At 41.8% G+C, this 144,179-nt stretch overlaps 2 protein-coding genes and 1 pseudogene across 3 annotated transcripts; 2 read left to right on the forward strand and 1 right to left on the reverse strand.

Annotated features, from left to right (window-relative positions):
• Positions 1 to 6,253: 6,253 nt before the first annotated feature.
• Positions 6,254 to 9,231, reverse strand: LOC115131124 (uncharacterized). The gene is made up of 5 exons (XM_029662727.2): positions 8,137 to 9,231; positions 7,947 to 8,021; positions 7,630 to 7,862; positions 7,073 to 7,245; positions 6,254 to 6,380 (listed from the first exon to the last, which is right to left on the reverse strand). Exons 1-5 carry the CDS (start codon positions 8,219 to 8,221, stop codon positions 6,254 to 6,256), a joined length of 693 nt encoding a protein of 230 aa, XP_029518587.2. The 5' UTR covers positions 8,222 to 9,231.
• A 7,469-nt stretch (positions 9,232 to 16,700) lies between these two features.
• Positions 16,701 to 19,021, forward strand: LOC115130451 (uncharacterized; annotated as a pseudogene).
• Positions 19,022 to 21,417: 2,396 nt separating this feature from the next.
• Positions 21,418 to 75,943, forward strand: LOC115130450 (N-chimaerin). Of its 2 annotated transcripts, none has more exons than XM_029661616.2 (13): positions 21,418 to 21,482; positions 23,746 to 23,784; positions 23,874 to 23,929; positions 40,969 to 41,000; positions 41,094 to 41,207; positions 43,360 to 43,648; positions 55,461 to 55,538; positions 58,115 to 58,199; positions 68,233 to 68,406; positions 68,598 to 68,675; positions 69,037 to 69,174; positions 69,278 to 69,383; positions 71,665 to 75,943. In XM_029661616.2, the coding sequence occupies exons 1-13, from the start codon at positions 21,464 to 21,466 to the stop codon at positions 71,834 to 71,836; spliced, it is 1,380 nt and encodes a 459-aa protein (XP_029517476.1). In that variant the 5' UTR covers positions 21,418 to 21,463; the 3' UTR covers positions 71,837 to 75,943. The 2 variants fall into 2 exon arrangements, with proteins under 2 accessions (XP_029517476.1, XP_064875641.1); XM_065019569.1 differs by lacking the exon at positions 21,418 to 21,482 and adding an exon at positions 21,908 to 22,001.
• Positions 75,944 to 144,179: the final 68,236 nt, after the last annotated feature.

The following is a 144,179-nucleotide window of genomic DNA, read 5'->3' on the forward strand; positions in this document are numbered from 1 at the left end:
CTCAACTAGCCTACCTGGTTAAATAAAGGTGAAAAATTTAAAAAAAAAATATATATATATATATATATATTACAGTAAGTTTGACTGTAAAATATATTTTTACAACAGGACCCAAAGGCTGCCCCCAACAGGGGGAAGAGGAAAAATATTTTCAGATGCACAGGAAAATGCTATTGTTGACATGGTTGTTGTCAACAATGCAATAAAACTGCGGGAGATTCAAGATAGAGTGCTGCCTGATAATGATATATTTGAAAATGTTAATTCTGTCAGCACAACAACTATTGCTCGAGTCCTAAAGAAACACCAAGTTACAATGAAACAGTTATACACTGTACCGTTCGAGAGAAACAGTGAACGGGTAAAAGAGCAAAGATACCAATATGTCCAGGTAAGACATCTGAGGTTACGTACACAGCTATACAAAATATTTACAGTAAAAAAAAACACTAGCATTTCTACAGTAAAACTGTGCACTTACTGTTTTTCAGAGAGTAATGGAGGTGGAAGCACTGGAAAGACCACATTTATTTGTATTTATCGATGAAGCTGGATTTAACCTTGCCAAAACACGGCGCAGAGGAAGGAATGTTATAGGTCAAAGGGCCACTGTGGAGGTTCCAGGCCAAAGGGGGGGAAATATCACCATGTGTGCTGCAATGGCCAATGATGGTTTGCTTCTCAACACACCACTCATTGGCCCATACAACACAGAAAGGCTTATAGCTTTCATAGAACAGCTCTATGCTCAGCTAGTGCCAGCAGAACAGGGGGAGCCAGTAAGAAACCCCCAAGTTTTTGTCATAGTTTGCGATAACGTTGCTTTTCACCACTGCAGCTGTCACAGATTGGTTTGCAACACATCACAGATTTATGGTTTTGTACCTGCCTGCATATTCACCCTTCCTCAACCCAATGGGGCGGCAGGGTAGCCTAGTGGTTAGAGCATTGGACTAGTAACCGAAAGGTTGCAAGTTCAAATCCCCGAGCTGACAAGGTACAAAAATCTGTCGTTCTGCCCTTGAACAGGCAGTTAACCCACTGTTCCTAGGCCGTCATTCATTGAAAATAAGAATTTGTTCTTAACTGACTTGCCTAGTAAAATAAAGGTAAAAAAAAAAAAAATAGAGGAGTTTTTCTCTGCCTGGAGGTGGAAAGTGTTTGGTCACCACCCACATGACCAAATGTCTCTTTTGGAAGCCATGCGTGCCGGATGTGAGGACACGAGTCCAGAGGACTGCCAGGGATGGATAAGGCACTCCAGAAGGTTCTTCCCCAGGTGCATGGCAAGAGAAAACATTAGATGTGATGTTGAAGAAAACCTGTGGCCTGATGCTAGAGAGAGGCAGGATTAGCCCCTCAATTATTTGTTCGAATTACAGTATGTACTTTTAGTTTCTACCTTTTTTCTCTCATTACTGTAATTCCGTAAATTACTAGACTATTGAAGCAAACTGCTAATTTTCATTTACCTTAAAGAATTGTTATGTTCTAAAAAATTTAATAAATCATGTGAAAGAATGTAACTCTTTTCTTTGAAGAAAATATTACTTTGTATGAAGTCACTGAAATTGTTCAAACGTTTGTATTTTCTGTATTGGTGTTTGATGCTAGTGTTTTTACTCTCAGTGTGTTCTGAGTGACAGTGTGTGTTATCTCAGTGAGGGTTGTGCATAGTGTTTGGCTGCACTGAGCGTGTTTTGAGCCATGTGTTAAGAGTTGTGTTGCTTGGAATGAGTTTTGCAGGTGATGTGAACTGTTTAGCTCAGGTGACTGTTGGTAGTGCAGAATGTAGTTAGAGTTTTGCACATGTGACTCCAGTTGTGCCCACTGTCGTTTAGCAATCGAAAAAAACTGTAAAAGAAGCATTGTGATCAGATCTTCCTGACCACGTCTGGAGTTGACAGTAAAACCATTTAAATCATCCTCTCTTCTAAAATCATTGACAGGTGGCACCATTGACTTATTGAATATATATGTGTCTTCAAATAAATAAAATATCTGTCAAAGAATTAGCATACAAGGCGGGACCAGTAAATTTGTTCACAATGCGGACACAGTGGACTGATAAGACCATGTGTAGACGCATTTCTAAAAATGTGGGCACAATCCGAATGTGGACAAGATCAGGACAAAGGATGCATGTTTGCGTCAAAGTATTTTGTTTAATGTTTTTCTTCCTTTTGTTTAGTCTGCTGCTGTTTAGTAAGATTATTGATTGTTTGTTAGTTTCTACAATTGTAAAGCTATGTATGTTTCATGTATAATTATTGTTATTATTAAAGTAGAGGAGTTAGTTCAGGCAAGCAACATTTCAACACATTCTTTTCACATATCCCGTGTAGAAGTTTATTTATAAACTGGGTGTTTCCAGCCCTGAATGCTGATTGTCTGAAAGCCTTGGTATATCAGACCGTATGACAAAACATTTATTTTTACTGCTCTAATTACATTGGTAAGCAGTTTGTAATAGAAATAAGGCACCTCGGGGGTTTGTGGTATATGGCCAATATATCACGGTTAAGGGCTGTATCCAGACACTCTGCATTGCGTCATGCATAATAACAGCCCTTAGCCGTGGTATATTGCCATATACCACACCTCCTTGTGCCTTATTGCTTAAATATACATGCTCACCTCTGCCAATTGGAAACGGTTGTCCACTTCTCTGTCCCATTTCCTTAATATGTTATATTTCGCAGTGGCAATCAACAGTCATACCCCCACACTACAACCCTCCAACCATCCCCCTGTTGCTGCCCAAGAACTGTCTGATATAGTTGCCCCCCAGGAGACCAGCTACACCCTCATACTCAACCAGGTTGAACCTCTGATAACCCCCATCGCCCAGGAGACCAGCTTCACCCCCATTTTCATGCAGGTTGAACCCCTGATATCCCCCACCACCCAGGAGACCAGCTTCGCCCTCATCCTCAACCAGGTTTAACCCCCAATATCCCCCACCACCCAGGAGACCAGCTACACCCTCATCCTCAACCAGGTTGAACCCCCGATATCCCCCACCATCCAGGAGACCAGCTTCACCTGGATCCCCAACCAGGTTAAACCCCCAATAACCCCACCACCCAGGAGACAAGCTACACCCACACCAAACCGAAGAAGACGGGGAGAAAGTCCTGTCAAAGTGTCGCCCTCAACAAACCCAACTCGCTGAGCAGTCAACCCCATCCAACCGTATCCAACCCCATGATACTCCATCCTACCCGATCCAACCCCGACCAAGGAAGAGGAAATATGACTACATGCAAAAAGGTAAATTAGTATCGAACTTATTTTGTTTATTCATAAATGTTAATGACGTCAATAACTTCAATTATGATTTTAATAAATGTATAAAACAATTCCAGTGATTGATGGTCCCCTACATTTCAGAAGGCAGGCATACTGTACACTCTTAGAAAGAAGCGTTCCAAAAGGGTTCTTCAGCTATCCCCAAAGGAGAACCCTTTTTGGTTCTAGGTAGAAGCCTTTTTGGTTCCAGGTAGAACTCTATTGGGTTTTACATGGAACCAAAAGGGTTCTACCCAGAACCAAAAAGGTAATCCTATGGTGACAGACAAAGAACCATTTCTAAGAGTGTAGTCTAAGGCTAGGCATAGATGTAAAATGAATAATGCAATTGACTGTCCTGCTAACTTTAATGTTTTGGTGGGTGGTGATTAAATATATTAATGCATTTATTGTTTCAGAGTGTCCAGTGCATCTGGGGGCAAACGATTTTCCCTATTCTCAAGATTCTTGCCAATAGAATTTCAGAGGAGGTAAATCTGCAGAACATTGACATTCCTGTGACTGTATTTACAGGCTAATCCTAGTGCAACACCAATTGTAGTTAACTTGCAATGCATAGACCTTGTAGTTAAAGTGGCAATATGTAACTTTCTGGATGGCCTGACCAAATTCACATAGAAATGTTAGTTATAGATCATCATTCTACTTGAAAGCAAGTCTAAGAAGCGGTAGATCTGTTCTACAGTGTGTGTAATTTCTATCCCGTTCTTAAGTTTTGTTATTGAGTCTTTTACTTTGGTTTTGTACAACAGCTTCAAACAGCTGATATTAGCTACCATGACATTGTGGAGCCATTTCTGCATAGTGCAGCTTTAAAATAAAACAGACATTTTTATTTGTTGCATAATAAAGGGTCAGGAGCAGAAAGTGAGGTGGAAGCCATGCTCTGGATGGTATGTTTACTTCAACTAATCTCCTAGAATGAATTGAGGATATACTGTACACTCAACAGCATATGTATTTGGACAGTGAATTTAAAATGTACAATTTGACTCTAAACTCCAACATTTTGGATTTGAAATCAAATGTTTCATATGAGGCGATAGTACAGGTCACCTTTTCACAATTTAGAAAGTAAATAATTTTATGTATATAGTCCCCCAATTTGAAGAAGCCATAAGTATTTGGACAAATTCACTTAAAGTGTATTAAAGTTATAGTAAATGAAACGTTTTATTTAAAATCTTAAATTCTGGAGTTTAAGATCCAAATTTCACATTTTATCTTCACTCTCCAAATACATATGGTTTTGGCTGTACCTTAGTATTGGATGTTACAGTGCCTTGCAAAAGTAGTCAGACCCCTTGGAAACACCTTTAACAGTGATTACAGCTGAGTCTTCTTGGGTAAATCTTTTAGAACTTAACACACCAGGATTGTGCAAAATTAGCCCATTATTATTTTTATAGTTCTTCAAGCTCTGTCAATATGTTGGGGATCATGTCTAAACAACAATTTAAAAGTCTTGCAATAGATTTCCAATCAGATTTAAGTCCAAACTTGAACTTGGCAACTCAGGAACATTTAATACATAATCCACACCATAATAATTAACTTGACCATGCTTAAAGAGATATGCAATGTCTGATTTGTTATTGTGACCCATCTACCAATCACTGCCCTTCTTTATGAGGCTTTCGAAAAGATCCCTAGTCTTTGTTGCTTGAAATTCAATACCTGACTGAGGGACCTTTGTCACGCCCTGGCCTTAGTATTTCTGTGTTTTCGTTATTATTTTGGTTAGGCCAGGGTGTGACATGGGGATTTATGTGGTTTATTTTGTCTGGGGTTGTGTGTAGTTATGGGATTGTGGTTAGAGTAGTACTCTAGGTAAGTCTATGGTTGCCTAGAGTGGTTCTCAATTAGAGGCAGGTGTATCGTTGTCTCTGATTGGGAACCATATTTAAGGCTGCCATATTCTTTAGGTCTCTTGTGGGTGATTGTTCCTGTCTTTGAGTTTGTGGCACCAGATAGGACTGTTTCGGTTTTTTCACATTTCTTGTTTTGTAGATTGTTGTATTTTCATCTTTATTAAAGATGGACAAAACTAACCACGCTGCATTTTGGTCCGCCTCTCTTTCACCAGAAGAAAACCGTTACAACCTTACAGATGTTCTACGTATGGGGTACAGCTGTATGGGTAGTTATTAAAAAATAATGTTAACCCCTATTGAGTCCATATAACATATTATGTGATTTGTTAAACCAAATTTAACTTGTGAACTAACTTAGGCATGCCTATATAAAAAATCTAAATTTTCTTCCACTTTGACATTAGAGTATTAATTTTGAGTTGCTTGTTGACAAATATAAATTAAATCAATTTCAATCCAACATTGTAACACAATAAAATGTGGTGAAATCCAAGGAGTATGAATACTTTTGCAAGGTACTTTATGTAGTTGAAATATTATATTTGAGAGGAAGGCACTTGACCAACGTCAGATTAGGTTTAACCAAAAATCATAAAACCCTTTTCAAAGGAATAGGTGCAACCCGTGCTCATAATTACATATTGAATGATTTATGATCTATTTCTGCTTAAAAACATGACATTCCTTATGTTTTCTTGTCTTACAGTGGCAAGAAATGGGACGATGACTGGATCAAGGCCGAGGACCGCGTTTCTCCAGTTTAACCTACTTTATGCACAAATGTATTCCTCACTCTCCCTCACATGTATCACTGTCAATCATAAATGTTTGGCCAAATTCACCATGATTTACCATTGAAACATTTATGGAGCATCAGCATGCCAACCATTTGATCTTAATCAGTTTCATGAGAATATGCATTTAGATATTCTTCATATAAAGTGAGCTACAAACGTATCGCAAGATCACATCCGTACACATGAATTGTATGTTCCTGCTGCCAGACAATTCCTTCTGCAAGAACAGTGGGTACGCAAATATCTCTCCACGCATCATGTTGAGGCTCCTTAGAAGTATTCCTTGGCGGCAGACGGCAACTTCGAGTCCCTCTTCATCAAGTTTGTTGTTTGTTTTCCTTGATGGCTCTTTAGCTGCTGTCCACTGGGATGCTCCACATACCCCTTTTCCATAACCCTAGACAAGGGAAGTAGAAGAGTATAGGTAGAAATAATGTTTTCGGGGGGGGGGGGGAGTGTTAACGGGACAGTGGTTAGGTTTTTAAAATCTAGATGGGGCGCTGAGCTACTCCCTGTGTTCGCTACAATGGAGATCAGAAGTTGGAAATTGACTGTCAAAAAGAAGCACTTGTAAAGTATTATATTTGTGAACAGAGGGAGTGGTGTAACGACCCTGGACTTGGAGAGAGGATTACCATCTCTCCAAAATGATGTGTTTTTATTGGAATAGTGTCTAACGAGTCTGCCTTTGAGTCAGATGGCTCGAGGCCAGTCCTATTTCACAGATTAGACGATACACAGGAAACGTACATGTTTAGTCTTTGTATGGACATAGTTCACAAAGTCAGACATCCTCATCCTTGCAAATAAATACGCCATCAATCCTTTGTCATCACTCCTTGAAAGGATATGTGAAATACATTAAATATATGACATATGAAATAGCAATCAACCTCAGTAACTGATTGTGGGACACTTGACAATGTTGATAATTCATTTCATTACAAACTCAAAACATTTAAGTTAAAAATGACCTCCACTGCATTTGAAAACGTTCACACTAGACAAAGAAAAGGCAAACCTTGTTTGGATTGTTTAAATGATATAGAGTACGGTGTTATTTGATAAATTATGAATAGTTTTACATACCCTTTTTTGAATTGATACAGCTTCTTGTTCCCATCCACAGACACTGCAAGCATGCTGGGTGAACAGGCTGGAAAGTCAAAGTACTGTATATCACAGACCTGATCCATTTCAGAGCGGCAGTACGTCCACTCAAAGAAGCTTTTTTGAAAAGTGTCCCCACAGATCACTCTGTTCTGGTGAGGGAAAAATACATAAAGAAAATACTGTATATTCAATACAACAATAGTATAAACAAAACATACTATAATTCACTATGGCTGACTGGATTTGAGTTAAAGTAGGGCCAGTACATAGTGTTGACAGCAAAGCAGGTGAAAGTCAATGCAAAAGTAAGACGAGTACTTCTGTTGTAAACAGCAGGAAATATTGGATGCAAGAGGGGCACAGATAAGGTGCATGGCAGGACAGTGGTGCAGGAGGCTAACACATACTGTAGCAAGAGACCTGAAGTTTAAACATAGTTATAGTACTGGAAATAAAGTTATGTTACACAAAGTGTTGTAACATAGTTAACCTGAAGTCATACATTGGTAAAGCTGAGTATAATTGATTGTTACCCTGCCAAAGTAGTCAGTACGTTGCTCCAAAATCCGCATAAACGCCAGACGGGACATTCCTGGGGCTGACACTTTCAGCTCCTCAAAAGAGCTGAACAGATCTACATGGTATATGATGTCACAGTTGACAGTTGCAGGCCAGTACCCATTCTTTATCAGATCTGCCAAGTTTGCTGTCCAGGTGCTAAGACAAGTTGTGCAGGTAAGCACAGGCACTGTGACATTGTAGCGACCTTAAGAAAAATGTAGTCTGAATTAATGTTGTGTTACATTGCATTGCTACATCACTGTTTGGTTCTTGTAGATATTGCACATACCATTTATTCCTACAAGTATTATACGTTTCCCAGGGCCAACATGGATGGTGCTTGTCAGGCAACCACATATCACCTCTGGTACATCCAATGGTAAGAAACAATCAAGGACAATATTTATATTCAACAATAAACAAGAATACATTTGAACTTTGATATAACACATTCAGCCACAATTTGTTTTTAAACACACCCTGTTCATGAAGTGCATATTTGCCATCACTGTGGAGAGATATGGCTGTAGTTGGAGGAAAGGGCGTGTAGAACCCCTCGATCATGGACTCATGTGCAGGGGGAACTTTGCATGTGTAGAGACATCGCAGTAAAGCTGTTTCGGCAGACAGTCTCTACATCGCAGAATAACCCTTTTCACATTGCATGACTGACAGATCTTCTGAGAAGCATGCTCTGCAGCCAGCAGAGAATCTACCATCTCAGGCCTGGACTCCCTCCTGTGAGTTCCTTCCTCACACTCCAACTGTGTGATGCACCAGGCACAGCAGGATTTGAACACTCAGGGTCTTCTAAGTCAGCTAGGAGGATGTTAATTTCTCTATAAAGTATTGCTTTTTTGAAAACACAAAAATGGGAAAATGGTTCAATTAAGAATATGATACAATTAATCTATTAAAACACACATAGGGCTGTAAGTAGGTGACAGCAAATATATCTGCACAATCTATGGTGTGACAAGCCAAAAACCTCAGCTTTGATTCTACAGTAAATTCAATTACATGGCAGACCAAAATGTTGAGTAAAGTCTAAATTGGAATATCAAACAATATAACTTGATCCCATCATCGAATAGAAATTCTGAATGTTCTTAAAACAGCAACAACACACTGAGTACAAAACATTATCTTTCCCTGACAGACTGACCAGGTGAAAGCTATGATCCCTTATTGATGTCACCTGTTAAATCCACCAGTGTAGATAAAGGGGAGGAGACAAGTTTAAGAAGGATGTTTAAGCGTTGAGACAATCTAGACATGGATTGTGTATGTGTGCCATTCAGAAGATGACTGGGCAAGACAAAATATTTAAGTGCCTTTGAAAGGGGTATGGTAGTAGCTGCCAGGTCCAACGGTTTGTGTCAAGAACTGCAATGCTGCTGGGTTTTTCACGATCCACATTTACCCGTGTGTATCAAGAATGGTCCACCACCCAAAGGACATACAGCCAAATTTACACAACTGTGAGAAGCATTTGAGTCAACATGGCCTGTGGAATGCTTTCGACACCTTGTAGAGTCCATGCCCTGACGAATTGAGGCTGTTCTGAGGGCAAAAGGGAGTGCAACTCAATATTAGGAATATTTTGTACACTCAGTGTATTTTGACTACAGAGTAGGAGAACTCTCCTTTCACAATTACAGACAGTGGTTACAAAAGGAACCACTGTCTGTAATTGTGGATTTGAATGAATTCAACTAAGACTAATTCTATAATGTGGAATGGCAGATTGCTTCATATTAAAGGAAATGTGGAGGAAAAAGCTCTGCCAGGATGTTGTTATTGCACTCTGGACAGTGATGCTAAAATGTTGAAATTGTCTCTACACTCCAGCATTTTTATTTGCTTTGTCGAGAAGCTACCTGCAAGTAAGTATTTCGTTGGATCGTGTTACCATCAGTATCCTGTACATACGCCTAGTAAAACTTGCAACTAGACATATAAAGTGCCTTCATTTCGAAACGGTAAATCAGAAAAGTCTAAAAATACCCTGAAATAAAAGGTGACATTCTGTACTGTAACCTCATATCAAACATTTGATCTCAAATCTGAAATTCTGGAAACACATTTAAAAATGTTGCATCACTGTCAAAATAAAGATGTAGTGCAGTATAATTCAGTAACACCAAGATGACCCCAATTTTGAAAGTAAAACCATTTAAACATACCTATTTCTTCATCAATGTTTAAAACTGGAGTGGATTCCAATCTACTGGTCCTCATCTCTAAAGTAAGATATGAAAAAAAGGAAAGGATTAGACTTCAAGGGACATTCAGAAGTTGATAAAGCCATTTTGGGATTTATATTAATGCTATATGGTTAAACCTATTATTTTAATAACATTGATGGTAAGTTATTGCAATAATAGCTCTGTCAATAAATTGAAAGTGGTTACATTTCGCCAACCCTTTACTCAGCTTTTAACCAAAACAGGGGAAGGGAGTGTGTTTTTAATTCAAAAGATTTGCTGGAATTCTGACTCCTTTCGTTAAATATGCATTTTCATCAGAGACAGGCAACAGTTAGAGACAGGGAAAGGTGGGATCAGACCTGCATGTAATGTATTATGTACTGTGGGTAGATGGTACTAGACCGGCCTACGGCACGGCAACAAACGTTTGATATGCTATGATACAGTATGTTTGAAAGGAAGAAGTCAGATCAGGGATCAATGCAATTAAACACCTAGACAGGATGAAACTTACCAACAGAAGTGGATGTAGTTACCTTCCTGGTTTGAGAAACAATCTGTCCTCTCTCATCCCTTTGTCTCCATCTGAACCTAATCCCTGGAGGCTTGTTTGTCTTTTTCTTCTTCTTTTCCTAAAAAGTGCATTTCAATTATCATGGCTGGCCCACTAATAAAAGTCTCCCACAAGCATGGCTTGCTTGTGCACATATGGAGCACAAGCAATACTTTTATTTTCACATAAGGTGAAGTGATTTGTCAGCTGAGGAAAGGCACCTGCAGTAGACCCAGGTTCTGGCTCACTCACACTGCTAACATGTGTAGAGGTTCACAAGGATGCTAACAAGTGCACCCTTGTGCCTCATGCTCAATGGGCAATATCATTGATGCCCGTGTTCAGGTCATATCACGGAGTTTACGTTTATATTCACATTTGTGGCATGTGGGGTCTACTTTGACAAACATAAAGCAATGATAAATCATAACGCTGTAGTTGTGTTGGGAATATTTATGCACGTATGGGAGCTGTAGGGGTTGCATTATGTGACGACCCTCCCACTCTGTCTGCCGTATTCTCTCTGTTATTTCCTTATTAGGATGCTGGTGGGCGGAGTTGAGAGGGTCGTCAGCTACATGGGAAACACCTGGGCCCGGTGTCTCCCAGGATAAATACACCACTTCCCCATTCATGGAGGAGACTCTCTCCATGCTAACACCCTTTGTAGATTGTGTTGTGGTTCTTGGTGGCCGTTTGTTTGTTTGCTTTGGCACCTTTCATCACCCTGCATTATCACATTCATGCATGCAAAACACTCACTTACACTACTGATTACTGATTACACACACCATTGTATATTATACTTAGTTGCTTTAGGTAATAAATACATATTTTGCTACTCCTTATCTCCACGTTGTCTCCCTTTGTTACGGGCTTTGAGCCGGTTCGTGACAATTACCAGTAATGTACGACTTGTTACATTACCCGTTCTGGGTTGAGCTCCTCAGCCAGTCTTTTTGCCTTTTTAATAGCCTCATCCAGTTGGTCTTGGGGGTCCTCAGAGGCCATACCATCTCAAAAGAAACATAAAAGAGAAAACTTCCAATCCTAACACATTCCTTCACATAGTAACCTCCCCCGTCTATGAGAAAAGCTGCATGTCATTGATAGCATGTGTGTTTTACTATGTCCTGCAGATCACTAAAGGTCTTCATCCTCCTCCACACAGACTGACTGATCTACAAATCACTTTGCATAACAAATACATATCTATTATTACTTGCAAATCAGTCAGTCTGTCACCATTTACCAACAATGCACTATTAGTCTGTCACTTCCTTGTTCATGTTGTTCTATGGCATGTGTGCAACTCCTGTCCTTAAAGTCTACAGTGTCTACATGTTTTGATCAATTTAGATCATTGACTAGTTAGGACCTCCTCTCACCTGATTGTCTTAACAAGATTTCATCAACTCCTTTACGTACCTCCTAGGGTGCCTCTCTCCTTCTTCCAAGGAGAAGTCACAATATGAATACAGATTAAATGGCAATGTGTATTTCTTTGAAGATGCAAAGAGGAAAAAGGGGAATATATAGCCTAATGTATAGGTGGCTAAAATAATAAGTGAGAATGATATCCAAATATACGCAAATAATGCAACAAACATATCCACACATTCTATTCATATCCACTACTTCCGGCGCCGACAGAGATGGCCGCCTCGCTTCGCGTTCCTAGGAAACTATGCAGTTTTTAGTTTTTTTACGTGTTATTTCTTACATTAGTACCCCAGGTCATCTTAGGTTTCATTACATACAGTCGAGAAGAACTACTGAATATAAGATCAGCGTCAACTCACCATCAGTACGACCAAGAATATGTTTTTCGCGACGCGGATCCTGTGTTCTGCCTTACAAACAGGACAACGGAATGGATCGCATGCAGCGACCCAAAAAAACGACTCCGAAAAAGAGGGAAACGAGGCGGTCTTCTGGTCAGACTCCGGAGACGGGCACACCGTGCACCACTCCCTAGCATTCTTCTTGCCAATGTCCAGTCTCTTGACAACAAGGTTGATGAAATCCGAGCAAGGGTAGCATTCCAGAGGGACATCAGAGACTGTAACGTTCTGTGCTTCACGGAAACATGGCTCACCGGAGAGACGCTATCCGAAGCGGTGCAGCCAACGGGTTTCTCCACGCATCGCGCCGACAGAAACAAACACCTTTCTGGTAAGAAGAGTGGCGGGGGCGTATGCCTTATGGCTAACGAGACATGGTGTGATGAAAGAAACATACAGGAACTCAAATCCTTCTGTTCACCTGATTTAGAATTCCTCACAATCAAATGTAGACCGCATTATCTACCAAGAGAATTCTCTTCGATTATAATCACAGCCGTATATATCCCCCCCAAGCAGACACATCGATGGCTCTGAACGAACTTTATTTAACTCTTTGCAAACTGGAAACCATTTATCCGGAGGCTGCATTCATTGTAGCTGGGGATTTTAACAAGGCTAATCTGAAAACAAGACTCCCTAAATTTTATCAGCATATCGATTGCGCAACCAGGGGTGGAAAAACCTTGGATCATTGTTACTCTAACTTCCGCGACGCATATAAGGCCCTGCCCCGCCCCCCTTTCGGAAAAGCTGACCACGACTCCATTTTGTTGATCCCTGCCTACAGACAGAAACTAAAACAAGATGCTCCCACGCTGAGGTCTGTCCAACGCTGGTCCGACCAAGCTGACTCCACACTCCAAGACTGCTTCCATCACGTGGACTGGGATATGTTTCGACAAGGCCAGATAACAACATTGACGAATACGCTGATTCGGTGTGCGAGTTCATTAGAACGTGCGTTGAAGATGTCGTTCCCATAGCAACGATTAAAACATTCCCTAACCAGAAACCGTGGATTGATGGCAGCATTCGCGTGAAACTGAAAGCGCGAACCACTGCTTTTAATCAGGGCAAGGTGTCTGGTAACATGACCGAATACAAACAGTGCAGCTATTCCCTCCGCAAGGCTATCAAACAAGCTAAGCGTCAGTACAGAGACAAAGTAGAATCTCAATTCAACGGCTCAGACACAAGAGGCATGTGGCAGGGTCTACAGTCAATCACGGACTACAGGAAGAAATCCAGCCCAGTCACGGACCAGGATGTCTTGCTCCCAGGCAGACTAAATAACTTTTTTGCCCGCTTTGAGGACAATACAGTGCCACTGACACGGCCTGCAACGAAAACATGCGGTCTCTCCTTCACTGCAGCCGATGTGAGTATGACATTTAAACGTGTTAACCCTCGCAAGGCTGCAGGCCCAGACGGCATCCCCAGCCGCGCCCTTAGAGCATGCGCAGACCAGCTGGCCGGTGTGTTTACGGACATATTCAATCAATCCCTATACCAGTCTGCTGTTCCCACATGCTTCAAGAGGGCCACCATTGTTCCTGTTCCCAAGAAAGCTAAGGTAACTGAGCTAAACGACTACCGCCCCGTAGCACTCAATTCCGTCATCATGAAGTGCTTTGAGAGACTAGTCAAGGACCATATCACCTCCACCCTACCTGACACCCTAGACCCACTCCAATTTGCTTACCGCCCAAATAGGTCCACAGACGATGCAATCTCAACCACACTGCACACTGCCCTAACCCATCTGGACAAGAGGAATACCTATGTGAGAATGCTGTTCATCGACTACAGCTCGGCATTTAACACCATAGTGCCCTCCAAGCTCGGCATCAAGCTCGAGACCCTGGGTCTCGACCCCGCCCTGTGCAACTGGGTACTGGACTTCCTGACGGGCCGCCCCCAGGTGGTGAGGGTAGGCAACAACATCTCCACCCCGATGATCCTCAACACTGGGGCCCCACAAGGGTGCGTTCTGAGCCCTCTCCTGTACTCCCTGTTCACCCACGACTGCGTGGCCACGCACGCCTCCAACTCAATCATCAAGTTTGCGGACGACACAACAGTGGTAGGCTTGATTACCAACAACGATGAGACGGCCTACAGGGAGGAGGTGAGGGCCCTCGGAGTGTGGTGTCAGGAAAATAACCTCACACTCAACGTCAACAAAACTAAGGAGATGATTGTGGACTTCAGGAAACAGCAGAGGGAACACCCCCTATCCACATCGATGGAACAGTAGTGGAGAGGGTAGCAAGTTTTAAGTTCCTCGGCATACACATCACAGACAAACTGAATTGGTCCACTCACACAGACAGCATCGTGAAGAAGGCGCAGCAGCGCCTCTTCAACCTCAGGAGGCTGAAGAAATTTGGCTTGTCACCAAAAGCACTCACAAACTTCTACAGATGCACAATCGAGAGCATCCTGGCGGGCTGTATCACCGCCTGGTACGGCAACTGCTCCGCCTCAACCGTAAGGCTCTCCAGAGGGTAGTGAGGTCTGCACAACGCATCACCGGGGCAAACTACCTGCCCTCCAGGACACCTACACCACCCGATGTTACAGGAAGGCCATAAAGATCATCAAGGATATCAACCACCCGAGCCACTGCCTGTTCACCCCGCTATCATCCAGAAGGCGAGGTCAGTACAGGTGCATCAAAGCTGGGACCGAGAGACTGAAAAACAGCTTCTATCTCAAGGCCATCAGACTGTTAAACAGCCACCACTAACATTGAGTGGCTGCTGCCAACTGTCATTGACACTGACTCAACTCCAGCCACTTTAATAATGGGAATTGATGGGAAATGATGTAAAATATATCACTAGCCACTTTAAACAATGCTACCTAATATAATGTTTACATACCCTACTTATTCATCTCATATGTATACGTATATACTGTACTCTATATCATCTACTGCATCTTTATGTAATACATGTATCACTAGCCATTTTAACTATGCCACTTTGTTTACATACTCATCTCATATGTATATACTGCACTCAATACCATCTACTGTATCTTGCCTATGCCGCTCTGTACCATCACTCATTCATATATCTTATGTACATATTCTTTATCCCCTTACACTTGTGTCTATAAGGTAGTAGTTTTGGAATTGTTAGCTAGATTACTTGTTGGTTATTACTGCATTGTCGGAACTAGAAGCACAAGCATTTCGCTACACTCGCACTAACATCTGCTAACCATGTGTATGTGACAAATAACATTTGATTTGAATAAAACACCATTAGCCGTCATGCATTGCATTCAATCTATACTGAAAAATCTGTTCTGAAAAATCGAAAACAGTACATAAAGGCATACAACCACAATGTTTTAATAGGGATTAAAAAAGACAAAATATCTATATATTCATAACGTAAAATAATAAATAATGAAATACAGGCGATCGCGTATATGGTTGTTGCAAAGGCTTGTGTGCCTACTGGTTAAATTCATATATGTACAAAATGTATTTCAGCAGATTTTGTGCGTTTTTGTGCATTTTTGTGTGGTTCAATTCGTTCGAAAATACACTAATTAAGTAGCACATAAATTTGTGTATTTTCGAACGAATTGAACCACACAAAAATGCACAAAAAATGCACGAAATCTGCTGAAATACATTTTGTACATATCTGCGCGAATTGAATGTGAGGCTGGGCTGAGGCTTCAGGCTAGTTAGATTTAATGCCATATTCCTGTCAAACCTTCTCAGATCTCTGAAGTGCACAGGGCGTTAGGGTTGAAGTTTCACATTGGGATTGGGTCAGTACAGCAGTAATGATACCTTGCCTAGCTGCCGCTACATAACATAGGCCTTACACAACAGATCCCTCTGCTGGACATGGATCATGTTACAACTGATCTGCCCCGAATAGTGAAAACCAAACTCTATAAATAAATCTTATGGTTTTATCCATTTTTGTCAAATTCTAATAGACAAGAGAACATTTGAAAAGGATGGCACTGGCCATATATGAATACAACAAAAGGCTAAAGAGCAGGAAAACTAGAATTAAAAATTATTATTGGGTTAAAACAAATATGTGGGGTAAAACTGATACATACATTCCCAGAGAATTAGAAAATAGCATTTCAACATCATTGGTGAACACACACAAGTAGAAAGAACCCCTTTTCAGTTTGTCCTACTACCACCTTGAGTTTGAGTTTATTATCACTGGGAGCATGAGTAAAACATGTCACATTTTCATTAAAACGAATACAATAGATATTTGATTGATATATAGAAACATAGATGGTTGATAGAAACAACATTGAAAAGGCTGTCATTGTACTTTTTTCTTTCCAATGTTCCAATAAAGGTGTCAGGGAATGATGTCTGATGTCGTAAATCCCAACACCCGGGAATCTGAGTAAACACGGCTTCTGTGGCATGCGAAGTTGTTCCTCGCCGCTTCGACCTCTGCAGCCGGTAAGTGAAGGGGAGGCAAATGGAGGTCTGCGCAGAAACATTTTAACAATCAATCTTCTATCTAAAGTCGTTTTGGATCCACACCGACACATCATTTATGTGAAGACAGTTGTTTTGCACATATCATAATTTATGGATTCGCTGTTTCTTAATTTTTGGGGGAGAAATTCTCATCGACCTCAAGCTCTTTTTTTTTAGAGAGAAAACCAGGTGACTCGTCTTTAGTTGATGATCAGTCAACACATTAAACCAATATGTACGCCTGTGCGAAGTTCATCACTACTCCTGCACTGGTGAGTTGTGAAAGTAATGATAACGTTACATATAAGTTGTCATAGTATAATGTTGATTAGGTACGTGGGCCTGCTGAACTTGTACTTATTTTTGACTTAGGAACTGCTGTAACGCAATTGTGCACACTGAATGGCAAGTAACGTGGTTGAAGTGTTTTTTATTTATTTTTTAAACCAGCTCTTGGAAAATAACTTTACTTATCACCTAAGCTAGGTAGCTAGTTTTAGCTATGCCAGCGCTCGTTAGCTAGCTAATGAGCTTTCTTTGTAATTTCAAGGTCATGCAGAAATAAAGTACCAAAGACTGTTTCTGAAATACGAAGGGCTTCATTTGGCTATGTGCATTGGGGTGGGTATAATTTGTGGATCGTTCCAGCAGGATCTTTTCCAAAAACTTCATAAATAACAAGGTTGCCAACAAACAACGCATACAAAGTTATATAGCGGCCGAATTATAGATTGGGTCGGGAGTGGGCTATTTCATTAGGTTTTTCACTTACCATGTTTATTCTAAAAAAAACTAGTAAAAACTAGCTCTGTAACTAGTAGCTTGCTATGTACCATGTGGTACTGCCCACATCTGACTTGTAAAGTTGGTCAGTTGTGATGTACATGTGATTGTCGTCCCCCTGCGAATCAATTAACAAATGTTTTTTTGGGGAGGTAGTGTGTTTGTAATCAAGTTGATGAAATGGAAGTTGCATCATTTAATGTTACTGTTTTTCAATGTACAGGTCCGTTCTGGATCCACTGCCTTATACAGACCCCCTCTCTGCGTCTGTGCTTTCCCAACCGGATGTCAGAACAGGAGAGGTGAGTGTCTACCTGCGCCTTTACCCTTTAGTTCCCTTACCTCCAGGAACAACAACTTATATGGTGCTACCTTTCTAGATTTTTTTCCTCAGGTAAAATGTTGCAGATAGAAATGTTACATAAGAAAACACCCCTCTGCATCTCTTCTAAGCGATACTGAACCTCTGCAATGATCTGAATGTTGTCTTAATCTTACATGTTTGTAATATTTATCTTCAAGCTGTTTTTATGGTCAATTTGGTCATTTTAGTCCCCCCAAAAATATATTATTATATTATTATTTGCTCCCTGGTTAGTACTGCCACAGAGCACCTTTTTCCAGGTAGCACTTGAGGGGTTTCCAGACTAGCGCTGTGAGCAGAGACATTGACACAGCAGCCAAGATCATTGGCGCTAGAGCTGCCACAGTTGGAGTGGCCGGTTCTGGTGCTGGAATCGGGACTGTGTTCGGCAGCCTTATCATCGGATATGCAAGGTAAATATTGCCATTAGTAGATATGGTGCCCTACTATATATCCTCAACAATGTGCATCTTTGCTGATTTTTCTCATATGCTTTTTTGACATGTTTAGGAAAATGGTTAACAATTGCTATGGCTGCAAGTCTCTCCCGCAGCTTTGATTCATGGATCTAACAAACTTGTTTTTCTCCCCAGGAACCCCTCCCTAAAACAGCAGCTTTTCTCTTACGCTATCCTGGGATTTGCCCTCTCTGAAGCCATGGGTCTGTTCTGCTTGATGGTTGCTTTCCTGATCCTGTTTGCAATGTAAATATGTCTTCTGCAGATGGTGATCATGATTTTGAAACTACAGCTGTGACTACCTATTTTACTCAAGCAACCAAAATTGTTCCGTGTTGGACATGAAATTGTACATTTTCCAAGTTTTTGTTGAAGGATGACAAAACAGAAGGCATGTATTGTAAAGATGTTACCAATTACAGAATTAAAATTGCATGCATTTCACTATTTAAAATGTGAGTTATTTTGTATATTTCCTTGCAAAACACTTTCAAAGGAACACCAGATTTTGGATTAAGATGTATTTCTCTATAGTGTGTGCCCTTGAGCTCAAAACAGCATATAGTTATGTTAACTGCAGGTTGGTTGCAATCAAGTGAGTTTAAGTAAATTACACTACTTTTGGTTATCATGTGTTTCTTAATTGCAATAAATCATCTTTCACCGGTGTAATACAATTTCCTCTATTGCTGTTCCATGAAGATAAATGGTCAACATGTTTCTGCTTTACATTTATTTTAGGGGCTTTTGTAACTTCCATTTGATGTATGTTAAAGTAGCCCAGAGATGCTGATCTTGGGTCAATTTTGCATTAGGATTGGGGAAGTTGATCTGAGATCTTTATCTAGGGGAACATTTATTCCAACGCCATACATTCCACTCGATCTTGGAAAATATTTTAGATTTGAGATGAGATTTAGTTCAACTGTTGGATTCCATATGAATAGACACTTCCAATCTCTTTGTAGTGAGGTAGATCACAAACTTGCATTTTGAGATTATAAACTTCTTGAGCGCTATATTAATAGCGGTAAGTAAATTTCTCACAGTGGTTAGATCCTGTGCAGAGACATGAGCACTAGGCTTACTCCCTGTGACACAAGTGCCTGGGCTTTTGAATTGACCCCGTGTAGACGGTGCTATACTGCACGGCTGTAACTCTGCGTTGTGTGGGGTTGATTGAGACTATAAACGTGGACTTTGGAGATCAGGTAGTTTTAATCAAACAGAACTCTCTGCATCCTGCATCTGCATCCAAAAGGAAATAAAACATTTGTAGCGCACGTATGTTCTGAGAATCGTCGCCGCTTTCTCTCTCAGTGAATCAAAATTATTTTTGAATACAAACATTAATACACTCTCCTTATTATACATAACATATTTGACATAGATAAGGGTTACAACAGATGCACAATAGGAGGGACTGGGATCATTCGAGGAATTAGCCATCGTTCACACATACAATAGCCTGCTAATACCTTAGCTAGCTATTAACCACATGTTGAATTCAGAATGTTGATATCATCCTAAAAAGTACAATTAAAAGTACATCTTAACAATACCATCCACTTATAAGTAACCTCTAAATATACATCATTATTCATGAACAAAACACTGTGTGTATGACTTTGTACTTAAAATAATCAAACTTTTCTGAAGACAGAAAAAGCGTGCCTACCTCTCTCAGTGCATCAAAATTATTTGAGCACGAGCACGCAGGGCAAAACGTAAGTACACACTCCCCTTCTCCCAGGATGCAGGCATATGCATAACAAATCAACACAACATATTAATATATGAACCTGGTGAAATTCACATAGTACTTTAACAACTGTTACACCCGCATTATCGCTTGCATTGCTTTGTAAGTCGCTCTGGATAAGAGCGTCTGCTAAATGACTTAAATGTAAAATGTAAATGTAGTACTGGGATAGCCTTTGTTGGAGCATACCTGTTAGCTTTGGCTGGGCACAAAGGAGGATGATGTAAAACAGGGAAGGGGGGATTAATGCAACTGGCTGTATGTGAGTGGACGGCGAGCTGTGCTGATAAATGGCTTTGGACCTGTCTGATCATGACCCCCCCTGGCTATGACCATTATTCTTCAACCGCTCAGCCCATTCACACTTCCAAAAACGAACTGCTTCGGCTCCCATCCTGATTTTTAACTGTTTTTGTTTAATTACTTATATGCTTTGTATGTATTTCAGCTCTTAGCCGCCAACTACAGCCTACATGTGTAATAAAACGACTGCTATACTTATATGCTTTGTATGTATTTCAGCTCTTAGCCGCCAACTACAGCCTACATGGTATTATGGCACAAGGCCTGGGTTTATCTGGCTATCCTGCTCATGATCCTACAAGATCGAGTTGGTAGCACACACACCATAGGTATTTTGCATTTATGTTAATCTTCCTGGGGTCCAGCAAAATGAAGGCAGTTATACAACTTTTTTTAAACATTACAATGCACACAACAGATTTCACGACATATTAAGTGTGTGCACCTCAGCCCTCTACTACCCTCTACTACCACATATCTATTGACCGGTGGCACAGGAAGTAGTGCTCTTGCCTCCGCATTGCAGGATCTATGATTCGATAGCTCAAACATTGCCTGTACTAGGCAACATTTTTTTTTTTTTTACCTTTATTTAACCAGGCAAGTCAGTTAAGAACAAATTCTTATTTTCAATGACGGCCTAGGAACAGTGGGTTAACTGCCTGTTCAGGGGCAGAACGACAGATTTGTACCTTGTCAGCTCGGGGGTTTGAACTTGTAACCTTCCGGTTACTAGACCAACGCTCTAACCACTAGGCTACCCTGCCGCCCCGGTACGCATTAGGTTTATGGATCCTCTCCTTCTCACATGGTGGAATTAACTGGATTGCTGCTGATGGTCCATGCTTTCCGGGATCCTTGGGACTTCCCAACTCTGACGTTACTCCGTTGAAGTTGAAATTTGGACATCCTAAGGATCCCAGATAGAACTAACCCTGCCCCATCCTATTCTGAGCAGCGTCACATGGTAACCATGGTAACACATTGACCTAAAATTGAGTGTGATGGTCACGTGATATCACAAGATGGCGACTTCGTTATAGATGGATACGGTGATGTGGTGTAAGTACAATGTGTTGGGCTCAACTATATTGTCTATATGCATCGGATAGAGTATATATTGGCTTTATCCCCAATGCAGATAAATTAATGTTTGCATCTACGCCTGTTCGCGATCTTTGTATTTGTTTATTTTTGCCATGAAGTCGGCGGCTCTAGCGTAGCGGTGACTCACAGTGTGAGCAAACGCGTTAACGTTAAGTAGTTAACGCTAGCTTGCCCGTACTGGCTCTGTTATTGTAGTAGAAACGGTTTATACAGTTTAACATTTTCTTGTTGCTATATGTTTTCTCGCAAATTAATATGTATTCACTGTATTCCCATTATCAGCTTTCTAAACTGCGGTGGAAATTGTCATCTATTGCGCATCAGTTAAAGCACCAAGAATGGCTCTAACTATATGTTTTCTCGCAAATTAATATGTATTCACTGTATTCCCATTATCAGCTTTCTAAACTGCGGTGGAAATTGTCATCTATTGCGCATCAGTTAAAGCACCAAGAATGGCTCTAAATGTCTTTGGTAAGTTAAGTTAAGCTAGCAAACTGTTCGCTTCTGTCAGTTTGATACATTTCTAGTTCCAATACCAGCTCTAACGTCATAATGCATGTGACAGATATGCAAATGTTATGCTATCGAAATGTGGTCAGTGTTTGGCTATCAAGCTACCTTTTTTGGCCTTGTCGGGAGGCCTGTATAGAGTTCTTTCGCGCGAGATGAAAACGTATTTTGCGTCAGCAGATTTGTAGATACGATGTTGGCTAGCTAACTAACAGTTTAGTCTAGTCATTATTAGCGTTACAGCCTTTTAGGTCATGTCAAAACCTCTTGATCACCAGAGGGCATCACAAGGTGTTGAATGACACACTTTGTTAGGTTTTCTGTGATGATTGGCAAGGACCCTTTTCAAGAGCAGGAATAGTAGACTACAGGCTATTGTCGTGTTTTTTGTTGTTGTTGCATCAAACTAAAAATATTGGCAATTTAGCAACAATGATAGGGGGATGCTATACAGTGGTAGGCATCGACATGTCTGTCACTTTTGGTCCGACTGGGAAAGGGAGAGAAAATGCATAAATAAGTTAGGGGACAGGAAATGTATTGCATTTCAAGTTTAAGATAGAGCTGACATCCAGGCTGTGGGGGATGAAACGGGAAGCTCTGTGCTTCCGACAGATCCAGTGTATTCTGTTGGAACACGCATGCCATAGTCCTTTCAGGATGTGGGTTGTGGTTAAAAGCACAGTCTGCAGCAGTCTGTCGTGCATTCGTTTTTTGAAGGTCAGAACATCCTTGAAGTAGCCTAATTCAAATCTTTGGCAGTAGTAGCTATCTTTTGAAGGTATCCTAGGCAATGGTATTTACCCAAACTGCATGTGGTACGGTTTAGTATAGAACAGTGGTCATTTTTTGTAAGGATGTGTTGCTATGAGTGGAGACAGAGCGACCATATCAACAATGCCAGACGTGTTAGAAGAGTTTTGTGTTCTGCCTCTTTTTTATGTTTATGCTTCCTACACTGCTATGTGGCTGAGGCATTAAAGGAGAGCATAACTGTCTCTTGAACTCTGCTCTACTAGTTAAATGACAACAAAATGGTGCATTACTGCCAGTCCACCACCAACATGGATGGATGTGCGGAGGCAATGTCATAACTCCATGGCCAGATACTGCGTCTTGGGGCCAGCTGCACCTCCTTTTTAGCGAGATGAGCTGCGCTGAAAAAAGTGTAATATGAAAAGTCAATTCCATGCCCTCATAAAACAGTTTGGTTTGGCACCATGATGTATAAATGTTTTAATGTATGCATGCTCTTCTCTTGTACAATAAGTGTAAGCTAATATTAATGCTAGATTTATTGTGAATGTGCATAAAATCCACTGCATTAGTTTGGTATTGTTGATTAGGCTAGTCTCAAAGTATCTTGCGTGTAGCCTAAAATGAGTAACCTATATTATTCTCAAAGGCAATTCAGATGTGCTAAAGGCCCGCTGAGTGTAATAACATTTTTTGTAAAAAATATGATGTCTGTGTTACTGAATCTGTTCACTTGCTGTCGATGTAGCAAATCAAATTTGTCAGGGTGGCTTAATCAGCACAGTTTAAGTGTAGTGTGATACAATGGCCACCTGGAGGCACTGTAAATCAGGAAACAAAGATTTTTGTTAGTCTGTCAATGTTGATTTAAAAATATATATATTATATATATATATATATATATATATATATATATATATATATATATATAATGTTCTTCCTTCCTCAGACCATGATGAATACAGACCACCAGTGTGGAAATCTTACCGTGAGTGTAAATGTATTCTAATGATTAAAATATTGTAGGGAGCAATGTAATCATGATGTTTTACTGACTGTGTTCTGTTTTTGCACCAGTGTATCAGCTCCAGCAGGAGGCACCACATCCACGGCGATTGACCTGCACCTGTGAGGTAAGCAAACAGATAGAGAACAGAGATAAATTTCAGCTATTCGTAATAGATTCTCAACCTTAATATAATATTATTAAACAAAATGCTTCCAATATGACAATTTTATATGAACTGAAAACAATTTACTGCAACACTTGATGAACTGTGACAATATACCGTAATTTCCGGACTATAAGCCGCTACTTTATTCCCACACTTTGAACCTCACGGTTTATACAATAACGCGGCTAATTTATGGATTTTTCCCGCTTTCACAAGATTCGTGCTGCCAAATAACTGAGCACCGTCACATAATGTGACGTAAATCGAGCGCGCTCAAACTTCCCATCATTCTGATTACGGTAGTAATTTTGTCATCCTCATCATGGCAAAGACACGGAGAAATGCATATGATGCAGCTTTCAAGTTGAAGGCGATAAATCTGGCTGTTGGAAAAGGAAATAGAGCTGCTGCATGGGAGCTTGGCCTTAATGAGTCGATGATAAGACGTTGGAAACAGCAGCGTGAGGAACTGACTCAGTGCAGAAAGACAACAAAAGCTTTCAGAGGGAAGAAATGCAGATGGCCCAAAGTATTTGCAGCCACTCGACATCAGTGTAAATCGTGCATTTAAGGTGGTGCTCCTTGTTCAGTGGGAGGCTTGGATGACAAGTGGGAAGAAATCCTTCACTAAAACGGGCCGCAGGCGAAGAGCATCTTATGGTCAAGTCTGCCAGTGGGTCCTGACAGTGTGGAGCATTGTCAAAAATCTACTATCATCAACGGGTTTCGAAAGGCTGGACTGCTGCGTGTTGAAGGGGCAGCATGAGCTCAGCGGGGTATTTGCCTCCGGATGAAAGTGACGAGAGCGACAATGAAAACGATCCAACATCGGATGAAGCAATTCTGAGGCTATTCAACTCCGACACCGAAGGAGATGACTTCAGTGGTTTCAGTGCACAGGAGGAGGAAGATAGTGACCAATGACTTTCTTGGTAGGCTACTGTTTTAATTTTTGTTACAAGCCGTGTTTCGTTTAAAGGCTGTGTAAAGTTAATTTGTTTCAATGTACCGGTAGGCACCTGCGGCTTATAGACATGTGCGGCTTATTTATGTACAAAATACATATTTTGTTAATAATTCAGTGGGGGCGGTTTATATTCAGGTGCGCTTAATAGTCCAGCAATTACGGTAGGTCTGCACAGGACTAATTTCTTCATCCTGCTCCCGCAGCTTTTTTATACCACACCCACCACTTCCTCCTGTTTTTTTGGTGAACTCCCACCTGCTCCTGCAACAACTGGTCCCACCCAACAGCAGTTCCAAAATGTTATTTTAGGCTTAGCTAACTTGGGAGCCCTGGTCCCAGCAATTTTGCCACCCTAGGCAATATCAAAATGCACAACAGCCAAATAAATAGGTTAAATGATATTCTCACATGGCCAATTTTTCATGTTAGGCTACCAGTAGGCTATTATTGGGCTACATATCAGCCAATAGGCTAGGGGTAATTTGAAAGACATCCAGAGTTGGAGAGAAGTAGAATAGATTGGGTACTTGACTTGAGCTACAATTTGCATAATTTTTAGGAGCGGGACGATTTTCAGGCGGAGACGTGTTCATGTAGTAAACTACACTCACCGGCCAGTTAGCAGGTACACCCACCTAGTACTGGGTCGGACCCCCACCCTTTGTCTCCAGAACAGCCTGAGTTCTTCGGTGCATTCTATTAGGTGTCGGAAACATTTCACAGGGATGTTGGTCCATGCTGACACAATGGCATCATGCAGTTGCTGCAGAATGGATGCCAGTACATTCATGCAGCGAACAACCTGTTCCATCTCATCCCAAAGATGCTCTATTGGGTTGAGGTCTGTCTAGTGAGCTGGCTACTCAAATAAACTGAACATGCTGTCATGTTCTAGGCAAAAAAAAAATACTCTTCAATTATCCAGTGTTGGTGATCGTGTGCCCACGAGCTGCTTCTTCTTATTTTTAGCTGATAGGAGTGGAACACTGTTCACACCCCTCTTGTTGGGGAAGGTAAAATGTTGCAATTTTAACCTAATTTCGTGCAATTCAACACATTTTGCATGGGGCAGAGATTTTTTGTTGTTGCTGTTTTTTAAAGCTAATTTTCTGTAATTCTATGGGTTCTTCCACACCTTTTGGGTGTTTATATGATACCAGGTAAGCCCGGTACGTATTGACCCCGTTATGGATCCGGTCCACAGTCCGCCAGTTGATTATGGAGGTCCGAGATAGACACTGTCATGCTTGAAAAACTTGGGAGGGTGGCAGTTTGGCCGGCAGCGACGATCATACCACGCTCAAAGTTGCTTAGGTCACTAGTTTTGCCCATTCTAATGTTCAATAAAACAGTAACTGGATGCTTGTCTGCCTACTTTATATAGCAAGCCACAGCCACGTGACTCACTGTCTGTAGGAGCGATCCATTTTCATGACCTGGGTGGTGTACCTAATTAACTGTTTGAGTGTTTTTACGTTTGTCATTTAGCAGACTCTTATCCAGAGTGACTTACAGTTATAGCTCATATTTAGGAAGTTTCAGAATCGCAGAACTAAATCGTATGTAATTGTGGCAGATGCTCAAATGTTCTAGGAGGAGATTAGGGCTTGGCGTATTTAAAGTTATATCTGTATGAATTCACATACCAGTATAGATTTTTACAATACGGTCTATAATGGTATTTTAAAGGTGCAATATACAGAAATCGCTCTACCATTTCCTGGTTGCTAAAATTCGAATAGTTCTCCTATTTTCAATTTGTGTGACAAAACAAGCGGCCATTGTACATCTAAACCGCTGTGAAAAACAGTATTTTCCATAACCAAAAATATTGTGTTTTGAAGATGGTGTAAAAGACACACAAACTAAACTTAAAAACATGAAGCATAGAAATAGTGCACCGAGAACAGAAATGGCGCCGGAGAGGAAGGCAGACGTTTTACATGTCCCCAACCGATTGTTTTTTTGTTTGTTTATTTGCCTTGTTTGTAACTCATTTTTAAAACTTATTTTGTACATAATGTTGCCGCTACCGTCTTATGACCGAAAATAACTTCTAGACATCAGGACTGCGAATACTCACCACGGACTAGCAGAATCCTTTTTTCCCATTCACAAGTCGGACGAGCTCGATGCGAAGGATATACTGCTTTCTCGGGAGGCCCTGATCCCCGTGATTTGGGGAGAAAAAGGGGCTGAAGGGCGGGCTGCCTTCTGAGAATTCGTAGGCGATCGAATAAACCACTTGCAAACGTGCAATCTTTGGGGAATAAAATCGATGACCTACGCGGAAGATTAAACTACCAATTGGACATTTAAAACTGTATCTTATGCTTCACGGAGTCGTGGCTGAACGACGACACTTAACATACAGCTAGCTGGCTGGTTATACGCTGTATCAGCAGGATAGAACAGTGGCGTCTAGTAAGGCGAGGGGCAGTGGACTATGTAAATAACAGCTGGTGCACGATATCTAAGGAAGTCTCGAGCTATTGCTCGCCTGAGGTATAGTATCTCATGATAAGCTGTAGACCACACTACCTACCTAGAGTTTCTGTATATTTCGTAGCTGTTTTACATACCATCACAGTCAGAGGCTGGCACTAAGACAGCTTTGAATGAGCTGTATTCCGCCATAAGCAAACGCACACCCAGAGTCGGCACTACTAGTAGCCTGGGACCAAATTTCTGTCAACATGTTAAATGTGCAACCAGAGGAAAACAAATTCTGGACCACCTCTACTTCACACACAGAGACTCATACAAAGCTCTCCCTCGCCCTCTATTTGGCAAATCTGATTATTGCTTACAAGTAACAATTAAAGCGTGAAGCACCAGTGACTAGATCAATTAAAAAGTGGTGAGATGAAGCCGATGCTAAGCTACAGGACTGTTTTGCTAGCACAGACTGGAATATGTTCCGGGATTCTTCCAATGGCATTGAGGAGTACACCACATCAGTCATTGGCTTCATCAGTAAGTGCATCGATGACGTCAACATCTCAGTGACCGTATGTACCCCAACCAGAAGCCATGGATTACAGGCAGCATCTGCACTGAGCTAAAGGGTAGAGCTGCCTCTTTCAAGGAGCGGGACTCCAACCTGGAAGCTTGCCCTCCGACGAACCATCAAACTGGTAAAGCGTCAATACAGGACAAAGATAGAGTTGTACTACACCTGCTCTGACTCTCGTCGGATGTGGCAGGGCTTGCAAACCATTACAGACTACAAAGGGAAGCACAGCCACGAGCTGCCCAGTGACACGAGCCTACTAAACTACTTCTATGCTCGTTTCGAGGCAAATAACACCGAAACATGCATGGGAGCACCAGCTGTTCCAAGAGACGGTGTAATCACGCTCTCCTCAGCCGATGTGAGTAAGACCTGTTAAACAGGTCAACATTCACAAGGCCCCAGGGCCAGACGGATAACCAAGACGTGTACTGCGACCATGCGCTGACCAACCTGCAAGTGTCTTCGCTGACATTTTCAATCTCTCCCTGTCCGAGTCTAATACCAACATGTTTTAAGCAGATCACCATAGTGCCTACGCCCAAGAACACTAAGGTAACCTTCCTAAATGACTACCAACCTGTAGCACTCACGTCTGTAGTCATGAAGTGCTTTGAAAGGCTGGTCATGGCTCACATCAACACCATTATCCCAGAAATCTTACCCCCGCTCCAATTTGCATACCACCCCAACAGATCCACAGATGACTCAATGTCTATTGCACTCCACACTGCCCTTTCCCACCTTGACAAAAACAACACCTATGTGAGAATGTTATTCATTGACTACAGCTCACCGTAGTAGCTAAGGACCCTGGGACGAAACACCTTACCTCTGCAACTGGATCCTGGACTTCCTGACTGGCTGCCCCCAGGTGGTAAGGGTAGGTAACAACACATCCGCCACACTGATCCTCAACACAGGGGCCCCTCAGGGGTGCGTGCTCAGTCCCCTCCTGCACTCCCTGTTCACTCATGACTGCACGACACCAACACCATCATTACATTTGTGATTGACACAACAGTGGTAGGCCTGATCACCGACAACGATGAGACAGCCTATAGGGAGGAGGTCAGAGACCTGGTTGTGTGGTGCCAGGACAACAACCTCTCCCTCAACGTGATCAAGACAAAGGAGATGATTGTGGACTACAGGAAAAAGAGGACCGAGCACGCCCCACTTCTCATCAACGGGGCTGCAGTGGAGCAGGTTGAGAGCTTCAAATTCCTTGGTTTCCACATCACCAACAAACTAACATGGTTCAAGCACAACAAGGCAGTCGTGAAGAGGGCATGACAAAACCTATTCCCCCTCAGGAGACTGAAAATATTTGGCATGGGTCCTCAGATCCTCAAAAGGTTCTACAGCTGCACCACTGCCTGGTATGGCAACTGCTCCGCCACTGACAGCAAGGCACAACAGATTAGTGCGAACGGCCCAGTACATCACTGGGGCCAAGCTTCCTGCCATCCAGGGCCTCTACCAGGCGGTGTCAGAGGAAGGCCTAAATAATGTAAAAGACTCCAGCTACCCTAGTCATAGACTGTTCTCTCCACTACCTCAAGGCAAGCGGTAACGGAGTGCTAAGTCTTGGTCCAAGAGGCTTCTAAACCGCTTCTACCCCATAGCCATAAGACTCCTGAACATCTAATCAAATGGCTACCCAGACTATTTGCATTGCCCCTTCTCCCCCTCTTTTACACTGCTGCTACCCTCATTTTGTTATAATTTTTTTATTTTACCTTTGTTTAACCTGTTGCGACTCTAGGGGCAGTATTTTCATTTTTGGGGAAAAACTGGATATTTTGTCAGGACAAGATGCTAGAATATGCATATATTTGACAGCTTTGGATAGAAAACACAATAATGTTTCCAAAACTGTAAAGATATTGTCTGTGAGTATAACAGAACTGATGTTGCAGGCGAAAGCCTGAGAAAAATCCAATCCGGAAGTGCCCCATTATTTTGAAGCGCTGCGTGCCAATGAGTCCCCATTGAGCTGTGAATGTGCCATCAACCAGCTTACGCTTTCTACGTATTCCCCAAGGTGTCTACAGCATTGTGACGTAGTTTTACGCATTTATGTTGAATACCACCCGTAGGGGGCTACATTGCGCAAGTGGTCACATGATGCTCCCGGAGAAAATCTTGCGTAAAGTACAGAGGTAGCCATTATTCCAATCGCTTTTACTGAGAAACCAATTGTCCCGGTTGATATATTATCGAATAGATATTTGAAAAACACCTTGAGGATTGATTCTAAACCACGTTTGCCATGTTTCTGTCGATATTATGGAGCTAATTTGGAATATTTTTTGGCGTTGTCGTGACCGCAATTTCCGGTCGATTTCTCAGCCAAACGTGAAGAACAAACGGAGCTATTTCACCTACAAAAATAATATTTTGGGAAAAAATTAACTTTGGCTATCTACCTGGGAGTCTCGTGAGTGAAAACATCCGAAGTTCAAAGGTAAACGATTCAATTTGATTGCTTTTCTGATTTTCGTGACAAGGTTGCTTGCTGCTAGCAGGGCATAATGCTATGCTAGGCTATCGATAAACTTACACAAATGCTTGTCTAGCTTTGGCTGTAAAGCATATTTTGAAAATCTGAGATGACAGGGTGATTAACAAAAGGCTAAGCTGTGTTCCAATATATTTCACTTGTGATTTTTCATGAATAGGAATATTTTCTAGGAATATTTATGTCTGTTGTGTTACGCTAATTAGTGTCAGGCGATGATTACGCTCCCGGGTTTGAGAGTCACAAGAAGTTAACCAGGTAGGCAAGTTGAGAACAAGTTCTCATTTACAACTGCGACCTGGCCAAGATGAAGCAAAGCAGTTCGACACATACAACAACACAGAGTTACACATGGAGTAAAACAAACATACAGTACAAAAACAAGTTTACATACAATGTGAGCAAATGAGGTGAGATAAGGGAGGTAAAGGCAATAAAAAGGACACTGTGGTGAAGTAAATACAATATAGCAATTAAAAACACTGGAATTGTAGATTTGCAGTAGGTGAATGCAAAGTAGAAATACTGGGGTGCAAGGGAGCTAAATAAATAAGTTACCTCCTCCCCATACAGTTGGGGAGGAGGTAATTGTTTGGGCTATTCATAGATGGGTTATGTGCAGTGATCTGTGAGCTGCTCAGACAGCTGGTGAGGGAGATAAGCGCTTCCAGTTTCAGAGATTTTTGTAGGTCGTTCCAGTCATTGGCAGCAGAGAACTGGAAGGAGAGGCGGCCAAAGGAGGAATTGGCCCTGGGGGTGACCAGTGAAAATGGTGGGTGCTGCTATGGTGACCAGCGACCTGAGATAAGGTGGGACTGCAGAAGTCAGGGCATTCTTATTTCTTGCCCTTTGCGGAGCAGCACAGAGCTGTCGAGCATAGCTGTTGTGAAGGTAGTGAGTTTGTGTTTATACAGGACCTCCTGCCCCAACCTACCGTCAAACATTCATGTCAGTGGGGAGCTATATGGTGCCCTCTGCATTGTTACAAAATTTGAAAGGCGCACAGCGATGCTAAAGAGATCAATTTGGCCAATGTATGCATAAATTGGTTTTTAGTTCCCTCTACACCGACACAAACAGTATCCCGCAGACACTAACACACACCGTTGTTCTCAGCCATATTTGTCTTGAATACTTTGGCCTTTACTATTATTAGATAAAGAAGCCCAGATGGGATGATTTCTAAATAATTGAATTGCATGTGTAATATTGGAATTGAAGGAGCTCAGTCACACAGGACATTCTCTCAGTGACACAATTGTGCCATGACCCTCTATTGACATTCTGAGGAGATGGGGAGCCCATTTGCATGAATTGTATCACAGAAGCCAGTTTACTGGGTTTGGAGTGGGGGTTAATTATAAATAATTCAGTCTGAACAGTAGCTTTAGAATATAAAGTTGAGAGAGTGTTGATTTTAGGGGTTGCCATTTTATGCTTAGTCCACAAATCTTTAGGCTATTCCCTGGAGATGATGCCTTCCTCTGTCTGCTTTTTAACCTTCATAACCTTCAACTAAAAGTCATTATATAAGGTTACATGAGGTGAAACCAGGCAATTGAATAAGAGCTGGGACTATAAACCCAAAATTATCATCATCAACCATACTGATCAGGAATTTTGCTGATATCGTTTGTTACGATAAGTAGCCTATATTATAGCAATGTGAAGTTTGAAGTTAAATACATTTCCTAATATGGGTGCTTGTTAATGGGACAATTTATGGCCACAACTATTCGACTAGTAGTTTTAAAGGATAAAAAAAACTGTTGCAGATTAATGTTCTAAACTTATTGTTCTATTTGTTATCATCTCAATTCAGGCAATTTATCACAATATAGATTTTTGTCCTTATTGCCAAGCTCTAATAAGTAGTCTGCTCTTTTGCGCATACTGTATATAGCACTTTCTCTTGTCTAACACTACTGTATTTTAGTTTGTAATATGCTAAATGTTTTAATCGCAAATTATCATAGCAGACTATGCCTATTGTAGTTTTGTCTATGTTGCTTGCTGCCAGATTGGAAGTGATGGAAAGATTCAGACTTTGTCTGGTTGTTTTCTGCTCATTGCTGTATGTCTGCCCGAAGGTAAATTGTTAGCTGACCTCTCCTGTAGTGTTTTGTAAATTTCCTTAATTACCAAATGATGAGAGAGCAAATCACACACCAGTCAGAGTTCTGCTTAATATTCACCTTTAATAATAATTAAGCTTTTTGACTTTGACAACCCATTAGTTTCTTCCTAGTTGGAATGGTGTTCATTAACTTTAATTACTCCGTGTCTCACAATCCCACCTTATGAACTCACATTGTTAATCAGATATAATACAACAGAGTATAAGTTTACTTAGTTACAATTCTATTTAAAATGGGGATATTGTTTATTAATTTATTCATAATAATTTTAACAGTTCCCCCTCAATCATTCCTTCACATGGTTTAAAAGATACATTTACATATGAAGACAAGCCTGACCTCTCCCCTCTCTGGGGCCCAAGTAACTGAGCCCTGACAGAGAAAGGATAACTGCAAACGGCTAACACTATAGTACAAAAAAATACATCCTAAATGGCAAGTATCTCACAAGCATATTATGAAAATAAAACATATCTATGTTACCCAACTAATTCTGATTCATCCCCAACAGTGGACATGCACTCTACTGGGAATGTAAACACATGCTGGTGTAAGTGGAGGATTCAAGGGTGATTACCCTGCCTGTATCTAATAGCTTGTTCTGCCTGCACCAATAGAAATCAGATGCCCTGGCAGCCAGCCATCAGCCCTGATCTCTGATGCAAACTACAACGTCTGTCTGTCCGCCCGCCCAGTACCGGTCAAAAGTTTGGACACATACTCATTCCAGGGTTTTTCTTTATTTTTGACTATTTTCTACCTTGCGTAATAGTGAAGACATCAAAACTATAAAATAACACACATTGAATCATGTAGTAACACAAAAAGTGTTTAACAAATCTAAATATATTTTAGATTCTTCAAAGTAGCCACCCTTTGCATTGACAGCTTTGCACACTCTTGGCATTCTCTCAACCAGCTTCACCTGTAATGATTTTCCAACAGTCTTGAAGGAGTTCCCACATATGCTGAGCACTTGTTGGCTCAATTGGGTTGAGGTCGAGTGAATGTCGGAGGCCAGGTCATCTGATGCAGCACTCCATCACTCTCCTTCTTGGTCAAGTAGCTCTTCCACAACCTGGATGAGTGTTGTGTCATTGTCCTGTTGAAAAACAAATTATATTCTCACTAAGCGCAAACCAGATGGGGTGGCATATCGCTGCAGAATGCTGTGGTAGCCATGCTGGTTAAGTGAAGCTTGAATTCTAAATAAATCAACAAAGCACCATCTCACCACCTCCATGCGTCATGGTGGGAACCACACATGCAGAGATCATCCGTTCACCTACTCTGCATCTCACAAAGACACGGCGGTTGGAACCAAAAATCTAATTTGGACTCATCAGACCAAAAGACACATTTCCACCGATCTAATGTCCATTGCTCGTGTTTCTTGGCCCAAGCAAGTCTCTTCTTATTGGTGTCCCTTAGCAGTGGTTTCTTTGCAGGCATTTCGACCATGAAGGCCGAATTAAACTGTCTCCTCTGAACAGTTGATGTTGATGTGTCTGTTACTTGAGCTCTGAAGCATTTATTTGGGCTGCAATTTTGGAGACTGGTACCTCTAATGAACTTACCGTCTGCAGCAGCAGTTACTCTGGGTCTTCCTTTCCTGTGGCGGTCCACATGAGAGCCAGTTCCATCACAGTGCTTGATGGTTTTCGCGACTGCTCTTGAAGAAACTTTCAAAGTTCTTAATGTTCCTCATTGACTGACCTTCATGTCTTAAAGTAATGAAGGACTATTGTTTCTCTGCTTATTTGAGCTGTTCTTGCCATAATATGGACTTGGTTTTTTAACAAATAGGGCTATCTTCTGTATACCACCTCTACCTTCTCACAACTGACAACTGATTGGCTCATGAAGTTGGTTGAGAGAACGTGCAAAGATGTCAGCAAGGCAAAGGTTGGCTACTTAGCATAATCTAAAATTGTGTAACACTTTTGGTTACTACATGATTCTATATGTGTTATTTTAAATAATTGATGCCTTTACTTTTATTCTACAATGTAGAAAATAGTAAAAAATAAAAATAAAAAGAATTCAATGAGTAGGTGTCAACTTTTGACTGGTACTGTATATACAGTGCATTCGGAAAGTATTCAGACCCATTTACATTTTCCAGATTTTGTTACGTAACAGCTTTATTCTAAAAATGGATTTTTTAAAAATCTAATTTTGCTATGAGACACAAAATTGAGCTCAGGTGCATCCTGTTTCCATTGCTCATCCTTGAGATGTTTCTAAAACTTGATTGGAGTCTACCTGTGGTAAATTCAATTGATTGGACGTCATTTGGAACTGCACACACCTGTCTAATATAAGGTCCCACAGTTGACAGTGCATGTCAGAGCAAAAACCAAACCATGAGGTCGAGGGAATTGTCTGTAGTGCTCCGAGACAGGATTGTGTCTACCACTTCTGGGGAAGGGTACCAACTAATATCTGCAGCATTGAACATTCCCAAGAACACAGTGGCCTCCATAATTCTTAAATGGAAGAATTTTGGAACAAGCAAGACTCTTCCTCGAGCTGACGGCCCGGCCAAACTGAGCAATCGGGGAGAAGGGCCTTACAATTTTTTAAACATTACAATACATTCACACATTTCACAACACTGTGCACCCTCAGGCCCCTACTCCACCTCTACCACATATCTACAGTACAAAATCTGTGCGCAGAGTGCGTATGTTATCGTGTGTGTATGCATGCGTTTGTGTTGCTTCACAGTCCCCGCTGTTCAGTAAGGTGTATTTTAGTTTTTTTAATCTAATTTTACTGCTTTCATGATTTACTTGATGTTCAGTAGAGTTACGTGTAGTCATGGCTCTATGTAGTACTTTGTGCCTACCATAGATTTTTCTGGACTTGGGGACTGTGAAGAGACCTCTTGTGGGGTATGCATGAATGTGCGCCAGTAGTTCAAACAGACAGCTCTGTGCGCCAGTAGTTCAAACAGACAGCTCTGTGCATTCAACATGTCAATACCGTTCATAAATACAAGTAGAGATGCAGTTAATCTCTCCTCCACTTTGAGCCAAGAGAGATTGACATGCATTTTAATAATATTTGCTCTATGTGTACATCCAAGGGCCAGCTGTGCTGCCCTGTTCTGAGCCAATTGCAATTTTCCCAAGACCCTTTTTGTGGCACCTGACCACACGACTGAACAGTAGTCCAGGTGCGACACAACTAGGGTCTGTAGGACCTGCCTTATTAATAGTGCTGTTAAGCAGGTAGCACTTTGCTTTATTATGGACAGACTTCTCCCCATCAAAGGGGGGGCGGCTGGGTAGCCGAGTGTTGGACTAGCAACCGAAAGGTTGCAAGTTCATATCCCCGAGCTGACAAGGTACAAATCTGTCGTTCTGCCCCTGAACAGGCAGTTAACCCACTGTTCCTAGGCCGTCATTGAAAATAAGAATTTGTTCTTAACTGACTTGCCTGGTTAAATAAAGGTAAAATAAAATAAAAATAAATAAAAAAAAAGCTACTAAAAGCTACTACTGTATCAATATGTTTTGACCATGGCCATATACAATCCAGGGTTACTCCAAGCAATTTAGTCATCTCAACTTGCTCAATTTCCACATGATTTATTACAATATTAAGTTGAAGTTTAGGGTTTAGTGAATGAGTTGTCCCAAATGTAATGCTTTTAGTTTGAGAAATATTTAGGACTAACTTATTCCTTGCCACTCACTCTGAAACTAACTGCATCTCTTTGTTAAGTGTTGCAGTAATTTCAGTCGCTGTAGTGGTCATGTATAATGTTGAGTTATCCGCATACATAGACACACTGGCTTTACTCAATGTCATTAGTAAAGATTGAAAAAGTAATGAGTCTAGACAGCTGCACTGGGGAATTCCCTATTCTACTTAGATTATGTTGGAGAGGCTTCCATTTATAGAACACCCTCTGTGTTCTGTTAGACAGGTAACTCTTTATCCACAATATAGCAGGGGGGGTGTAAAGCCATAACACACAAGCTTTTCCAGCCGCGAACTATGATCGATAATGTCAAAAGCCGCACGGAAGTCTAACAAGACAGCCCCCACAATCTTTTATCAGCAATTTCTCTCAGCCAGTCATTTGTGTAAGTGCTGTGCTTGTTGAATGTCCTGCCCTATAAGCATGCAGAAAGTTTGTCAATTTGTTTACTGTAAAATAGCATTGTATCTGGTCAAACACAATTATTTTCCAAAAGTTTACCAAGGTTTGGTAACAGGCAGATTGGTCGGCTATTTGAGCCAGTAAAGGGGGCTTTACTATTCTAAGGTAGCATTAATGTCTTTTGCTTGCCGCCAGGCCTGGGGGCAAACACTTTCTAGTAGGCTTAAATTGAAAATGTGGTTATATCGTCCACTATTATCCTCAGTAATTTTCCATCCAAGTTGTGACCAGACAGAAGCCACTCCTCAGTTGTATTTATTTGATTTATTTTACCTTTATTTAAGTAGGCAAGTCAGTTAAGAACTAATTCTTATTTTCAATGATGGCCTAGAAACATTTGGTAACTGCCTTGTTCAGGGGCAGAATGACAGATTTGTACCGTGTCAGCTCGGGGATTAGAACTTGCAATTTTTTGGTTACTAGTCCAATGCTCTAACCATTAGGATACCCTTCTGTAAAAGGCACACTAAAGACTCTGACCATGAGAAACAAGATTTTGTGGTCTGATGAAATCAAGATTGAACTCTTTGGCCTGAATGCCAAGCATCACGCCTGGAGAAAGTCTGGCGCCATCCCTATGGTGTGCTATGGTGGTGGCAGCATCATGCTGTGGGTATGTTTTTCAGTGGCACGGACTGGGAGACTAGTCAGGATCGAGGGGAAAGATGAACAGAGCAAAGTACAGATATATCCTTGATAACCTGTTCCAGAGCACTCGGCACCACAGACTGGGGCCAAGGTTCACCTTCCAACAGAACAACGACCCTAAGCACATAGCCACGACAACGTAGGAGTGGCTTCGGGACAAGTCTCTGAATGTCCTTGAGTGCCCCAGCCAGAGCCCGGACTTGAACTTGATCAAACATCTCTGGAGAGACCTGAAAATAGCTGTGCAGCAATGCTCCCCATCCAACCTGACAGTGCTTGAGAGGATCTGAAGAGAAGAATGGGAGAAGTCTCCAAATCCAGGTGTGCCAAGCTTATAGTGTCATACCCAAGAAGACGTGAGGCTGTAATCGCTGCCAAATGTGCTTCAACAAGGTACTTAGTAAAGGGTCTGAATACTTATGTAAATGTATTTTAATAAGGTAAAATATATAAATTTGCAAAATGTCTGAACCTGTTTTTACTTTGTCGTTATGGGGTATTGTGTAGATTGAAGGAAGAAAATAAAAATACAAATCTTAGAATAAGGCTATAACCTAACAAAGTGGAAAAAGGCAAGGGGTCTGAATACTTTCCGAAGCACTGTGCATTTTGTATATTTTTTTAATGTCCTGCCTTGTGTGCACATTCGGTAGTACTGTATATCCTGGTATGGTACAGAAACGTTCCGAAAATATGTATACCACCCAACTCTAATTGCAACACAATAGTAATACATTTTGATATGTGAATTTCAAGTAGGATAGGCCTAGACAACTGCACTCGATTCTCTGTGACGTGACTATCATTCTGTTCAACGTCAGACCACTTCTTGCAAACACTATCATTAATGTGATGATGGCTGTTCATCAAATAATTACATACCAAATTCAATTACGCAATTAAATGAATCATAACAATTAAGTAATCATCTGTGGCACCATGGGAAATGTATTTAACGAGTTTACGTTTCTCGAATTAACTCAAGAATATCAGAATATCTCTACTATCCGTCATCCATCAATCATTTGCTCCTATTTCCGTCTCATTCTGAACGTCGTAATATTCTATAAATCTACACAAACCCTGGTCTACATAATGACTCAGCGATACACAAATTGGCTTAGTTAATTAATTTACTAAATAATCACACAGAAATACTTTAACACACACACAGGAGATATTGATTACTGACATAATGCAATGCAAAGTCCCTGGTGGACTTTCCCGAAATGACAGCTGGTTACACAATGAAAGGGGGGTGTAAAAGGGCGAGAGGAGAGACAAAGGAATTCAACTATCGTACGTAATACGCTCATTGTGGATTTAGCACCCTAACAATCGCTCATTCGGATTTAGAAATGCAATGTACATATTTACGTGTATGTCTTTGTCGTCTCTCTTTGTTGAAATCGCCAGGCCTATTTTATGGGGAGTCAGTCGACAAAGTCTTTGGTTGTCCACCAGAGGTCACCATGCTGTTTGTAGTCGTAACTTCTTGGTCTCGGAGTGTCTGTTAGAAACGATCCTCCAAAGGTGTACCACGCGGTGTTCAGAGATGCTTGTTAGAATAGATCCTTTTGAGGTATCTATGGTGGTGAAAGGAATTATATTACATATACAGCTGCTGACTGAATGTGTACCGGTAGTCTAGTTTTCACCGCCACTCGTTGAGAGTTTGAGGGCTGTTGTGGAAATTTCCTGTATTTACCAAATCATGAGAGCAAACCACACACAAGTCAAGAGTTAGTTATCACAAAATCCATCTTTAATTATATGAGCTCCATCACAACCCTGTGACTTTAAGATCAATTCAGTGTCTATAAATGAATTCTCTGAGCGTCCCTTACACATTGCAACTGAGATCCTTTATAGCAAAGACACACAGCCAGATGGCATTAGGCATAATTTATCGTTCAGCTTTGTCTCCTAAACTGTTCCTTTCTCAAACTCAGAACCTAAACAAATCCTCCATATCAACAGGCATATATCAAATCCACCCTATCTTGACAAGATCACAGAGACACATTGACATTGTGGAGCCAAGAGATACACGCTTGACCTCTCTGCGGCCCAAATAACTTAGTCTTGACAGAGACCAGATAACTGCAAACCCCGCCACAGTATTATAAAAAAATAAACATTCTGATGAGAAGTAACTTACAAACATATGATGAATATAAAACATCTTACCTATGTTACCAACTAATTCTGATTATTCCCCAACAGGGCCTTACCATTTTCTGGTCTAGTAGTTTTAAACCATTTTACACGCCAGTAGCAACCCGGCATGTTTTGGTCTGGTGGAGTCTAACCATTCATGACGTTCGGCTCAACACCTTCCGCCTGCTTGGTCTCTAGAGAGAGAACCATTTGTAACGGAACTGGTCCAAATGGTTGATTATTCAGGATACAGCTAGAACTACTACACACCGGTAACAACCCAGCAGTTTTTGGTCTCTATTTAAATGGCAAGCATTTCAATGTGTAGCCACCGCTCCACGTTTTCTGGTGTCATGTAAATTTCATTAGGAGTCCTTTTTATAAGCACTCTGGAAAAAGGGGTGTTCCATCCGTTTGGCATAATGTCCATGTCCGTGTGGTTACTGACATGGCTAAAATCCCATTTCATCTTCTCACAAATAGTTTCATATTTAATCATAAGTTTTACAACATTTAGATGTAACTCTGACATACATTGTGAAAGCTTGTAAAGTTACAATGTTTCCGTTATAACGTCTTTAATGATATCACAAATGATAACATAATCATTGTTTGGATCACCACCGACCATTTCCCACATTCTTTATGTTAGGAATATTGTTTCATTATCCATTTTTGGATGTTGAAGTTCTTTGGGCAAGAACCTCTGTAACCTCTGTAGAACCTCTCACATTCCATTCTTGGATACTGAGAGGCAGAGGGAGAAAGTTAGAAACCATTTGCGACTGGTCGTTAAGTTGTTATTCCTCAGGTGGGGGGGCGGGGGCTGCTGCGATCTTTGATCCTTACCCGTGAGGGAAAGTCATGACAGTCTTGTCACTTTTCCATAGAAGCGCTGAAACCCCTCACAGATATTTTAATTCATAGCCAGTTGAATATATAAAAGCAAAGGCTTGCATGAGTGTGAGAAGCGACGCAAAATGTGTTCTGTTCTCGCCGCCACATTGAGTATTACATTCCGGCTTGGCCAGTCCCTAGATGGACACCTGTGCCTGCTAGCATTGTCTCTGACTGGTGCTTGGCCAGTGACCTTCCTCTGAAACACTAGATGGGCTAGTGAGCATTAGATCCTGTTAAAAGTTTGCTATACGTCTTCACAGTAGTCAAGTCGCACAGCATACGGTGGATAATTCTTTACTTTATCCTCCATGACGTTAAATAGTGCCCTACGGGAATGCATCCCAGTGTTATAGCTGATGCAAGTAGAGTACTATTGGAATGACTTAGTTCTCATCTGGCTGTCTAACTTTGACAATCCGAAAACTAGTCTGTCTATTTTTTTACTTAACAATGGAGTATTTATTTGCTTTCAGGTGGATAACCGGCCCAAATACTATGGGAGAGAGTAAGTTGGCTTATTTCCATTTGGAATTTATATACAAAACTAGCTGTTTATCCAGTCAGTATCAGTATTTCCAATGTTCTGTCTTTTCCCCAGGTACCATGGGATGGTCTCCAGAGAGGAGGCTGACCAGCTGCTGAGTGTGGCAGAGGGCAGTTACCTCATCAGGGAGAGCCAGAGGCAGCCTGGGACCTACACACTGGCCCTACGGTTAGGCACACGCGCACACCCTTTCTACAGATTAACTTTCCAAAAAAGTGTGATTCATGACTTGTTTTTGGTTAGTTTTTAAACTTTTTTTTTTTTTTTTTTGGAGTTTCACCACTTTTTTCTCCCCAATTTTAAGGGAGGTTTTGGCCGGCCAAACCCTCCCTTAATCCGAAAGACGCAGGGCCAATTTTGCGACGCCTCATGGGTGTCACGGCCACCTGTGAGAGAGCCTCGAATCCGGGTCTGTAGTAAATGCCTCAAGCACTGTGATGCAGTGCCTTAGACTGCTGCGCCACACAGGAGGTAGTTTTTAAAATGATTAACACATTTTTACAGCTTTGTTATTTAACCTCAAGTCTAAGTAATTTGGTAGGGCGGGGGTTCTACTAAGCTAACATATGGAATTGCTTTAAGATCATCATAACATGAATCATTTCGCTATTTGATTTAGAATTTTAGGAACCCTTTAGGTACGCTATATATACAAAGGTATGTGGACACCCCATCAAATGAGTGGATTCAGCTATTTCATCCACACCTGTTGCTGACAGGTGTATACAATTGGACACATTGACAAACATTGGCAGTAGAATGGCCTTATTGAAGAGCTCAGTCACTTTTAACGTGGCACCGTCATAGGATGCAACCTTTCCAACGAGTCAGTTAGTCAAGTTTCTGCCTTGCTAGTAGACCTGCCCCAGTAAACTCTAAGTGCTGTTATTGTGAAGTGGAAACGTCTAGGAGCAACAACGGCTCAGCCGCGAAGTGGTAGTGAACGGCCGTGACCGGCCAGTGCTAAAGCGCGTAGTGCTTAAAAATCGTCTGTCCTCGGTTGCAACACTCACTACTGAGTTCCAAACGGCCTCTGGAAGCAACGTCCACATAATAACTGTTCGTCGGGAGCTTCATGAAATGGTTTTCCATGGCTGAGCAGCCGCACACAAGCCTAAAATCATCATGCGCAATGCCAAGCGTCGGCTGGAGTGCTGTGAAGTTCACCGCCATTGGACACTGGTGCAGTTGAAACGCGTTCTATGACGTGATGAATCATGATTCACCATCTGGCAGTCCAACAGACAAACACACAGTGCCAACTGTAAAGTTTGGTGGAGGAGGAATAATGGTCTGGGGCTTTATTTATTTTTCTGTCTTGAGGCTTCCCTCAAACACTTTCCATCCCATATCTCCTTTGGTCACGCTAAAGCAGAGGTAATGAGTGTTTAGGGCAGCGTTTGAAATTCTCAAGCAATGAGGTTTTGAAATGCAAATAAACTGCATTGCTTCCTCCTGGATATCTGATAGAAGAATAAGAAGGCGTTCTTTTCTCTCTGCTTAAGTGCCTCACCCTTGCTGATTCTCTGTTATAGTTGATTTCCATATATATATATATATATATAATCACCTCCTGTGTAAGGGTGGGTGGAAAATGGTGCCCCACTATGGGCTGCCTTGGTTCTGAATTTGGAAAGGTTGTATTTTGGGTTAGGTAATGAACTTTGGGTCTGGTAAGGATTCTTAGCTAGTTCGTTTAGTCCCCTGAGTTCTTTGAAGCATCTCCCCTTATTTCCCATTGACAGATGATATTGAAATATTGGTCTCTGGCATCTACCCAATGATGAAGAATTCCTTGCATTGTTCTGGCTCATGTTGTGCACAGTGATGGGATTTACTGATTTTGTTGTTTGGCTCTTTTGCGGCATGAGGCCTTTTTCCTGTGAGATGAGGATGTACTTATTTATTATTATTTTAAAAAAATTGCATTCGCTATACACTTGCTGTATTGACCAGCTCTAATAAAGGTCTCCATTATTTATAACCACTAAATTCAGAGAAGAAATTATTTGATCTAGCTGTCATTAATGGATATAAAAACCTCTTAGACCTTTTGTGAAAATGATTTCATTTTGTTTTCCACTGATCTAGGGTATGAGGAAACGGAGGCAGGCAAAGGGATTTTATTCCTTTAGGGTCGGCTCTTCTCGTGTGTGTGTAATCATCCAAAGAGTTTCCTTTTTCCACCCAGCTGTACGGCCTCCTTATTCTCCCCGGCTAAGACAGGGTGTAAAAACGCTCTCCTACCCATGGAAACTGATTGTCACAGATTTTCTTTTCTTTTTTGTCTTCATCTTCCCCCCTTCTATCCTGGATCCAGCTTTGGAAATCAAACCAAGAACTTCCGCCTCTACCATGATGGGAAACACTTTGTCGGGGAGAAGCGCTTTGAGTCCATCCACGACCTTGTGACAGATGGGCTGATCACACTCTACATCGAGACCAAGGCAGCAGAGTACATCGCTAAGATGACCATTAACCCAATCTATGAGCACATTGGCTACACAACACTCAACAAGGAGCCCACGCTGAAGAAACACTTGCCCGTGTGCAAGGAGGTTCCCGATGGGCCTGCTCCACAGGGAGAGCGGGTTGACGAGGAGAAAGGGGTAAGGAACAATCTTACACTGTCCTGAAAATGTCAGTCTTTTACTGTACTAGAAAAGGAAACAAATGGAGCAGATGCTGAAATGAATCCAATGCGAAAACCAGGCAGAAGTAAAAAATGTTCCATGTCAAGTAATTCCCAGATCTACTATTCTAAAGTGCAGAAAGTTGGTAGCACTGCTCTTGTTGCTTACCGAAAAAAAGTAGACACAACATTTGCTGGTGTGTGGTTGTGTGTATACAGTGCATTCTGAAAGTATTCATACACCTTGACTTTTTCCTAATTTTGTTCTGTGACAGCCTTATTCAAAAATGCATTAAATAGTTTTTTTCCCTCATCAATCTACACACAATACCCCATTTTGAGGAAGAAAAAACAAATGTATTAAAAATATAAGACTGAAATATACTATTTACATAGGTTTTCAGGCCCTTTACGCAGTACTTTATTGAAGCACGTTTTGGCAGCAATTACAGCCTCAAGTCTTCTTGGGTATGACGCTTCAAGTTTAGCACACCTGTATTTGGGGAACCTCTCCCATTCTCCCATACAGATCCTCTCAAGCTCTGTCGGCTTGGATGGGGAGTGACGCTGCAGAGTTATTTTCAGGTCTTTCCAGAGATGTTTGATTGGGTTCACGTCCAGTCTCTGGCTGGGCCACTCGCGGACATTCAGAGACTTGTCCCGAAGCCACTCCTGCATTTTCTTGGCTGTGTGCTTAGGGTTGTTGTCCTGATAGGTGAATCTTCGCCCCAGTCTGAGGTCCTGAGCGCTCTGGAGCAGGTTTTTGTCAAGGATCTATCTGTACTTTGCTCCATTAATCTTTCCCTCGATCCTGACTAATCTCCCAGTCCCTGCTGCTGAAAATTATCCTCACAGTGTGATGCTGCCACCACCATCATTCACCGTAGGGATGGTGCCAGGTTTCCTCCAGATTTGGCATTCAGGCCAAATAGTTCAAACTTGGTTTCATCAAACCAGATTATCTTGTTTCTCATGGTCTGAGAGTCCTCTAGGTGCCTTTTGGCAAACTCTAAGTGGGCTGTCATGTGCCTTATTCAGATCCTTTGCTATGAGACTCGAAATTGAGCTCCGGTGCATCGTTTTTCCATTAAGCATCCTTGATGTTTCTACAACTTGATTGGAGTACACCTGTGGTAAATTCAATTGATTGGACATGATTTGGAAAGACACACAGCTGTCTATATAAGTTCGCACAGTTGACCGTGCATGTCAGAGAAAAAAATCAAGCCATGAGGTCAAATGAATTGTCCTTAGAGCGCCGAGAAAGGATTGTGTCGAGGCACAGATCTGGGGAAGTGTACAAAAAATATTCTGCATAATTTGAAGGTCCCCAAGAACACAGTGGCCTCATTCTTAAATGGAAGTTTAGAACCACCAAAAGACTCTTCCTAGACCTGGCTGCCTGGCCAAACTGAGCAATTGGGGAGAAGGGCCATGGTCAGGTGACCAAGAACCCGATGGTCACTCCGACAGAGCTCCAGAGTTCTTCTGTGGAGGTGGGAGAACCTTCTAGAAGGACAACCAATATCTGCAGCACTCCACCAATGAGGCCTTTATGGTAGAGTGGCCAGACGGACAGCCGCTTGGAGTTTGCCAAAAGGCACCTAAAAGACTCTCAGGCCATGAGAAACAAGTAATGGGACTGAATATTTATGTAAATGTAATAAATAAGTCTGTTTTTTAAATTTTTTTATAATAAATTAGCAAACAGTAAGAACAGTGAGAACCTTATCAACGGTCAAGAATGGTGATGGTTTGGGGTTGCTTTGCTGCCTCAGGATTTGGACAACTTGCCTTAATAGAACAGAGCAGAATTCATGATTATATATCAAGAATTCTACAGGAGAATGTCAGACCATCAGTCTGAACTGAAGCTGAAGCGCAGCAGGGTCATCCAAAACACTATCAAGTCTACATGAAAATGGTTAGGTAATGATCATGCTGTTTAATCAGCTTCTTGATATGCTAACCCATCCACCTGACGGGTGTATCTTGGCAAAAGAAAAATGCTCACTAACGAAGACGTAAACAAATCTGTGCACAAGATTTAAGAGAAATAAGCTTTTTGTGTTGAACATTTTAACATTTAATGGAAGCCTATCCAACAGAATCCAGGTAAGGAAGGTGGGTACTTGGCTTCACAGTCCAGAACAGACTATGGGAGGTAGACAGTACTACATAGAGCCATGACTACATGGAACTCTATTCTACAGCAAGTAACTCATGCAAACTAGTAAAATTAGATTTTTTTAAAATGATAGAAATACACCTTATGGAACAGCAGGGACTGTGAAGCAACACACGCATAGGCACAGACGCATGCATACAAACACAAGATGACATACTCGCTATACACACCCGTACATGGCTTTTGTGTTGTAATTATGTAGAGAAGGGGCCTGAGGGCACACACTTAATGTGTTGTGGAATGTATTGTATTGTTTTTTAAATGGTATAACTGCCTTGATTTTGCTTGACCCCAGGAAGAGTGCAGCAGCTAATGGGAATTTATAATAAATACAAGTTCCTCTGCCCCAGAGGTGTGTGCTCAGCCCCCTGCTGTACTCCCTGTTCACCCATGACTGTGTGGCAACTCGATCATGAAATTGGCTGATGAGACAACAGTTTGTAGGCCTGATTACCAACAATGACGAGACAGCCTGCAGGGAGGAGGTTAGAGCCCTGGTGGAATGGTGCTATGAAAATAACCTCTCCCTCAACAAAACAAAGGAGCTTATTGTGGAATACAGAAGACTAAAGAGGGAGCATGCCCCCAACAATGCCTCTAAAACCTCAGGTATGCTGAAGAAACTCTGCATGACCCTCACAAACTTCTAGAGGCTCAGCATTGAGAGCATTCTGTCAGGCGGCATCACCGCCTTGTCCAGCAACTGCTCCGCCCTCAACCGCATGGCTCTCCAAAGGGTAGGTGCGGACAGCCAAATGCGTCACCAGCGCCATGCTGCCTCCCCTCTAGGACTACAGCACCCGGTGTCAATGGAAGTACTTTTTGGAGTCGGAAAACATATGGGAGTAAAAAGTCCATATTTTCTTTAGGAATGTAGTAGAGTAAAAGTTCTCAAATATAAACATGAAGTACAAATGCCCTAAAAACGACTGAAGTAGGACTTTACAGTATTTTTTACTTAAGTACTTTCCACCACTGTTCCAATATTACTAGAGATATTGAACCACTAGTCACTTCCCGTTTCACACTTTAAATACTGTATCCCCAAACATAGCTTGTTCTAATATTTCTACTAATGTACATTGTATTTTAGTTACACTGTTTAATTTAACCTCTTACAGCTACCCCCCTACTTTTTTCAATTTCCTCCTGAAGACATAACCAAATCTAACAGCCTGTAGCTCAGGCACAGAACCAAGGATATGCATATTCTTGGTACCATTTGAAAGAAAACACTCTGAAATTTGTAAATGTGAATTGAATGTAGGAGAATATAACACAATAGATCTCGTTTAGATAATACAATGAAAAAAAACATATGTTTTAAAAAATATATATATCATCATCTATACTTATTAATACTTATTTTCCACCATAATTTGCAAATAAATTCATTAGAAATCCTACTCATTTTGTCTGTCATAGTTGAAGTGTACCTATGATGAAAATTACAGGCCTCATGTTTTTAAGTGGGAGAAGTTGCACAATTGGTGGCTGACTAAATACTTTTTGCCCCACTGTATATATAGAGTACAGGGAACATATGGTTGAATATATTATTATGACCTGCAAGATCTACTGTCTCCTTTTTATATTATGATATTTCAGCTAGATCTACTGTCTTTATTATATTACAACAGACCCGCTGTATCTACTGTCTCCATTTCAAATAAAATAAAATCAAATTTATTTATATAGCCCTTCGTACATCAGCTGATATCTCAAAGTGCTGTACAGAAACCCAGCCTAAAACCCCAAACAGCAAGCAATGTGGGTGTAGAAGCACGGTGGCTAGGAAAAACTCCCTAGAAAGGCCAAAACCTAGGAAGAAACCTAGAGAGGAACCAGGCTATGTGGGGTGGCCAGTCCTCTTCTGGCTGTGCCGGGTGGAGATTATAACAGAACATGGCCAAGATGTTCAAATGTTCATAAATGACCAGCATGGTTGAATAATAATAAGGCAGAACAGTTGAAACTGGAGCAGCAGCACAGTCAGGTGGACTGGGGACAGCAAGGAGTCATCATGTCAGGTAGTCCTGGGGCATGGTCCTAGGGCTCAGGTCAGTTGAAATTTCACTTTGGCCATTGTTGTGGGCCTGCCCTCCCCTCAACAGCCTCAAATAGTCTATTTTATTTGGGGGTGGGGTGGGGCGGCAGACACACGCATCTCACATTTCATGACATTACATGTTTATATATTGCTTCTAAAATGTAAAAAAAATCACAAATAAAATGTTATAATATTAATTTCAAACAAGGGCATTGGCATGATAAGAACTTACCAGTCCAAAACGATGTCCTCTCCCGTTCAAAAAATATTCCTCCACAATCGCTAAATGAATTGTCCTACAAAAATCTCTGTCTCACTTTCCCAATCAATTTATTCTAAAATTGTGTGTACATCTGTATATTTAGACTTAGATTTAGCTTTCCCTGACTTGGTCGCCATAATGATTGATATGTAAACAGCTGAATCTGCGCGTTTACCAAACAATGCAGTGCGTAATATGTGTTTCTCCTTCCGGTATGAAACTTCAATAGCGAATGACTCACTTTACGCTGGAGCTTACTACATGGGTTGGTCTTGCAACACATAAACATGACCTACTGCCGTTTACCTCAGCTCATTGGCAATCTACCCAGCTAGATTTCAAGACTATCAGTGGTCATTGGGTTAAAAGACAGTCAATCAACGAAACAGCGGTCAAATCATTGGTGCACAATGATGTCATGACTTGTTGTCTTCAAATCGGTTTCTTTCAGTCAATACGTCCCGCGAAATGACCCATCAGGTTTGATTGTGTTACAAACAAACCAGTTGATTGCAGTGAAACTAAACATGACTAGGAAAGTCACGTTCTGTGTGGGTTATTTACCTGGAATGTGTCGTCGTCAAATGGAATGAGATGGAATTCACGACACAAGCTGTTCACAAAGTGTTTCGTGTTAGGCTATAAAAACAGATTTTATCAAACAAAAGATCATTCATTGTGTAACAATGAGCATTGGAATTGCAAACAGACGAAGATCGTCAAATTTAAACAATTTATTTTAATGCAGTTTGTGATTATGTTACGCCTGTGCTGGTTAAAATAGTTTTTTTATGGGGCTCTATGCTCAGATAATCGCATCGTATTCTTTCGCAGTAAATCCTTTTTTAAATCTGACAACGCACTGGATTAGCAAGATTCTATGCTTTCGATACATGTGAGACACTTGTATTTTCATGAATGTTTAATATGACTATTTATGTAGCGATCACCGTATGTTGTGGAATTTCAGCCCGCTAGCGGGTTCCGTGCGCAGAGAGGTTAAACACAACACACATTTATTTATATACTGGACTCACTCTAGTGTATCTACTGCTGTGTATTGATAATTCTTAGTTTGTGTAAATTCCCCTGGTGTTCATAAACTATATATGCAAAAGTATGTGGACACCCCTTCAAATTAGTAGGTTCGGCTATTTCCGCCACACCTGTTGCTGACCGGTGTATAAAATCGAGCTGTACAGCGGAAGTACATTTTTTTTTTAATCAGTTGAACAGCTATGCAATCTCCATAGATGGAACATTGGCAGTAGAATGGCCTTACTGAAGAGCTCGGGGACTTTCCAACGTGGCACCGTTGTAGGATGCCACCTTTTCAACAAGTCAGTTTGTCAAATTTCTGCCATGCAAGAGCTGCCCTAGTCAACTAAGTGCTCTTATTTTGAAGTGGAAATGTCTAGAAGTATCAACGGCTTAGCCACGAAGTGGTAGGCCACACAAGCTCAGAGAATGGAACCGCCGAAGCGTGTAGCGCGTAAAAATTGTCTGTCTTCGGTTGCAACACTCACTACGCAGTTCCAAACTGCCACTGGAAGCAACGTCAGCACAATAACTGTTCGTTGAGTGCTTCATGAAATGGGTTTCCATGGCAGAGCATCTGCACACAAGCCTAAGATCGCCATGCGCAATGCCAAGTGTCGGCTGGAGTGGTGTAAAGCTCGCCGCCATTGGACTCTGGAGCAGTGAAAATGCATTATCTGGAGTGATGAAACACTCTTCGCCATCTGATGACAGGAGAACGCTACTTGCCCCAATGCTTAATGCCAACTGTACAGTTTGGTGGAGGAGGAATAATGTTCCAGTTAAGGGAAATCTTAACGTTAGTGTACAATGACCTTCTAGACGATTTTGTATTATGGATCCCCATTAGCTGCTGCCAAAGCAGTAGTCCAGGTGCCACAAAACTAGAGCCTGTAGGACCTGCCTTGTTGATAGTGTTGTTAAGAAGGCAGAGCATCACTTTATTATAGACAGCCTTCTCCCCATCTTAGCTACTTCTGCATCAATATGTTTTGACCATGACAGTTTACAATCTAGTGCTACTCCAAGCAGTTTAGTCATCTCAATTTCCACATGATTTATTACAAGTTTAAGTTTCGAGTTTAGTGAATGATTTGTCCCAAATACAATACTTTTATTTTTAGAAATACTTAGAGCAAACTTTTTCCTTTGCGTCCCACTCTGAAGCTAACTGCAGCTCTGAGTGTTGCAGTCATTTCAGTTGTTGTAGCTGACGTGTTTAGTCATCCGCATACATAGAAACTCTGGCTTTACTCAAAGTCAGTGGCATGTCATTAGTAAAAATGTAAAAAAGCAAGGGTCCTGATTCTGACTTGATTATATTTGATAGGCTTCCATTCAAGAACACCCTCTGTGTTTTGTTAGACAAGTAACTCTTTATCCACATTCTAGCAGGGGGGTGTAAAGCCACAACACATACGTTTTTCCAGCAGCAGACTATGATCATTACTGTCAAAAGCTGCACTGAAGTCTAAGAAGATGGCCCCCACAATAATTTTGTAATCAATTTCTCTCAGCCATTCATCAGTCATTTGTGTAAGTGCTGTGCTTATTGAATGTCCTTCCCTATAAGCATGCTGAAATGCTGTTGCCAATCTGTCTACTGTGAAATAGCATTGAATCTGGTCAAACACAATTTTTTCCAAAAGTTTACTAAGGGTTGGTAACAGGCTAATTTGGTCGGCTATCTGAGCCAGTAAAGGGGGCTTTACTATTCTTGGGTAGCGGAATGACTTTATCCTCCCTCCAGGCCTGAGGGCACACGCTCTCTAGTAGGCTTAAATTGAAGATGTGGCAGTATAGTCTGCTATTATACTCAGTAATTTTCCATCATGATTGTCAGACTCTGGTGGCTTGTCATTGTTGATGGACAAAAAAAAAAGAATTCACCTCCTCCACACTGACTTTACATAATTCAAAAGTACAGTTCTTGTCTTTTCATAATTTGGTCCGATATACTTGGATGTGTGGTGTCAGCGTTTGTTGCTGGCATGTAAGTTTGCTCATAAGTAATTAAAGTAGTTTGCAATATCAGTGGGCTTTGTGATGAATGAGCCATCTGATTCAATAAATGATGGAGCTGAGTTGGCTTTTTTCCCCCCAACATTTAATTCAAGGTAATTTCAGTTGTTGTAGGTTTTTACTATCATTCTTTATATAATTTATTTGTTTCATAGTGTAGTTTATTTTGATTTAGTTTAGTCACATGATTCCTTAATTTGCAGTACGTTTGCCAATCAGTTGGGCTGCCAGAACTTAATTGCCATACCTTTAGCCTCATCCCTCTCAACCATACAATTTTTAAATTCCTCATCAATCCAAGGGGATTTAAGTTTTTACTGTCATTTTCTTAATGGGTGCGTGCTTTATTAGTAACTGGAATAAGTTGTTTCATAAATGCGTCATGTGCAGCGTCTGGTTGCTCCTCACTACACACCACATACCAGAAAATATTTGAATCACTTCAAAACTTATTGTATGACCTCTTATACTATATCAGGCCCAGCCTAAGGAACTTTGTTTTTCCTAGATATGGCTATTTATATTGTGATCATTACGTGCTTTGGATTTGGATACTGCTTTAAAGCAAATATCTGCAGCGTTTTTAAAAATGTGATCAATACATGTTGATGATTGAATTCCTGTGCTGTTTGTAACTACCTTGGTAGGTTGACTGACAACCTGATGCAGGTTGCAGGCACTGGTTACAGTTTGACATTTTTTTTCCTTAGTGGGCAGCTTTGATAGCCAGTCAATATTTAAATCACCCAGAAAATATACTTCTGTTTATCACATAAATTATCAAGCCTTTCACTATCCAGATACTGACTGTTAGCAGTTGGTGGTCTATAGCAGCTTCCCACAAGAATGGACTTTAGGTGAGGAAGATGAACCTGTAGCCATATTACTTCAGCAGTATTTTAACATTAGATCGTCTAAGCTTTACAGGAATGTGGTTCTGAATGTAGACCGCAACACCACCTTCGTTGGCATTTCTGTCTTTTCGGTAGATGTTATAACCATATATTGCTACCACTATCGTCAAAGGTATTATCTAAGTGAGTTTCAGAGATCAGAATGTGAGTCATCTCACATTCTTCATGGACCTTGTTTCTTAGGCTACGTATGTTAATTATGGGCAATTGTTTTTAGCACTTGGTTGCTTGATTGTTTTTAATGCTTTACTGGGAAGATTATCAGAGGTAGACTTTCTTATGTTATTTACATTGGAGCTGATAGTGCAGCTGCATAAAGTGGTCTTCCTACGATTGCACACCACCTCAGTGCTAACAGTGTAACTCTGGTTTATAGGCTCATGATTTCTGCTTACAATAGCTGTAGGATAAAAGGATGTTTTGGCTGCAATTAGGTGTACATATATTAAATCCTGTGCTTGCAACAGTTTGGGGAAGGCCCTTTCCTGTTTCAACATGACAATGCCCCCGTGCACATAGCGAGGTCCATACAGAAATGGTTTGTTGAGATCGGTGTGGAATAACTTGACTGGCCTGCACAGAGCCCTGACCTCAACCCCGTTGAACACCTTTGGAATAAATTGGAACACTGACTGCGAGCCAGGCCAAATCGCCCTAAATCAGTGCCCGACCTCACTAATGCTCTTGTGGTGAATGGAAGCAAGTCCCCACAGCAATGTTCCAACATCTAGTGGAAAGCCTTCCCAGAAGAGTGGAGGCTGTTATAGCAACAGAGGGGACCAAATCCATGATTTTGGAATGAGATGTTTGACGAGCAGGTGTCTACACACTTTTGTATTATAAGTCATTCAAAGGTTTGTATCATTCACAACTAAAGTTGCCAAATAACTCAAATGATCACTTTTACGCTCAGTATAGCCACTCTCACTCCAGAAAGGGGGAAATATGCTTTTTTATTTTATTCAGATAAAAACAAGATTCTCTGGTCTGATGAAACCCAGATTGAACTCTTTGGCCTTAATGCCAAGTGTCACGTCTGGAGGAAACCTGGCACCATCCCTACGGTGAAGCATGGTGGTGGCAGCAACATGCTGTGGGGATGTTCTTCAGTGGCAGACACTGGGAGACTAGTCAGGATTGAGGGAAAGATGAACGGAGAAAAGTACAGAGATCCTTGATGAAAACCTGCTCTGGACCTCAGTCTAGGGCGGAGGTTCACCTTCCAACAGGACAACGACGCTAAGCACCCAGCCATGACAACGCATGAGTGGCTTCGGGACAAGTATCAATGTCTTTGAGTGGCCCAGCCAGAGCCCGGACTTGAACCCGATCGAAGATCTCTGGAGAGACCTGAAAATACTTGTGCAGCGATGCGCCTCATCCAGCCTGACAGAGCTTGAGAGGATCTGCAGAGAATAGGAGACTCTCCAAATACAGGTGTGCCAAGCTTGTAGCGTCACACCCAAGAAGACACGAGGCTGTAATCACTGCCAAAGGTGCTTCAATAAAGTAAATGGTCTGAATACTTATGTAAATGTGATTATTATATTTTTATTTTGAAAACATTTTTAAAAACCTGTTTTTTTTTCTTTGTCATGTTGTATTGTGGGTAGATTGATGGGGGGGGAAACAATTTGATACATTTTATAAGGCTCTAACGCAACAAAAAGTCAAGAGGTCTGAATACTTTCTGAATGCACTGTATATCATTTATATTGGATCATTGTGTATTCATAGCAACCCACCTTCTAAATCCAACTATTATATGTGGGAACGGAGTTTTCCACATTGTAGTGGATGCAACAATCCAGTCTAGCACTCAATTTCAGCATGATGACCTTATATTCCCATCGAGACTAATGCTGTTCTGCCACATTGGACTGGAGTGGAGCAGCACTGTCTGATTTGAGTGCCATTTTGAGTGGATGGCTGCTCAGTCATTGAGGCATTTTAAACAGCACCACTTTGCATTATAGCCCTAGATCAACTGTAATAATAATATAATAATTAGGGGGTGCTTATATAGTCCTGTTTCACTTATTTACAAATGGGTAACCTGTACAGGTGTGAAATGTAAATGTTTTTCCATTTTACACCTCACACAGAATGGGTTCGTTCACAGCCAGGGGATCAGCCATTATTGAGCAATTACGTGGAGAACACTAACACTAACACATTTGTTTAAAATTATATTCAGGGAAAGCATGGTGTTCTTTAACTAATAGAAAGGAAGCTCTATTGTGTAACATCACGTATTTTTTGGTAAATAGCTCTTTTGAATACATGCAGATCCGATATTGTTGTTTTTCACTCTGAAAGTTACAACCATGTAGGACTTAGTAGATTGCACCATATCCTAACATTTTGGGATTTGTAATGATTTTTTTCTGTATGTGGTAGATGTGTTTTTGGAGCATTCAGATTGTTAATGCTCAGTCTCAACCCTGGAACGACAGTGGCAGCGTCAAGCAACATTGAGCTGTATTGTAGGATTGAGGGTTGAGCATTCAGTCCTCTCATATCTCACTCACTCTACCTGTGGGGTAATAGGAATATACTATAGCACTGTTGATAAAGCCTAGCCTGTTCTTTTCTCTGATTGGACTATTCTTAATGTGAGACAAATTCCACAGTGACACAATGCTCCACCCGCGCTCACTCTTGCTTTCCCCCCCATGGCCTGTATTCACTCTGGGTTTTGTCTGAGCACCAGTGACAGTATCAGTGCGACATAGGGAGGAGCGGTTTAACTCCGCCACACCTCATCTGCATAGATGCACACAGTCAAGCTGGATTTTTTTAGGAATAATCTCGTTTCAAACATACCCTGACCAGCACAGGGTTAAGGACAAAACTATGTGGCACTGTTATTTAAAGGAATACTCCAACTACTTTAATTTTTTTCCTTTCAGATCTTTGCATTCTTAGTGGATTCTACCTGCTGCTGTTGTGATAATGAGTGCGTTGGCTTGTTTTGGTATACCTGCTGCATTGATTTTAATGATGCCAGCAGTGGTGCTGAGTACAGGCTAGCTCTGAGCTGCTCCGAGTTGACTTCTCTGAGCTTGCGCTCCAGTTCTGTCAGTCCTCCAAGTAGGCATCACTTCAGCTGTTCTCTGAGAAAACGGGGGGAATTTCTCTTTTAGTATCCACCCACCATGTTGTACATAGTCAGGGAGGGGAAGAAGTCTCTTGGTACACAAGGCTAAGAAGGGGGGCGCAGAATGACCTTCTGGCCACAGCATGGGTTTGAGGATGGGGTCAAAGTCCCCTGCCACCTTCTGGAAACCTCTCAAACTGTTTGCCTATTCACAGCTCACCTCGCTGGTACGTCGAGCCACCCTGAAGGACAATGTCCACACGACCAAGTATGAGAAAGTCCACAATTTCAAGGTAAGACCTGAACCTACCTGTTCAGCGCTTCTTACTTTTCCTCTTCCGTTCTTCCTTTTTCACTGCCTTTACGGTGGTTGTATCACATTTGAGGTTTGTTTGATTGGCATATTCTACGTTTTTGGAATGACAGAGGTGGAGAATTGCCAGGAACTTAATAAAAGAATATATCTGATCGGCCTTCCGACCAGTGAGCAGGATTTTGAATAGTCGTGAAGGAGGAGGGTTTGTATTAGTCCTCAGCAACTGTCCTCAGTCTGACTTGCTACCGGACCTGTCGTGGGTAGCTCATATAAATGTGGAGAGGGCGAGGTAGCAAAGCTACCTGACAGAACACAACACAGCCCTTATTTCCATTCTGCCTAGGCAGACGCTTGGGAACCCTCACAGAATTCAGCCTCATCTTGCTAATCACGTCTCTTACCAGTCAAACGCAACAACCATCTTCTCCTAAAATAATCTCAGCCATCAGCCAGATATAATTTCACTAGAGCAGTGGTTCCCAAACTTTTATAGTCCCGTACCCCTTCAAACATTAAACCTCGAGCACTCTCAAATGTTGTTTGTTGCCTGCCACACACACTATACGATACATTTATTAAACATAATGAGTGCGTTTTTGTCACAAACTGGCTCGTGGGAAGTGACAGAGCGTTTAGAGGACCAGGGCGCACATAATAATCAATAGTTTTGCTCTTTATTTAGCTATCTTACATAACAAATACAAGTTAATTGAACATTGTGAATAACTCACCACTGGTGAGAAGAGTGTGCTTGGAATCATGCGGATAACTCTGCAATGTTGGGTTGTATTGAAGATTCTGTCTTAAATCTTTTCCCCCACACAATCTTTGCCTGTATTTAGTTTTCATGCTAGTGAGGGCCGAGAACCCACTCTCACACAGGTACGTGGTTGCAAAGGGCATCAGTGTTTTAACAGCTCAATTTGCCAAGGCAGGATACTCTGAGCGCAGCCCAATCCAGAAATCTGGCAGTGGCTTCTGATTTAAATTCAATTTTCACGGAACCACTTGTTGCAATTTCGATGAGTCTCTCTTGTTCAGATATCGGTAAGTGGACTGGAGGCAGGGCATGAAAAGGATAACAAATCCAGTTCTTTGTGTCATCTGTTTCGGGAAAGTAATTGCGCACTCAACTCACTCAAGTGCTTCGCTATGTCACATTTGACATTGTCCGTAAGCTTGAGTTCATTTGCACACAAAAAAATCATTCAATGATGGAAAGAACTGTGTGTTGTCCTTGTTAATACAGACAAAAAGAGCTCCAACTTCTTAATCATAGCCTCAATTTTGTCCCGCACATTGAATATAGTTGTGAAGAGTTCCTGTAATCCTAGATTCAGATCATTCAGGGTTAGAAAAAACATCACCCAGATAGGCCTGTAGTGAGAAACTCCTTATCATGCAAGTGGTCAGACAAGTGAAAATTCATGATCAGTAAAAACTTTAAGCTCGTCTCTCAATTTAAAAAAAAAGCGTGTCAATACTTTGCACCTTGATAACGAGCACACTTCTGTATGTTGTAAAAGCTCTACATGGTCGCTGCCCATATCATTGCATAGTGCAGAAAATACACGAGAGTTCGGGGGCCTTGCTTTGACAAAGTTAACTATTTTCACTATTGTGTCCAAAACGTCTTTCAAATTGTAAGGCATTCCCTTGGCAGCAAGAGCCTCTCGGTGGATGCTGCAATGTACCCAAGTGGCGTCGGGAGCAATTGCGGGAGCAATTGCTTACACGCGCTTTCACTCCACTATGTCTCCCAGTCATGGCTTTTGCGCCATCAGTACAGATACCAACATGAGCAGCAGCTACATTTGGCTACATACGGACCGTTAGTGGAATTCCCGCAAGAGACTAACAGTTAATGTGATTGGATGTTAATTATTTGACAAGGCTACCTGTATTTGACATTGTTATTTCACTGAACACTAGATGGTTTAATTTTGTTTGGCAGTGAAACAAGGCTACTCAGGCGAGGAAACATAAAGAATATGTATAATTTAAAAGGTATAGCATTTTCACAATAATTCATTTTGTTTTGTGAGATTTAAAAAAACAAGACTGCATTAACACCAGTCCATTAGGTTTTCTCATTTGTTGTTTATCTTGTCATTTGCACAAGAGGCCTATCCTCCACGTTCCCATTCCCAAAATAACAATCTAAAACCAGGTGTGATTTTATTATTTATATTTTTGGGTAATCATGAGTAAAATCTTATGAGTCCACTGTGCTTTTCACTGGAGATAAATGTTGAACATTTCTGATTGGTCTCGCCATTACCTGGCAGAACTAGGCATTTGTTTGTGATGTGGTCCCGTTTTAGATTTCAATGATAATCCTGGCATTGTCAACCATGGTACTCACGAACACTCCTGCCACACTCCAACCACCATTTAAGACTTGCCAGTCTCTCTCACAAGGATAATTACCAATTGGCTCCTTCAGTGTGCGCAGGCTGTGGAGAGCCAGGGGAAGGCCAAGTATGTCCATCTATCCTTCCATCCAGTAAGAAAGTGACCAAGTTTTCCAGCCTTTCTTCCTCTCCCCTGCAGGTGCACACCTTCCGGGGACCCCACTGGTGTGAATATTGTGCCAACTTCATGTGGGGCCTCATCGCTCAGGGAGTGAAATGTGCAGGTAAAGGGAGGGTGGGAAGCGAACTGTGATCTTTGTGTTTTGTCTTTTTACACACAGCTAATTTGAACCTGGTTTTGAGGAGATGTCACATACAGCACCATACAAGTGTCTACAGGGCATTTGTAACTTCACTCTGGTCATCTATTTCGAGTACAGAGCTCTCTGGTGTGAGAGTGGCAGAGAGCAGAATAATTGATGAATTGAAATGTTGCCAGTAATTGACTATCACTAACCCTCTTGATAACATGAAAATAGTCTAACCAGCTCTGGAAAGGTGAGTAAAATGGTCAGTGTGATCTGTTCTCTCATTTTTGTATTTAAAGTAGCTAGCAAGCTAATCAATGTTAGCCAGTTAGCTTGGGTGCTTGACTGCCGTTGTTTTATTTTTGTTTAACCTTTTATTTTAGGGAAAACAAATTCAAACCAACAGCGCATTCGGAAAGTATTCAGACTTTTTCCACATTTTGTTATGTTACAGCTTTATTGTAAAATTGATTAAATTGTTTAATGGCAAAGCAAAAACAGGTGATTAGAGATGTTGGCAAATGTATTAAATAAAAAGCTGATATCACATTTACATGGGTAAGGGTAGGCATCAACACATCTGCCACACTGATCCTCAACACTGGGGCCCCTCAGGGGTGTGTGCTTAATCCCCTACTGTACACCCTGTTCACCCATGACTGCGTGGCCAAACACGACTCCAACACCATCATTAAGTTTGCTGACGACACAGCAGTGGTCGGTAGGCCCTTAATGTGAACGAGACAAAGGAGTTGATTGTGGACTACAGAAAAAGTGAGGCCGAACATTTTCCTTGGTGTCCACATCACCAGCGATCTATCATGATCCAAACACACAAAGCCAGTTATGAAGAGGGCACAATACATTTTCCCCTTCAGGAGACTGAAAATATTTGCCAAGGGTCCCCAGATCCTCAAAAAGTTACACATCTGCACCATCAAGAGTATCCTGACTGGTTGCTTCACCTCCTGGTATGGCAACTGCTCGGCATCTGACCGCAAGGCGCTACAGAGGGTAGTGCATATGGCCCAGTACATCACTGGGTCAAAGCTTCCTGCCAACCAGGCCCTATATACTAGGCGGTGGAAGAGAGCACAAAAAATTGTCAGACTCTCGTCACCCAAGTCATAGACTGTTCTCTCTGCTACCGCACGACAAGCGGTACCTGAGCGCCAAGTCTAGGACCAAAAGGCTCCTTAATAGCTTTTACCCCCAAGCTATAAGACTGCTGAACAATTAATCAAATGGACACCCGGACTATTTACATTGACCCCCTCCACTCCCATTTTGTTTTTATACTGCTGCTACTTGCTTTTTATTATCTATTATCTTTACCCCTACCTACATGTACGACTAAACTGTACCCCGCACATTGACTCAGTACCAGTACAGTATATAGCCTTCATTATTGTTATTTTATTTAATCAAGTGGTAAATTGCATTGTTTTGAAGGGCAAAGCTTTTTTATGATGCCTTTCACAACCAAAATTACTACAACTACTTGTATTTGCTTGGCTGGGTAATTAACCTACTTGTTTATAAAAACGTTATTTGTTTTTTTAATACAACTTTTCACATAACACAACTGTTGATGAAGCCGTCTGTCATCAGGGCAGTAAACTCAAGTCAAGCTAATTCTAAATCGTCACTAGTTACCACAACCACAAAGTTGTAAAGCAGACCTATTTCTATAATTTGTCTTCTTAAAATGTGATTTTAACCCCAACCTTAACCACACTGCTAACCATATTCCTAAACATAAATTAAGGTGGTGATCTTGTCTTAGAGTAATGTTATACTATGCTATTACAGTGATTCTTGGGGATCTTCAATACTGCTGACATTTTTTGGTACCCTTCCCCAGATCTGTGCCTCGACACAATCCTGTCTAGGAGCTCTACGGACAATTTCTTTGACCTCATGGCTTGGTTTTTGCTCTGACATACACTATCAACTCTGCAAACTTATATAGACATGTGTGCGTGCGTGCCATCCCATAACATCAAAGATGATCAATGAAAACAGCATGCACCTGAACTCAATTTCGAGTCTCATAGCAAAGGGTCTGAATACTTACAATACCAGTCAAAGGTTTGGACACCGACTCATTCAAGGGTTTTCCTTTAATTTTACTATTTTCTACGTTGTAGAATAATAGTGAAGACATCAACTATGAAATAACACATGGAATCATGTATTAACCAAAAAATGGTTAAACAAATCAGATAATGTTAGGTTCTTTGAAGTAGCCACCCTTTTGCTTTTTTATTTGTAATATTTATTTAGGGTGTAGATCAGCTTTAATATTGCAGATTGTTGCTTCCATCAATGTAATTGTCTGCATAACTTCATATCTTGAAAACTGTACTCTTTCAGAAAGGTTCTTAACCTATAAATGTTTAACGGGCACAGTATGTTTTACATTAGTTATCTTGTTGTTATTAGTCCCAACCTTCAGCTCCATTCAACCCCTCCCAAATATCTCTTAACACCATCCATATTGGATTTCTATTTGCCACAGTTTTTCAACTGTGCTGTGATGTTTCACAAAAGTTCTGAACCTTTCTATTCTCATTGTTTCTACAGATTGAAAATAAACGTTTTTACTAAAAGTATTATTATATTATTGATCGATTGACTATGACTTTTCAGATCGCCCAGTAGTGCTATCTGCAAGGTTAGCTCCAGGTAAATATTGCAATGCTTCAGTCATTCCTGGACCTGTGACCAAAAACAGGCTACATATGGACAGTACCAAAACAAATGATCTAATGATTCTGTCTCTTCGCAGCAGAATCTGCAGAGCTGGGAATGTTGTATCTTCCATATAAATAACATTGTGTTAGTTGCAAGAATTGTATATAATTTAAATTGTGTTTTGAATCTGGCGTCGTATTACCATAAACCATGTGTCATGGAATCGGTGAGTCAATCTCTTCCCAACTATTTAGTTATCTATATGGCATGGCATGGCTGTCAAGTTTTTGGTCCTTACAGTAAATTAAACTGGTATACTTTTTTTATTTATCACAATTTTCTTGAATCAATTATGGTTTTTAATGCAGGGCCGCCAGACTTTTCCCCACTTCCACTTTCCCCTTACATGTTTGCGGTAATGCCGCAATTAGTTGTTTGTAATTATGGGTAGATCAGACCTTTTCATATGTTTTAGTTCGCTGCATGTATGACAACTCCACCACTTATACCTTATTATTTTTAATTTTTTTCTGGACGATTTAAATTGAAATTGCAACCAACTTTCTATGGCTTGTTTTAAAAATAGCAATATTCGGGAGATTTCCTTTTCAAATTACTGAAGGTGAGAGGTTATAATCAGAAAAAAGGGGAAAAAGGTGTTTCTTGAACAAAGGGTGAGACATTCTTACTAATTTGCTAGAGAACCATTTTGGATTTAAGTATAACTTTTGTATGACAGAAGCCTTTAGTGAGAGGTCTAATGCTTTAACGTTTAATAATTTCTTCCCTCCAAATTCATATTAATTTTATAAATAGGTGTGTTTTAATTTTGTCAGGCTTGCTATTCCAAATCAAATTTGAATGTTTTTCCTCATATACTTTAAACTGTTTGCTAGGTGTAGGCAAGACCATAAGCAAATAGGTAAACTGAGACATGACTATAGAGTTAATCAGGGTGAGGTTAGTAAAATTATCTAGATCCTCTGAGGCATACAATTTGTGGATTTAAAAGAAACCATGAATCAGCATATAATGACACAATTGTTTTTAAGCCCTGTATTTCTAATCCCTTCATATTATTGTTGGATCTGATTTTAATAGCTAACATATCGATGGCCATAATAAATAGATATGCCAAACCTCCAAACGAGCTTCAATGCCATAACACTCCTTCCGTGGCTTCTAACTGCTCTTAAATGCTAGTAAAACTAAATGCATGCTCTTCAACCGATCTCTAACTGCCCGCCCACCTAGCATCACTACTCTGGACGGTTCTGACTTAGAATATGTGGTCAACTATAAATACCTAGACTGTGAACTCTTCTTCCAGACTCATATTAAGCATCTCCAATCCAAAATGTAATCTAGAATCGGCTTCCTATTTCGCAACAAAGCCTCCTTCACTCAAGCTGCCAAACATACCCTCGTAAAACTGACTATCCTGCCGATCCTCGACTTCGATGTCATTTACAAAATAGCCTCCAGCACTTTACTCAACAAATTGGATGCAGTCTATCACAGTGCCATCCGTTCTGTCACCAAAGCCCCTGATACTACCCACCATTGCGACCTGTATGCTCTCGATGGCTGGTCCTCGCTACATATTTGTCGCCAAACCCACTGGCTCCAGGTTATCTATAAGTCTTTGCTAGGTAAAGCCCCACCTTATTTCAGCTCACTGGTCACCATAGCAACACCAACCCCAGCAGGTATATTTCACTGGTCATCCCCAAAGCCAACACCTTCTTTGGCCGCCTTTTCTTCCAGTTCTCTGCTGCCAATGACTGGAACGAATTGCAAAAATCACTGAAGTTGGAGACACATCTCCCCCACTAACTTTAAGCGTTTGCTGTCACGAGCAGCTTACCGATCGCTGCAGCTGTACACAGCCCATCTGTAAATAGCCTATCCAACCAGCTACCTACCTCATCCCCATATGTGTTTTTTCTGCTCTTTTGCACACCAGTATCTCTACTTGCACATCTATCACTCTTGTGTTAATTGCTAAATTGTAATTACTTCGCCACTATATGGCCTATTTATTGCCTTACATCTTTCATTTGCACACACTGTATACATATTTTCTATTGTGTTATTGACTACTTTTGTTTATCCCTCTTTTAACTCTTGTTGTTTTTGCTTTATCTTGGCCAGGTCGCAGTTGTAAATGAGAACTTGTTCTCAACTGGCCTACCTGGTTAAATAAACTCTTGACCGTTTAAAACTTTGAGATGTAGCCATTATTTACTATTTCACACCTAGGGTTACTATACATGATTTTAACCCATTTTATAAGAGATTATTTTAAATTGAAATGTTTCAGGCATTTATATAAAAAGCCTTTTCAAGGTCTGCTATGAATAGCAGGCCTGGTTTACCAGATTTTTCATAGTGTTCTATTGTTTCCAATACTTGCCTTATATTATCTCCATTGTATCAACCATGTAAAAAAAAACTGATTTAGAATTAATAATATCCAACGCGCTATAAATTTTGAGATGCAGTGCCGGGGCTCCCGAGTGGCACAGTGGTCTAAGGCACTGCATCTCAGTGCTAGAGGTGTCACTACAGACCCTGGTTCGATTCCAGGCTGTATCACAACCGACCGTTATTGGGAGTCTCATAAGGCGGCGCACAATTGGTCCAACATCGTCTGGGTTTGGCCCGGGGTAGGCCGTCATTGTAAATAAGAATTTGTCCTTGACTGACTTGCCTTGTTAATAGGGATAGGCGTCCCGCTACCTGTCGACAACATCTGGTCAAATAAATAATCGTAATATTAAACATTCATGAACATACAAGTATCTTATATCATTTAAAAGCTTACATTCTTGTTAATCTAACTGCGTTGTCCGATTTACAATAGGCTTTACAGCGAAAGCATACCATGTGATGGTTTGAGGAGAGCGCCCGACATCAACATATTTTTCAACCAGCACAGGCTTCATAAAATCACAAAGCGATTTAAATAAATCACTCACTTTTGAAAATCTTCCTCTGTTTGCAATTCCAACGGTCCCAGCTACAACATGAATGGTCGTTTTGTTAGATAAAATCCTTCTTTATATCCCATATCCCAAAAAGTCTGTTTAGATGGCACCATCGATTTCAGTAATCCACTCGTTCAACATGCAGACAAAGGAGTCCAAAGAGTTACCGCTAAACTTTGTTCAAACAAATCAAACTATGTTTCTATTTAATCCTCGGGTATCCTAAAATGTAAATAAACTGTAATATTTCATACGGAAAGAAGTATGTTCAATAGAAAGTAAAATGAGTAAGCGTGCATCCTCTTCACCACGTGCCAACCGACTTATTTTGAACCTGGAGTCTTTGTACAAAAACTCAAACTTCTTGCTCATTTTTGAAGAAACAAGCCTGAAACAATGAACAAAGACTGTTGACATTTAGTGGAAGCCATAGGAATTGCAACGGGAGCTCAATGGGGGGGGATTTCACCTGCCATATCAATTGTGTTATAGTCTCAGACATTATTGTAACATTTCTAGAAACTTCAAAGTGTTTTCTATCCAATGCTACCAATATATGCATATCTTGGCTTCTGAGTAACAGGCAGTTTTCTTTGGGCACATCAGTCAGGCAGAAATTCAGGAAAATAGACCCTAGCTCTAAGAAGTTTTAAATAAAGGTCAAATATTTTTTGTTGTAAAAAACAAAGTACATATTATGGCAAGAAAAGCTGAAATAAGCAGAGAAACGACAGTCCATCTTTACTTTAAGACATGAACCTTCAGTCAATTTGGAAATGTTCAAGAACTTTGAAAGTTTCTTCAAGTGCAGTCGCAAAAAACATCTAGCGCTATGATGAATCGGGCTCTCATGAGGACCGCCACAGGAACGGAAGACTCAGAGTTACCTCTGCTGCAGTGGATAAGTTCATTGGAGTTACCAGCCTCAATTGCAGCCCAAATAAATGCTTCAGTGTTCAAGTAACAGACAGCTCAACAACAACTGTTCAGAGGAGACTGTGAGTCAGGCCTTAATTTTGCAACCGCCGTGTCTTTGTGAGACACAGAGTTCGTGACAGGATTATCTCCTCATATGTGTGGTTCCCACCGTGAAACATGGAGGAGGATGTGTGAAGGTTTGGGGTGTGCTTTCCTGGTGAGACTGTCTATGATTTATTTAGAATTCAAGGCACACTTAACCAGCATGGCTACCACAGAATTCTGCAGCGATACGCCATCTTATCTGGTTTGCGCTTAGTGGGACTCTCATTTGTTTTTCAACAGGACATTGACCCAACACACCTTCAGCATGTGCAAGGGCTATTTGACCAAGAAGGAGAGTGATGGATTGCTGCATCAGATGACCTGGCCCCCACAATCCCCCAACTTCAACCCAATAGAGATACTTTGGCATGATTTGGACCGCAGAGTTAAGGAAAAGGAGCCAAGAAGTGCTCTGCACATGTGGGAACTCCTTAAAGACTATTGGAAAAGCATTCCAGGTGAAGCAGATGGAGAGAATGCCAAGAGTGGGCAAAGCTGTCACCAAGGCAAATGGTAGCTATTTGAAGTATTTTAAATACATTTAGATTTGTTCAATACTTTTTTTTGGTTACTACATGATTCCAGGTGTCATTTCATAGTTTTGATGTCTTCACTATTATTCTACAATGTAAAAATAAAGAAAAACCCTTGAATGAGTGTGTCCAAACTTTCGACTGGTGCTTTATCAAAATAAGGCATCTGTTTTTAATTTAAAAAGTCAACTTTATTTCAGTCAACTGAAATAAATTAATTAAGTCCTAATCTATGGATTTCACATGACTGGGAATAAAGATTGCTGGATATTGGCGGGAACTGGAACACGCTGTTGTACTCATCGATCCAGAGCATCCTAAACATGCTCAATGGGTGACATGTCTGAGTATGCAGGACATGGAATTGTGTACAGATCCTTGCGACGTGGCTGTGCATTATCGTGATGGTGGCGGATGAATTGCATGACAATGGGCCTCAGGATCTCGTCACCGTATCTCTGTGAATTCAAATTGCCATCGATAAAATGTAATTGTGTTGGTTGTCTGTAGCTTATGCCTGCCCATACCATAACCTCACCACCACCATGGGGCACTGTTCACAACATTGACATCAGCAAACCGCTCGCCCACACGACGCCATACACTCTGTCAACCATCTGCCTAGTAGTTGAAACCGGAATTAATCTATAAAGAGCACACTTCTCCAGCATGCCAGTGACCATCGAAGGTGAGCATTTGCACACTGAAGTTGGTTACAATGCCGAACTGCAGTCTGACCCTAGTGAAGAAGACAAGCACGCAGATGAGCTTCCCTGAGATGGTTTCTGACAGTTTGTGCAGAAATTATTTTGTTGTGCAAACCCACTAGTTTCATCACCTATCCGGGTGGCTGGTCTCTGACAAGTAAATGTTAGTGATGGAGTGATGAATCACGCTTCACCATCTGGCAGTCTGACGGATGAATCTGGGTTTGCCGGATGCCAGGAGAATGCTATCTGCCACACGGCATAGTGCAAACTGTAAAGCTTGGTGTGGTCTGGGACTGTTTATCAAGGTTTGGGCTAGGCCCTTTAGTTCCAGTGAATGGAACGCTACAGCATACAATGACATTCTAGACTGTTCTGTGCTTCCAACTTTGTGGTAACAGTTTGGGGAAGGCCCCATGACTGTGCACAAAGCAAGGTCCATACAGAAATGGTTTGTCAATCGGTGTGGAAGAATTTGACTGGCCTGCACAGAGCCCATTGAACATCTTCGGGATGAATTGAAACGCCGACTGCGAGCCAGGCCTAATCGCCTAACATCAACAGTAATTGTGTGATGGCGGGGGTGCAGGGCTTTGTTCCAAACAAAAAACGACAAGTGTTCTTGCTTTATTTCTTCAAAGTTAATGCTAGGAGAGGGGAAAAAAGTTGAAGGCTCTTTCCTTTAGTAATAAAAGTGCTTTGGAATTAGATTGGAGAGGTGTGTATGGCCACTTTGAGACACCAGTTAGACCTCTCACTCAAACCCTTGTAATCATTTTTTATCTTGCACCTCTGTCCTAACTGACGCCGGAACTTCTACAGATGTGTAAGCTGGAGCATTGGTGCATTGTGGGAGGCAAAAAGTCTGTCTGGAGAGACTAATTTCAAGGAGTAATATAACTGTTTATTACGGCTTTTCCTGGCACGGAGGCTTGCTACACTCACACATGCAACTTTCACTCCGTTGACGGAAGTCTCCCTCTGTGATTTCGGCTTAAGGATATGAGTGATTTGATCTGGAAACTCTTTTTGGGCTGGTGCTCAGTGGGCTAGCCTCTACCAGTATGTACCAGTTTGCTGTGCCCTACTCCTTCAAGACCACACACCTTTAGCCCCTACTGCATAGCAGCCTGTGAGGAACAACACCAAAACTTGTCAAATTAAATGAAAAAAGCTTGTCATATAAACGTGTGTGTCTCAAGATCACATGGTGGTCATTAGTTCATTGCCTACTAGCCTTTTCATCATTGACCTTAAGATGCCAAATCATATCAGAGCATCATCTCACTACTGACCTTGCACCGAGAAAGAAGTTGACGTCACAGGATTTAGACTGCTGTCTGTGGGTGCATGTGTGTGCTGTATTCTAGGTTCTTTATCGGCCAACACAAAATACCACTCCGATAGTAATTTTTCTCAAAGTTGGCAGAATGTCAAGTGCATTCACTAATGCCAGTACATTGGTGCTGGCATAAGTGACTGTAACAACCTAAGCATTATGAAACTTTAATTCTTTCAAATAGGCCTAACGTAGCAAGTTAGCAATAAATGTATGTTTGACACTTTCCCATTTGCCCTCAATACAACAACAACAACAAAAACTACCACTGCTTAATGCTTTATTTTAGCTGGGAAATAATTAAGGGTGGAGTTAGATCTTGCTTTTTCTATTCCGCTCTTGAGTTGCTCAAGGTGACATCAGCAGCCTTGGCAACCCACCCGGAACTGACGACATGCTCTAGTTTTCAATGCCACTTTTAAGGGCGAATTGATCAGAGACCTTAAGAAATGATGTGCATGATAGTGTGGGTTCTTACTCTTGTACTTTTCTTGATTAGAAGTATTTGTCTCTCTTTCTAATGTGTAATCGCTTGATGCTCTTGTAATACAGGGCTCCCTTGCAAAGGAGACTGGTCTCAATGGGACCTCTTGCATAAATAAAGGTTCAATTAAAAAAATACACAATCTCCTATTGGAAATAACATTGAGGACAGTCTTTATGCATTGTTAAATTAAATGATACAGCATTTTTGCTAATCCCATCTTTTTTTCTCCCCAGATTGCGGTTTGAATGTCCACAAGCAGTGTTCCAAAATGGTGCCAAATGACTGCAAGCCTGACCTCAAGCATGTCAAAAAAGTATACAGTTGTGACCTTACGACACTGGTAAAAGCCCACAATTCCAAGCGACCCATGGTGGTGGACATGTGCATACAAGAGATTGAGTCTCGAGGTGAGCAGTGGAAAATGACCCACTTGGGATGTTTTTTTGCTATAGGGTGATGGTTTGACAACCTCCAGTAACAATGTTCATGTTACTTTGTTCAAATTTCCTGATGAGTAATGGAGAGATGTTAATTTGATGAAAATGTAAAGCCGTTTAATTCGTCATTGTCTTTCTCTCCCCTCCTCCTCTAACTGGAGGTGTTCAGTCTGAGGGCCTGTACAGAATCTCAGGCTTCAGTGATCTGATTGAAGATGTGAAGCTGGCTTTCGACAGAGGCAAGGTCCTTTTTTCTTTGCCACCGTATCTCATTCAGTTGCCTGCTTTCTGGGTGGGGCAGTCAGTGGGTATCAATTGGACTTAGGCCTGGACAGCATTTTTCAAACACTATTGTTGCAAGATTCGGGAGAACTAGGTTGGACAAAAACTGATTTCATTGTTTATTAATTACAGTTATTTCATTGTTGATTGGCCTTACCTGATAACTGCCATTGAGTGCCTACTGAGTTTATAATCTCTAGACCGACTGCACAACCACAGAACTATGTCATTCTAAGTTATCCTTTTGGATGCTTGGCATCTTTTAATTAACTGCCCCATCTATAGCCAAGTTAAAATCCTCCCTCTGTCTCCCAATAGATGGTGAAAAGGCGGACATTTCTGTGAATGTGTATGAAGACATCAACATAATCACTGGCGCACTGAAACTGTATTTCAGGGATTTACCCATTCCTCTTATCACGTACGACGCCTACCCAAGGTTTATGGAGGCAGCAAGTTAGTCCTAAACTTAGCACGTTTTATGAATTTTTGTTATTGGGTGTGTGTATTATGGTTCCTGTACTGCAGACGCTGACTGTGTGCGTTTGTCGGGTCCTAGAGATAACGGATCCAGACAAGCGGTTGGAGGCCCATCATGAAGGTCTGAAGCTGCTGCCACCTGCACACTGTGAAACACTGTGTTATCTCATGGCCCACTTAAAGAGGTGAGACCAGATATCGTTGTATATTATGGTAAAACAGGCATACAGTTCCTAGTCATTGAGAAGAGACAATGATTAGATTTACAAGTCTATTAACAACAATAAAAACAAAAACTTCTGGAGACGTCTGGATTGCATAAATATTTGCGCCCTTGGAGCAATACTTGGTGGAAGCACATTTGACAGCCATTAGGATGTCCGGTTTTTGGCCACAATTTAAAAAGAGCTAATATTTGTAATTTTCACACCACTTTGCACTGAGCTGGAGGCAGTATACGTTTTTAAAGCATATACTGTGGCTACTTCGTAGTTTGAAACCTGAGCATTTTATTACATAATATGATGGATGTTTTACCTTGCTTCAATGTAGCCAAGACAAAATCTCACTATCAGTGGACGCAATCATTTTATTACTGACATTAAAACTAGTAGCTTATTTCTCGTGTTCTATTGGTTTTCAACTTTGTTTCATTGTCCGGTAGCCAAATACAAACTTGTGCGTATTGCTGCCGTAATAATGTAAAGAAATAGTTTATCAACGTTTTAAGCTAAACGTTCTGATCTGTTGCATCAGATTCATTGCTTTAAAAAATGTATGGCACCTAGGCCTACTGGTTTTATGAATTTGAAATATATCGTCCCACAACTCTCCCAGAGTCTGTTTGGGCTATTTCTTTCTCGACAAGCTGACCAATAGAGTAGAGAAACTTTTCTACTATGGGGGATAGTAGATTTCCTTAAGTAATTTGAATTAAATTGATAAAATAATATTGCCTAATTTAGCCTACTCCTTGTCGACAATAATTCAAAATGGACTACTAAAGCATGATTTGGCCACAGAGGATCATTAACTTCAGTCGGAAGGAAAAGCAGTGAGCGTTGCAAATACAAAATAGATGATTGTTGAGTTGCAACTGTCACTGAAAAGCAGAGGCCCAGCCAGGCATATTACAGTATTTCTAAATTCAATCACAGGAAAACATAGTTTGGAAAGCAAATGGCTATTCCTGTAAAGAGAAGCAATGAAAGACAGTAGTATTTTAGCTATCAAAATGTTCAATTTAATTCAGAAACAACAGTAGGCCTATAGTCGATCTTATTGGCACCAGCGGAGAGCATCGGCCATATGAATATACACACTGCGCATATTCACACTCATTGTTGGGTCAGTACCACTTAAGTTTGTTTTTGGACAATTTCCTCCTCCAGTTTAGATGGACGTCGTATTCTATTTGTCTCACCTTATCGTTGGCCTATTTTAATGGACAATGATGCTTGTTTAATAAAGTTAGATCAAAGCTGAATCAATGTCTACAAGGTCACATAATGATAGCATTCTATATTACAGAACATAATATTCTTTTTTATTTTACCTTTATTTAACTAGGCAAGTCAGTTAAGAACACATTCTTACGTTCAATGACGGCCTAGGAACAGTGGGTTAACTGCGTTGTTCATGGGGCAGAGCGACATATTTTTATTTTATTTATATTTTTATTTTATTTGACCTTGTCAGCTTGGGGATTCAATCTTGCAAACTTCTGGTTACTAGTCCAACGCACTAACCACTAGGCTACCTGCCGCCCCAATAATAGTATAACGTACTGAACTAATTTCTTATGAGATTTTAGGATGATTGTGTGACTGGTCACATTTTTCTCATGTGGCCAAAACTCCGCAGCATGTGCCAATAGACAAAATATGTGTGTTTATTGAAACAAAACACAGGTATGCTACAGTTAACACCATCTGCTCTAACATTTGCTCACTGTACATGATTCAAAGCAACACTGTAGGCCTACATAATTGAAGATCTAAATATATTTTCCCATGAAACTGATGGAGATCAAATGGTTGGCATGCAGATGCTGCATGGATGTTTCAATGGTAAAACTTAGAATTATCATTCACGATTGACAATGAGAAATGTGGTGGGTGACCACAAAAATGTGTGCGTAAAGTAGATGTAAAGAATCACATTCACAACGTGATTCGGATCTTCAGAGACCATCTGCCAATGGCGGTTCTAGTGTTAAAATGAGTAAATGTTTGTTTAACAACTTATTGTGTGACCTAGGGAAATTCTTAGCACAAATACTTATGCAAGAAAGACCAAGGCCTTTTTTATATTATTAAATGTTCATATTTTTTACTAGGCGTGTTATGTTTAACAGTAGGCAATAATTGTTTTATGGTAGAAAACTCAATGGTTTTGAATGAGCATTGAATGAGTATGACAATGACACTTTTTTTGTTGCTTGTTACCCTTTCCTGCTCTTCAAAGGGTAACCCAAAATGATAAAGACAACCTGATGAATGCAGAAAACCTTGGCATTGTTTTTGGGCCCACCCTCATGCGTGCCCCAGACTTGGATGCGATGACGGCACTCAATGACATCCGCTACCAGAGACAGGTGGTGGAGACGCTCATAAAGAACGAAGACATTCTGTTCTGAAAGGGGATGACAAACAATGAAGGAAACTTAAATCATGAATAAGTGATTTACTCATCATTTAGAATGGAGGAAGTGACAATTGTGTTTTTGAAAATGTTCCCTTTGTTAAACCAAGACTTTAATAATAATGGAGTATTTGAGCCATTGTACATTCTCTCCCACTCCCAGTGAACCCTGTCTGAAGAGATGTCTGTTGGGTTTGGATCACGTACCTTAGACTTGTCTTTTGCATGTTCACCCCCCCCACCCCCATTTCTGTCGGGGGTAACTGATGGAACACACATTCCTTCTGGATAGCTAGTATGTGTTTTGTTTTCAGATATTGGGTCACACCAAAGAGATGGACTCATCTTTATCTCTGACATTATAGTGTCTGTGACAGCATGGGCAGTGCCATTGAAGCTACAAGCCATAGGAATCCCCACCCTGTTGGCTACTTTTACTACTTTAAAATGGTGTAAGCCCTCAATGTCCATGCCAAAACGGGTTATGTCCATGATGAGTCCTATCTATTTTCACAGGTCACACTCACTCATTAACTGCTCTCTCTGATCTTGTAGTGTAGATGTGGCTCATTGTTTCATGATGGGTTTATTCTTCTTGTGAATCACTAATGTACCTGGGTATAACATCAGTTAAAAACCTTTTTAATTTTGTTTAATGTTGTTTGTATGTTCTTTTACATTCAAACACCTTTTTGAGGTGACTTATTTTTTAAGAGATGCAGTGGGATATTTATATAATTTCAGCCAGTAGTCCTAGCACTCAAGCCAAAATGGGCGCCTTAAATGTACTATGTCATATTAGCGGTGTGTCCCGTGTACATCTCCACTGCATTTACATTATAATGACATGCCACACAATTGGCACTCACTGCCCCTACTGTCAAAGAGCAGCCAATGTGCTCAAGCCTCCCACTTCTACCTTGCAGCATCATTGTATGTGATGGTGCCTTTCAACCTTCCTATCAACATTGTCTATCTGTTTTGGTTGTTTGAAGTTTATTTAACTAGGCAAGACAGTTAAGAACAAACTCTTATTTTCAATAAAGGCCTAGGAACAGTGGGTTAACTGCCTTGTTCAGGGGCAGGATGACAGATTTTTACCTTGTCAGACTTGAAACCTTTTGGTTACTAGTCCAACGCTCTAACCACTAGGCTACCTGCCGCCCCAGTGTCTGTGTCCCTTTTTTCCCCGGGTCAGACTATGGCAAAATAACTTAAACTGTATATTTCCTGAAGAAAATGTGTGCTTGCTTTAGCTGTCTAAAAGTAGTAGTAGAGACCGTAGTAGTGGTAGTTTTGATTGATTGTATTAATATCAATAGCATTAGTGACTGGTAAAAGTAGTGTTTTCATTTTAACATTCTGAAAGTTTCAACAGTGGGAAGTTTATGTTGAGTTAAATCTGCCTATCAAAGTTTGGTCATATGCGCATCCTTAAAAACATAGGCGTTGGGCTAATAAAGAATACTAGTATAGAACAAGAAGGCCTGCACACTGTTAAAGCTCCCAATTCACCGCTTTATTGACAACGTTTCGATCTGAAACGGATCTTCGTCAGGTCAAACAAACTGAGTGTTCACATCCCAAAATCTACAGGCGTGGCCAAAAGTTTTGAGAATGAGACACATTCATTTCCACAAAGTTTGCTGCTTCAGTGTCTTTAGATATTTTTGTCAGATGTTACTATGGAATACTGAAGTATAATTACAAGCATTTCATAAGTGTGTCAAAGGTTTTTATTGACAATTACATGAAGTTGATGCAAAGAGTAAATATTTGCAGTGTTGACCCTTCTTTTTCAAGACCTCTGCAATCCACCCTGGCATGCTGTCAATTCACTTCTGGGCCACATCCTGACTGATGGCAGACCATTCTTGCATAATCAATTCTTGGAGTTTGTCAGAATTTGTGGGGTTTTGTTTGTCCACCTGCCTCTTGAGGATTGACCACAAGTTCTCAATGGGATTAAGGTCTGAGGAGTTTCCTGGCCATGGACCCAAAATATTGGTGTTTTGTTCCCCGAGCCACTTAGTTATCACTTTTGCCTTATGGCAAGGTGTTCCATCATGCTGGAAAAGGAATTGTTTGTCACCAAACTGTTCCTGGATGGTTGGGAGAAGTTGCTCTCTGAGGATGTGTTGGTACCATTCTTTATTCATGGCTGTGTTCTTAGGCATAATTGTGAGTGAGCCCACTCCCTTGGCTGAGAAGCAACCCCACACATGAATGGTCTCAGGATGCTTTACTGTTGGCATGACACTGGACTGATGGTAGCGCGTGCTCACCTTGTCTTCTCCGGGACAAGCTTTTTTCCGGATGCCCCAAACAATCAGAAAAGGGGATTCATCGAAGAAAATTACTTTACCCCAGTCTTCAGAAGTCCAATCCCTGTACCTTTTGCAGAATATCAGTCTGTCCCTGATGTTTTTCCTGGAGAGAAGTGGCTTCTTTGCTGTCCTTCTTGACACCCGGCCATCCTCCAAAAGTCTTCGCCTCATTGTGCGTGCAGATGCACTCACACCTGCCTGCTGCCATTCCTGAGCTCTGTACTGGTGGTGCCCTGATCCCGCAGCTGAATCAACTTTAGGAGACGGTCCTGGCGCTTGCTGGACTTTCTTTGGCGCCCTGAAGCCTTCACCACAATTAAACCGCTCTTCTTGAAGTTCTTGATGATCCGATAAATAGTTGATTTAGGTGCAATCTTACTGGCAGCAATATCCTTGTCTGTGAAGCCCTTTTTGTGCAAAGCAATGATGACGGCACGTGTTTCCTTGCAGTTAACCATGATTGACAGAGGAAGAACAATGATTCCAAGCACCACCCTCCTTTTGAAGTTTCCAGTCTGTTTCGAACTCCGAGTGATCTCCAGCCTTGTCCTCGTCAACCTGTGTTTACGAGAGAATCACTGACATGATGTCAGCTGGTCCTTTTGTGGCAGGGCAGAAATGCAGTGGAAATGTTTTTTGGGGATTCTGTTAATTTGCATGGAAAAGAGGGACTTTGCAATTAATTTTAATTCATCTGATCACTCTTCATAACATTCTGGAGTATATGCAAATTGTCCATCATACAAACTGAGGCAGCAGACTTTGTGAAAATTAATATTTGTGCCATGACTGTACACATTTCACCTCACATGACCATTGCCGACATGACGCATGGTGGGGTACAAAAAAAACATTTTGTATATCTCCAATAATTAAATAACAATGAGATGGGTGCATGTAATTGTTCCATAAAATATATACAAAATAACCAAGTGGGTAACCTGGAAGGCAAAACAAATCAAAGTAAAGTAACATTCACGTAAGAAGTGGTCTGATATCAAACCTCTAGGAGAGACAGTACACAAACGGTGAATCAATACAATTCCCTTCTCAATAATAGTTATCGGCATCTCCTCCCATCCTAAGAGTCTTAACACGTTCAATGCCAATGTATCTCAGAGTTAATGTTGTGACGAGCCTCCATGAAATGCGCAGCAACAGGGTTTCTCTGGTCAAGGGTTCTGATATTACTCCTGTGTTCTGCCATCCTTGTTTTCAGAGGTCATTTTGTTTTTTTCTACATAGCATAGACCACAAATACATTTGATCGGGTATATCACATTTTTTGAGGAACATGTAATGATGATAATCTTAATGGCCTTGGTCGTAAAAGGGTGATTGAACATTGTGCATTTGTGGTTTAGTAAGGTACTCGGTCACCACTTCTTTGCTCCAGACCAGTGCAAGGGGGAGTTAGAGCACTGATTGTGCTTTTGGGTCCTACTGTGTCTCTAACTGAAAATGAATGGGTGACATAAACCTAAATAGAAACTGATAATTGTGCACGACTTCAGTATTACTTACGAAAACTGTTGTTACACTAAGGTTATAATTTTATTTTGTTAGAATTATTTTGTTCTTACTGTAGGCCTCTCCCGACCAATCACATTGTACAGCGCCTAAGTAGTGCAACGGTATAAGACGCTGCATAGCTGTGTCGCTACAGATGCTGGTTCAATACATGTGCTGGCCTCGACTGGGAGACCCATGAAATGACTGAAGGTTTTTGGTTTCTCTCCCTCTAAAAACATAAATAAATCATTCTAAATAACAAACTGGCTTTATTTACAAATTATTAACTGTCTCACCCCATGTTGAAGAATTGCATTTTTCTCACTCATTTTATGTTATTTGAAGACGAAATCATATAAAAAATATAGTTGTTTTCTGAACAAAGTGATTTTTATTAATTTAGAATGAAATAAAAGCCCATTGGATATTCTCACAGATGTATTATTAACCCTGTTATTAGCAGGACAATATATTGGTCATATTGGTCATGGCTCCCGAGTGGCGCACAATGGGCTGCCTTGCAGTTCTCCAGCTGTATCCACTGAAAGCGCGCAGGGTTCAAGGCACCACGGCACTGGATGGGCCGCAGAGCCCCACACAGAAGACTGACCTAGCCCATAGGGGAGGGGGTGGACCCACTGGCACCACTTCAGGGGGCATTGCACTAATAATGGCGCTGACTAAGGACATGTTCCCGCTGTTCTGTTCTTAGTGCCAGTCTGCACATTCAAACTAAAACAATGCAACTAATAATGACATCTTTATCATTATTTTATTAATGAAAGCATAAAAATACTATTTCAAACAGCCAATGTTTATTTAGTTATGGATCCATAACGAATTACTATGGGAATAAATATGACTGAAGTTAGAAGCAATAGGATTTGAAGCAATAGCCTACAACTATTTTAGCACCGTTTCAGGATGCTCTGAGACAAGCATGGGGACTAGTCTTGATAAATCAATGAGATTTTTATTTTCACTGAATCTCCGTTTGGGTGTTGGTTAGACTAGAATTAGATAATGAGGGTGTAGAAATGTCACGCTCTTAGTGTAACCTTTATTTAACTTGGCAAGTCAGTTAAGAACAAATTCTTATTTAGAAGGACAGCCTACTCCTTACTCCCCGTCGGGGAATTGAACCCCGGTCTCCCACATGCCCGCAGGAGATTTTTTTTTTTTTACTAAATAGCCAGGCACTGTACTCCCGACCGTCACGTTGTACATATTTTCTGTTCCATCCTAACGGAAACACAGGGTTTTTCATTTTCCTTGGAATAGAAACACCATAATATGAATCTAATTAATTAAGAAAGTACCAGTCAAAATCTACTCATTCCAAGGTTTATCTTTATTTTTACTATTTTCTACATTGTAGAATAATAGTGAAGACATCACAACTATGAAATAACACATATGGAATGAGTTAAGGACACATTCTTATTTACAAGGACAGCCTACTTTTCCTCCGTGTTGGGGAATTGCACTCCGATCTCCCGCGTGCCTGCATTCTCAAGTACAGCCATTATTGAAGGCTATCAAATACTTCTCAAAGATGCCCTCTGGTAGTCAAGCTAGCACTTGCCCTCTGGTGGTCAAACAAGCACTAACTACCATTAATAGTACCATTGGTTCATACTTAAATAACATGCCATAGAATTCTGCGGCACCATGCAAGCTGCGCCACAGTACGCTGCAACTTTTAAAGGAGGAACGACTGTATGCTAAAGCCTGTAACAAGGTCTGTGAGAGGGTTTTAGTCATGTATGCTTAGTCATGTATGCCATGTATGTTTTTTTGGCAAGAATTAACCAATATCACGACATGCCTTGCTCATATTGCTATCAAAATATTTGATTCCTATCGAATTGTCAATATTGGTGCCCACTACCAATTTTCCAAAATGTAGGGCCCTATAAAATCAAAAAAAAAATTATCTTCTCATTTTTTTCCCAAATTCATTTTGGTTTCAGTTTTTCCCCCTTTTTATTATTATTATTATTTATTTATTTTCGCTCTCAAAATGTCTGTAGCACTCGTGATTGTAGAGTTTGCTAAACAAATGGCCACTGGATTGATGCAAATAATCATATAATTCTGCCAGGTAGGCATACTGTAGGCTATTTTGTAGTAACATTTAATTGAGAAGGTTTTTGGGAAAGCCTTCCCATCTCTACCAGAAGACGGTTATCATTAGCATCATCGATAACGGCTACACAAAGTGTGGACATAACCTCGCACCACACACATCTGGGAGCATTTCTGTGCTATTTCAGAAAGTTGCAGGAAAATACGAATCACTGATGAATTTTGTTCACGTCTTATTCATTTAGTATAAAAGTTATTCATTTGCCCAAGACCAATACATTTTTGAACACTGTTGAATTCTGTTTTAATGTTTGTATTCCGTTTCCTTCCACAATCTCCAGAACACAGATTTGATAGAGCCCTAAAGATTATACCAAACCACGACAAAACTGCCTTCCTCGAGCGAAGAAGTGGGACTTGTGGCGGGATAGTGTAATTAAAATGTTTAAGAACAAACACTAACGGATCAGTTATACTAGGCACTATCTCTAGTAATCAAACTACCGGAAACCAGTCATTTTCTATGGGGGGAGGAGACACGAGGATAAATTCAGCTACTTAAGTCGGAAGCTATGATCTCAGAGGAGGGATGGTCTTGCTAGCTTTAACACCGTGCTGGACAGGCTAATCACAAATGTGACGTTGTGCAAAGGAAGATCTTGGTGATTCCAAGTCTTGAAGGGACAATCTGCAGTTGCTACATCCATTTATCGACATTTAAATGAATGATATGCTCATTGATTCTTCAAGAATATAACTTGTAGATGCCTCATGAACCTAGTTCAACTGTTGAGCTTGTTTTACTAGTTTGTAAGCAATGTAAATGTAAACAAACTGTGTAGCCTCAATATGATCAAATCAATCAAATCAAATTGTATTTGTCACATGCAGTGTTGCCAACTCAGTAAGGAAAGTAGCTATTGGCTGTCCTAAAAGTCGCGAGAAGTCGCTAAATGACATTATCACCTAATTTGCATAATTTGCCATGTAATTGTGATGGACGCTGTAGGAGAGAGGAATAATGTCATGGGAGAGACAAAAAGTGAGTAAAAAAACACCCTAAATATGTTTAGAACTACAAATGAACTTTCTTCTGTCGATTCTTGTAATGTCACAATTCCAACTCTCCTTTATCCGGGCTTGGGACCGGCAAAAGTGACCCAAAAGAAATACTGGTGGAGTTACTTAGTTTTATAATTTCATTTTTTATTTCATTTTTTTGTGTTGTTTTCTTAATTTGGTTTGGTTTTTACCATTATGGTCCGCTTAGGAGCCTACAACAAGTCACAGTAAAACATGAACATTTTTAACCATAACATTGTTTACATTTTTTTGTATACACTCTAAATGGACCAAAAAGAGACAATAGAAAAAACTGTCAATGGCAATGTGAGAAAATTATGGTAACTAGTCTGGCCCTAATTCAGGTTAATTGTTGTTTTTTCCAGACCCCCCTCCACACACAGGCTGTGCTGGCTCACAGAAAGAGTGGGTCATCGTAATTTTGGTCAAGGCTCTCTATGGCAGGTTCAGCAACTGAGGGATCTGACTTAAATGAGTAAGCAGCTGATGTTCCAAAAAGCTGCAAAACATTATCAGGCAGCTGGTGCTCATGGCAAGCCTTACCAGACAGCTTCAGTCCATATCGAATGTACTGTACACATCAATGATGTCGCTCTCGCTGCAGATGATTATTTGATCCACCTCTACGCAGACGACACCATTCTGTATATATCACTAGCCACTTTAAACAATGCTACCTAATATAATGTTTACATACCCTACATTATTCATCTCATATGTATACGTATATACTGTACTCTATATCATCTACTGCATCTTTATGTAATACATGTATCACTAGCCACTTTAACTATGCCACTTTGTTTACTTACTCATCTGATATGTATATACTGTACTCAATACCATCTACTGTAGCTTGCCTATGCCGCTCTGTACCAACACTCATTCATATATCTTTATGTACACATATATCCCTCAGTTGCTGAACCTGCCATAGAGAGCCTTGACCAAAACGACGATGACCCACTCTTTCTGTGAGCCAGCACAGCCTGTGTGTTTCTACCACTCTAAATTCCAAGCATCTGCCTCTAACCCTAGGAAGCTCTTTGCAACCTTCTCCTCCCTCCTGAATCCTCCTCCCCCTCCCCCTCCTCCCTCTCTGCAGATGACTTCTTTTGAAAAGAAGGTCGACGACATCCGATCCTCGTTTGCTAAGTCAAACGACACCGCTGGTTCTGCTCACACTGCCCTACCCTGTGCTCTGACCTCTTTCTCCCCTCTCTCCAGATGAAATCTCGCGTCTTGTGACGGCCGGCATGCCCGCTGACCCTATCCCCTCCTCTCTTCTCCAGACCATTTCCGGAGACCTCCTCCCTTACCTCACCTCGCTCATCAACTCATCCCTGACCGCTGGCTACGTCCCTTCCGTCTTCAAGAGAGCGAGAGTTGCACCCCTTCTGAAAAAACCTACACTCGATCCCTCCGATGTCAACAACTACAGACCAGTATCCCTTCTTTCTTTTCTCTCCAAAACTCTTGAACGTGCCGTCCTTGGCAGCTCTCCCGCTATCTCTCTCAGAATGACCTTCTTGATCCAAATCAGTCAGGTTTCAAGACTAGTCATTCAACTGAGACTGCTCTTCTCTGTATCACGGAGGCGCTCCGCACTGCTAAAGCTAACTCTCTCTCCTCTGCTCTCATCCTTCTAGACCTATCGGCTGCCTTCGATACTGTGAACCATCAGATCCTCCTCTCCACCCTCTCCGAGTTGGGCATCTCCGGCGCGGCCCACGCTTGGATTGCGTCCTACCTGACAGGTCGCTCCTACCAGGTGGCGTGGCGAGAATCCGTCTCCACACCACGTGCTCTCGCCACTGGTGTCCCCCAGGCTCTGTTCTAGGCCCTCTCCTATTCTCGCTATACACCAAGTCACTTGGCTCTGTCATAACCTCACATGGTCTCTCCTATCATTGCTATGCAGACGACACACAATTAATCTTCTCCTTTCCCCCTTCTGATGACCAGGTGGCGAAATCTCTGCATGTCTGGCAGACATATCCGTGTGGATGACGGATCACCACCTCAAGCTGAACCTCGGCAAGACGGAGCTGCTCTTCCTCCCGGGAAGGACTGCCCGTTCCATGATCTCGCCATCACGGTTGACAACTCCATTGTGTCCTCCTCCCAGAGCGCTAAGAACCTTGGCGTGATCCTGAACAACACCCTGTCGTTCTCAACTAACATCAAGGCGGTGGCCCGTTCCTGTAGGTTCATGCTCTACAACATCCGCAGAGTACGACCCTGCCTCACACAGGAAGCGGCGCAGGTCCTAATCCAGGCACTTGTCATCTCCCGTCTGGATTACTGCAACTCGCTGTTGGCTGGGCTCCCTGCCTGTGCCATTAAACCCCTACAACTCATCCAGAACGCCGCAGCCCGTCTGGTGTTCAACCTTCCCAAGTTCTCTCACGTCACCCCGCTCCTCCGCTCCCTCCACTGGCTTCCAGTTGAAGCTCGCATCCGCTACAAGACCATGGTGCTTGCCTACGGAGCTGTGAGGGGAACGGCACCTCAGTACCTCCAGGCTCTGATCAGGCCCTACACCCAAACAAGGGCACTGCGTTCATCCACCTCTGGCCTGCTCGCCTCCCTACCACTGAGGAAGTACAGTTCCCGCTCAGCCCAGTCAAAACTGTTCGCTGCTCTGGCCCCCCAATGGTGGAACAAACTCCCTCACGACGCCAGGACAGCGGAGTCAATCACCACCTTCCGGAGACACCTGAAACCCCACCTCTTTAAGGAATACCTAGGATAGGATAAAGTAATCCCTCTCACCCCCCCTCCCCCTGAAAAGATTTAGATGCACTACTGTTCCACTGGAGGTCATAAGGTGAATGCACCAATTTGTAAGTCGCTCTGGATAAGAGCGTCTGCTAAATGACTTAAATGTAAATGTAAATGTACATATTCTTTATCCCCTTACACTTGAGAGAGTAATAGGATACGGCGCCTGTCAAATTTGATTGATTGCTGACCTTATGACCTGATGACCTGTACAGAATATGTGCCCCCGCCCCGCCCCCCCTGTTCGTGTGGTCATGTGTTAGAGGGTGTTTGAACTTTTGGGGCCCATGCCCCCCCCCCCCCAGTTTTATCTCCCTTATGGTTGTTATCTATGAAGCAGGAATGTCTGGGGCTATAGATAGCGCTGGGGCCTCAGCATTATAAATGTCCAGAACAAGGCTTTCGAAACCCAGAACCGTAAACCCTATTTTTTAAACATGGATTTTGCGATCAGTGGTAAAGCTGTGATGACTGTAGCCTCGGAGGCAGGACCGCGTCTGAAACATCGAGAAAGGGCAAAGTATACAGCCGCAATATACGATGCACCAAAAAAGCGGTTTTTAAACGTGTATAGAACCCAGATACCGCCCGCAACGGCGCTGAAAGATGAAGTGTTGATGTCTAATGGACAGCATTGGGGGCATCTGTTTGATTACTTGGCCTGTAGCGTGAAACTCTATACGTTAGCCGAAGGAGAAGAATATACCGACCAGAAATTAGGCGTGACTTATGATGTTGAAGACTGGACGGTTTTTCGACAGGTTTTGTGTCCCGAACTGAGCCGTATCACCAAGGGTTACAGCTTGTTCACAGGCTACGAGACCCGTTGGGAAGGTACCCGGACACCTCAGGAAGAGTATTTCACAGAGTTAAATTACAACGTATAAATGGACGGCCTTGCGGGTGCGTGGAATTTTACGTCAGCACCGCGAAACCGAAACCAAAACATCAGGGCTGGCGGTTCGGACGGGGATTTCCGGCTTCGAATGCTTATACCCCTTAAAAGCTGGCCTTTAATGGAATTGCAAATGTTGGAGCTGTTGGACTCTCTGTTTGTACAGAGCCAAAAGCGCCAGAGCATTGTACGGATAAAGAAGTGCATAATATATACGAATCCTGAGGAATTACGACTCAAAGCAACCCCAAGAAGATACAACGTCAGGAGAGGCAGCCCCCAAAGAAAGCGAGGTAAGCTGTGTTGTTAACCCCGCCCAGATACCCCGAAGGTTGGTTCAAGAATAAAAAGGCTGGTTCTTAAAACCTACAGTTCTTAACCTACGCATTGACCATGGATATTCCTAACGCATACCCGAACTCCGAAACGGCCTGGGCTCCCGACACTAAGGATTGTATGCCTCGCAGCCCTCCATTCTACTCCCCCCTGGCAAGACCCTCGACACCCCCTACCTGTACACAACCTGAGGACGTGTTTGATGGGGTGGTCAGTACTATTTTTGTTGACACAATCAAGGCCTCAGTAGCCGCGCTTTTAGACGTGGTGATTGGAGAATATATACGAGAAAAATGCATCGGTTGTGAGATTAATCACCCCAGCCAGCGAAGGCACCCCTGCCTATACGATCCCCCAAGATACTACTTCTTCAACAATTTTGAGGCGCTGGTGAAAAGACTTTGGTCCCGCCGGTTTATACCATCGCTGGTCAGAGCCCTGGAGGCTATGGGCCTTGTGCCGTCTATCCCCAGAGTTTACGGGGTAACCGACGTTCCTACACGAGCTGAAGGAGGCGATTCACATACACCAGAAACTCAAAGAAATCCGACACACCCTGGTGGAGGATAACAAATACAGGGAGGCTGTGGTGTCGGATGTGTTGGCTTTCTGGCTCAATAAACCCCAAGAGCCCGAGTGACATTTTTGTTATTTAGATGTAGAGCAATGGGTAACTATATGTATACGATGTTAGATAGAATAAATACATTTTTTCTTTTGAGAGAACTTACAAGTGTTATGCATCAAATTATTGAAAATAAAGTGAACAATGTCTCGTTCTACAAAACCCCCAATTCCGGGGCTAATGTAGAGCGTGTTTTGAAAATGGACCAAATCATGACTCATGTACGCCATGCTGGCGAGGTTCTACAATGGACACAAATGGTAACCCGGCTTGGTGGTGATTCTGAAGAACTAGAAACAACCTTGTCTAAGATTTTACTTTATTTGTTTGAAACACCCTTTAATTGTACCATGTATCATATTTGTTGTTTATATACTTTTATAGCGGATGTGTCTGTTGTAAAAATTCAGCGAAACAAACCTGTTAATCTAACCCAAATATACAAGGTTTTACATGATTCGATCATAGAGAAAGGGGGGGCATGTATCCTGCAACGAATTAGGGATTGTCTGTATACGTAATACCTAATGTTTTCATGAAAATAAAAATCCCAAAAATGAAAATGAAATGTTGTTGTTATTTGAAAGTGGCTCATTAACATTATTGTACCTCAGAGAGGCAAGAAGGATGGCAGAGCAGATTTTGAAAAACATTTATTATAATCCCTCTAACCCGGGGTCTTATGGTGGTAAGGAGCGTTTACAGCGCGCTTTAGCCGAAGAAACAGGTCACAGGTTAAGCGATGCTAAAGTCACTGAGTGGCTATCCGAACAAGATGCGCACACTCTACATAAACCCGTGAGAAAACATTTTCCTAGAAATAGAGTTTTCTCTACACACCCATTGTCCCAATTTCAGGCGGATCTATGTGACATGCAGGCCCTTGCAGATAAAAATGAAGGAAACCGCTACATGCTAACGGTCATAGATATTTTCTCTAAAATAGCTTTTGTCCGGGTCTTAAAGAATAAGAGCGGCGCTGAGGTGACCAGGGCATTTGCCTCTATCTTGAAGGAAGGAGGCCCCCAAGAAAGTGCAGACCGATGGCGGAAAATAATTTTTTAATAAGACCTTTCAGAAACTAATGAAAAAGCACAATATAGTACATTTTGCTACAGGATCGGATTTGAAAGCTTCTGTGGTTGAACGCTTTAACAGGACTCTGAAGGAGAGGATGTGGCGCTATTTTACAGCGCACAACACGCATAGATATATCGATATAGTTCAAGATTTAGTAATTGCGTATAACAATAGTTATCATAAAAGTATAAGGATGAAACCCTCCGAAGTCTCTTCGAAAACTCTTTCAAGTCTTTAAAAATCTGTATGGTTTGCTCCCTCTTCGCCGTAAGAAAAAAATACATTTTAAATTTATTGTGGGGGACTTGGTTCGTATATCCAAGTTGAGGGGTGTTTTCGATAAAAAATACGTGCAAGGATACAGTGATGAGCTTTTCACGGTTACAGAATGTCGCATACCCCCGGTCTACATATTAAAAGATTATGACGGGGAACTTATAACGGGATCTTTTTATGAGCAGGAATTACAGAAGGTAACGGTTGGTAAAGACAAGGTGTTTCACGTAGAGGAGATTTTAGATCAAAAGAGAGAGAAAGGTCAAAAATGGGTGCTGGTTCGCTGGAAAAACTGGCCGCTAAAATTCAACAGCTGGGTATTAGAGAAGGATGTAGTGGAGGCATCAGGGGTTAATTTAAACCCCCATGTATGATAAAATACATCCTCATTCGGGTGTACAACGGAGGGCATAATGGAACACAGCGGCTTCTACCTGACTCTCCCCAGTAATGCGTCAGCACACATATATCGTAATAATCAGAGTTCTAATTATACAACCAATTTTCCAAAGCCTATAGAGTTATCAGAGGCCTGGGAAGTAGGGCTCAGCGAGATTACATACCCCCATAGCTGGTATAATATCAAAGATAAGGACCGGGAATTTTATTTCAAAAAGTTAACGGAACCTGCTAAATTTATTAAGGTTAAAAAAGGGTTCTATAGAACCGTCGAAAGGCTCGTCTCCGAGTTGAATGAACGGCTATCGCAGAACAGTATGGAAATATTCCTGATGTACAACCCTATAAATAAAAGGGTACAAATCTCAGGAGATGCTTCCGGGGATAAAGACCAGTGGTAATTTAGCCTACATGTTAGGGATGGGGCCCAATACATGGACGTATGTGAGAGATAAATTATTCCCATTCCCGCGGATATACATGCAGGATTTTACAACATATTTGTGTATACCGACATCATATCCTATCAAAGGGTCGGAGACAGCTGTGTGCCACTCCTGAGAACGGTTCATATAGATGGAAAGGATGGGGACATCGTCACTGTCACCTACGACAAGCCACACTACGTACCTGTAAGCAAGAAATATATTGAAAACATTCTTGTTGAGCTTAAAACGGATCAGAACGAAAACATTGAATTTACTTATGGTAAAACGATTGTAAAACTCCACTTTAGACCAACCAAAACCTCTCTACATATATAATATTAGTATTATATATTTTATATACATAATACATCTAAATTAAAATTATGGAACACCAACACCTCGACCCTAACAGGTATGTCACATACTATGTGGATCAAGTGGGTAATGGGTTACCAGGATATTATGGATCGCCCACCATGTATGGTTCGGGATCGGAGGGATATTTCGTAATCTCTTTAGGATGGTTTTACCGTTTATGAAGAGAGGCTTCAGCATAGCCAAACCGCATTTAAAATCAGCAGCAAAAATATAGTAAGTGAGGTTGTCGCCAATGCGATAAACAGAAGGGCGTCACCAGATGTCGAGAGTCAAGAAGGCTCGGGGTTGATGATGTTGTCTCGAAGACCGAATAAGAGACCGCCAGGTATAAGGCGAAGACTTGAGCCTAAAAAACGGCGGTTAACGGTTAAAAGAAACTCAGTTAGTCAAAGACGGGGTAAAGTGAGGAGGTCTGGACCAAAAACGGTAAAAAGAATACTCGGAAGTATTTTCTAAAAGAACAAGCACCATGGCTCTTTTACACCGCATGTCCTCTGAAGCTATAAAAACAGAGCTCGATCTTTTCACGGCCCCCTTAACCCAACATTCAGTAGAGAGGTCCAGTTATGTGGAGATAGCCCCACTCTCTGCCATTACAGACAACGGCCCCATAGAGTTTTTCATACCAGGCAACGGTGACAACTATCTGGACCTCAACAACACCTTGGTGCATTTGCGTCTAAAAGTAACCAAAAGAGATGGTACTGATATTGCAAACGATGCCAAAGTGAGTCTCATTAATTACCCAGTGGCCACCATCTTTTCCCAAGTGGATGTGACTTTGGGGGAACGGCTAATCAGTCAAAGCAGTGCCACATACCCCTACCGTGCCATCATGGAATGCTTACTCAACTACTCTGAAGACACTCTCAAGACCCAATTCAGCGCAGGGCTTTTTAGCAAGGATACTGCAGGAGGCTCTATGGAATCGACAGACCCATCCACAGGTGCAAATAAAGGCCTGGCCGCCCGGGCTCGCTACTGTGCAGAATCTCGAGAGTTTCATCTGCTAGGCCCTATACACTCTGACATTTTCTTTCAAGAACGTTTACTCTTAAATGCGGTTGATTTAAGACTAAAATTAATCAGGGCCAAGGATGAGTTTTGCCTAATGTCTGCAACGGATGGGGACTTTAGCTTAAAAGTGTTGGGGGCCACGCTTTTTATTAAAAAAGTATCGGTATCTCCGGCAGTTCGTCTGGGTCACTCACAGGCTTTGATGAAAGGAAATGCCCTTTACCCTCTCCAAAGAATTACCATGAAAACCTTTAGCATACCTGTGGGCAGCAGAATCTGCAGTCAAGAAAACCTATTTCTAGGCCCTTTACCGCGATACGTAGTTATAGGTTTGGTTGATCACGCCTCCAATACGGGCAGCTTAAATAAAAACCCCTTTAATTTTCAACACTTCAATGCAGAGTATGTCGCTCTGTGTCAGGACGGACGTCAGGTCCCTGCTAAGGCTTTCCAACCACAATTTAATAACAACATATCTGTGCGAGAATTTTACAATCTATTCCTGGCTACCGGGAGGCATCTAAAAGATCTCTCTTTACCTATTGACAGAAATGATTTTGCCGAGGGTTACACAATGTATGCTTTCAATTTATCCCCAGATGATGACACCTCAGGAAATCTTTCTGTGGTGTCCCAAGGTAACCTCAGGCTGGAAATGCGTTTCCGTACACCTTTAGCCTGTACGGTTAGCATGATTGTTTATGCCTGCTCTGATTCAATCTTGGAGGTGAATAGCCGAAGACAGGTTTTAGTAGATTATTATTAAGGATCGTTGAGCAAAAGGCATGAATACCCAAGAGTTGGAAGGGCTGATGAGCCGACTGATTGGAAAACAATTTTGCGGAGTGTTGGCTTGTGATGAATTACCTATGGAGAAATGGAAGGTGCGGCCTGCAATGTTTATTGTCAATACCCATCCTAAAAACATGCCGGGTGAACATTGGCTAGCTGTGACCTTAGAAGAGGAAGGAGGAAGAAAAATCTCAACTTTTTTTGATTCCTATGGTTTCCCACCCGGTTTTTCACATTTCCCCAAATCTATTAAAGAATTTCTGACCAAAAATGGCTCAAAGATATACTACAATATCAAACAGGTGCAAGATACCCTTTCAACGACATGCGGTCAACACTGTGTATTCTACCTATGCCAAAGAGCCCGGGAGTTTCTTTTGAAGATGTTATGTCTCTTTATAAGGATGATTTAAGAAGTAATGATAAAGTTGTAGCTTGTTTTGTTAGAAAATATCAAAAGTGTTCAAATGTGTATCCTCTAAGAACGTGTAATCAAGGCGTATGCTCACGCCAAATGTTTCAAGAATGCCACAAATGTTAAATTGCTTATTTTTCAAATAAAATTTATTGAATTTAATCATAGTCATTCAAAAGTCATTCAAAAGGCTAACCACCCAGAGAGATCGGGATTAGGGAAAGGTCCAGAGGCGTTCAGGGGGGTAAATGGGTTATCGTCATTCATTTCATAAGGATGCGAGGGTTTTGGGGCATCTTTAGGGGTGCTGTATCTCGGTGACGGTTTGTGTTTTAAAGAGTGAATCTGTTGCCGAATCTTATAGTTGGGTACACCCGAGAGGGGTATGTTGAGGATGGCCAGGGCCTTAAGAAACTGAAGCCACCCTGGAGGTCTTCGGTCATCAGCCACCTTGTGGGCAGATGTGGTACTTTTAAGCAAGTCAAGTATATGTGACCCCTTGACAACAGCCCCCTGAAGGATAAACTCTCCTTTGTCATTCCAAGTAGCTGCCCCATTTGAGTCTTTTAGCTTGTTCATAATGTAGCTAACATTTTTCCTGTTACGTGCCGGAACATGGGTTAACAAGTCATGCATAACTTTATCTTCAACAGGCATTTGATCTTCAGATGGTAAGCTCGCAGGTACCGGCCTTACAGGGGCGTGGCTCTCGCGAGGCTCGTCATCTTTTAAAGGGTCCTGTAGGGAAATAGTTAAATGGCCTGTCTCTCTCTCCCCTTGTTTCACCAAGGACAAATACCTTTGCAAGAGGTTTGTGTATTTTTGGACCTTATCATAGGGGTTCAATCCTTTTGATTCAAAATATCCTTCATGGCCGTATCCAAATCATTTTCCGCTGTTTGTCTGATATTTTCGGGGGCCCCTGCATTTGTTTTTTTAAGTCTATCCAACTCTTGTTGTGGCACCAGATACATTTTATTGGCCATCACCCTATGTGTTCAACCACCACGTCGGGCTGCAATAAGGCTGGTGATGAAGGGCACGGCTATACTTAGTAAAGGTAGAATAAAACCGCCAGACTGTTGTATGCTATGTCGTTTCTTTTGAAGACTGACCCTTTTATTGGCAAAGAGCTTGATCGAGGTCTTTTGTCTCTTTAATTTTTCAATTGTGTCAGGGTGAGTGGAATGCGTCCTTTGAGAAGATTCAAAGCAATCTCACATAGGGATAATATGAGATCTGAAGAACAGTGACCCAAGATGGCCTTCCGTTCATTAGATGTAGCCCCAACTAGGCTTCTCAAGAGGGGCAAGTTTCTTTTTAAACGCAGAGACATAGCGGCTACTTTTTTTTTTAGTAATGTACACAGCCGGCCACTCCCACGGGAACAGACCGGTTCGTAGCCTCAGGTGTTCTGGAGTATTTGCTTTTAAATCCACGATTAAATAAGAAAATGGCGCTTGGGTTGCGTCCTCGTAGCTCTCCATAAAGTAGGATTTCCTTCCCGGGTACATCTGCTGAGCTAGAGTGTTAATTTGTAGTTTGTCTCTAGGATTTTTGAACAAAACCATGTAATTGGCGTTCAAACTGATGGTGCGGCTATTTTTACCTTGGTGAAACACATTCTGCACCAAGTAAAGCACGGACAGGTTTCTATGATGCGTATATTGGGTAAACGCTCGGGCAATTTCGGGATGTTCGCTACCTGCAAATAGCATATCGTCCAAAACCAACAGATTGTTTTTATGAGGAGGTAAAAGTTCATCATCAGACAGGGTATCAGGTATTCCTTCAACAAACTTGATTTTTATTGTCTTCAACAATTCATCATACAGAGGTTGATAACATGAATAACACCACACAACATTATCAGGCTTTTGAGATAACACATGTTCAGAATTCTCTAAAATACTTTTTATAAAACAAGTTTTACCACTATTCGAAGGCCCTGCGATTAAGGCCGAAAATGGTAGTTGCAACCGGGGTCAAAACCTTCTACAGCAGTCATTATATCTTAAGCTTTAAGACCCCTGTAGCTTGTAGCATAAGTCAACACCCAAAGGGGGTAATGTGGTCCAGTCAGGCAAAAGCAGTCTCTTGTCATAGACAACCCTGAATCTTTTAGTAAGGGGGCCTTCCTCAGATTGAAGCCCTTTATTATACACAACAATCTTTTTGTAGGAGCTCCTAAATCTCAAAGTCACTATTCCTGTCATTTAGGAACCACCCTCAAACAAACGTGTGATTGATTCCTAGTTTTTACACGAGGTGTATTTTTTTCATAGTTTTTGAGTCACGCCTGACACACTGCGGCCTGTAGCATAAGTCAGTAGCCATAGGGCAATGTAGTCCCGTCAGGCAAAAGCACTCTCTTGTCATAGACAACCCTGAATCTTTTAATGAGTGGGGCATTCCTCAGATGGAAGCCCTTTTATCCCTAACAATCTTTTTGTAGGAGCTCAAAATCTCCAAGTCACTATTCCTGTCATTTAGGAACCCCTCGACCAAGCGTGTGATTGATTCCAAGTTTACACGCTGGGCATTTTCATAGTTTTGAGTCACTCCTTTGGCTTTCAATACCACGTGATTCTTTAGCGTTCTAAAAGCATAGCTTTTGGGCCCACAGGATGACCATTCTGTGATATGGTCACCCTCTGCGAGTTCGCTCGTTAAGCCACCCAGATAGTTGCTGAGTGGGGGGCTCCAATCCCCTGGTTTGCTTACATAGACCACAGAGTCTGTGTCGTGGTAAAGTACCCGCCTCTGAAGCTGCTCCATGAGCTTGTACAGTTCAAGTCGGCCATAGGCCGTGGTAAATGCTGCAAGAAACACATTTACATTACCCGGGGGTAGAACCCACTTCTTGTTACGTCGCCATTGCACCAAGGCAATGTCTTGACTCAAGAATGAAAAAATGAAATGCTTTTGATCAAAAATGACCAAAATAGTTTTGAGGTCAAGTCAAAATTCTGTCAGGGTCAAGAAGGATGCCTTCTCTGATAGTCTTGAATGTACCTGTCTTTACTTTCTTGATCTGTGACCGATGCAGGATAGCCTGAAGCCATTTGCTTACAATAATTTCAGGATGACCTATTGGAGGGTAGACTGTTGCTTTGATCAGAGGATAGCATGAGGAACTCATTACATGCGGATAAAGGGATGTAAAATCCACATAGCCTATTGTCTCGTCGGGTTGCGCTACATACCTCAATGTCAAAGCATTGGTACGGCCGCCATACAAGGCCTGTCTTGGCTCCAGAGGTTCTGGGATGTCAAAGCTGGAAAGGAATGCTTGAACATGAGGATCAGACTTTTTGAGGGCTGTCCATTCGTGCTCCCACAAAACAACCACTTTTAGACCGTAAGTAGCCTGTAACGAATCAACTTTGTCTTGAAACTCTTCGTACATTTCCCCAAAAGTCTTTTGGGTTAGGACACATATGTTCTGGGGCACAAAGCAAGATTTGCAACCATGGAAGAAACAACCGTTGTACTCATACACGGTCTCAACCCCGTCAATCTTGGTGTAGCCATCTACATGGTAAGAGCCAAACGCCTTCTCCCCTCGATTCAAAGCATGTTGAATAAAAATGTCTTTATCCTGGGCCATATACTCTAGCCATTGAATGGACCCACTAGAGTAGGCCTTGAACTGGCGTCGGTAGTTGTCAGGGATGAGGGGATCGCTATAGAGGATGTCGGCATATAGTGTGTACGGTATGTTTTCATGCATGCCGATGCAATCGTTGTACAACTCCAAGGGTCAATACCTGCATCTTTGATTACCTCTTCTCTGAATCTGAGGCATCCTTCACGAAGTATAACCACATCATTGTCACAGTATGATTCCATCTCTTTATGGAAATCAAAGGTGCCATGTCTTACTGTCTCATACCAAGTCATGAATCTCTCTCGCTCTTTGGGAGACATTTGATCACACCCATACATTTTTGGGCTGGGATATGATCCTATATAGTGTAGATTCTCCTAAGATGTGAAGAAGTGGGGGAACCAGCCTTTCACAGAGTTTTCAAAACCCAAGGCCTCTGGCATTTGAGCCAATCTCATGGGTAAGAAGCTTAAACTGTCAATGTATCTCTGGTTGAAGGCGGGATCTACAAAACACAGGATTTTACTCCCTTGCGCTAGGACCCTCGGCGCTATGCCTTGCTTTATCAAGGGGTTCAGAAGAAGGTACGAGTCGTAGGCTCTAGCATTGTGCGCTATGAACGGAAAGTTTCGGTACTGTGGTTTTCTAAAATGTTTTAGAAAGAGTAGTGCACAATTGGATCCTTCTGCAGACCACTTTTCCCCCGTGAATGTCATGGTAGATACAAAAATAGGCAAATGATCCCCCGATTGTTGATTTGTCTCAAAATCATAGAACACATATTTCTCTGAAGGTTCATCTTCAGCCAAGGGCTGAATATAACACTCGTGTGTCACTTCTTGAACCACTTCAGCATTTCTGCTTTTCAGACCCCCTTTACAGATTGGACACTGTAGGATTCCACAAACATGTGGTTTAGGGCTATCTATTTTAAGGCTGTAATTGCAATGACATTTTGGGCATTTCTTGTTAATGGCACAAATGCTTACAGATTTACCGGCCTTAGGGTGCCATGTTTCAATTTTGTGTTTATCGTAACAGTAGGTCGAACGACATGTGCGATGGCAATCCTCACAAGGTGTCAAGTTTAGGGTCTGCATAGGGCACTCGGCATCCTGACATACCGAACAGTTATAACGGCACGAGTGCCCCCCCTTTCGGCTGTAGCCGGTATGGCAGGATCTACACACATAGGTTGCCCCTAGGAACGCCGTGACGTTTGTAACGGCATAGTAATGTTCGTTTTGCACATAAAAGTACAGAATCTGGGGGTGCGGTTGGGGGGTGTTTTGGAACTTCAAGAGAGCTGCATTAGCTCTACTGTGGTACAAAACCACAATCTTGATATTCAGAAGGTTTTCAAATTTGACAATGTCTGAGAATGCCACGCCTTCATGGATCCCGAGACCCACCGCCGTTTGGATCTCTCTAGCCTTTTGCAATGCCGTCAGATCAGTACATCCGGGGTTAAGTAAATGCGCTAGGCCTATTGCAAAACATAGCTTATTATCGGGATTGTGAACGTTTATGAGGTAGGCCCTTTTATTGCTTATGATTTCTGACTGCATTAGGCTATCAAGCTTCCTTCTCTGCCCCCGCCCCTGTGGTTGACGTATTATTTGCACTACAAGCTCTAGGGTTCGATCGGCTATGATGGCTAAATTTGACTGAACAAGGCGTTCTACCAGCGCTGTAAATTGTTCAAGATCTGCTTCACCATTGGGTAAAATAAGAGATACTGAATTATGCAGGCTATCTCCACATATTTCCAACTGTAAGACATCACGAGGTTCGCCATAATCTCTTGCTGTTTCTAACAGGTCATTCAGAGTGTCCATTATCATCATGTAAAATACAGCATAGTCAAGATTCTGATTCACACATAGGAAATTGAAAAACTGTCGAATCTCTGTATTGTTGAATTTATTCCTGTAAACAACCCTGACACGTCTATCCTGAACATCTGCAGCCAGATTTATTAGATAATTGTCCAATTCCCCAAAAACATCTTGTGGCGTTTCAGACTCTACGGACCTAGGCGTTACGGGTTGTTCTATCGTTGTCGGGGTTATCGGGGCCGAAATTGTCTGACTCGCGTTCATACGATTAATTAAGGTTATGAGGGCTTCGGGAATCTGGGATAACATGTTTTCCTCAACCCCCCCCTTACTGGTTCATACGATTAATCATTTCTAAGAGTTCGGCTGGAATCTGTGTTAATATGCTTTCATCTAACGTTCCTGAATCGTTCATACGTCTTATAACTTCTAGGAGTTCGTCTGGAATCTGGGATAAGAGGCTTTCAACTGTCTCCCCGTGTTGCGTTAGTTCTGCCATTTTTTGGGGATAATTAAGAGTGTTCGTTTTTTTCTTTCTGTAATGGTTGGTGTTACATGTATGATTTTAGCGTCTGTATTTGCGTTTTTTAATGGGGTTGCTGTTTAACATGCGTGGAATTGTTCTATGCCAGAATAACATATCGTCTCTGTACTGTCTCTCAATTAAATCCCCCAGTCGTTTGTATAGCAAAACATTCCTCGATTTCAAAGCCCTGGAAAATAATGTGAAAAACCTTTCTTGTTCGTCTGCAGGTATTGAGGCCGTAGAATTGACTGGGTCTATAAGGTTGGCCGCATCACAGAATAGCTGGTCATCAACATCTGACATGTCATTAAAAACAGGTCTCTTGGGTGTTTCATTCGGAATGCTCGGGGCGCCGGAATCCCCCAGCTCTAGATTTATGTGGTCGTCTGTGCCGTTTTTCGCCGGTGAGGAGTCTGAATGAAAATAATACATACATAATTACGTTATTAGATATAAAAATATATATGTTAGCTACATACAAATGTCAAATACCTTTCCGTTATAATAATATATATTAACAGTACATAGTTAAAATACCTCAGCTTTTTTGGCGCTTGTTGTGACGAATCGCCGAAACCGGGGGTGTGTGACTTTTTCCCTCTGGCTTTCCCGATTCTGCTGGATCTGTCTCCGGGTAGTCTGAAAAAACATTATTTGTCCTTGTTTTAACATAGGCTATCAACAGATCTATAACTAATAAAAAGGCTGATAACTAATAACAAAATGGTATAATGGTCCCATACCTTGTTCCTGGAGCGCCGGCTCGTGAAGCAGCAAGTTCCCGGCCCAACAGTAGTTTTCGGGTGGGCTTGATTCGGAGCAGTGTACTTGGGCCACAGTTGATCGTTGCCTGTTGGGGTCTTGAATATGTCGGGAGGGGGTCGATGTTCCCTGGATTCGCGGTGAGTTTGAAAAAGCGCTCGTACAGAACGGTAGAATTGCATCAAAGTCCTGCGTGTCAGCTGGCCATAACGCATCCTTTATCATAAAGGGCTGTATGTCGGCTGTAAATACATAAAAATAGTTTTAAAAAATAGTACAACCTATTTTTAAAATGTTTATATATAAATATTTCTTGGGTATGTGTTTAATTATAAGGACTTACAACGAAAAAAGGCCGTTGGTGATTGTCTGCCAGACTTTTGCTCCTGCGAACCCCCATCATGTTCCAGATCGGGTAAATCGCGTAAAAGCTGCGTAAATGTCGGGGATCCTAGATTCCATTAGACAATGTTAACAGTTATACGCTATATCTACACTTTTTTTTTTTTTTTAAACCTATATTGGGCTTTTTTGAAATACCCAAATAACTAGGGTTTAATATTCCAATAATATTCAAACAAATCTTAAAATATGTTTTTTTTTCATTTACTCACCTTCAGAAATATCCATTATGCGAGATTCCCTTATTCCGAATATTATTATTATTATTTTAATCTGTCCGTGCAGCTCAATATTCGGGCCTTTATGTTTGCGCTAAAGCAATGTCTGACAACGTTAAAAATAGTTCTGTCCCTAACTATCTAAAAGTTCGAATGAGTTTTTGAGAGATGTATGCTACACGCCAACAACAGGCGGGGATGTCGTGACATTCTGTCTGCAAACCGGGTGTGTGGGGGCCGCAGATTAGAGATATCTATGTTTAACCCCCGCTGTTCGGCTGATATCTCGACATGCCTTATGCATGATAGTGCACACCTTGGTTTCAAACGGTTCTCTACAGATAAGAGTTCTGGGACCCCCCCCCAACTTTAGGATTTTCACACACACACACACACACACACACACACACACACACACACACACACACACACCTGTTGCTCCGCCTCAAGAACCCTCCCACACACACACACACAAACACTCGGATTCTATTTTACTTCGTGACAGAGTTGGAATAAGTTGTTAAATAGGTTTTTCCCATAGTTAAAGGGTGAGATACCGTTTTTAAACATTCCTTTTATTGAATTCCAAAATATTTCGTACAACCTTTAAGACATGTTTGAATTAAGTAACCCATTTGAATAATATTTAAACATGCAGCACACGTGTTTTATGTAAAAATAAAAAAACCTTGGATGCAGGTCTTTGTACATTATTACAAACTTTAATAAAACGTAACGTTCATAACATACCCAATGTAGGAATAGACTATAAAATAATACATGTTTTTTTTCAGATCTTACAGTTGTCTGCGCCAGACCCTAGCTTGAGAGAAAAGAGCGCTACCCCTTAGTTAAATGGGGGGGTATACATTTTCAAAAATTAACACCTACATTTTAACACACCTTATAATTCAACATTTATTTTAACTATTTCTTACAGATATATGGGGTCCTGTTAGCCCTGAACATTATCCGTTTCCAATTCCCCATCACAAAGTCTTTTCCGCGCTCCATCGAAGCTCTGTCCACTTTCCTGCCAGGGAAAGATCCGCCTTCGAACTTGTTGTTCTTCCGGTGTATGTCTCAACGATAACATATGTTGTTCCGGGTATGTCTCAACGATAACCTAGGCCATCGTCGTAATTGTTCACGATTTTCGAAAAGACTGTCCAGCTTATTCATCAGGGTTCGGAAAATGTGGTAATCGCGCCATTTAAAACTGAACATTATTTGAAAAAAATTTACATCCTTGCATGCTTTGGAGGATACATATGGACTGACCGTTTTCGTAGCATTTGACCTGTCAAATTGTTCACATGCTAAAATTGTCACTCTGGAGTCCGGGGTATAGCCCATGGATGTGACTCTCAGGGCCATTAGGTCCTGACGTCCACAGACTTGTTCTTCCAGCGCATATCCTGGCAGCCTTGAAGCACTCAGGGCACGTTCCATTTGACACAAAGCTAGCCTTATTTTAAGCCATTCTCGCATCCTTAGCGCTAGAGAAAAAGGCTCGGGTTCTGCACGATAAAAGGGTTGGGACACGCTGTCTGTGAATATCTTAACCGTAGATTCCTCCGGGTTGAATATGTACGAAATATGGCCCTCGCTTGTACACAGAAATCCGTTAAAACATTCGGGAGCCTCTACCAAAATATCCTCCAAGCTTTTGGCGTTGGGTTCGTGACATGAGCTACAGAGCACTCCGAGAATTCCCCTTGTAGACATATTTTTAGATGCTTAATATTCAGGTCTTAAAAAATGGCTTGTTCTAGCCATTTATAATGCTGAGGCCCCCAGCGCTATCTATAGCCCCAGACATTCCTGCTTCATAGATAACAACCATAAGGGAGATAAAACTGGGGGGTGTAGGGGGGGCATGGGCCCCAAAAGTTCAAACACCCTCTAACACATGACCACACGAACAGGGGGGGGGGCGGGGGCACATATTCTGTACATGTCATCAGGTCATAAGGTCAGCAATCAATCAAATTTGACAGGCGCCGTATCCTATTACTCTCTCTCACTTGTGTCTATAAGGTAGTAGTTTTGGAATTGTTAGCTAGATTACTTGTTGGTTATTACTGCATTGTCGGAACTAGAAGCACAAGCATTTCGCTACACTCGCATTAACATCTGCTAACCATGTCTATGTGACAAATAACATTTGATTTGATTTGTATATCTCTGGCCCTTCGTTGGACACTGTGTTAACTAACCTCCAGATGAGCTTCAATGCCATACAACTCTCCTTTCGTGGCCTCCAATTGCTCTTAAATGCAAGTAAAACTAAATGCATGCTCTTCAACCGATCGTCGCTGCCCGCACCTGCCCGCCCGTCCAGCATCACTACTCTGGACGGTTCTGACTTAGAATATGTGGACAAATACAAATACCTAGGTGTCTGGTTAGACTGTAAACTCTCCTTCCAGACTCACATTAAACAGCTCCAATCCAAAATTACATCTAGAATTGGCTTCCTATTTTGCAACAAAGCATCCTTCACTCATGCTGCCAAACATACCCTCATAAAACTTACCATCCTACCGATCCTCGACTTTGGCGATGTCATTTACAAAATAGCCTCCAACACTCTACTCAACAAATTGGATTCAGTCTATCACAGTGCCATCAGCCCCATATACTACCCACCACTGCGACCTATATGATCTCGTTGGCTGGCCCTCGCTTCATACTCGTCGCCAAACCCACTGGCTCCAGGTCATCTTCAAGTCTCTGCTAGCTAAAGCCCCGCCTTATCTCACCTCACTGGTCACCATAGCAGCACCCACCCGTAGCACACGCTCCAGCAGGTATATCTCACTGGTCACCCCCAAAGCCAATTCCTCCTTTGGCCGCCTCTCCTTCCAGTTCTCTGCTGCCAATGACTGGAAAGAACTGCAAAAATCTCTGAAGCTGGAGACTCTTACCTCCCTCACTAGTTTAAGCACCAGCTGCCAGAGCAGCTCACAGATCACTGCACCTGTATATAGCTCATCTGTAAATAGCCCATCCAATCTACCTCATCCCCATACTGTATTTATTTATTTATCTTGCTCCTTTGCACCCCAATATCTCAACTTGCACATTCATCTTCTGCACACCCTACCATTCCAGTGTTTAATTGCTATATTGTAATTACTTTGCCACCATGGCATATTTATTGCCTTACCTCTTTATCCTACCTCATTTGCACATGCTGTATATAGATTTTTCTACTGTAAAATGTTGTGAAAGGGGTCAAAACTGCAGTTTCTTGGTAATGTTTGAAAAACACGTGGTATTGCAGTTAGTAAAACTGATGTAGAGCATGTTCCATACTGAATAAACCGGCTCCGCTTTTGACAATCTAGAGAAGTAGAGGAAGACCCAATTTTTAAAGCGTTTCCGCCCTTGAGAAGCAGAGAAGTAGAGGAAGATTTTATGCCAAACTATGTTTGTGTAACTGTTTGTTTAGTGGTCAAAACGATAGTTGTTTGGGAAAGTAATAAATTGCCTTGCTGCTGGCATGATTTACAGACACTTGAAAGTGAGGCGATGGGGTACGAAAACGGCTATAGTTACAGATTGGTAGCCCCGATTTGAAATACGCCTTTTTCTATGAAGGTCGGAGAAGCAGGGGAAGATTTTAGCTTGTGGAACTTTTTTCCTCAAAAATGCTCCGAAAGTGGTCAAAACGACCGTTGTTTGGGAAGGTTGAAAAACACGTGGTAATGCAGTTACAAAAACAGCTGTTCTGTATGGAATATTTTGATTCTGCACACAGCTATGAATAGCAGAGAAGTAGACGAATATCCCATTCACTCTAACTTCTTGTCTAACTTGTTGCAGTATTGGTCAAAATAGACACTGCTTGCCAAAATGTTACAGAAACTGATGTTGGTGCTGTTACTTAAACTCCTGTAACTTTTGATGCAAATATCATTTTTGTCTCCTAACTCCAGATTTGAGTAGCAGAGAAGTAGACGAAGCTGGAACACTTGACATTTCTTGTGTAAGTGGTTGCAAAGTGGATTTATTAGCTGATTTGTGTCAAACAATTGCTTGATTTCACTTACAAAGAATGTCACTTGGAAGTGATGATGTCACAATGGGGCACTTGAGAGATCCAATGAAAGCGGAAGGAGGACATAAAAACGGAAACAGTATAACAGATATAAAAAATTCTAAACAAACAACTTGATCGAGACTGTTGCGAATTTGTTGATATTGGATGGCATTTCTAGCTTAAACGGTGTAGGAGGAGTGTCTCCTCATGATTTTGGCCCTGCAGCGTCTGCGAGTATCCTAGCCAACGGTTCCGTTTTGGAATATCAGTATTGACACAGAGAGCTGTTAGTGAAGAGCAGGTGAGGGGTTTCTTAAATCGCTCTCCCTCGAGAACGGTAGACCCAATTTTAAAAGTGTTTCCGCCCTTGAGAAGTAGAGGAAGATTTTATGCCAAACTATGTTTGTGAAACTGTTTGTTTAGTGGTCAAAACGATAGTTGTTTGGGAAAGTAATAAATTGCCTTGCTGCTGGCATGATTTACAGACACTTGAAAGTGAGGCGATGGGTTACGAAAATGGCTCTAGTTACAGATTGCTAGCCCCGAATTGAAATCCGACATATTTGAAAAGCAGAGACGTTGTTTGAAAAAAACATTGTATTGCAGTTAGCAAAACTGATGTAGAGCATGTTCCATACTGAATAAACCGGCTCTGCTTTTGACAATCAGAGAAGTAGAGGAAGGTGTTAAATCAAAATCCTTTTGTCGAACTCTTTGGTTTAGTGGTCAAAATGAAACTTGTTTGGAAGTGAATGAATCTGCTATCTTCTGACATGATTTACAGATGCTTGAAAGACAGGTGAAGGGTTACGAAAACGGCTCTAGTTACAGATTGCTAGCCCCGATTTGAAATTCGACTTCGTATTTGAAAAGCAGAGAAGTAGGGGAGTATTTTTTATAGGCAAGCTTTTTTTCTCTAAAATGTTTGCGAAAGGGGTCAAAACAACAGTTGTTTGGGAAAGTTTGAAAAACACGTGGTATTGCAGTTAGTAAAACTGCTGTAAAGCATGTTCCATACAGAATAAACGGTCTCCATCTTTTGACAAGCAGAAAAGTAGAGGAAGGTGTTAAAGCAACCGCTATGTCAGATTTCAAAAAAGCTTAAGGAAAAAGCAAATCATGTAATAATCTGAGAAAGGCGCTCAGAAAACAAATAGATATATCCGCCATGTTGGAGTCAACAGAAATCAGAAATAACATTATAAATATTCACTTACCTTTGATGATCTTCATCAGAATGCACTCCCAGGAATCCCAGTTCCACATTAAATGTTTGATTTGTTCGATATAATGTCCATCATTTATGTCCAAGTAGCTACTTTTGTTAGCGCGTTAGGTATACAAATCCAAACGCTCATGCCGGTCCCGCATAACTTCAGACAAGAAATTCAAAGAATTATATTACAGGTCTTAGAAACATTTCAAACTATGTATAGAATCAATCTTTAGGGTGTTGTTATCATAAATCTTCAATACATTTCCAACCGGAGAATTCCTTTGTGTCTAGAGAAGCAATGGAACGCAGGCCGATATCATGTGAATTGCGCGTGACCAGGAAATGGCTCTTTGCCAGTAACCTGACTCATTCCCCTCTCATTCAGCCCCACAACACAGTAGAAGCCTCATTCAAGTTTCTAAAGACGGTTGACATCTAGTGAAAGCCCCAGAAGTGCAACTTCATCCATATCCCACTATGAATTCAATAGGGCCTGGGTTGAAAATCGACCAACCTCAGATTTCTCACTTCCTGTTTGGATTTCTTCTCAGGTTTTTGCCTGTCATATGCGTTCTGTTATACTCACAGACATAATTCAAACAGTTTTAGAAACTTCAGAGTGTTTTCTATCCAATACTAATATGCATATATTAGCAACTGGGAATGAGGAGCAGGCCGTTTACTCTGTGCACCTCTGGGCTCCTTTCATCCAAGCTACTCAATACTGCCCCTGCAGCCATAAGAAGTTTTAAACAATGGATTACATTTTAGCCAATCAGGTAGACCATATAGAATGCTAGCGTTAGGGAGACCAGAACAGGTAGACAGAAGTTCAAGATATACTAGCAGAACACATGAGAAGACTGTTAACCAAACCCGTATGTCCAAGATTTTGTGTCCAACAGGTGAATTATAGGAGAAGGTGATTCACTCAATCCAACCAGGAGACTGGGTGTGGATCCAGTCCCTGAGGAGAAAAGACTGACAGGTTCTGTTAACCACCGTCTTTGCCATTAGAATAGCTGAGAGAGTCACTTGGGTCCACGTTACCCACTGCAAAAAGGTATGTACACATATAAGCACTGCTAAACACACACTGAGAGGTGTGAGTATGGGGTGGTACCTAGCAGACCAATTAAGGGCAGGAGAGGGTTGGCGGTTTTTGGGAAGATTAGGGATTCTGAGCTGCATCATAGTCTTGGTAATCTTTCTGATACATCCAGATCCACCACCTTCCGGTACTAATTATACGAGACTGTTGTCATTGATAAGAAGTAAGAGATAAACTATATTATACACTGACCATCAAGGATGAGTGACTTACAGAATAAGGAGTCAAAGATGGTCAAGATGTAGGATTTAATGTAAACATTAACCTGTTGCGACGAGCAATCCCGGATCCGGGATCGTAATTATAGCCTCAAGCTCATTACCATAACGCAACGTTAACTATTCATGAAAATCGCAAATGAAATGAAATAAATATATTGGCTCTCAAGCTTAGCCTTTTGTTAACAACACTGTCATCTCAGATTTTCAAAATATGCTTTTCAACCATAGCAAAACAAGCATTTGTGTAAGAGTATTGATAGCTAACATAGCATTAAGCCTAGCATTCAGCAGGCAACATTTTCACAAAAACAAGAAAAGCATTTAAATAAAATCATTTACCTTTGAAGAACTTCGGATGTTTTCAATGAGGAGACTCTCAGTTAAATAGCAAATGTTCATTTTTTCCAAAAAGATTATTTGTGTAGGAGAAATCGCTCCGTTTTGTTCATCACGTTTGGCTAAGAAAACCCCCCGAAAATTCAGTCATTAAAACGCGAACTTTTTTCCAAATTAACTCCATAATATCGACAGAAACATGGCAAACGTTGTTTAGAATCAATCCTCAAGGTGTTTTTCACATATCTATTCGATGATAAGTCATTCGTGGCAGTTTGGTTTCTCCTCTGAATCACATGGAAAAATACATGCAGCTGGAGATTACGCACCAATTTCGACGGAGGACACCAGGCGGACACCTGGTAAATGTAGTCTCTTATGGTCAATCTTCCAATGATATGCATACAAATACGTCACAATGCTGCAGACACCTTGGGGAAACGACAGAAAGTGTAGACTCGTTTCTGGCGCATTCACAGCCATATAAGGAGACATTGGAACATAGCGCCTCAAAAATCTGGCTCACTTCCTGTTTGAAGTTTCATCTTGGTTTCGCCTGTAGCATTAGTTCTGTGGCACTCACAGACAATATCATTGCAGTTTTGGAAACGTCAGAGTGTTTTCTTTCCAAAGCTGTAAATTATATGCATAGTCAAGCATCTTTTCGTGAGAAAATATCTTGTTTAAAACGGGAACGTTTTTCATCCAAACATGAAATACTGCCCCCAGAGGTTCAAGAGGTTAAACAATTCCATCGGAAAGCAAATAACTTTACAGGGATTGTGTTGGCCAGATTTAAGTACTCGGCCAACCCACCTCGGTTCATTTTAACTCATGATGAGTACCAGTGTTATTGATACAAGAAGGGCACTGAGAACATAGGTGATTTTAACTTCTCTAGGGTAGGGGGCAGCATTTGGAATTTTGGATGAAAAGCATGCCCAAATTAAAGAGCTTTCTACTCAGGCCCAGAAGATAGGATATGCATGTAATTAGTAGATTTGGTTAGAAAACACTCTAAAGTATCAAAACCTGTTAAAATAATGTCTGTGAGTATAACAGAACTGATTTGGCAGGCGAAAACCTGAGAAAAATCCATTCAGGAAGTAGGATTTTTTGTTGTTGTTGTAGTTTTCTATTCAATGCCATTACAGTATTCATTGATTTAGGACTCTATTTGCTGTTCCTATGCCTTCCACTAGATGTCAACAGTCTTTAGAAATTGTTTCAGGCTTGTATTCTGAAAAATTAGGGAGTAAGAGCAGTCTGAATAAGTGGACCATGTCGTGTCGAGTGCCTTTCTTGTTTACCTTTTATATTGACAACATTATTCTCCGGTTGAAATATTATAGATTATTTAGGCTATAAACAACCTGAGGATTGAATATAAACATCGTTTGACATGTTTCTATGAACTTTACGGATACAATTTGGATTTGCTGTCTGCCTGTTGTGACTGTGTTTGTGCCTGTGGATTACTGAAAAAAACACTGGAACAAAACAGAGTTTTTCGAATATAAAGAGAGACTTTAAATAAAAGGAACATTTATTGAATAAATGAATGTCTTCTGAGTGCCACCATATGAAGATCATCAAAGGTAAGGGATTAATTGTATCTCTATTTCTGACTTAATTATTTTTGTAACTCTTCTACTAAGTTAATCTTTAAACCAATGTAAAATAGTTGAATATTTTATGAATTTCTATAATGAGTGTTTCTGTATTTGATTTGGTGCTCTGCAATCTCACTGGATGTTGGCCAGATGGGACAATAGCGTCCCACATACTCTAGAGAGGTTAACCTCTTTGGGATAGGGGGCAGCATTTTCACTTTTGGATAAATAGCGTGCCATATTTCAACTTCCTGCTACTCATGCCAAGAATATAAGATATGCATATTATTATCAGATTTGGATAGAAAACACTCTGAATGTTCTAAAACTGTTTGAATCATGTCTGTGAGTATAACAGAACTTATGTAGCAGGCAAAATCCTGAGGACTAACCGTTCAGATTTTTTTTTTTTAGGTCAATGTCAATTCAATGAGTTTTCATTGGGGAACTAGATTTCTAAGGCACTTGTTTGCGGTTCCGACCGCTTCCACTGGATATCACCAATATTTGGAAATAGGTTGAGGTTATTCCTTTGTGAAATGAAGAAGTACGACCATAGCTCACGCTGACATTGGCTTCGTTCCGTAGTTATTATCTGAACCATTCTGACATAGGACCGTCGTCCTACATCCCCGGAACAGGAAGTTCTATTGTCGTCAAGGGCTTATATGGGAAGGGAGAGGAGGGCGTGCCTTGGCCTGCATGACGCAAACATGCACAAAGCAAGCTCAGCCCTGTGAGTTCTATTATCTATCAGTTGTTGTCTCTGTGTTTGGGTAGAGGAAATCCCCTTCCTAATCTAGTCTAAATATAATTAATATGAACAAGTATAAGGTTGCTGCAGTTTGACAGTGTTGTCATCCTTCCCAGGGCCAGGAGTTTTTTCTTTCATTTAAAAAAAACCATGTGACCAGATTAGAAAAAACTGGTGCCATCATAGCCCATATAAAACCTTTTTACAACTGATAAATCACTGTCATACCTTATAGGGTCCAGAGTTTTCCTGATTTGGTTAAAAGATAAGGAAGAACTCCAAGCCCATGGGGTTAAAAATCCCCCCACTCTTGGACCTATGGTGCCACCAGTCAACTTGCAGTTATCGTTGGGTATTTGGATGATCAGGGCATTATTCAGGAAAATGTATTGGGCTACTTTGATGTGTCAAGTGGGTGAGATGCACAGTCTTTGTTTAACTTTATGGAGAAACTTGTTGTTTAAATCTTCAATGGCGCAGCTGTAATAGAACGTTTCTGCTATTTGTATTTCCTGCTAAGTCCCCTTCTGTTCCCTGATTATGAGCTGATGACCACTGCCATTGTCAACTCTCTCCTGACATGAACTGAAGGCACGTCTCATGTGCCCTCTCATTCCACATAATATTGTACTATAAATGTCTTTATTAAATATTTTAGGTTAAAATAATTACTCTGACGATTTTTGAAATACATTTTGACGTCTCTGTGCATTCCACGCCTATACCGTGGGTCTTCCATCCTCCTCAATTTTTGAAGTCACCAGCTTCCACTGGTGTATACACACGCTCTGTTAGATCTGGAAATAGCAGTGACAGCCCTAAACCTGCAGAGCTCTCCAAATGTCTGCTCATTACTGCCCACCTCAGGGCAGAAGGAGGAAGTGCATCTGTGCATCTGACTTGCCATGGAAAGGGAATTCTTCAGCTCAGTTGTCTTTAGTGTGGCCAGTGCTTAAAAATAGTTTTTAGACAATTTTGTGAAAATGGCCTCAGAAAACATACCTTTTCAGTCATAAGAATAACCGGTACTTTCAGCCTATAATATTATCACATGAAGTTAACTAAGGCTCCCGAGTGGTGCAGTGGTCAAGGGTACTGTATCTCAGTGCTAGCGGTGTCACTACAGACACCCTGGTTTGAATCCAGACTGTATCACAACTGGCCGTCATTGGGAGTCCTATAGGGTGGTACGCAATTGGCTCAGCATCGTCCGGGTTTGGCCGGTGTAGCCCGTCATTGTAAATAAGAAATTGTTCTTAACTGACTTGCCTAGTTAAATTAAAAACGATTTCAAAGTTATTAATTAACATGACCGTTGAAAACAGTCACAGTGTTATAAGAAGTTGATTATGAAATGGATTTCAGTATGATACCTTTTTTTTGTGAGTCTAAAGCATTACCTCATCATTGGGTCAGTGCGCTCCAATGTGTAAATGTGTGTGATAAAGCCAGAACAGAACCAAGCAGTGCCTGCTTTGACAATGACATCAGAGACATTGACCACTGGCTGTTTGTTTGTGTGTGTATCCCGGTCACACTGGCCCCAAGGAGAGGGATAGGCAGAACACTCGATCACTTTTGTCCAAATACATACAACAAAACACAAACCACTCGACATAGACAAAAGACTCACATTGTGCCAGAGAGATAGACAGAGAGTGAGCAAGAGACAGGAACCCCCCCACGCCTTGCTGACCCCCTTGTCTCTTATGTCTGAATCTCCACCCCCCATCCTCCACTATCACATAACCCAGACAACAGAAGCTTTTAGTGGGCAGAGAGTGCCTGTTTATCGGAGTCCTCATGGCTGACACACACACGCCTCCCTCATGTCATCAAAGAGCTCCAATCAGAGTGGGGACTGCCTTCTCATCCCTAGCTTTAATGGCTTTGACCCCCAGGGCACTGAGGATATGGAGACTATGAAGTCTATCTAGGTTTTCTCTCCACATGATGCAAACAGCCAGTGCCATATTCCATCTAACACACCTCTATATCTGTTCTCTGACTGGGATGCTTTGTGACTGTTGAAGAGTGCTCTGCTCGCTCTCTCTCTCCTCCCTCTGCTTTACCTCCCCCTCACCTCTGGTCGCAGACATGACAGTATACCACACCATGGCACCTTCTCGCTAAATGCCTGACCTCATAGCAGGGCTCTCTCTATGACCAGACTCCCAGGATCATATGATTTGTCCTGATGGAGGATGGAGTCGTCGATGAAGAAACCTCGGAGGCATTCTGCACTGTCACTGGAGAATCAGGCTGTGACCTTGGGGCCTTGAGGATGCGTTAATGGGACTGCCTTATCTTTCCTGCTGGGGCATTGGCAGAGTTATTAACAGCCAGGTCAGGTTTGTGTTTCTTACCTCCATGCCATTCCCAGTCTGTCTGATGACCTCCCCCAGGCCAGGAGCTCTGTGCTTGGGCCAGGCGAACTGGCCCCTGCCCTCAGCAGCCCTGGATGAGACAGACTGACATGTTTATACCAGGCCTGCTGATTTATCTTCCCACCGTGGATTCAAATCAGTGACAAGGGCGTCATAGCACAGACTGGACTCCAGACTGATGAACCAGCTTGACTGGTTTCCAGTGGTTGATCAAATTTAATTTGTGACATGCGCCGAAAGTGTAGACCTTACAGTGAAATGCTTACTTACAAGCCCTTAACCAACATTGCAGTTTTATGAAAGACAGGTGTTAAGTAAAAAATAGATAAGTAAAAAAATAAAATAATAATAATTATAGAGCAGTAGGAAAATAACAGCAGCGAGGCTATATACAGGGAGTACCGTTACAGAGTCAATGTGCGAGGGCCCAGGTCAGTCAAGGCAAATAAGGCAATATGTACATGTAAGTAGAGTTAAAGTGACTATGCACAGATAATAAACAGAGAGTAGCAGCGGCATAAAGAGGCGAGGGGAGGGGGGGCAATGCAAATAGTCTTAGTAGCGATTTGATTAGCTGTTAAGAAGAAGTATGGCTTGGGGGCAGAAGCTGTTAAGAAATCTTTTGGACCGAGACTTGGCAGAGTTTTTTAAAAATCCAGACAATCACATTGTAGGATTTTTTATGAATTTATTTGCAAATTATGGTGGAAAATAAGTATTTGGTCACCTACAAACAAGCAAGATTTCTGGCTCTCACAGACCTGTAACTTCTTCTTTAAGAGGCTCCTCTGTCCTCCACTCGTTACCTGTATTAATGGCACCTGTTTGAACTTGTTATCAGTATAAAAGACACCTGTCCACAACCTCAAACAGTCACACTCTAAACTCCACTATGGTCAAGACCAAAGAGCTGTCAAAGGACACCAGAAACAAAATTGTAGACTGCACCAGGCTGGGAAGACGGAATCTGCAATAGGTAAGCAGCTTGGTTTGAAGAAATCAACTGTGGGAGCAATTATTAGGAAATGGAAGACATACAAGACCACTGATAATCTCCCTCGATCTGGGGCTCCACACAAGATCTCACGCCGTGGGGTCAAAATGATCACAAGAACGGTGAGCAAAAATCCCAGAACCACACGGGGGGACCTAGTGAATGACCTGCAGAGAGCTGGGACCAAAGTAACAAAGCCTACCATCAGTAACACACTACGCCGCCAGGGACTCAAATCCTGCAGTGCCAGACTTGTCCCCCTGCTTAAGCCAGTACATGTCCAGGCCCGTCTGAAGTTTGCTAGAGAGCATTTGGATGATCCAGAAGAAGATTGGGATGTTGTCCTATGGTCAGATTAAACCAAAATATAACTTTTTGGTAAAAACTCTACTCGTCGTGTTTGGAGGACAAAGAATGCTGAGTTGCATCCAAAGAAAACCATACCTACTGTGAAGCATGGGGGTGGAAACATCATGCTTTGGGGCTGTTTTTCTGCAAAGGGACCAGGACGACTGTGTAAAGGAAATAATGAATGGGGCCAAGTATCGTGGATTTTGAGTGAAAACCTCCTTCCATCAGCAAGGGCATTGAAGATGAAACGTGGCTGGGTCTTTCGGCATGACAATGATCCCAAACACACCGCCCGGGCAATGAAGGAGTGGCTTCGTAAGAAGCATTTCAAGATCCTGGAGTGGCCTAGCCAGTCTCCAGATCTCAACCCCATACAAAATCTTTGGAGGGAGTTGAAAGTCCGTGTTGCCCAGCAACAGCCCCAAAACATCACTGCTCTAGAGGAGATCTGCATGGAGGAATGGGCCAAAATACCAGCAACAGTGTGTGAAAACCTTGTGAAGACTTACAGAAAATGTTTGACCTCTGTCATTGCCAACAAAGGGTATACAACAAAGTATTGAGATAAACTTTTGTTATTGACCAAATACTTATTTTCAACCATAATTTTCAAATAAATTAATTTAAAATCCTACAATGTGATTTTCTGGATTTTTGTTTCTCATTTTGTCTTTCATAGTTGAAGTGTACCTATGATGAAAATTACAGGCCTCTCTCATCTTTTTAAGTGGGATATCTTGCATAATTGGTGGCTGACTAAATACTTTTTTGCCCCACTGTATATGTTTATTATACCTGTTGATACAGGGCTCATATGTTAAACTATTCTAACTGAACATTTTCTTTCACAGTGGCACTGACTCCGACTGGGAGCCCCCATTGCCAACTTGTCTATCCCCCTCTGCAGCTGGTTCATCCAGCTGTACCCCTGCTGTCTCTGGCTCCACACCTCCCGGGCCATCTAGAGGTGTGAAGGCACTGACAAAGAAGCGGAGGAGCCACCCCAACCACCCCAAACAACTTTTAGGCCGAAAAGGAAGCCAGGACCAAAGGTGAACCCGACCAAAACTTACACCCCCCTTCAGCTTTTTCAGCTATTTTTCACACAATCTGATGTCGATTCGCTCGTGACTAACACGAATAAGAATGGGGAGAGGAAGCAAGCAGGCAAAAAAGTAGCATGGAAGGCCATATCCATGTCAGACTTTTTCTGCTACCTTTCACTGGTCATCTACATGGGGCTGGTGAGGCTGAAATGCCTGAAGGACTACTGGAAAACGTCATCTCTCTACCAACTGTCTTTCCCCATGACTGTTATGTCCTGCAAAAGGTTTCTGGTTCTCTCACAGGCGCTTCATATCAGTGACCCAAATGTTGATGAAGAGAATGAGAAGAAGAGAGGCACAGCAATGTTTGATAGACTACAAAATCAAACCTCTCTACCACAGCATTGTTGAGGGCTGCAAGACGTACTTTCAGCCAGCCCAGAACGTGTCAATCAATGAGAGGATGGTAGCCTCAAAGGCCAGAATTGGCCTCAAACAATACATGAGAAACAAACCAACCAAGTGGAGTTACAAGCTGTTTGTGTTGGCTGATTCTGTGTGTGCCTACACGTGCAATTTCTTTGTCTATGAGGGGAAGAACAGTTTTGTTACCGGTAAGGGACTTAGCCATAATGGAGTTATTGGATTTTCAACTGCTAGGGAAGGGCTACAAACTGTTTGTGGATAACTTCTACACAAGCCCTACCCTGTTTGCAGACCTAAGGAAGCTGGATGTGTGGGCTTGTGGCACCATTCGTACCAACAGGGTGGGCTTTCTGAAGACGAAGGTGAACGACATGCCTAAGCGGGCTGAGCGGGGGACCATGCGACGGATCCGTGAAGATGGCCTGCTTTTTGTAAAGTGGATGGATACCAGAGAGGTGGTGATGTGCACAACAATCCACAAGTCCTTCAATGGGGATCATGTTGTCAGGCGTGTGAAGGACAGTCCTGGGGTATGGACCACCAAAAATGTCCCCATTCCAACTGCAGTAAAGGACTACAACAAGATCATGGGAGGTGTGGACCTGTCAGATGCGCTGATATGCTATTACAATGTTCTACATAAGACAATGAAATGGTACAATACCTTTTATAATTTAATCGACATTGCTGTGGTGAATGCATTCATCCTACACAAGGAAATGGCTAAGAGCTGTGGAAAGCCCTTCCTCTCACAGAAAGCCTTCAGAGAGCAGCTCATCAAGGAGCTTGCTGGCTACAGAACCACCGCACCACGCCCTGTCCCTTCTGCTCCTGCCACAAGTGTTCATCTGCCCAAATATATTTGTGCAGGCATGGATGTGCCTAAGGGCCAAAAGGGCACAGCATGGAGGCGTTGCTGTGTTATTTGCAAGATGAAGTCCCCTATCACATGCACCACATGCTCGGTGACCCTCTGCTTTACGTCCAAAAGAGACTGCTATGGCATCTGTCACCAGCAGCAGAATATTGTGTAGAGCAATATGTCGTATGTTATATCTGGAGTACTTTTTCTGTCTTATCCGGTGTCTTGTGTGAATTTAAGTCTGCTCTCTCTTTCTCTCCTTCTTTCTCTCGGAGGACCTGAGCCCTTGGACCATGCTTCAGAACTACCTACCATGATGACTACTTGCTGTCCCCAGTCCACCCGGTCTTGCCGCTCTTCCAGTTTCAACTGTTCTGCCTGCGGCTATGGAACCCTAAACTGTTCATTTTTACTCTTGAGGTGCTGTCCTGTTGCACCCTCTACAACCACTGTGATCTCCACCCGGCACAGCCAGAAGAGGACTGGCCACCCCTCATAGCCTGGTTCCTCTCTAGGTTTGTAGAAATGTATACCTTCACCAATTTGGCCACTTGGGTACATTTGGGCCACTTGTGTGGGACACCTGGGTGACTTCATGATAAATGTCATGTAAGCACACTAATTTTGGAAGTTATCATTCTGAAACTTTGCACAAGTACTGTTGCCCGGCCTCCCGGGTGGCGCAGTGGTTAAGGGCGCTGTATTGCAGCGCCAGCTGTGCCATCAGAGACTCTGGGTTCGCGCCCAGGCTCTGTCGTAACCGGCCGCGACTGGGAGGTCCGTGGGGCGACGCACAATTGGCCTAGCGTCGTCCGGGTTAGGGAGGGCTTGGCCGGTAGGGATGTCCTTGTCTCATCGCGCACCAGCGACTCCTGTGGCGGGACGGGCGCAGTGCGCGCTAACCAAGGTTGCCAGGTACACAGTGTTTCCTCCGGCACATTGGTGCGGCTGGCTTCCGGGTTGGATGTGCGCTGTGTTAAGAAGCAGAGCGGCTGGTTGGGTTGTGTATCGGAGGACGCATGACTTTCAACCTTCGTCTCTCCCGAGCCCATGTGGGTGTTGTAGCGATGAGACAAGATAGTAGCTACTACAACAATTGGATACCACGAAAAAGGGGTAATTTTTTAAAAATTTTTATGTTTTAAGTACTGTTGCCCTCGTAGCATTTCCACTTTTGGATAAATAGCGTGCACAATTTCAACTTCCTGCTACTCATTGCCAGGAATATATTATATGCATATAATTAGTAGGTGTGGATAGAAAACACTCTGAAGTTTCTAAAACGGGTTCAATCATGTCTGTGACTATAACAGAACTTATGTAGCAGGCAAAACCCTGAGGAAAAACTGTTCAGATTCTCTTTTTTTTTGCCTCTGACTGTTCCCTCAGTTGTATTTGCCAAGGGATATTTGATAGCGACCATTTTACAGTTCCTACGACTTCCACAGGATGTCACCAGTCTTTGGAATTGGGTTGGAGTTAATCATTGGTGCAACGAATAAGAGGCACATCCTGGAACAACGTTACACTGTTGAAAGTTACGTAAGAGGGAAAAAGGGGCATGTTTTGTTTACTTGCTCTATTGAATACAGATTGCCCCGTCTACAATTTGATTGATTATTAACGTTTAAAAAACGCTAAAGTTGTATTACAAAAGTAGTTTGAAATATTTTGGCAAAGGTTCTAGGCAACTTTTGAAAGGTTTTGTAGTAACGTTGTGTTTTGGCAAGCTGTTTTTTTCCGGATCAAACCTGCTTTATAAATGGACATTTTGGATATACATGGACGGAATTAATCGGAAAAAAGGACCAATTGTGATGTTTATGGGACATATTGGAGTGCCAACATAGAAGCTCGTCAAAGGTAATGCATGTTTTATATTTTATTTCAGCGTTTTGTGTAGCGCCTGCTACGCTAGTTATTTTGTTTACAACTGGTTCAGGTGGGTGCATGCTATCAGATAATAGCTTCTCATGCTTTCGCCGAAAAGCATTTTAAAAATCTGACATGTTGGCTGGATTCACAACGAGTGTAGCTTTAATTGAGTATCCTGCATGTGTGATTTAATGAAATTTTGCGCTCTGCATTCCCCGAGGCTATTGGCCACTTGAGACGCTAGCGTCTCACTATCCCCAAGAGGTTTTAAGTATGTAGTATGCAGTATTTTAGTATGGGTATTCCAACACAACTCTGGAGAAGGTAGTTTCTTAACTTCTTGCGACTCCAAACCCGGATCCGGTATCGTGACTACAGCCTCAAGCTCAATACCATAACGCAAAATGCAAAAATATTCTTAGAAATATTTAACCTCCACACATTAACAAGTCCAATAGCTCAAATGAAAGATAAACACCTTGTTCATCTACCCAGCAAGTCAGATTTCTAAAATGTTTTACGGCGAAAACATAGCACATATTTATGTCAAACCACCACCAAAGACACAGCTAATTTGAATAGCCAAGTTGAGCAAAATATGCAATAAACAAACGCAGGATTAAAAGAAAAATAATTCACTAACCTTTTGAAAATCTTCATCAGATGACAGTAATAGGACATGTTACACAGTACATTTATGTTTTTTTTTCAATAATATGCTATTTATATCCATAAATCTCTGTTTACGATGTTCAAAAAATGCTATGCAAATGTCCGGAGAAATGATGATAGCTCCGGCAGATAACGTCAGATAACAAGCAATACACATCATAAACTTTGACTAAATATACATGTTCTACATATAGATAGAAAGATACACTTCTTCTTAATGCAACCGCTGTGTTACATCTATTTTTAACGTTACAGAATTCGTTCACTAGGCTATAATATGAGACGGCGCTCAGAAATTAGCATTATGTCTCCTCTATGTTTGGAGTCCACAGAAACCCAAAAATTACCACATAAATATTCCCTTACCTTTGATGTTCTTCGATCAGAAGACGTGGAAGGAGTCATACTTACCAAAAACTGCATTTGGTTTTCAAGTCTGCCTCTTTGGGTTACCAAACGCGACAAATTCCGGTTGAAATGCAGCCAAAATTCTAGTGGATGCGCATCAAAACTTCAAAATTACATATTATATGTCGACTAAACTGGTCAAACTAAGTGCAGAATCAAGCTTTAGGATGTTATAAACGTGCATAACAATTATCAGCTCGAACAGAAAACCGACATCATTTGGTGAAACCTGGAACAAAGGGAGCTGCAGACCAGGCGCTCGCAATAGAGTACATGTATTTTCGCGTGACCCGAAGATTTTAGCCCGCCAAAGGGCGAAGGAGCGCGCGATTCTCACAATGAAACGCCCCATTGAAAGGACACATCCCGCTGAAGATATAGAAACTGTTCCCAGATCCGTAGCTGGTTGGGAAGGGTGGGGTCGATGACGTCAAAGTTGGCCCAACTTTTCTGATGACAAGAGAGAGTTTGGGAGAATGGCTGCCCTGAGAGTTCTGCTTTACATATAAACATAATTTGAACGGTTTTAGAAGCTTTAGAGTGTTTTCTATTCAATAATAATTATTATATGCATATATTAGCAATTTTGGACAGATTTTTTTTCTGTTTACTATGGGCACGCACTTTCCCCAAGAGGTTTTAACAGCTTCATCCCATCTGTCTTTGAATCAGCTGTACAACTTTGTCCAGTCTGGCTTCCGTTCCTTGCACAGCACTGAAACAGCTCTGATGAAAGCTATCAATGACTTACGGATGGCTGCAGCTTCTAGGTCACTTAGCCTCTTCCTACTCTTAGATCTTAGTGCTGCTTTTGACTCTGTTGACCACAACATCCTCCTGCGGCATCTCAGAAGGCACACTGTAGTCTCTGGAACTAGTCTGAACTGGTTCTCCTACCTCTCCAATGGGAAGCAATACCCTGTGCCTGTGCATCGACTACTGAAGTCTCAACGTCATCAAGGTGATGAACTGCTACCCACTACCTCTCATCCCCTTGACCTTCGAGCCGCTCCAGGGGGCCACCGTGTTCTCCGAGCTGGACCTATCGAACGCCTACCACCTGGTGCGGGTACGGGAAGGGGACGAGTCGAAGACTGCCTTCAACACGGCCATTGGCCACTACGAGTACCTGGTCATGCCCTTTGGCCTTACCAAAGCCCCTGCTGTGTTCCAGGATCTGGTTAATGATGTTCTCCATGACATGCTGAACCGGTTAGTCTTTGTCTACCTCGATGACATCCTCATCTTCTCCCGCGCCACCATAGAACACCTGCTCCACGTCCAACAGGTTCTCCAACACATCCTGGAGAACCAGCTTTTTGTAAAAGCAGAGAAATGAGAATTCCATCGTTCCACCATCCCCTTTCTGGGATACATCATCACTGCAGGGAGCGTACAGTTGGATCCTGGGAAGGTGAGAGCGGTGGTCGATTGGCCCCAGCCTACGTCCAGATTACAGCTACAGCGGTTCCTGGGTTTCGCCAACTTTTATTGCAGCTTTATCCAGGGCTACAGCACCCTGGCTTCCCCCTGTTTGCATTCACCTCTCCCAAGGTTCCATTTATGTGGTCTCAAGCTGCTGATCGGGCATTCTGGGATCTCAAACATCGCTTCACCACAGCTCACATGTTGGTTCATCCTGACCCATCCCGCCAGTTCGTGGTGGAGGCCAATGCTTCCGGTGTCGGAGTGGTGGCTGTCCTGTCACAGCCGTCTGCCCTGGACCTCAAGTTGCATCCCTGCGCCTTCTTCTCCCACCGCCTCAACACCACGGAGAGGAACTACGATGTGGGGAATCGTGAGCTTCTCATGGTGGAGATGGCGTTGGAGGAGTGGAGGCACTGGCTGGAGTGGGCGGAACATCCATTCATTGTGTGGACCAACCATAAAACCAGGAATATGTCTGCACCGCCAAGCGCTTCAATTCCAGGCAGGCTCGGTGGGCCCTATTATTCACCCAGTTCAACTTCTCTCTCTCCTACCGGCCGGGATCCAAGAATGTCAAGCCGAGCCGAACAGAGCAGAGTGGCAAGAGAGAGAAAGAGAGAAAGCCCTGCAGTGTTCTAGCCTCCTGCAGCTTGCTGCCCTCCTTCCTCTCTCTCCGTGGTGAAGAGATGTTTTATGAAATGCTCCAGTGAAGAGGAGTTTCCAACCAGGGGCGTTTGGTAAGGAGGGGAACATTTTAAGTCAATCACCACACTGTGAAGCATCAACTGTTATGTGGTGCTGGTGGTGCTCATAATATGCCTGTTAGAAAGCCTGTGGCTTGAGTTCCAAATGGCACCATATTCCCTATATAGGGCTCTGGTCGAAAGTAGTGCACTATATAGGAAATGAACAGTATAGAGTGCCATTTGGGACACACACTGTGATTTCATATTGCTGGTGTCACTGTTATTTTCCAATATGAGGACCAATATTGAAATGTTCACTCAGACAACAAAGACTATACAGTTCAAATCTATTTCCAAACATTCACATTCAAGTATAGAGTCCAAGTTTGAAAGACAACTGAAGAAACACCTTGGGTGTCAGACAATCCTTTTGATCCAAGAAGAGAGAAAGAAAGAGAGACAGGTGACATGAGTGAACTATATGTGAAAGAAAATTATGGATGCTGCTGCTACTCGCTGTTCATTATCTATGATTTACCCCTACCTACATGTACATATTACCCCAATTGCCTCACCAAACCAGAACCCCCGCACACAGCCTCTTTATTGTTACTCTTTTATTTTTTTACTTTAGTTTATTTAGTAAATATTTTCTTGTCTTATTTTCCTTACAACTGCATTGTTGGTTAAGGGTTTGTAAAGTAAGCATTTCATGTTAAGTTCTACACCTGTTGTATTCAATTTGATTTGACAATGATATTATCCTAACAAACTAAGAAACTGTTGGATGGGTATATTGACTGTAGGAGATGAGGGGTGAACTATGTTGTTGTTTTTGCCTCTATCTCGCTGTCGCTTTTCTGTTATAATGAGTAACTTGCATAGTTTGCTGTGCCACAGTGTGCTATCCATGGAAACAGAATTGTATGGGTTGCTGTGCTTAATTAACAGTGCTACAATGGAAACAGAATTGTGTGATTTTGTATGCCAAATTTTGGATTTGCTGTGTTTTTGGCCATGAATTTGCCATTTCTTTTTTGATTTAAACTGCCTGCTTTTACTTCTGGTCAGGGATAGTAAATAGGGCCTCTTTAGGACTGTTTTTGCCTCTGGACTTGTCTGTGCGCTTGCCAGGGTCAGTTCTTACTGCTGTAGGCCCCAGGTGGACCTGCTGTTCATGTCTGTTAGTTTTGATTTGATCTACCAAGGAGTACTGACTATGCCCTTTGTATGGATTTACTAGCTACAATAAAGATTGTGTATGTAAGTGCAACCTTTTGTGCTGTATGGTGTGTTCTGAGGATTGAAACGAACCTGGTGTCACTAGACAAGAGTAACTTACCTAACTAGTTATCCCCCTGACACAGATGATGCAGGACTGGGTAGGCATGGAGAGGAAAAAGGGAGGAAACGGGAGGGAAGGTCACACTGTAAAAGTTAGAATACCTACTCTCCTTTCTTCTCTCCTGGCAACTCCTCTCTAATGTGTCGGCACAGACCCCAGATCTCATATGAATCAAGCTGCAGATAACCCCATCCTTCTCCTGTCTGTGGTATTTAACATAAGCATTTGAAATCACCATGCTCTCTCAGACAGAGTGAAACTCTGCACCCGCTTACTGCCCGTGTCAGACACTATACCCCTCATTCACTAAACAGTAAGGGTGGGGCTGGAAAAGGGACAAGGAGATGACAGTGGTGTACTGAGTGCGTGTCATATTTTGTCAGTCGGTAGAAGGGCTACAAAGCAGAGGCCTGTGTGCCACAAGACTTATTTTATTTCATTGTCTATATTCTGCCTCCTTCCAACTGTGCTGAATAAGACAGGCATCTCTTGCCTGCCCTGGATATTATGAATGTTGAATTGTTTCTGTTTTCATTGAAAATTACAGTGATCTTTATTTTATTTATATTACACAGGTGTAGAAACAGCTTGATTTGTTTCATAATATTCACATATCATGGGATTAATCATAGGGGCTAATTAATGGAGGTTCTGTTCCATGTCAAGTTTACACTGAGCTAAAGCAATTACAGGAACGTTACTGTTTGGAATACAGTGTCAAATACATGTTTTATTCTTAGCAGCACTTAAGGAGAGTAATAGTTTATCCATAGGGATGTGTGTGTGTGTGTGCTCCTGATGTGTGAACGAGATAAATACTTGCATGGCAAAAGGAGGCCCAGGCCAACACAAGACCAAAATTATTACCCTATGCGTGTATTTCTCTTCCCACCCCCTCTTTTTTTCTCCCTCACTCCACCAAACAATATCTGTATTCAACATTTTAAAAGCAATGTCAGTCACATATGAGTGAAGCAAATGCTAAGAGACATGCTGTTGGAGTAGTCAGAGGCATTTCTCCAGGGCACTCTGCTTGCCTCGCTCACAAGGCATTGCAGCAAATCAAATGATCTGACTTATCTTGGAGTTATCGTTGCATTCCACAGTGTCTGTGTGTGTTTTAAAACTGCGGCATTTGTGGGCAACTAGCTCTCACAGTCTCACGTCAGGATTAGATGTTCATCCATATTTTTCAAACGTAAAATGTCAGTATTTATTTTTTTACCTTTATATAACTAGGCAAGTCAGTTAAGAACAAATTCTTATTTACAATGACGGCCTACCCTGGCCAAACCCTAACCCAGACGAAGCTGGGCCAATTGTGTACCGCCCTATTTGTGGAGAGAACATGGCGGTCGTGTTGAATTTTTTAAATAATAACTACAATGTCGGTCTGTGAAGGTGAGAAATGCCTGGCTTGGCTGTGTGTGTGTGTGTGTGTGTGTGTGTGCGTGCGTGCGTGTGTGCGTGGCGTGAGTGTTTGCCTGTGGGAAAGTTGTGTCCATCATGCACCACTGTGTGTTACCAAACCCCTAATCCTCAACATTTGTGGACGTTTTTCCCTCTCTAGAATTATAATCTCATTTTCCACCTCAGTGTGACATCCTCTCTCAACACCACTCTTAATTTAACTGGCCAAGAGTCAGAGGAATTAGCACATATCACTTTTAATGCTCTCCATGCTGAGTGTCAGCAAAACTAATGGACAACATTACTGACACGGCTAGCACCGCTAACATGCAGACCTGTATTCAATTAGTATTTGAAATCTTTCAAATTCTTTGCGTGTTTGCTCTAACCTGCCTAGAAGGTCGCACTGTGTGTACTGAAACAATCTATTAGCTTTCCACCTGAAAGGCTGCTTCTAGTATATGATCACCAGTAGGAATTTGAGTTCACAGTTCCCCTTATGTGGTGAATGGCATACAACTAATTAAACATGGCAAGTTCAAAGGAGCCCAGTGGCCGCAGAGGTGTCTGTGTTTGTCTCTGTGCACGCATGATCATCTGATCCTCTTGTCATCCTGTCATATTTCCATAAAACCTTTCAGCTTAATTTAACTATTTCAAATACCACAACATCTTTCACCAACATCACACAAACAAACAACACACCTATAAGCCTAAACTGTTGAGCCTCAATCAGTGTAACCCATCCGCTTCAGGGTATGTTTCCCAGATGAGATGTAAAGAAGGTGTCCAGGGTACCTCCCTCTGTGTGTGTGACCCTGACCTCTGCTCTAGGGGCCCCTATCCAGCTCTCTGACACCCAGGGAATGGTCTTATTAAAGTGGGGAGGAAGAGAGAGAGAGACGGGGGGAATGGTCTTGTTAAATAAATGGTCTTATTATAGTGGGGAGGGAGAGAGAGAGAAACAGAGAGAGAGAGAGGGGTGGGCTGGGCAGGGGGGCTTCCTGTCCTAGCCTGTCCTGCCTGTCCTTTCCTCTGGCCTTGGGAAGAGGAAAGCTTACTGAGTTCAACTGACTCCCTCACTCAGCGGCAGGGAGCGGCTGGGGAGACAGTGTTGGGAGGGTCTAGGCAAGTCAGTTCTGTTCAATGGTGACTTCACATGTGGTTTTGTCTTGAATTACTGGTTTCTGTTGTCCCCAATGATCTGTGTACTGTTCCAAAAGGATTCTCTCCTCCCATGAGGGGAGACCATAGACCATTGCACACTGCAGCAGTCCCCCTCTAGTCCCAATGTCAGCACACACTTTAAGTGGTTCCCGAGTGGTGCAGCGGTCTAAGGCACTGCATCTCAGTGCTAGAGGTGTCACTACCGACTCTGGTTTGATTTCAGGCTATATCACAACCGGCCATGATTGGGAGTCCCATAGGGCGTCACACAATTGGCCCAGCGTCATCCGGGTTAGGGTTTAGTCGGGGTAGGCCGTGATTGTAAATAAGAATTTGTTCTTAACTGACTTGCCTAGTTAAATAAATTTACCAAGCACAATAGTATAGCATCAGGCCAACAAACCCTGTGTCTCCTTATTCCTCACACTGAGTCAAGAGACAATCCACTGAACTTCAGCTTTCAATTCAAACTTAACGAAATCTCAACAGATTTGAGGAATATTTCAAGTTAAAATCTATAAAATTAAAATAAATAAGAAAGCAATCACTTCAAACTAAAGTTATTCTTCTCTTGTGATGCCAGTCTCTGCATAAAGCTCTCTTTCAGAGACTAAACTACAGCTCTGTCATGTTACTGTCTTCGGTGTGTTGGAGCAGTCACTGTCTCAGTGTGTGTATGACTGATTCTGTCGCTCTTCCTGGTCACACAAAGCCAGCATATTGTGTTCTTTCTCCTCACAGGGAATCTGCTGCTTCTGCTGCTCTCCCTCTCTACCACTGGCTTTCTAATTGCCTTCTTGTCCGTCTTTCTCAACCAGCCTAAATGAAACTCTCTCTGTCTATCGCTCTCTATTACAACATTACATTTGTCATATTTCATTTTGGTTCAAAACTTCACTCCATAATTCTACTTATTTACTATAGAACCTTATCCTAAAATGTATTAAAAAAAATGTTTCTCTCATCAATCTACTGTCATGTCGTTGACCTGTGTTAGCAATTGGATATGTAGATGGGTGAGCCGGTCAAGGATCGATTCAGACTAAGTGGTAAATTTTATGACAAGTAAACAGTTTATTCAGAGTGAAAATATGTATTACAACGTAATTACGGCTCTTCCGTTAGTTCGTGTGGAACGGCAGGCAGAGAGAGCGTAAACAGTCAGCACAGCTCTTATATACGTCACAGAAAGTAGGTTGACCCTAGGAAGATCGGATCTCCGGATTGGTTCAGCTGGTTGTAGTCTGTAGTCTTCCGCCATTGGCTCAGTTGTCTGTCCATCATCGTAGGATCTTCTTCGGGCACACAGTGTTCGGTTAAAAATATAAGGAGATTATGTGTGTAATGTGGGAGCTATCCTGTAGGGGACCCCACAGGCTTTACTGTGAGTTGTAGCCATGTAATTAGCAGTAAGTTAGTCACCTGCATACGAAATAGCAATTCCTTACAAAACCCTCTCTTCACGTCTCACCAGAGACGTGACACAACCTAACTGGATCCAGACACAAAGAGAAACTTCTCCCAAAAGGACTATGAAATAAGGCACGGTATTAAACAGAAATATATATTTATGTGTTACCATCATGTTCTCCATTCAATCCCACTATGTACTAAGTTGGCTACCAGCCACCTAGGAACTTACAACCCTCATTTAACATTGCGGAGCACAGCTCAAAATAAAAGTAAAAATTATTGTCCACATTAGCCAACTTTTTCCAGCAGGAAAAAGTTTCTGATACCCTCTCTTCACATCTCCTAAGAGATGTGATTTAGTCCAGATACATTACTCCAAGCAAAAACGAAGACATAATCCAAAAAGGAAAAATATCCTAAACTAGGTATGTCTATCCGGAAATGGCCCACAAAGAAAAATAATTTCCCCCTCTTCCCATCCCAGATGGGACACGACATACAATGGAGAAGCTTAATCAATAAAAGCAACTGGATCCCCCTTTTTACTCCTGCTAGGGTGTCACTCAATTATCCTTTATTTCAGCAGTCATAGCATTTCATGAAAATAATAAACAGTTTATTACTAATTACAAGTGATATATGCCTTTGTTTCCCCCTTGTCACCCACTAGGGTGTCACTTATCAAAAACAGGATAAAACTTTATTGTTATTGACATGTAAGATGTAGGATAAAACTTTGGTCATGGAAAACAGAGTAAAGAATTATTAGAAACCATCTGGTCCTCTCAGCTACTCCTATCCTGTACCAGGTGGTACCAGTCCCATCCTCCCCTGAAAGCATGCGTCCGTATCAGCATCGCCAACTGGAGCATCAAGCAAAGGCATATGCCTGAAGCCCTCACCACATCTGTAACAGACTTGTCAAAACACAGCATGATGCAAGCAGCACATCACATCAATAACAAATAATACAAGAATTAGGGTCAGAAATCCAGTAACCATCCTACCAGTGCACTTACCAAACCAGGCCAAGAGAACAGACTCCTCCACCCCCCCGTGGACCTCATCTTAGCAGATAGTGCATCAACCCCGCCTTAGATTGTGAAGTTTAAAAACTATCATCTGGACTGGTATTAGGAATATACGTGCAACATTGTTTACCGAACATCTTGCAGACGTCCCCCTGACTGGCAAGAAGCATATCCAAGGCAAGTCTATTCTGTCTGGAAACCCCAAATGTGGCCTCAAGCTGTTCAGACATACTAGTGAGTGCATCACGGGAGTAATTCACAAAACGCTGTTGATCATAGTAGATATAATTAATCCATGCAGTCTGTCCAGCATCCACCATGGCTGGACCCATAGTAGGTAGTAAGTGCCAGAGTCCATCATTCCTACCCAAGGCCTGAAACTCATGAGGAATCCCCACTGGCACTCCCAACAGGTTAGTGTGTATGTCAACTACATCCTCTGTCCATGGAGCACTACTACATTTGTCTCCCATGGGATGGAATGTTTTCAGGTCCCCTGGTTACAGAACTCAGCAGCTGTTCAGCAACAACATCAACAATGGTCAGTGGAATTATCAAACTGGTCAGACCACACATACCTTGCCATTCTCCTCTAAGAATGGGTCTCAGCCCTCTTTTGGCTTCACTCATCCACCATACATCAGCCAGACCACTAGTTTGGTTTAGGCCTGTAACTGGCCAAGTGGAATTAATGGTTATGTTACTCCTGCAATCAGCTTCAGGCAATCTCCCATAATCAATGCCATTACCTGTACCCGTGATGCACTCGTAATTGCCCCCATATGCCTCAACACCCCAAGAGGCCCGATGAGGAGGTACTGCAGGAAACACAAGGCTCCAAGAGGAACAGAGGGTTGAATTGGGCTTAACCTGGTAAAAACTTCTCAAAATACACAACCACCCCTCTCCTTCTCCTACAGCAAATGGGTGTAGCCAGAACAGGTCTAGCATAACTTCAAATAATACAGTCCTTTCCTCTCAGGGTTTTAGCTGTGTACCTCATATAAGACAGCCACAAATTGTCCCTACTATCAAAACCAGTCTCAGTTTCTAATTGATCAATAGCCGAATAGTCTCTAACATTAATTACCTGAATGGTATTTTTTAACACAGTGGTGGTAGAGGAGTGTGTCCGGCTACCTCTGGTCTTGGCAGTACCTTGATAGAAAACACACCCATCATGTCTGTCCTCGTCCTTTGTAGTCCGAGGGTGTGAGTTCCTGCATCAGAGAGCTTAATAGTTTTGATGGTTAGTAGGATTTCATCACCTTTACAAAGTTCAACATTGCTCCCAGATTTCCCCATATCATGGAAAACCTATCCACCCTTGTGGGATCCTCCATGCTATAAGGATACCCTCTTCTCCAATCCCAGAACTGTCCGAAGTCGGTTACCGTGTAATCTCTATTCTAACTTCTTATCTACCCAGATCTAGGGATCTCTTATGCTTATTTTGGAACAAAATACACATCACTTAGCCAGAGCCAGACACATCTTCACCTCTATGAACAAAAACAGGGGTGATAGGACAGGTAGGGTTACTTCATTCGAGAGTTGGCCCCGGAATTCTGTTAATTCCAGTTCTTCTCCCGAACTCTGTTTATTGTCCGACAGTGAAAAAATGTCTTACCCTTCCGCCGTGCGATATGAATCTGGGTAGCTCTTTCAGCTAGCTGTCACCAGGGGTCTTCTATGGTCCCCAAGCCTCTGGGACTGGATTGAGTGACTTCACCTGTAGTTCACCTGTAATGCATACAATCCTGGACATACAGGCTTGGTTAACAAACAATTTCTCATATGTTTTATCTGATTATATCTTTAACTTCTATTCCCAATTGTTAGCTTACATTTTTTTTGTTTCCTATCCAATAAGCCCCATCCTATCCTAGACCACAATTTACCCATCCCCCTTTTGATACCTGACTCTGCCCAGGTATCAACCTTACCTACTCTAAATACTGACTTAGGTAAGATTAGTATATTATCCTTATGTCTGACATCATGAAGGAGCCCCTTTTAGTTTTCCACATGTCCAATTCTCCCTTGGGCGTCAATCCAGTACCAATTCCCTGTCAAGTTTCTTATCTACTTAAGAACTATCTGCGCTACTTATATATTTTCTTAAATATATATTTACCAATTTAAACCTTTTCTCTCATATTTCTCAAATACCACTAAGCTTCTAACTGTTTCACTTTATCCAAAATCATGTCTATGAGTGTCAATCTCTAAAGTCCTTACATTTCCTTAATCAACCTAACAATAATCCTAAATCATCACAGATGTCCTATATACCTGTTAAATTTAATACTATTTTTTTTTTAAACCCCTAATAGTAAAAAAAAAAATCAAAACAAATGCTTATCATATCAAAATTCTTCCTTCAAGGACTCTCAGTATTCTATCTGACAATAACATGAATTTAATATATGTTGCAGAGGGCAGAATTCCTTGTCTACAGTGATTTATCACCCCTAAGAACTGAAACTTATTTTTCTATGTAATTCCCTGCCCTTTTGGCTTAATATATATCCTATCCTAACCTCCTAACCTAAACTCCTTTATAATGAATTTACCTTAAAACTAGTACTCAATATGACCACATTCATTATACCAATGACTCTCCCCAAGGCTGATCAGACCTTAGAAGACAGTCATGATAAGGTCCATGAGTCAACCCACCCTTTTATAGTCAAGTTCTATACTACACTAGACATATTAAAGAACCCTTTATCCTTAAAATCCAAATTCACTTGTGTAATTTAAAACTCATAAAATAAAAACTCATAAAGTTCCATATTTGAGCGTCTCTTTAAAATACCTTTGCACCAAAACAAATAGTCCTAACAAATGTTTTATGTGTATATATTTGCAAACCTTAATGATTAATCAAAACTTCCAGGCCTTTCCAATTTGGTCGTTTATGGCCTCATTCTCCCCAATATTATAATCCCTGATATTTAATAAAAATAACGTATTTTCCCTTGGCTCCTTCAACTCACATTTACATCTCAATAAAACAAAACACCATCTGCGTGTTCCTCAAGGAAAAACAACTTGCCCCTGTTACGTATCAAGGGAAATGTTCAAATAACCAAATTCAACCTCGCTAGTTTACCGAAACATGTACAATTATGTTATACCATAGAGGTTGCTTTTCACCATTAATACCCTGACACCGTTCCACATAATGGAAACAGTGCTCAAATTCACTGGTGCTATTCAAACGATCAAACCAAAAATCAACAACCATCAGAATCCACCATCACGATGTTTTATGACTCAGACATCCAATCCCTCTCTCTCACGGCCCAATTACAGTCCAAATAAACGCCACAAATCAATGATACCCACCCAGCGAATCAGCTGCTAGTTTTTAGCATCTTTCCTGACGATTTACATACTCCTTTTAAAGGACACTAACCATTTTCTCTGTCACCCCCAGTCAAGACATCATTTCCGTGGCGACGGAAACCTCGCTAGTGATGTCATCAACAAGCGCTCAATCTTGACTCATTTCGCAACGATTTTCAACTCATTGTAAATAATGGTTGGCTGTCTGCAACAACAGTATTTCGGGTTCGATAAACCAAACCTAATTTATCACATCTGTTGAATCCTGAATTAGAGTTTACAACATCAATCAACATCTCTCAATTCGCTAATCTTATAAAAACATTTCGATGGACACAAATCTATCGTAATTGTTCCCCCGTTATTATTCAGAATGAATTTGATTTAAGTTACTGTCTCGTCTTTGAATTAGCATTTTAATTACGACTCTTTTCCCAATGTATTATTCCCAACAAATCATTTAGTGAACAGACATCGCCTTGCATCAAAATCTCCGTTCTTATATTAAGTTGAATGAATTAGTCTTTCAATTTGAACCAAACAAACTATTTAAAACGTTCAGTTTATATCTTATACCAATACTAGTGACTATAACTTTCTCTGCAAAACAATTAGTTTAATTAAAACCAAAAACTCAGACATATATAACTGCTCTTTACACCTCAACTGGGAACCGAACCCCGGCCTCCCACGTGGCAGGCGAGAACTCCACCACTGAGATTCTCCGCAAATAGACCCAATTTTCAGTTATCTGCATTTGTTACTCCGGCATCTGAACAACAGAAAATAGCACTAATTTAAACGCCCAAAGTTTTCCCTCAATTAGGATTCTCATTAATCTCGCTCCCTTCGTATCTGACCCTTCTTTCTTAAATACGTGAATTTTGTTCTTTTCTGCCTCTTTCTCTCTTAACCCACATTCCATTGTTTTCAGCTGAACTGCGGATGGCGGTTCCCCTCCTAAATGACCTTCCTGTGTCCATTTTAGCTTTAATCCCTCCCAAACTTTCTTCATGTGCTTCCATTGTTTCTTTCCCCCTGATCTATATTCTATTTTTTGTTCTAGGAACTCATTAAACCTCAGCTTTGGAGTATTGAGGGTCGCCATTGTGAATTTTTAATCGTGATTTTATTTAATTCAATCGGAATTTAATCGTAGTTTTAATCGGAATTCTCTCCTTCTATCTGAATATAGTTAGCATATACTTCGCCCGACGTTGATTAATACCCACGATGTACTCGAAGAGACACTGCTGCACGTGCTCTGTCTTATCTCTGAGCTTCTCCTTTGTATGTTTTAGTTCGAGAAAAACGCATGGGTCGGTATGGGATTTGTGGAGCGCACAACCAAGGGATCTATTCAACTATTTAGTCTCAATATTTAAATATTATATTCAGATATTATTTCAATTATACATCAGTCATTTTGTTCCTGATTATACATTTAAATTTGAGCGTTTCTATAGCAATCTCTTTAGGCAATATCAACAGGAATGAAAAAAGCGAAAATCAGTGTTTTAGCCCGGCGGCTGTCAATCAAGTTTGCACGGTCATTCGACTACTGAGATGGCCTTGTCTATCAGCACGTGTGCATAATAGCCCAGTTACGTATCCCAACCTAGCGGTTTACTCCGCGACAAACGTTTCTCTCAATTTAATTTCCCCGGTCTCAAAATCTCTAGTCAACTCTGGTTATATTATGTTATTGTTTGATGTGCAATGGTCACATCATTCCCGATCTCTGTCTAGTGGAACGCCAAACTCACACATCCTACATCCACTCGACTACACCTCTCACATAACCTGTTAAATAGTAGACAGCTTTTCAACAGGGCATTTTTCATGCAGATTCATTCAATCCAACCACACCTCAACAAGACCTATTCGTTATCAATAGGACATTTTACTTGCAGATTCGGTTCATCTATCATTTAACTATAACCACACCTCCACAAGACCTATTCGATATCAATAGGACATTTTACATGCAGATTCGGTTCATCTATCACCACATTCATTCGTATGAAATTCTCATTGAATTTCCAACATTCATAATCGTGTCCGTTACATGTTAAAACACAGCCTCTGCTTTCCCTCACCTCTATACACAACCCAATATATATATAATTAGGACAGTTTTCTATGCAGATTTCAGAACAAACAGGGTCCCGAAGGAATTTAACATATTGGTCAATCACAATTCACTCATTCCTATTAAAATAACTCAGTACAGGCCAATTAATAAAATTCTATAACAACTGTCAGAACACAGAAGTCATAGGTACATGTTAACAGTTACAAATAGACAAAACATACAAATATTGGTTATATCTCTGACCTCTTATTAAATCGACCCCTATCAGACCGAGCTAAGCGGATTTACTGGATAGAATTCAACTCTAGAATCCAATTCTATCCCCTACTGATCCCTATCGAATTTAACCCCTATCAGAATTAATTAATACACGTTATCTCTCTGACCCCTGAAAGCCGACCCCTATCGGCGAATCTCTTATCAGTCTAGCCTCTACCGGTACACAGGACAAAATTTCCATTTTTCCCCCTCGGCGTTAGGTTTCTGACTGATCTCTATTCCCGATCCCTATCGCACTAACCCCTATCAGCATTGATGCGCATGTCCAACCCCTATCGGAACTGAATTTATATATGTCCGATCCCTATTGGAACTTTTTAGGCCTTTAATTGATCTCTCATCATTGAAAGCTATCAGACTGTGACTGATATCTCATCATTGATTCATATCACACCAGCCGTCGCTGGCTTGTTACTACATATCTTCACTACACTGTTCTTTTCGACTCGTCAGCAAATTATAAATTTACACAAGAATTCATACTTACTCGGAAATACTGATCAAAATTTAGGCAGACTATACGACAATATGCAAAGTTTGATTTAACAGGTTTTGCTTACCTTATTTATGGTGCACCTTTAGATCAGTTTCCCGAGTTGAGTAGAATTGTTGTCCACCCCCCGAGAATCAAATCACCCGTCCTTCTCGGATCTTCCTCTCCACGCGCTCACCCCTCTCTCACATCCAATCTGCTCGCTTCGACTGGACCGTTAGTTAACCATCCTCTGCGTACCATTTCTGTTAGCAATTGGATATGTAGATGGGTGAGCCGGTCAAGGATCGATTCAGACTAAGTGGTAAATTTTATGACAAGTAAACAGTTTATTCAGAGTGAAAATATGTATTACAACGTAATTACGGCTCTTCCGTTAGTTCGTGTGGAACGGCAGGCAGAGAGAGCGTAAACAGTCAGCACAGCTCTTATATACGTCACAGAAAGTAGGTTGACCCTAGGAAGATCGGATCTCCGGATTGGTTCAGCTGGTTGTAGTCTGTAGTCTTCCGCCATTGGCTCAGTTGTCTGTCCATCATCGTAGGATCTTCTTCGGGCACACAGTGTTCGGTTAAAAATAAAAGGAGATTATGTGTGTAATGTGGGAGCTATCCTGTAGGGGACCCCACAGGCTTTACTGTGAGTTGTAGCCATGTAATTAGCAGTAAGTTAGTCACCTGAATACGAAATAGCAATTCCTTACACCTGGGGAATCGGTTTATGACAGTCATAAATACCTCTTCCCCCCTTTTTCCTCTCTCTACCCTACTGAGGTTACATTTGCAAAACCCTTGGTTGACATAGAGATTCGAGGAACATCCGGTGGGGGGAAATTAACTATATTTTGGTAATGCGACCAATTGAACATATGCGGTGGTACTTAATGAATATGATATCAGTTCGGTTGCAACAGCCACTGCAAACGAGGGTTAGGAAGGAACAGACAGAGTATCCCGTCTACCACACAACGACGTTACTACAACGTATTCAATTTACCAGCAAAGGACAAAGGACTCGGTTGGGCAACACGGCCTTCCATCTACCACCAACCTACCGAAGCGCAGCTCAGAGTAAATATTTATTGCATTTTCCTTTTCCAAATGGGCGGTAATTTGGAATGCATTAGATACTGTATTTACGATAGCACAGCTTCACCCTTTGTTCCTCAGTCTTCCCGTTCTTTCACTCAAACCCAGCCCTTTTCTTTTGGGTAACCAGCTGTCAAATCTGTTCCGCCCGCTAGGGACGTTTTCCTTTATGAAGTAATTTGTAATCAAGTTATGATTTAAATATGTGTATGTGTTATTCTGTGTGATTAGTTAGGTATTTAGTAAATAAATAATTAAACCCAATTTTGCATTGCAGATTCAACTTGTTAGCCAGGGTTCGTGCAGATAACCAAGAATTTACAACTTTCAGATGAGACTGAATTAAGATGACGATTAATATTGACTGCTATCGATGTAAAGTATTACTAGGTCTTTAACCTCTTCAGTCGACCCTCTACTTTTTTGAACATTCTGTTAAAAATCGCGCAACATTTCAGCGCCCTGCTACTCATGCCAGGAATATAGTATATGCATTTGCTTAGTCTGTGTGGATAGAAAACACTCAGACGTTTAAAAAACTGGTTAAATCACTGCTGTGGCTTTACCAGAACGGCATTTACATCGAAAAGCACAGGAAAAACTGATCACTGAAAATGGGGAAAATATATCCATGCGCTACTTGAACCCATTGATAAACGTGAACCACAATTAATTGACTGAGGTTGCAGTACCTACAGCTTCCACAGGGTGTCTAGAGTCTTGTCATTTCCCTTCGAGTTTTTTCTTGGTCAAACACATACAGGACACCGTATCTAATCCGGTCTAGGACCGGATATTTTCATTGAGTTTCTAGCCGGACATTTTCCAGACGGACAGCTAATAATCTTTACATCGCCTCCTGATGAATTTTATCGCTTATTAACGTTTACTAATACCTAAAGTTGCATTACAAACGTATTTCGAAGTGTTTTGTGAAAGTTTATCGTCGACTTTTTGAATTTTAAAAAATGACGTTACGTTTTGAAACAATGTTTTTTTCGTTTATCACACAGTCTACATATAACGATATCTAGGCTTTATATGGACCGATTTAATCGAAATAAAGACCCAAATAGTGTTTATGGGACATCTAGGAGTGCCAACAAAGAAGATGGTGAAAGGTAATGAATGTTTTCTATTTTATTGTGCGGTTTGTGTAACGCCGAAATGCTAATTATTTTGTTTACGTCCCCTGTGGGTCTTTTGGGGTGTTGCATGCTATCAGATAATAGCTTTTCATGCTTTCGCCGAAAAACATTTTAAAAATCTGACTTGTTGCCTGGATTCACAACGAGTGTAGCTTTAATTCGATACCCTGCATGTGTATTTTAATGAACTTTTGAGTTTTAACTAATACTATTAGCATTTAGCGTAGCGCATTTGCATTTCCAGAGCTCTAGTTGGGACGCAAGCGTCCCGGGTAGAAGCAACAGGTTAAGAGTTTATTCGGAAGATAACAGCTCTATAAATATTATTTTGTGGTGCCCCAACTCTCTAGTTAATTATATTTACATGATAATTTCAATCAGATAATATTAATTACGGAGAAATTATTTTATAGAATAGCATGTCATATCACTTAATCCGGCATAGCTAAAGACAAGACACTACACTAGGGCTGTGGCGGTCACCAAAAAAATTCAGCCGGTGATTGTCAAGCAGATAAATGTCGGTCTCATGGTAATTGACTGTTAATTATTATAAACACATCCAGCATCGCCTGGCTTTCACATGTAGCCTACAAGCCACTGATACAGACCTTTGAAACATCTACATTTAAACGTCTAATAAATCCATGTAATATCACTACACCTTCACAATATACACTGCTCAAAAAAATAAAGGGAACACTTAAACAACACAATGTAACTCCAAGTCAATCACACTTCTGTGAAATCAAACTGTCCACTTAGGAAGCAACACTGATTGACAATACATTTCACATGCTGTTGTGCAAATGGAATAGACAACAGGTGAAAATGATAGGCAATTGGGCAAGACACCCCCAATAAAGGAGTGGTACTGCAGGTGGTGACCACAGACCACTTCTCAGTTCCTATGCTTCCTGGCTGATGTTTTGGTCACTTTTGAATGCTGGCAGTGCATTCACTTAAGTGGTAGCATGAGACAGAGTCTACAACCCACACAAGTAGCTCAGGTAGTGCAGCTCATCCAGGATGGCGCATTAATGCGAGCTGTGGCAAGAAGATTTGCTGTGTCTGTCAGCGTAGTGTCCAGAGCATGGAGGCGCTACCAGGAGACAGAACAGTACATCAGGAGACGTGGAGGAGGCCGTAGGAGGGCAACAACCCAGCAGCAGGACCGCTACCTCCACCTTTGTGCAAGGAGGAGCAGGAGGAGCACTGCTAGAGCCCTACAAAATTACCTCCAGCAGCCCACAAATGTGCATGTGTCTGCTCAAACGGTCAGAAACTCCATGAGGGTGGTATGAGGGCCCGACGTCCACAGGTGGGGGTTGTCCTTACAGCCCAACACCGTGCAGGACGTTTGGCATTTGCCAGAGAACACCAAGATTGGCAAATTCGCCACTGGCGCCCTGTGCTCTTCACAGATGAAAGCAGGTTCACACTGAGCACATGTGACAGACGTGACAGAGTCTGGAGGCCGTGGAGAACGTTCTGCTGCCTGCAACATCCTCCAGCATGACCAGTTTGGCGGTGGGTCAGTCAGACCTGAATCCATTTGAGCACATCTGGGACACCATGTCTCGCTCCATCCACCAACGCCACATTACACCACAGACTGCCCAGGAGTTGGCGGATGCTTTAGTCCAGGTCTGGGAGGAGATCCCTCAGGAGACCATCGGCCACCTCCACAGGAGCATGCCCAGGCGTTGTAGGGAGGTCACACAGGCACTTGGAGGCCACACATACTACTAAGCCTCATTTTTACTTGTTTTAAGGACATTACATCAAAGTTGGATCAGCCTGTAGTGTGACTCCAAATCCAGACCTCCATGGGTTGATACATTTGATTTCAATTGATCATTTTTGTGTGATTTTGTTGTCAGCACATTCAACTATGTAAAGAAAAAAGTTTTTAATAAAAATATTTCATTCATTCAGATCTCATTCAGATCTATTTTAGTGTTCCCTTTATTTTTTTGAGCAGTGTAGTTATTTGTTTCAAAATGTATACCTTCACCAATTTGGCCACTTGGGTACATTTGGGCTACTTGTGAGGGACACCTGGGTGACTTCATGATAAATGTCATGTAAGAACACTCATTTTGGAAATTATCATTCTAAAACTGTACTGTTGCCCTCTTATATTTTTCACTGAAATTGTCCCCATCATCCTAACTGAATGTTTGTTTTATCTTGTTCATTTAAAAGATGATGATAGAAAAAGAAAAAACGTATGTTTTTTTCATTGTTTTATCTAAACCAGATCTATTGTGTTATATTCTCCTACATTCCATTTACACAAACTTCAGAGTGTTTTCTTTCAAATGGTACCAAGAATATGCATATCCTTGGTTCTGTGCCTGATCTACAGGCTGTTAGATTTGGGTATGTCTTCAGGCGGAAATTGCACAAAGTAGGGGGGGAGCTGTAAGAGGTTAAGGGTTAATGCCACACGGTCAAGGTTAGGATTGAACAGATCGGGAGGTTCTTAGGAACATTCCTGTGGTTGAATTGTCCTTCTAAACCTAACGTTTCCGCCGCTGTCCCCCAAAAGCCCCCTGAAATGTAGGGCCAGGCTTCATTTTGAGCCTGCTTTTTTCACGGATGCTGCACTCAGAGCAAGCTACGGTCAAGCGGGGCGTCTCGTTGAACTCGGGCACGGTCTGGAGACTATGGTGATGCCATTTTTAATGTTGATTTCAGAATGCCATTTTGGTGATGGTCCCTCTGTTTAGAACATATTGCAAATGTACAAAAGTCCATCAGTCAATTAGATGTCATTCTGACACCAAACTGATACCATCTGACACCAAACCCACTTTTCCCAACTCGTTTAGAAGCCAACTATCACATATTTCAGAGCAGGCCCATAATTCACAGCGGCTTAAGTTTACAACATTAGAAAAACATAAAACACATAGTTACGTTCCAGCTGCGCGTCCAGTTATGACATTATGTGTAGGCCTATGTGAGGCTACCCCGAAACCCGAGATTTGGCTCGATAGGTCATTCGGTGCCCGAGCAAGACCTTAATTGGTGCTGAAAATCCACTTTTTTCCATGCCTTGCTATGGGGTCCTTGAATGAGCTATCTGATAGAAACGTTGAGGTCCGTCTCTATGGGCCGAGCCGGTTTCAATGCACCTAGTCTTGCGACTCTGGGACTTTTCTAAATGTCGTCATTTTCGTAATGGTCAAAATGAATTGAAGTCATTGCAAATGTACGAGGCTGTTTCTCGGTCCGAGAACCTTCTCGAGCCACGTAACTCACCACACACTATCGACCTGAGGTCTAGAACGGGTTTCTAAAGTTTCAGAACTCTAGGTCTGACGGTTCTTTTTTAGTTCGAACAAAGGTAACTATTGCAGGCACTGTCAACTGTTTTTTTCCAGATCAATCCTGCTTTATAAATTGACATTTTGGGTATACAGGGACGGAATTAATCGGGAAAAAAGGGCCAATTGTGATGTTTATGGGACATATTGGAGTGCCAACAAAGAAGCTCGTCAAAGGTAATGCATATTTTATATTTTATTTCAGCGTTTTGTGTAGCGCCTGCTACGCTAGTTCTTTTGTTTACAACTGGTTCCGAAAAGCATTTTTAAAATCTGACATGTTGGCTGGATTCACAACGAGTGTAGCTTTAATTGAGTGTGTGATTTAATGAAAGTTTGAGTTTTATCGCGTTTTATTTGAATTTGGCGCTCTGCATTCCCCGAGGCTATTGGCCACTTGAGACGCTAGCGTCTCACTATCCCCTCACTATCGATTTCTCAGCCAAACGTGAAGAACAAACAGAGCTTTTTCGCCTACAAAAATAATATTTTTGGAAAAATTTAACATTTGCTATCTAACTGGGAGTCTCCTGAGTGAAAACATCCGAAGTTCTTCAAAGGTAAATGATTTAATTTGATTGCTTGTCTAGCGTTGGCTGTAAAGCATATTTTGAAAATCTGAGATGACAGTGTGATTAACAAAAGGCTAAGCTGTGTCTCAATATATTTCATTTGTGATTTTCATGAATAGGAACATTTTTCTAGGGGTATTTATGTCCGCTGCGTTATGCTAATTCATTTGAGGCTATGATTACGCTCCCCCATGCGGGATGGGTAGTATCAAGAAGTTAAAAACAACCTCCCAGATAGTTCATTTAAATGACCAAAAAGTGTTCACACTGGCCCAGGCAACAGTGTTGGCAGATGAGTACACTTTGACACGCAAGACTGTCTTTGGTGAGCCGCGTTTTGAAGGCAGACTGATTATGTCATCAGTGCCTCGTTCAGGTCGCTTTTCCTCTGACAACCCTAAGCGCTTTCATGAAATCCGTGAATGTTTTTGCTGTCACCAAAAGGTTCACGTGATTGCGGACTGCCCAGTTTTGAAAAATAAACCGAAACAGTCACCGTCCCCAAAAAGCAAAAGTTTGGGTTTAGTCAAGTCTTTGGCTCGTCCGTTGGCCCGAGTTATTGATTCAGCATTTGAGAAACCGGATCCTGTCTATGCTCCGTTTATCTCTGCCGGTTATGTTTCCTTAACTTTAGTGTAAGACTTGGTATCAGGACGTTTCCGTGTTGGTGTAGTGTCTACACTGCCAGTAAAAGGAGTCACAATGCTACTAGGGAACAATATTGCTGGTGGTAACGTCACTCCTGTGTTAGAGGTAGTAGACGACCCAGAAATCAGAACTACAGATGAGAAATTGGTTCAAGAATTTCCCCATGTTTTTCCTGTTTGTGTATTAACGAGGGCACAATCTCGCAAGCTAGGAGATGTGGTGGATTTGGCTAGTTCCATTTTTGAGAATGTTGAGGTAGAAGACAATGCACCGAGCATTCCTTCTGCAAGGCCGACAGTTTTTACCCCCGTAAAAACTAAGGCAGGGGAAAGCGAAATCGCGCCCCAATTACATGACATTCTTTTGTCTGTCACCCCTGAGAAGGTGATTGAATGTCAAAAAGGAGACACCAGTCTTCGCAAGTGTTTTGCTTCGGTAATTTTCATTGAGGAAGCTAAAACTAGAGCGACTGCCTACTTTATGGAAGCAGGAGTTTTGGTGCGGAAATGGGCAGCTCATGACACCGTTAGTGACTGGAGTGAAGTGTCAAGTTGTTGTTCCGACAGCAGGGGCTGTCACTCGCCCATGACCAGGCATGGTCCGGACATTTGGAGATCACGAAGACTTATAACCGAGTCCTTCGTCATTTTTTTCGGGGCAGGTTTGAAGTCTGACGTGGTCCAATTTTGTAAAATGTCATGCATGTCAACTCACTGGGAAAGCGAATCAAACAGTTCCTCGAGCGCCGCTCTGCCCGATTCCTGTGGTGGCGGAACCGTTTGAGAGAGTGATAATTGATTGTGTAGGTCCATTGCCGAAAACCAGGTCAGGCAACCAGTTCCTACTAACAATAATGTGCAGTGCTACTCGATACCCAGAGGCTATTCCTCTCCGTACTATAATGGCTAAGACTGTGGTGAAGGCACTAGTGAATTTCTTCTCTACGTTTGGACTCCCTAAAGTAATCCAAACTGATCTGGGATCCAACTTCATTTCCAAACTGTTTTCAAATGTGTGGAAGACGTGTATTTCCCATCAGGTCTCCAGTCCGTGTCATCCGGAGAGTCAAGGGGCTCTCGAATTCTGGCATCAGACTCTGAAGGCAATACTACGCAAGTATTGCATGGATACCAGTACAGATTGGGATGAGGGGGTGCCCTTTGTCCTATTTGCTATAAGGGAAACGATACAAGAGTCCTTATGGTTCAGCCCTGCTGACCTTGTGTTTGGACACACCCCACAGGGTACGCTGAATGTTTTGAAGGAGCACATCCTATCTCCTAAACCCAGTAGCTCCCCTAAAAAATGTGTTGGATTATGTCAGTAAAATGCGGGAGAGACTGCACGCCGCCTGTGCTCCTCGTCTCAAACGCATGAAGTTGCATTATGACAAAAAGGCTGTTGGCTGTTCTTTTGCACCAGGGGATCAAGTTTTAGTTTTGTTGCCAATCCCTGGCTCATCTGTCAGCACGTTTTTCGGGACCATATCTTGTGGAAAAGAAAGTCAGTGACACCAAATATGTGATAAAGACCCCAGATCGAAAGCGTTCTTCCCGTGTGTGTCATGTTAACATGCTGAAAACATATTATGTGCGTGATTCTCCCGACAGCTCAAGTAAGCCGGTCTAGCCCGCCGTCTCCAGTGTGGCTGCGGTGGTGCTGAATCCTGGCTGGGACCTAAAGGAGGATAAGGAGGACGGGTTGGAGTTACGCCATATGTTACAGCGGTGTGAATGCTTATTTATGTAATTCAGAAATGCTGAAAGTTACCCTCTCAAATGGAATATTTGGATAACGATCAAACTAAGGATCTTATCCTATTGATAAACAGTTTTCTCAATGTGTTTCAGGACGTTAAAAGCTGCTTGTCCATCTTGGAATATGATGTGGATGTGGGCAACGCTGCTCCTATACGTCAGCATCCGTACTGGGTTACTGCAAAGAAAATGGAGGTAATGAAAAGTGAAGTAGCTTATTTATTACAGAATGACATGGCATAACCCAGAAACAGCTCCTGGAGTTCCCATGTATTCCTGTTCCTAAGCCAGACGGTATGTCCCACTTATGTACAGACTATCTTCGCGGAAATGCAGTTACCAAGTCTGATTCTTTTCCTCTGCCTCGCTTAGATGACTGCATTGATATAATTGGCTCTGCTGCTTACGTTAGTAAGTTAGATTTGCTAAAAGGTTATTGGCAGGTGCTGGCATATCGGCTTTCGTTACGCCTGATAACTTCGTACAATACACTGTGATGCCTTTTGGAATGTGTAATGCACCTGCTACTTTTCAGCGTCTAGTTAACATTGTGTTTGCAGATGTCCCAAATTGTACTGCTTACCTTCAAGATGTGGTGATACATTTGTCTACTTTGTCTGATCATCTCTCCACTTTGAAAAGTGTTTCAGCGGTTGGAGAATGCTTCTTTAACCCTCAATTTGGCCAAGTGTGAGTTTGGGAAGGCTACTGTGACTAACTTAGGGATACAAGTGGGATGAGGTCAAGTGCGCCCAGTAACTGGCAAAGTGGAAGCAATTGTTGCTTTTCCTGCACCCACGACTCGCCACCAGTTGCGCAGATTCCTAGTGATGGTAGGGTACTATCGTACATTATGTAAGAATTTCTCGACGGGAGTAGCTCCCCTATCATCTCTGCTTATTCGGACGGTACCATTTAAGTGGTCCAAGGACTGTAACTATGCTTTTGAGTCCGTTCTCTTAAAGGAAGATGAAGACTGAGTGGATCGGCCTGTCAGTTTCTTCTCCCGTAAGTTCAACTCATGTCAGTCAAGGTACACCACAATTGAATAAGAGACACTGGCTTTATTTCTAGCCTTACAGTTATTTGAGGTAAATGTGGGATCCAGTGCCTTGCCTATACTGGTCTTCACGGACCATAATCCTTTCGTTTTTCTGAAGCAAATGTACAATCAGAACCGCTGCCTTATGCGGTGGGCTCTGATTGTACAAGGATATAATGTACAGATAGCCTATGTGAAGGGCTCGGCGAATGTGGTTGCCGACGCTCTATCACAGGTTTACTAACTGGGGATGCGTTTTGTTATTACAAACTGTATGTTTGCATTTTTTTTGGTGGGCATGTTATGTTCCAAAGTTTCTGTGTTGTAGTTTGTGTATTTGCATGTATGTATTTCCAGAGATGACTTCCTGAATTCTCCCCAAGCAGCTGATTGGTCAGCCCCGTTGATGATTGGAACTGACCCCGCCCCCTCGTCAAGACGTAGCTGTCTCCAATTACCCATTCCTTCTGAAGCTATATAAAAGCCAGTGTTCTGTTCAGAAGGGAGGTCATTGCTGGGAGGTCGATTGTAATATCCTGAGATGATTGCTGAGAGAGGAGGCTGATGGCTATAGCATATGTTGGTTGTTTCTCAGAAAGAGATTTGGTATGTACTATGTTAGTAATTGCTGAGGGAGCCGATTGGTTATGTCTTGTCTCAAAATAGTATGCAGTGTTTTGATATGTGAATTAGTTTGTATTATTGTGATTTTTAAAAATCCCAGGGGGAAGGGGAGTGCTTAGGCAAGAGGCCCGCGGGCATACATGTACAGTGGGGCAAAAAGTATTTAGTCAGCCACCAATTGTGCAAGTTCTCCCACTTAAAAAGTTGAGAGGCCTGTAATTTTCATCATAGGTACACTTCAACTATGACAGACAAAATCACATTGTAGGATTTTTTATGAATTTAATTAGCAAATTATGGTGGAAAATAAGTATTTGGTCAATAAAAGTTTATCTCAATACTTTGTTATATACCCGTTGTTGGCAATGAGAGGTCAAATGTTTTCTGTAAGTCTTCACAAGGTTTTCACACACTGTTGCTGGTATTTTGGCCCATTCCTCCATGCAGATCTCCTCTAGAGCAGTGATGTTTTTGGGCTGTTGCTGGGCAACACGGACTTTCAACTCCCTCCAAAGATGTTCTATGGGGTTGAGATCTGGAGACTGGCTAGGCCACTCCAGGACCTTGAAATGCTTCTTACGAAGCCACTCCTTCGTTGCCTGGGCGGTGTGTTTGGGCGCATTGTCATGCTGAAAGACCCAGCCACGTTTCATCTTCAATGCCCTTGCTGATGGAAGGAGGTTTTCACTCAAAATCTCACGATACATGGCCCCATTCTTTCCTTTACACGGATCAGTCGTCCTGGTCCCTTTGCAGAAAAACAGCCCCAAAGCATGATGTTTCCACCCCCATGCTTCACAGTAGGCACGAAGAGTTGAGTTTTTACCAAAAAGTTATATTTTGGTTTCATCTGACCATATGACATTCTCCCAATCTTCTTCTGGATCATCCAAATGCTCTCTAGCAAACTTCAGACGGGCCTGGACATGTACTGGCTTAAGCAGGGGGACACGTCTGGCACTGCAGGATTTGAGTCTCTGGCGGCGTAGTGTGTTACTGATGATAGGCTTTGTTACTTTGGTCCCAGCTCTCTGCAGGTCATTCACTAGGTCCCCCCGTGTGGTTCTGGGATTTTTGCTCACCGTTCTTGTGATCATTTTGACCCCACGGGGTGAGATCTTGCGTGGAGCCCCAGATCGAGGGAGATTATCAGTGGTCTTGTATGTCTTCCATTTCCTAATAATTGCTCCCACAGTTTATTTCTTACCTATTGCAGATTCAGTCTTCCCAGCCTGGTGCAGGTCTACAATTTTGTTTCTGGTGTCCTTTGACAGCTTTTTGGTCTTGGCCATAGTGGAGTTTGGAGTGTGACTGTTTGAGGTTGTGGACAGGTGTCTTTTATACTGATCAAGTTCAAACAGGTGCCATTAATACAGGTAACGAGTGGAGGACAGAGGAGCCTCTTAGAAGAAGTTACAGTTCTGTGAGAGACAGAAATCTTGCTTGTTTGTAGGTGACCAAATACTTATTTTCCACCATAATTTACAAATAAATTCATTAAAAATCCTCAAATGTTATTCTCTTTTTTTTCTCATTTTGTCTGTCATAGTTGAAGTGTACCTATGATGAAAATTACAGGCCTCTCTCATCTTTTTAAGTCAGACAACTTGCACAATTGGTGGCTGACTAAATACTTTTTTGCCCCACTGTACCCATAGTATATTCACTGTCTAGGCACACTAGGTAAGACCTGGGTGGACCACCCCTTTATTTTGGCTAGGGCACCAGCTGGTGCTAAATTAGGTGGGTAGGCAGGTAGAAGGTAGGAGAGGGGGCTTTGACATTGACTTTCTTTGCTTTGGTTCCATCCAGCCCCTTTTCCCCATATTACCATGTGACGGAATAAATTCCTTGTAAACGGTACCACTCTCTCTGCCTTTGTCATCCATACTCACACCTACAGTCCCATACCTCTTTCACTTCACAGGGAGTTGAGATATAGCAGGGTGTTGCGTTCCCTAATCACAGAGGCGTGTGTCAGTCAGTTACTACAGCAACAAATGACTGCAACACTGAACAAGCAGTTAGTTCCAGAGTGGAGGGCAAGGAATAAGTTAATCCTAAATATTTCTAAAACTAAAAGCAATGTTTTTGGGACAAATCATTCACTAAACCTCAACCAAATCTTGTAATATGGAAATTGAACAAGTTGAGGTGACTAAACTGTTTGGAGTAACCCTGGATTGTAAACTGTCATGGTCAAAACACATTGGTACAACATACTCTAAGGAGAAGTGTGTCCATAGTAAAGGGCTGCTCTACCTTCTCTTGGAACTACCCATCCCGGATCCGGGAGAATTGTCATCAACTACACTAATTAGCATAGCGCAACGGTCAAATAATATTACTAGAAAAGATTCATATTCATGAAATCACAAGTGAATTGTAGTGAAACACAGCTAGCCTTTTGTTAATCACCCTGTCCTCTCAGATTTTGAAATTATGCTTTACAGCCAAAGCAAGACAAGCGTTTGTAAATGTATCGATAGCCTAGCATAGCATTATGTCCAGCTAGCAGCAGGAGCTTGGTCACAAATGAGAAAAGCAATCAAATTAATCATTTACCTTTGAGTTTTGGATGTTTTCACTCACGAGACCCCCAGTTAGACAGCAAATGTTCCTTTTGTTCCATAAAGATTATTTTTATACCCTTTATACCTCGTTTGTTGGTCACGTTATGTTGAGAAATCCACCGGAAATAGCGGTCACGACAACGGCGAAAAAAAATCAAAATTATATCCAAAATATCGACAAACATGGCAAACGTTTTTTATCAATCCTCAAGGTGTTTTTCAAATATCTATTCGATAATATATCAACTGAGACAATTGGCTTTTCAGTAGGAGCGAGAGGAAAATGACTACCTCTGTCTTTTACGCAAGAATCACTCAGAGCCCTCAGCTGGCCAATTACGCAATGTAGTTGTTCACGCTCATTCTTCAACATAAAGGCGTGAAACTACGTCAAAATGCTGTAGACACCTTAGGGAATACGTAGAAAAAGGAATCCGGTTGATATCCCTTTCAATGGCCAATAGGGTTGCATAGGAACACAACGGTTTCAAAACATGAGTCACTTCCTGATTGGATTGTTCTTAGGCTTTCGCCTGCAATATCAGTTCTGTTATACTCCTAGACAATATTTTTGACAGTTTTGGAAACTTTAGAGTTTTCTATCCTAAGCTGTCAATTATATGCATATTCTAGCATCTGGTCCTGAGAATTAGGCCATTTACTTTGGGCATGTTATTTTTCCAAAAATGAAAATAGTGCCCCCTAGCTTCAAGAGGACAGCACTATCAACAAGACTGGTCCTACAGGCCCTTTTTTCTCTCCCCTGGACTACTGTTCAGTCGTGTGGTCCGGTGCCACAAAGGGACTAAAGAAAATTGTAATTGGCTCAAGAACAGGGCAGCGTGGCTTGCCCTTGGATGTACAGAGATAGCTAATATGAGTAATATATGTCAATCTCTCCTGCCTCAGTGGACTTCATCACTACTTGTGAGAGTTACTGACATAATGAATGCACCGAGCTGTCTGTTTGAACTACTGCAACACAGTTCGGACACCTATGCATACCCCACAAGAGTCCCCAAGTCCAGAACAGACTATGGGAGGCGCACAGTACTACATAGAGCCATGTCTACATGGAACTCAATTCAGATAAAATTACAACCTATGGAACAGTGGGGACTGTGGAGCAACACAAACCTAGTTACAGACACATGTATGCGCGCGCGCACACACACACACACACACACACACACACACACACACACACACACACACACACACACACACACACACACACACACACACACACACACACACACACGATAACATACGCAATATACACACATAGACATGGATTTTGTACTGTACAGAACGTCTGCATTTATCACTTAAGTATAGTACAGTTTACTACAGAATTCTATAATAAGTACTGTAGTATGTATTTGGAAAATATTTTACCGTTAGAAAAAATACATTTCCATTGATATTTGCATTTTTATAAGCAAATTCATACTTTCTCAACTTTTGGTGGCTAAAGACGCAAACCAGTCGTTCGTTTGATTTGTTTTATATTTAAGGACGCGACCAAGTTGTTCAAGGTGTCCCAATACATTTTCGAACTGTCCTGATGGTTTTAATGTCCATTCTAGAATGCCCTTCTAGCCAATCAGAAACGAGTGTTCAAAAATGCTGTGGTATAATCTATATTATAAACTGGGTGGTTTGAGCCCTGAATGCTGACTGGCTGACAGCCATGGTATATCAGATCGTATACCATGGGTATGACAAAAAACATATTTGTACTGCTCTAATTCCATTGGTAAACAGTTTATAATAGCAATAAGGTACCTTGGAGGTTTGTGATAAATGGCCAATATACCACAGCTAAGGGCTGTGTCCAGGCACTCCATGTTGCGTCGTGGTTAAGAACAGCCCGTGGCCATATACCACACCAGAGAGAATAAAGTAGACGGCACACATCAAAAGTTTGATTGATGGCCCTATGTCCGGATGACGTGTGCATACCCATATTTGGGCATCCGGTCAGGACATCCTGGTGGGAACTTATCACGTGATTATGCCCATAAATGGGCATCCTGTTCTCAGTCGTTAGAGGGTGTGCTAATTTATGCATATTCCTTTGAAGTTGTCATGATGATTTGATGTCTAGGGACCTTTTGAACTGGGGGGATGTGTTTGAACATTTCAAAGAGTATGGCCGCCCCACCCCCTGTTTTATTGACATTAGGGCTGTTGTCTATGAAACAGGAATGTCCGGGGGTATGGGTGTGGCAGAAGCATTATAAATAAAGCCCAGAACAAGACATGTGACCCCAGAACGCTAAACAAGATTTTAAAAATAAACATGGATTTTGTGATCAGTGGCAAAGCTGTGATGACTGTAACAACAGAAGCAGGACCGTGGCTGAAACAGAGAACGGGCCAAGTATAAAGCCACAATATGCGATGCGCCAAGAAAGTGTCTTTTAAGTGTGTATAGAACCAAAATACCGCCCGCAACTGCGCTGAAAATTAAAGTGCTGATGTCTAATGGACAGCATTGGGGGTATCAGTTTGATTACCTGGCCTGTAGAGTGAACCTCTATACGGTAGCCGAAGGATAAGAATATACCGACCAGACTATAGGAGTGGACTACGGGCTTGAAGACTGGATGGTTTTTTGCAAGGTTGTGTGTCCCGAACTGAGACTTGGCACGGCTTGTTCACGGGCTATGAGACCCGTTGGGAAGGTGCCCCTAAATATTTCACAGGTTGAAAATACAAAGAAAGAATGGACTT

The sequence above is a fragment of the Oncorhynchus nerka genome, linkage group LG6, assembly GCF_034236695.1.
Source record: "Oncorhynchus nerka isolate Pitt River linkage group LG6, Oner_Uvic_2.0, whole genome shotgun sequence".
Classification (NCBI taxonomy): Eukaryota; Metazoa; Chordata; class Actinopteri; order Salmoniformes; family Salmonidae; genus Oncorhynchus; species Oncorhynchus nerka.

Excerpts from the sequence above, each read along its gene's own strand:
- LOC115130450 (XM_029661616.2), top strand. Across the intron at positions 43,649-55,460 it reads GGGTTGACGAGGAGAAAGGG|CTCACCTCGCTGGTACGTCG; the intron begins GTAAGGAACAAT and ends GCCTATTCACAG. Across the intron at positions 69,175-69,277 it reads AAGGTTTATGGAGGCAGCAA|AGATAACGGATCCAGACAAG; the intron begins GTTAGTCCTAAA and ends GTCGGGTCCTAG.
- LOC115131124 (XM_029662727.2), bottom strand. The coding sequence starts at position 8,221 with ATGATCGAGGGGTTCTACACGCCCTTTCCTCCAACTACAGCCATATCT. Across the intron at positions 7,863-7,946 it reads AATACTTGTAGGAATAAATG|GTCGCTACAATGTCACAGTG; the intron begins GTATGTGCAATA and ends ATTTTTCTTAAG. Across the intron at positions 6,381-7,072 it reads CTGTATCAATTCAAAAAAGG|GGTTATGGAAAAGGGGTATG; the intron begins GTATGTAAAACT and ends TCCCTTGTCTAG.